Source organism: Cervus elaphus, chromosome 1 (assembly GCF_910594005.1).
Source record: "Cervus elaphus chromosome 1, mCerEla1.1, whole genome shotgun sequence".
In the NCBI taxonomy this organism is placed as follows: domain Eukaryota; kingdom Metazoa; phylum Chordata; class Mammalia; order Artiodactyla; family Cervidae; genus Cervus; species Cervus elaphus.
The window spans coordinates 91,200,575-91,339,189 of NC_057815.1; the positions used below are offsets into that span (position 1 = coordinate 91,200,575).

A 138,615-nucleotide genomic window follows, 5' to 3' on the forward strand; every position below is an offset into this window, starting at 1 on the left:
TTTTTCAATGATCCAGTGGATGTTGGCAATTTGATCTCTGGTTCCTCTGCCTTGTCTAAATTCAGTTTGAACATCTGGAAGCTCATGGTACTGTTACAGCCTGACTTGGAGAATTTTGAGCATTACTTTGCCAGTGTGTGAGATGAGTGCAATTGTGTGATAGTTTGAATATTCTTTGGCATTGCCTTTCTTTGGGATTGAAATGAAAACTGACCTTTTCCAGTACTGTGGTCACTCCTGAGTTTTCCAAATTTGCTGGCATATTAGTGTTTCACTTAGGAGGGTCTATACTCTTTTGCCTCAGAGACCCTAATCCTTAGACATTAACATGAGTTTTTGTTCGAATTATTGAATCTGAAGCAGGAGGTGCAGTTGAAGTCATTATCTAGATAGTTTATGAACATCCATTGTCAGTTTTCAAGGTGTGTCTATCCGCAAGCTAAACAAGTAATTTGAGAAGTACTTGTAATAGCAATTAATGCCCCCTATTGTTTATGTTTTGTTTTTGTTCTTGCTATTATGGTGACCTTAATATATGCATGTCCATCAGAGATACAGTGTTATTTTGGCTACATAGTAGTGACAGAGAAATTATATTCCATGGGCTTACATTTGGGCATAATAAGAATCAAAAATCCAATGAAAGGATCACATGTAAATCCATGGCTGATTCATGTCAATGTATGGCAAAAACCACTACAATATTGTAAAGTAATTAGCCTCCAACTAATAAAAATAAATGAAAAAAAAGAGTGTCTATTTTAGCTGTGCATTTAAGAACTGTGGAAACAAAAGTAGTGTGAACCTTTGTTCTGCTGAAGACCAGTATGAGATGGCCTGGGACCACTATCTCTAGCAGTGAAGTGCTTTCACTTGAGGTCAGCTGCTTCAGAATCCCATGATTCTTATTGAAAGAAAGAAGTATATTTCTTGGGACTTATTGAGAAAAAAAAATCTTCTTTTAAATAATAAATAGGATTCACATGTGACAAATTTCTATAGCAATGACAGAAATTAAAATTTCCAAAATTTCAGGAGGGGAAAACAAACAAATTTATTCTTAAAAGACAAGAAAAGAGGACAGATTAAAAATAAAAATATATTAAAAATATAAAGCAGATATAGAACTATAGAAATGAATCCATGAAAATATGTCAGACTGTTTGATTTAATTTATTGAGCTAAAAGATAATAATTATCAGACTAGACTTTTAAATACAGTCATATATTTTAAAGGGGCTTCCCTCTTAGCTCAGTCCATAAAGAATTCTCCTGCAATGCAGGAGACCCAGGTTCAATTCCTGGGTCGGGAAGATCCCCTGGAGAAGGAAATGGCAACCCATCCCAGTATTCTTGTCTGGAAAATCCCATAGACAGAGGAGACTGGCTGGTTACAGTCCATGGAGTTGCAAGAGTTGGGCACAGCTTAGCAACTAAACCACCACCATCATACATTTTAAAGAGATTAACCTAAACAATAAAGATGCAAAGTGGTTAAAAGTAAAGGAAGAAGGTTGAGTGGGTAAGTACTAATGAAAAGAAAGATAGTATTCATATTAGTGTCAGAGCAAAATTAATAGAGAAAAGTATGTCGATAGTGTTAATGACATTTCATAACATTAAGAAACTACAAAAATTCTATGGAAATAGAAGTTTGTATATTTTATGGAAATAGAGGTTTATAAACCTGATGAGATCTCATGGACGGCTGTAGCTCACTTGAACCAGAGACTCTGGAAGGTGCATTCCATTTACACACACAGAGATTACTTTTTAAAATATCATATGTTGTGATACAAATTAATTTTCTTCAAATACACATTACTTTGACCACCTCTAACAATGCAGTTACATTTCTACTGCAATAAGCACATATTTTAAACAAGTTGAAATTTAAAACTATACAATAAAGCATCTAGTGAGGGTGGGAGGGTGCTTTAGATTTGAAGCAACACACAGAATATTTTTCATTCTCTTTCCAAACAGTTTATTCCATAGTAAACCAAACTTCGAAACTGGGTCTGGAGTTTCCCTGACAGTTCAGTAGACTCTGCCTTCCAGTGCAGGTAGTGTGGGTTCAATCCCTGGATTGGGGAGTTAAGATCCCCCATGCCTCATGACTGAAAACCCAAAGCATAAAACAGAAGCACAGAAGCAATGTTGTAACAAATTCAATAAAGACTTTAAAAATGGTCCACATCAAAAAATAAAATAAAAAACCTGTTTCTGATTTTCTTGGCCTTTGGCTTCTTCAGTGTTTTCTAATATTTCCTCTGTTCAGACATTATCTCTTAGTTCTTCCTCAAATTTTGTTTCAACATAAAGGACATGATTTATAGTCTCAGGATTGAACATAAGTGGGCTTTCAGTTTGTACTCACATTCCTCAGAGTATAAGGAATTAATAGCTGTGACATAACTATTTTTTAAGGACTCGGCCAGCTTTTCTTTGGGGAGCTGTCTCATCCTTACAAAAAGTAAGAAGGAGGTCGGGGGTTATAATCTCCAAGGTCATCTATTTAAACATCTCTTGGAAATCAAACAGAAGGCTTATGTGTACATTTCCATTCCCAGAACCACAGAGGAGATATAACTTTTGGTAGAAAGCAAAAGTGTCAGGGAATGTTTGACGGGAGGATTCCTACATGCTGTCTCTCATGAGTCCTTTGTCCCTCTTCAAGCGGAACAGCATGCTGCTCCCAGGGACTGAGGTCATTATGTGAGGCAAGCATGAGTCTCCTTTAGTAAACATTCTCCTTAGGACAAAACAGCTTAATCTCCTTCCCCTTTCTTGAGATATGGATTGTCTCCTGACCTTGTGGTAACAGTTGCTGTACATTTGGTTTTCAGATCTCTGTCATTCCCGAAAGAAGTTTCTTGTACTGCAGCCTGTATATACTCATAGAAAAATCATTAAAGCACCTTTGCTCCATCAGAGCTTAGGTCCCCGGGTCTTTTTTGTCTCTCTCTCTCTCTCTTTCTCTCTCTCTCTTTCTCTCTTTCACTTTCTTATCGTCGACTCTGCACCACAAGGTTCCGGTCCATTAAAGGACCCCAACACAAAAGCACTATTCAACAAAAATGCCAGTGATGATTCAGTTTTAAAAATCAAAATGTTTAATCCATTTTGAGTTTATTTTTGTGTATGGTGTTAGAAAGTGTTCTAGTTTCATTCTTTTACAAGTGGTTGACCAGTTTTCCCAGCACCACTTGTTAAAGACGTTGTCTTTTTTCCATTGTATATCCTTGCCTCCTTTGTCAAAGATAAGGTGTCCATAGGTTCATGGATTTATCTCTGGGCTTTCTATTCTGTTCCATTGATCTATATTTCTGTCTTTGTGCCAGTACCATACTGTCTTGATGACTGTGGCTTTGTAGTAGAGTCTCAAGTCAGGCAGGTTGATTCCTCCAGTTCCATTCTTCTTTCTCAAGATTACTTTGGCTATTCGAGGTTTTTTGTATTTCCATACAAATTGTGAAATTATTTGGTCTAGTTCTGTGAAAAATACCGGGTAGCTTGATAGGGATTGCATTGAATCTATAGATTGCTTTGGGTAGAATAGCCATTTTGACAATATTGATTCTTCCAATCCATGAACACGGTATATTTCTCCATCTGTTTGTGTCCTCTTTGATTTCTTTCATCAGTGTTTTATAGTTTTCTATGTATAGGTCTTTTGTTTCTTTAGGTAGATATACTCCTAAGTATTTTATTCTTTTTGTTGCAATGGTGAATGGTATTGTTTCCTTAATTTCTCTTTCTGTTTTTTTCATTGTTAGTATATAGGAATGAAAGGGATTTCTGTGTGTTAATTTTATATCCTGCAACTTTACTATATTCATTGATTAGCTCTAGTAATTTTCTGGTAGAGTCTTTAGGGTTTTCTATGTAGAGGATCATGTCATCTGCAAACAGTGAGAGTTTCACTTCTTCTTTTCCTATCTGGATTCCTTTTACTTCTTTTTCTGCTCTGATTGCTGTGGCCAAAACTTCCAAAACTATGTTGAATAGTAGTGGTGAGAGTGGGCAAAAATAAACTCAAAATGGATTAAAGATCTAAATGTAAGACCAGAAACTATAAAACTTCTAGAGGAGAACATAGGCAAAACACTCTCCGACATAAATCACAGCAAGATCCTCTATGACCCACCTCCCAGAATATTGGAAATAAAAGCAAAACTAAACAAATGGGACCTTATGAAACTTAAAAGCTTTTGCACAACAAAGGAAACTATAAGTAAGGTGAAAAGACAGCCCTCAGATTGGGAGAAAATAATAGCAAATGAAGCAACAGACAAAGGATTAATCTCAAAAATATACAAGCAACTCCTGCAGCTCAATTCCAGAAAAATAAATGACCCAATCAAAAATTGGGCCAAAGAACTAAACAGACATTTCTCCAAAGAAGACATACAGATGGCTAACAAACACATGAAAAGATGCTCAACATCACTCATTATTAGAGAAATGCAAATCAAAACCACAATGAGGTACCATTACTCGCCAGTCAGGATGGCTGCTATCCAAAAGTCTACAAGCAATAAATGCTGGAGAGGGTGTGGAGAAAAGGGAACCCTCTTACACTGTTGGTGGGAATGCAAACTAGTACAGCCGCTATGGAAAACAGTGTGGAGATTTCTTAAAAAACTGGAAATAGAACTGCCATATGACCCAGCAATCCCACTTCTGGGCATACACACTGAGGAAACCAGATCTGAAAGAGACACGTGCACCCCAATGTTCATCGCAACACTGTTTATAATAGCCAGGACATGGAAGCAACCTAGATGCCCACCAGCAGATGAACGGATAAGGAAGCTGTGGTACATATACACCATGGAATATTACTCAGCCGTTAAAAAGAATTCATTTGAATCAGTCCTAATAAGATGGATGAAACTGGAGCCCCTTATACAGAGTGAGGTAAGCCAGAAAGATAAAGAACATTACAGCATACTAACACATATATACGGAATTTAGAAAGATGGTAACGATAACCCTATATGCAAAACAGAAAAAGAGACACAGAAATACAGAACAGACTTTTGAACTCTGTGGGAGAATGTGAGGGTGGGATATTTCAAAAGAACAGCATGTATACTCTCTATGGTGAAACAGATCACCAGCCCAGGTGGGATGCATGAGACAAGTGCTCGGGCCTGGTACACTGGGAAGACCCAGAGGAATCGGGTGGAGAGGGAGGTGGGAGGGGGGATCGGGATGGGGAATAAATGTAAATCTATGGCTGATTCATATCAATGTATGACAAAACCCACTGAAATGTTGTGAAGTAATTAGCCTCCAACTAATAAAAAAAAAATGATTTTTCGATCATCTAAAAATTTAGATGATTTTAGTTTCAAAAATCAGGAGAGCTATTCCTATTTCTGTAAGAGCAAAGTCCCAGAACCAGGATTCATGTGAGCTGATTTTAAGATAAAATTCAATAACTTTAGTAGTGTGGTTAAGATTCTGACTGCATTGAAAACATTGCTACCATTTACTCAGAGATAAAGGATACTCAGAGATAAAGGATTTTATCTAAAGAGATAATCACCTGGTAAGTAAAATTTCAATCAAGCTATAGTAAATAATAATTACTTTCAAATACAAAAGATAAATTTTGCATATACAATTTAAATTAAATTTTATCTATAAACATGCTGATTACATGTTAATTCCCCTTGTCATATGCCTAAACAGATGTCAACATTAAGCAGATTTTTGGTATGATTTTGAGAAATTCATGGAGAAATGATAGCATTTGTGTCACATAGGGGTTATATTAAAGAAAAAAACCTTATACTTAAGATGGAAGAGAAAAAAATATTAAAGAGAAAGAAGGGTACAGATAAAATAAGGGAATGTACTGATATAGAGATTCATCACTCTTCTGCCTCCTTTGCTACTCTGCATAATACGTATTTAGTGAGTAATTAAAAAAACAAAATGTTACAATATAGAAAACCTTAATACCAGAGGGTCCTGAATGTCAAGGTAGAGCAAACTCAATCAGGAAAATTGAGAATAGGATGAACAGTTACACAGAGAGCAAATAGAATTAGTTTAGCCAAGAATTGGTACAGGTCTTGAGAGAAACTGTTGAAGCTGTTGGGAAACATTAAGCTTATTCACAAATTTTTGTGTAAGACAACTTGGTTATAAAAGAAATAACAAAAACAAACAGACAAAAATAACATGCCCCGAGAATCATAAGACTAGTTTGCACCCGACAACCAAATTAGCAATATCCAGATAGTGAAGTGAAAGAAAATTAAAATAAACCTAAAAACAGTCTTTAGTATTTATCAGTAGTTACCCAAATTGTTAAGTATTTGGCTTCCTTTTTTACAAAAAACAGAAATAATAAAATGATCTCTGGACACTTATTTGGATTAATTGTTCAATTCATAAAAAAAACTAAGATCATGGCATCCGATCCCATCACTTCACGGCAAATAGATGGGGAAACAGTGGAAACAGTGTCAGACTTTATTTGGGGGGCTCCGAAATCACTGCCGATGGTGACTGCAACCTTTAAATTAAAAGATGCTTACACCTTGGAAGGAAAGTTATGACCAACCTAGATAGCATATTAAAAAAAAAGAGACATTACTTTGTCAATAAAGGTCCATCTGGTCAAGGCTATGGTTTTTCCAGTGGTCATGTATGGATGTGAGAGTTGGACTATAAAGAAAGCTGAGTGCAGAAGAATTGATGCTTTTGAACTGTGGTGTTGGAGAAGACTCTTGAGAGTCCCTTGGACTGCAAGGAGATCCAACCAGTCCATCCTGAAGGAGATCAGTCCTGGTGTTCATTGGAGGGACTGATGTTGAAGCTGAAACTCCAATACTTTGGCCACATGATGCAAAGAGTTGACTCATTGGAAAAGACCCTGATGCTGGGAAAGATTAAGGGCAGGAGGATAAGGGGACGACAGAGGATGAGATGGTTGGATGGCATCACCGACTCAATGGACATGTGTTTGGGTGCACTCTGGGAGTTGGTGATGGACAGAGAGGCCTGGTGTGCTGTGGTTCATGGGGTCGCAAACAGTCGGACTGACTGAGCGACTGAACTGAACTGATTGCGCAGTATGTACCTGCTAATTCTACCTGCACTACCATGAAATATTTATATTTATACTAGAAATGCTCGTATTAAAAAGGAGAAATTTGTCATAAATAACAAATTTGTCTTAGCATCAATGTTAGTCCTTGTAGTTTATCATACAAAATGTTCTCTTTAAATCACATAAACATGAAAGTGAGGATCTTGTATATATAAAATCAGTAACTCTAATATTAAAAATGAAATTGGAAATAAAGTGGAAGTGTTAGAAATGTAAGTTATACTTTAAATAGCATGATTATGAAGTCTCTGATATTAAGTTGAAGGCTGTGAAGGAGAGACATTTAAGGGAAAAAAAGGAAACTAATTAAGCGTTCTAATTATTTTCCCATTTTGTTAGGATAACATTTAGTTAACATGAGAGAGAGAGATTTTCAAACTCTCCTGCCTACGAATTAATGGAATGTTTCTATTTTTTTTTTTTTCAGTTAGAATATGCTTTCCTCCAGGATCGTATGAGCAAATTATCAAAATGGTCTTAAATTATTGCACTAAAAATATGCTTATAAACTATAGAAGCATATTGGTTAATTAATTGGAAATGAAAGTATCTACAACCTAAACTAAAGCTATTTAAGAAAGTAACTTTTATTTATTTTTCTGATTATAGAAATGCTAATAAGATGCATGATATTCTGAAAATATTTTCTTGGGATATTTATTCATGAAATTGTCATTATTTCTTAAAGAAATCATTATAACCTAAAAGATAACAAAGCAGGGACATTATAATTAATCAAATTATAAAGTATTCTATTATAAAAATTATTGAAGCCTGATCCCTGTAAAGCAAGTGCCATTCACTTATATATTATTGTTATTCGTCATTTTGGCAACATTTGTTTCTCAATTTTATGTATAATTACCATTATTTTTCCTATTAAATTAAAAGAAATGTCACAGCTACTTTTGCTTCACCTGATACAGTATTTTCTTTACTGTTTTTCTCCACAATGCTTGCAAATATATCAGACTGTTTTCCAGAATCAGAGCTTCTTCTTTTTCAGTCGCTAAGCGTGTCTGAATCTTTGTGACCTCGTGGACTGTACCACGCCAGGCTTCCCTGGAGTTTACTCAAATACATGTCCATTGAGTCAATGATGCCGTCCAACCATATCATTCTCTGTTACCCCCACCTCCCCCTACCCTGAATCTTTCCCAGCATCAGGGTCTTTTCCAGTGAGTCAGCTCTTCTCATCAGGTGGAAAAAATTTTGGAACTTCAGCTTCAGCATCAGTCCTTCCAATGAATATTCAGGACTGATTTCCTTTAGGATTGGCTTGTTTGTTCTCCTTGCTGTCCGGACTCCCAAGAGTCTTCTGCAACACCCCAGTTTGAAAGCCTCCATTCTTTGGCGCTCAGCCTTCTCTGTGGTCCAACTCTCACATCTGTACATGACTACTGGGAAAGTCATAGCTTTGACTATATGGACCTATATTGATAAAGTGAAATCTCTTATGCTGTCTAGGTTTGTCATAGCTTTTCATCAGTCAGACAAATAAGTCACTTGTCTTGTGTGCAAGCAACTCACTGATAAATATAATAATGATTTAGTTCAACATTTTAAAAAATCACGTTCCACAAGAAAATTATCAACATTTTAAGTAAAGACAGGGTTCTATCTGGCAATTTCACAACTTACTTTACTCCTTTCACTTTAAGTATGCTTGTTTGAATCTCCTAAGCAAACAAGCCACTTCAGGAAAAGAAATGTATATTTCCTAAAATCACTTTTCATCCCATACATAAGATGACTGTGCATGTTTGTTTATACTTAAGCTAGTGTATTTATTAACACTATTCTCTTTCACTCTAGAAAATAATCAGATCTGGTATATAATATGGCAAGATTTTCATACAAGGTTTAGAATTAACTGTTTAAAAGTGTAGTATAGGAAGCTGATTTACTCAATGGATGTGTTTCTCCAACACTCACCCTGATTGACTCCATGCTTAGTCAATATTTCTCATTCTAACCTGTCTTTTTTTTTTTCAGGCAAACTCACTGAGTCTTCACTGCATTAGACCATGAAATATACCAATAACATCACTGAATTCATTCTCTTGGGACTTTCCCAGAACATGAAAATCAAACAAGTGTGCTTCCTACTCTTCTTATTTTGTTACATAGCTATTTGGATGGGAAACTTGCTCATCATGATTTCTATCACATGCAGTCAGCTAAATGATCAACCCATGTATTTCTTCCTGAATTATCTTGCTCTATCAGATCTGTGTTATACGTCAACAGTGACACCCAAGTTAGTCACTGACTTGCTGGCAGAACGTAGCACAATTTCATACACTGCCTGCATGGTGCAGCTTTTTGCCATGCACTTCTTTGGGGGGATTGAAATCTGTGTCCTCACCGTGATGGCCTATGACCGATATGTGGCCATCTGCAGGCCCCTGCACTACGCCGTCATCATGAGCAGGCCCAGACGCCATGCCATGGTCAGTGCTTGTTGTGCTGGGGCATTTCTGCACTCCTTTGTCCAGGCCTCCTCACCATTAACTTGCTGTTCTGTGGTCCCAATGAAATAGATCACTATTTCTGTGATGTGTATCCTTTGCTGACACTGGCCTGCACAGACACCTACAGAGCTGGGATCCTAGTGGTGGCCAATGCAGGCATGATGGGGTTGGTGATCTTTGTGGTCGTGATGCTGTCCTACATTTTGATATTATACACCATCAAGGCTTACCCTACAGAAAGCCGGTACAAAGCTCTTTCCACCTGTAGTTCCCACATCACAGTTGTGGTTCTGGGCTTCGTGCCTGTTCTATTCATTTACATTAGACCGGCCACAACGTTTCCAGAAGACAAGGTGTTTGCTCTCTTCTACACCATCATCGCTCCCATGTTCAACCCTCTGATTTACACTCTCAGAAATGCAGAGATGAAGAACGCCTTGAGGAAGGTGTGGTGCCAGAAACTGCTTTTGATTGCAAGGCAAAGCATCTGAAATCACTTTGCTTCCTCATTACACATCTTATTCAAGTGATATTTGCTTACTTTAGTTTAATAAACAATGGACTTTGCTCTAGAAAAACTAAGCATAAACACTAGCATCAGTTGAAATCCTTTTTCTATCAATCCATGTTTCTGATTAACATCTTCCCCTAGTAACAGGAGTCATCATTTCCTTGTTGAAGTGACACTTCGCTTTTTTTTTTCTCTTTCCATAAGTCGCTAAATGGATGTTACCATTTTAATTTCCCCATACTTTGGTTCCATGAAACAAATCTCCAAGTGTACATAAGCTACAATCATGCTGATCATCCCAGACAGAAAGTCCATAGAACCTTGCTATACTCCCTTCACTCTCACAAAAAAGGAGTATCAGAAATTAAAGTCTTATTTTCTATTCAGCTGAGGACGTCCCATAGTCATTGCCCTATTTGAAAAGCAAAATTTAGTTATGTAGGAACTGAACAACAAAAATATGATTTATGTGAGAATCACTATATAAAAATTGGAACATGTTTCTAAAGTGATTTTAATGAAATCATCTTAAAATGACAAAAATTAATAATTATATAACCTTTTACCATAACAATATCTTCATATATATTGAAACATTAGTTTGGAAATAAAAAGGGTAGCTATATGATTTATTGCTCAAATTGAGATAATTTGAGTGTAAAAAAGAGGAGTTCTGCTACTAGTTATGCTGAAACAATGGACATAAAATGGGATTGTATCAAGCAAGTAGGATGTTTACCTACTTTTCAATGTCTGAGATGTATGGATATTCTTCTAGTGAAAAGGTTAGTGGCAGGAACATTGCAGATCTGCATGTTATCTTAGTTGAAGTCAATGGGGTTTTGAAAACAGAAGTAAATGATAGTACTGAAACTATTCGATCCAGTGTATACTTCTGGTTTTCCATTACCATCACGTTGCCGTGCCCTCCTCAGGGGATCTTCCCCACCCAGCGATCCAGCCCAGGCCTCCTGCGTCTCCTACATTGCAGGCGTATTCTTTACTAGTGCCATCTGGGAAGCCCAAAACAAAAGGTACACATTTTCACTTTCCATAGAATTTCTATACACTTTGATATCCCTAGATATATATAGAATCAAAAAGCATCTCTTTTCAAATAACTGAATTTTATTTTTTTTCTTAATTCTTTAGCAAAATAAAATTCATTGGACATCATGAAAATAGCTCGAAGGGGAGGAATAATGTATTATGTTGCACATGTATAGGGGCTTCCTAGGTGGAGCTAGTGGTAAAGAACCCGCCTGCCAATGCAGCCAACGGAAGATATGTGGGCTCAGCCCCTGGGTGGGGAGGAGCTCCTGGAGGTGGGCAGGGCATCCCACTCCAGTATTCCTGCCTGGAGAATCCTGTGGACGCAGGAGCCTGGCGGGCTGTGGGTCATGGGGTCGCAGAGAGTCAGACACGACTGAAGCAGCTTAGCAGCAGCAGCAGCACGTGTGAAGGGAAAAAATTATAGATAGACTGAATATGCAAATGGATGTAAATGTAAATATGCAAATATGTAAGTGTAAATATGTAAATATAAAATGTAAATATGTAGATGAATCCATATAGGGAAAGACAAAATAATGTCATAGCACAGTGTATAATGAAAAATTTCAGAGGCGTTCAATGTGGAAGTAAGGGGAATATTCATATAGGTACTAAAAATTTTAAAAAAATGTTATTAGAGCAATTGATAACCTAGCTAATTCTATGAATTATTATGACGTCTACATCATGATGCATGCTGGTTTGCATTAGTTCATTAAAGGTATCTTGAAGCAATGAGAAAATTATTAACAAGTGTTTCATTTTTTAATACCTTACCTTAGGTTAAAAGAGTTTGTTTTCCAATAAAATTATTATTATAAAATGTTGAGTTAATCTAAAATTGTACTAATAGTAGAGATGGCAGTTATGAGTCAAGTGATTTATTAAAATATGAATTTAGTAACAAGTGAACAGGAAGCATGCAGATAAATAATATCTTGCTAAGTGAGGGGCCCTGAAAAGACCTTGTTCTTTTTTTTTCCCTCTGTTGTTTAGAGATATTAGTAAATAGCTTATAAGCTAATTGTGATGCTGAAAGGAAATGTGTATTGTTGTTCTTAGAATAGAAACTGCTCAAAATTGTTTTACTACTGTTCTTATTTCTAATGTTATATTAGAAATATATATATTATTTCTAATAATAATATTAGAATACAATTCTAATAATTTCTGTAATTTAATTTCTGTGAAACAAGAATTTCATAATAAATATTTTATTTTTACTTTTTCATTATATTAGAAATATAAGTAGAAGATTTCTGTGGCTTATGTTCATGCATGTTTAAGTAACATATATGCAAAACAGAAAAAGAGACACATATGTACAGAACAGAATTTTGGACTCTGTGGGAGAAAGCGAGGGTGGGATGATTCGAGAGAACAGCATCGAAACATGTATATTATCTAGGGTGAAACAGATCACCAGCCCAGGTGGGATGCATGAGACAAGTGCTCGGGCCTGGTGCAGTGGGAAGACCCAGAGGGATCGGGTAGAGAGGGAGGTGGGAGGGGGGTTCAGGATGGGGAATACATGTAAATCCATGGCTGATTCATGTCAATGTATGACAAAAACCACTACAATATTGTAAAGTAATTAGCCTCCAACTAATAAAAATAAATGAAAAAAAAAAGAAAAAAAAGAAAAGGCATATAATAAAAAATGTCAACATATTAACATGTAGCAAAAATGTTTGTATATTTAAATATTTGTGAGTATACTTACCCACTCATATGCCATTGAAAGGAATACAAAATAAAATGAAATGGATTCAGCCATTCATTATTGTAAATTATTAGAATAAAAAAGTGATAAAAATAATTTTTTCTCTTAAGGAATGAAATCAGAACTTCTTTAAAGTTACCTGGAACTGAACTGAAAACACTAAATGTGATAGTAAGAATTTCAGGGGAAAAAATGCCATTTTTAAAGCATTTAGTTGGGGAATAATTATGATTTGTATTGAATTATCAGACTTTTCTAAATCCTCCTTCTAAATTGTTAGTCATTGTCCTAACAGTATTACTTTTTTTTTTTTTTAACAGTATTACTTTTCATTTCTTCTTGTCCAGTTACAAATGTCTTAATTCCAAAGAACTATAGTTCTGTCATGAGCTTTATAACATTTTATTAAATTGCTAAATAGGTAGGTTGGAAAACTTGAGGTGAAATTGCATATTTTCACCCAAAGTTTAAAAGAAGCATGCTGTTTAATTAATGGTACCTGGTCAAGATAAAGGATATTACTAAAATAAAATAAAGCACCAATTTGAAAAGTAACATTATAATAAAATATGATTTCAATCTTCATAAGATATATGTGATAATTTTTTTCTTATAAGGCTCTATGAACTCTAGTTCTGAAATATTGATCTAATTATCTATGTTATTTTACAGAGGTGTAAATTGAAACTCAGCAGATAAAATTCTTTCTAAGCATCAAATGGCAAAGTCCAGTTAAGTCAGTTAAGTAGTCAGGGTTGTGTGTGTGTGTGCTAAGTTGCTTCAGTAGTGTCTTTTTGTGACCTTATGGACTATAGCCTGCCGGGCTCTGCTGTCCATATTATCCAGGCAAGAATAGTGGAGGGGGTTGCTACGATCTCCTCCAGAGGGTCTTCCAGACTCAGGGATTGAACTCATGCCTCTTAAGTCTCCTGCATTGGCAGGTGGGTTCTTTACCACTAGCACCACCTGGGAAGCCCCCTAAGTAGTCAGGTAAGGGAATCCAAAAACCATAAAATTGATGGCAACACTCAAAGTTTTATTTAAAGCTTTTTAGCAAGGAGGAAGTCATCGTAAAGGCGGAGATCAAAGGCTTCATCCTCAAAAATGACATGTACAGTAGTTCATTTCAGCTCAGTTACTCAGTCGTGTCCAACTCTTTGTGACCCCATGGACTGCAGCATGCAGTTATAGTAGAAAAAGCAGAAAATAGAGTGGAATGGGATTATCAGACTAGATAAAACTGAGGAACACCTGATTTAGTTTTAAGCAAAACTGATAGTTGGGTAAATGAATCTTACTTCTTCAAAGATAGTCTTAACTCCATTAAATTCCATCAGATAATTGCTCAAAAATTCCATTTTTCTCTCTCTACTCCCTCTCTCTCTCTCTTTGTGTGTATATATATACATACACACATCAGACTTCCCCGATGGCTCAGTCGGTAAAGAATCTGCTTACAATGTGGGAGACCTGGGTTCAGTCCCTGGGTTGGGAAGATCCTCTGGAGGAGAACATGGCAACCCACTCTGATACTTGTGCCTGGAGAATCCCCATGGACAGAGAAGCCTGGTGGGCTACAGTCCATGTGGTCACAGAGTCAGATACACCTAAGCACAGCAGCAGAATATACATACACACACACACACACACACACATATATATTCCCATCACTGAGTCTGATCTATATTTTGTCAAATATTATTTTAGGATTATTCTACACTTGAATTTAAATAGTAAGTGAAAATCTTTTACCTTGAGATAGACCATCTCTTCTGAGGAACTAAGGGATTTATATTTTCTTCTTTTTTGTAGCAAAGTCAGTTGTGGTTTATTTATTCCTTGATCATATATACTTAATGTCAAACCCAGTTAAAATAGCATGAGTTTGTGTGTAAAAATAGCATGAGTTTATGTATATATAAACACATATATTTTCCCCAATACTTACAATGTCACTTCACAAACAGATCACACAGTGACTTGCTTTTCAGAGGAACATGCCATGTAGACTATAAGACTGGACTTTACACTATGTTCTACTTAGATCTATATATTCTCTTCACTTAAGTAAAATAACAGTGGTTCACAAATGCACAAAAAAATCTCTAGGCATTTGATTAAAAGAAGTCTAGAGTTGTAGGACACGAGGCTAGGTCTACAGTTCTGAAAGGAGTTTGCAGTGTGTGATTGCTCCTATTTTCCTGTAACTGCCTTTTTGTTGCTGTTTAGTCGCTGAGTCATGTCCAGCTGTTTAGCATTCCCGCGGGCTGTAGCCCACCAGGCTCCTCTCTCCGTGGATTTCCCAGGCAAAAACACCGGAGTGGGTAGCCATTTCCTTCTCCAGGGGCTTCCTGGCCCAAGGATCGAACCTGTGTCTCCTGCATTAGCAGGCGAATTCTTTAACTGTGTTTTACCTTTTAACGTATTATTACCTTTTATACCTTGAGGCCAAGTGTTTTGAGAGCCAGGTCTCCCCCAGGTTTAGCCTCCAACAGAGGCAGGATCACTCTCCCTCCAGATTTTTCAGTGTGTTTTTACTCTGCAAAAAGTTTTCTTTTCTTTTCTTTTTTAACAAAGAGGATTATTAGTGAAAAGTGAAATCAAGGAAAATGCATTGAGAGGAAAATAAAAGCAGGAACCACTGAGGACAAGCTGTTTTAGAAGACTTGGCTTTTACACATTCTGACTGATTTTCCCATTAGCAGGAGAGAATCAGCAACAGAGGGAGTGATGAGAAGACAGTCACTGGCATCAAAGATGAATGACCTTCAAATCATTAGCCTTCCTTCCCAGAACCTTTTATTGCACCAAACTCTTCTTATGGAATTTTTCATCTCCATGTTTCTAAGTGTGTAGATAAGCGGGTTGAGCATGGGGACAATAATTGTGTAGAAGAGTGTAAACACTTTATCTTCTGGTAATGTTGTGGCAGGTCTAATGTAAACAAAGATGACAGGTATGAAAAAGAGGATCACGACTGTGATGTGGGAACTACAGGTGGAAAGTGCTTTATGGCGGCTTTCTGCAGAATATGTGCGTACGTTATACAAAATCAAAATGTAGGAGGCCATCAAAACCACAAAGATCACCAGTCCCATCAAGCCAGAATTGGCAATGACAAAAAAGCCAATTTTGTGTGTATCAATGCAGGCTAGTTTCAACAAAGGATATACATCACAGAAATAGTGATCTATTTCATTAGGGCCACAGAAAGGTAAAACAATTGCAAGAAGAAATAGACCAAGAGAATGAAGAAGTCCCCCGGCACCTGATGCTATGAGAATTGAGTGACGTCTTTGCCTGTTCATGATGATGGCGTAGTGGAGAGGTTTGCAGATGGCCACATAGCGGTCATAGGCCATTCCTGTGAGGATGAAGACCTCAATCCCCCCAAAGAAATGTGTGGTGAAAAGCTGTGTCATGCAGTTTTTATAGGAAATGACCTTTCTCTCCAGCAGTAAGTCAGTCATGAGTTTGGGTGTCACAGTGGAGGTGTAGAAGAGATCTGAGAGTGCAAGGCAGTTAAGGAAGAAGTACATGGGCTGGGTGATTAGCTGACTGCATGAAATAGAAATCATGATGATCAAGTTCCCCAACCAAATAGCCAGGTAACAGAATAAGAAAAATAAAAAGCAGAGGATCCGGACTTTCTTGTCCGTAGAAAGTCCCAAGAGAATAAATTCAGTAACATTATTTCTATCTTCCATGATCTGATGGTCAAGAAAGTTATCTGAAATGACAGAAGCAATGAAACTAATCATTGATGAGAAAATGGAAACCTATTATCTACTTAAAATGGCACCAATGCCTTTTAAAGACAAGTTATTTTGAGACCCACTGAAATCATTTTCATTTAATACAACTCTTTTGAATATCTAGTACTAATATTCTTCTAAGAGCTAAGAATACAGTGATAAATTTGACAAAGTCCCAGTTTTTATATAATTTAAATTACTTTGTGAGGAAGCAAGGAATTATATTTGTCAAGAATAAAAAAAAAGAGATACTAGTGTTAAGCAGGGTGACATGTAATGTGCCAATTTAGCATGCAAAATAGAGGCAACTACAGAATCTGCTTGATTAAGGGGTTTCTAGTGAAATCACAAAATTCGTGTTGGGAGTGTGGGTGGGCTTCACAGTGCTCGGTGCAGAGTCAGTGTTAAATAAATATCAATTAAATAAAAAAACTGGAAAGTGAACAATGTGCTGTAATTTCAAAGGAATAATACAAGAAATAATCTATCATCCTTTAGTCAGGTAATTCATGATAAAATTGAAGAACAAATCATTTTTATGAATGGACTCATAATCCTTTTTGACTTTTAAGAAGAAATAATTCCTTCATGTGAAATACTCCATGAAACTTCCATATTTCTTAAACTTTATTTGTAACATCTCTGGGTTAATATATCTATAACTCTGCTTTTCCTATTTGTCTGTATTTCTCTTGCAAGATTATATCCTCTTTCAAAATAAATTAACATTCAGAAGTCATTTGAGTTACGTCTTATCAGACTGTAATTATAGTTGCCTAGTTTGGAAATAATATACTGAGAAATGGGCTCCTCTAATTCCAAAATAGTTCCCCCAAACACAATACAGTAAAAAAGATGTAGCACTTCTTCCCTTAATTTCTTAGAGAATTCACCCACACAATCTGCATGACTATATAAAAGAATCTCTTCAGTTCTCTAAAATAGAAACAGTTATACCTGTATTCAGGTAATCATCTGGTAAATACACTATATAAGCAGGCAAAATACCTAGTTTTATCCTCCCATTCTGTTGCTTAATTGTTCATTCCCTAGGATCCCAGGCTCCCATTCATGAAATAAAGTGATTAGATAATCTCTGAAGATCTCCCCAGATTCCAGTATTGTGTGATTTCTGATCCTCCATTAATTTGAGGAAGACATCTGTTTACCTCTCTCCTGCCTTCCCTTGTCTGCTTGATACATTGAGACTATAAAAAGTAACAAATACAGTGGCAATTTCATTACAATTCCTGTGCCTCAGTTTACTTCTTTGTAAAAATCAAGGTAAAGATAATATCTCTTTATATGGTGTTTTTGAATAATTCGTTCCTAAATATGAAAGTTCTTAAAGCAGTATCTGGAAAGTACTATATATTTAATAATTACTGGCCATCCTCAACAATTACTAAGGGCTTCCCTGCTGGCTCCGATGGTAGAAATCTGCTTGCCGTGAAGGAGACCAGGGTTCAATCCCTGGGTTGGGAAGATCTCCTGGAGAAGGGAATGGCTATACACGTCAATAAATATTTTTGCCTGGCGAATTCCACGGACAGAGCCTGGTAGGCTACAGGCCTTGGGGTCACAAAGAGTCAGATACAACAGCAAATAACACACACATGATTACTAACTATAAGATCAAGGCCCAGAGAAAATGTAAGTACACCATCTTAGGAATTGTATCTTGTGCTATCCTTCCCTGAACAAGATAGGAAATATTATTAATATTAATACCAGAAACTTCAGAGATAGAGTCGTGGTCAGCACACAGCTCTGATACTCAAATGCGAGTCTTCACCTCCTTAAATACTTTTTCCTTCTTTCTTGGAATAAGCATGCAGTACCTAATTTACAGGACTACTGTGAAATGTAAATAAGCTTACATATATAGAACTTGATGCTCAAAAACATGCTAGTTTCCCCTCCTTCCTCTTGGAACCCCATAGTGTTATAAACTTAGGAGGTCCTCACATTATTTGAGTGGTAGTAGATTCTAGTAATTAAGGTTATGAGTTCTGGACCTACATAGAATGAGATACTGGCTCCAAAATTGACTTGGAGCGTAATCACAGATAAAATATATAAGCTCAGCTTCTTCACCTATAAAATGAATAATACTGTAATTAACTCTGAGATCTGCTGTAAAGATGTGATGAGGTCACATATAACAGCTTAGGACAGAAACTGGTATATATTAAGATAAAACATTTAGTACATATTCACTGTCATTGACATCATATATGTCATATCAATGGACATATTGTATTATTCTTACTATATGTTTTGAATAGCTTATTTAAAATATGCAGTATTGTAACACGGGATAAATATGGATAAGACATAGCAGAGCTTCCAGGCCATAAGCCGTCTGCTCTTTCTTACCTGGAGGCTGGGGCTGCTCACTTGGGGGAAACAGCCTATCATTGAGCAAAACCTTTCTCTTTGGTCTGCGTTGAGCTGCCTTCCCCACATTTCTGAACATAAATGTACTGCTTATTTCAGCCAGTTAGTATTTTTGTTTTCTTTCTTTTGAATTAATTAACCTTATCCAAATTAGACAGATGTTTATGTTCCCCTTTGATAATTTTTCTTCATCTCAACTAAACTTAGGAAAAAGAAACCTACCACTTAAATACTATCCATTCAAGTAGCTTGTTTGAAAATTTCATCATACATTTTTGCTTCTGCATAATCTTAGAAGCATACTGGTGTTTTGATTTTATTTTATTTTTTAATATATCTTCTGTTCCCTTGCTGCAATACTGTACACTTATCTGCTGGACCAGTGCATTCTTCTTCATATTAAACGTTTTTCCATAATGGAATCCAAAGAGCTAATCATATGATTAAATTTGTGAAATATGAAAAGACAAGTAAATCTAGTAATATTTTGATAGCTGCTGAGGGACATGGCACTGATAACTTTAAGAGCTCATGTGCAAATCACCATTCATGACAGTTGAAGCCAGGTTTTCCCAAATAGTAAAAATAGCATTTTAAAGTTTCTGGAATTTTTCAGAGGTTAGTTAGAAGGCTTAGACCATAAATACAATCAGAATGATTCAAATATTCATTTTAAGGGAAGTCACTATTATAACTAGGAACTGGATTTAACTTACCAGCTGCTTAACTCATCAGACAGATTTCTTATAAGATGAGGCTTCACACCTAAGATAAAGTCAGAATATTAAAAATTATCATTTCCATGCAGTAATCCATCTCTAATTGCATAAAATCTTACAAGAGAACTCATGAGTTCCACTGTTACAGATATGTTTGGTAAATTGAACTAATTTTGAGATTTTTTTTTAGCATGCAGTTTTTCCATTTCTAAAAAAAAAATAAATGTGTCTCTGTGATATTTTACCTTTGTCTCTATAGAAAAGTTACACATATACATAATATATTCTGCTTGATGTTAAATTGGCATTTAAGGAGAATTCTGACAAAATGTGTAATATAGAAAAGGTCTCAATATCTCTGAAGATATAGAAATTTCCCATCAGTATACTTCACCAAAGATGTAAACCATAGCTTCAATTTCTCAATTTCTACCTAATAAATAAATATGCCAAAGTTCTTAATTACATTTCCCTATTGCATCAACATCCAAACCACTGAGATCAGACATGGACATGGAGCCTATGAGGAGATGGAGTATATAATGACTATGGACGTAAAGTATATAAAGCTCGTTTGTCAGGACAGGGCAGAATCAGTTAGCTGAGGGAGACTGAAGTCAGCTGTCATGGGAAATATTGAGAACACTACAGCTAGAATTAAAAGTTCAGAGAGTAGACCCAGGATTTAAGACTTAAATTTTCCTGGGGAAAAAAAAAAAAAAAAGCTTGTTAGGGCATTATAATTTCTGGCTGATGCCTGGAAAAGACTCCTATGCTTTACCCCTATGCTTTTATTTGTGGGGGGGAAACTCACATGCCCCCATGGGCTCTCTTGCAGATGCACAGACAATTTCCCAATTTATCTTTGTAAGGCAAACTCCTTTCTAAAAAGATATGCTTTTTTCAGATTGAATTTTCCATGTGTATATTGCAGAAAACATATTTTAAAAAGAACTGTAACAAAAATAAAATGGTCTCACAAATTTACTCATATAAAAATATTTACTACCTCCTAATTCTAAAAGGTCTGACTTGGACAAAACTTACTATGGAGAACGCATTTGTTGTTGTTTAGTCGCTAAGTGATGTCCCACTCTTTTGCAAATCCACAGAATGTAGCTTGCCAGACTCCTCTGTCCATGGAATTTTCCAGCAAGAATACTGGAGTGGGTTTCCATTTCTTTCTCCAGGGGAACTTCTTGACCCCGGGATCAAACTCACATCTCCTGCATTGGCAGGTGGGTTCTTTACCATAGACCACCAGGGAAGCCCTAGAGAATGTATTTAGTGGTGAACAAAACAGCCTTTGTCCTCAGGGAGGCTGGAGACTAAGGAAAGAGACAGGCAATGAAACAAACAAGAAAATAAGTGTATACTTACAAATAGTATATTTTAAATAAACAAATAGGAAGTTGTGGGTCATTTCTTTTCAATCTATAGAAGTTTTAGTCAAGTGTAAATCTTGAACATTTTTATGTTATACAGATATTTATTCCTTAGTTGCCTCTTGAATTTTACTTTATGTAATTTCATAAGACAATTGTATTTTCTCATCCATTTTTTACCTGAAAATGTAGTTTTTATATTTGTTGAAAAGCTGAAATCATATGACTGAATTAATCTTTTAAGAAATGTACTTAATCTTTATTGTTTGTCTGAAAGCTTCTAAGATCTTTTCATGTACCATTGGGTTTTTTTAAACAGTCAGTGGGTACCTGTGAATGGATCTATTTCTATAGTTTCTTTAAAGTTTACCATTTGTCAAAGGATACATTTTAAAAGAGAATATAATTGAATTTTTATGCAAATGATGAATGGACATGTCAAAGATTCTATTGAATTTATTATTAATATTTAATGTAGAAACCAGTAAGATGTTACCATCAGTTCAGGCAACAGTTCACCACATATTTATCATCAGTAAGGGGTGTTAAAATGAATTTATAAGTTGACGCAAAATAGTCGAATATCCAACGGGCTGTCATTAATTGCATTTCACCTGACACAATTTGAATTTCTACTTCCAGGCATTGTTGATGTTGATATTATTTTGTGTGAATCAACTTCTCTATTTTGAGTTGTAAAATGTCTTAGCCAAGAATAATGAAAGGTAGATAATAACCTGAATGCAAGAACTAGTAGGGTCACTCACCAAACGACAAAGAATCTCACTGTGCTTTCTTGATATTATATGTGCTATTAATGATCCATCTGAAGAGAGAAGTATGGCTGATGCTCTTGAGAACCTAAGAAGGGAGGAGATTACAGTGCAAAAGTGAAGGAGCTAAATCATAATTCCCTGGTTAATGGTTGATATTGACAATGCAGTGTTTGCTTGTTTATCTTATTAAACTATAGTTTATTTACAATGTTGTGTTGGTTTCAGGCATATAGTCATGTGATTCAGTTCATATATATGTGTGATCATATGTATGTATATTTTCCATCTCAGATTACTTTTCATTATAAGTTATTACAAGATATTGAATATAGTTTCCTGTGCTATACAATAGATCATTGTTGTTTATTTTATATTTGGTAGTCTGTAACTGTTAATCCCAAATTGCCAATTTATCCCTCCCCTCCCCATTTTCTTTTGGTAACCATAAGTTTGTTTTCTGTGTCTGTGTATTTTTCTGTTTTGTAAATAAGTCTATCTGTGTAATTTTTTTTTTTTTTTAGAATCCACATATAAGTGATTGCATGTATTTGTTTTTCTCTGTCTGACTTACTTTACTTAGATTTCTTGGTCCATCCATGTTGCTGCAGACTCCAAGTTTTTTAATAATCCACATTCACAACTTTTATTCCAAGAATAAAAATAAGACAGAAATATTTGTGTTAATTTTTGAAGTTTTATTTTTCAATAATACAAGTCTGGTTGGTTGGAGGATAGGGCTTCTGAAGAAGGGGGAAACTTTGAGGGTTGGCGGGTCTTCTTATTAAAGACCCTGCTTATTTCATACCAGAAAGTGATCTTTCACTTTCCCGCTCTGTTATATTCTCTGACGTGTATACTGTGCATGCCCTATCCAGGAGTTCTCAGATAGCCGTCAAGAATTAGGTTTAAAACAACAATAAGCAAATATGTTAGGATCTTTTTATAAGCATTTCTAGCACATACTATTTTTAGGTTTATTTGTTGGGCATTTTAAACTGAGTCATAGAACTATGCTATTTTTCTTTTTTATATTATGAACCCATTTTAAGAATCCTCAACATTGACAACTCATTTTTATCTAACATGGCTCTCTCTACAACTTGAAAACAAATTCTCATGCAAGTACATCATATCCAAGAAGTTTTCTAAGACTTCTGAGATTCTGCCCATTCCTAATCAGTTATCTAGTGGCCTGATCTTGCTACTAGTCATTTCTGACATTGGGCAAAGGAGCTCCAGGATGACTACTGGAAAAACTACCATTAACTTGAACAGTGCCAAAGATGTGCCCATTGACTTTAAGTGATATTCTCCACTTGCCCACTCTAAGAAAAAAACAATTTCCCCAGTAATAGGTGCCCACTGCACGCTGCGCTCTGCTTAGTCACTCAGTCGTGTCCTGCTCTTTGGGACCCCTGGACTGCATCCTGCCGGGTACCTCTCTCCATGGGGATTCTCCAGGGAAGAATACTGGAACAGATTGTCATGCGTGCCTCCAAGGGATCTTCCCAACCCAGGGATTGAACCCAGATCCACCACATTGCAGGTGGATTCTTTGCAGTCTGAGCCACCAGGGAAGCCTAGTAATAAGAGCATGACATTAACATGAGCCCCATTCTCACACCCTCACTGCTCCGAAGGAAAGTTATTATCAGAATGGTTACATTTCTGATGCCTAACAGGAGATTGGGCAGTAAAACAGCTCATTCGTATTCAGCACTGACTGTGTGACCAAGCAGTGTTTCAGTCCAGCACATATCCTCACAAGACTGTGTGTTGGGCTATTATTATCACTTGATGGATGATCTGTTGAGCATATGTCCCAGTCCTCATGGTTAGTAAGCAATTCTGGGTCCAGAACACATGCCCATAACAAATATACACCATCAGGTGCTAGAATTAGCCAGAGTTGCCATTCACATTTACACGGACAGAGTTGGGAGAGACAGTTCCTTTGAACAAAAGAAAAGAGATTGATGTGGGGCTTAGGTAAGAGTACTGGTGTTGGACATATGAGAAGCTCCAGATCGCCACTGGCTACAAAATTATCAGAGTAGAAAGCTATATTTTTAAGAAATATAGTTGCAGGTCCAAAATTTGGTCTTTTAGAATATTCTTTAAATGATGCAAGTAAAATGTTGGAATTATCTTCTAAATCATTGCTACCCGGAATTGTCTGTATTGAATAAAGTCACATACAAGAATGGGCTCTGTGGGTTCTCGGTGTGGATTTGTATTACATGATGCCTTTGATATCTAAATTGATATTTAGATATGCTAAATATCTAAATTGATTACACAGCCAAAAGATCAGAGGGGAAGAGGAGATATAAATAAGAAAACAAGAAAACTAGAAAAGAGCACATCAGAGAATCTGGATAAATCCAGGGAGTTGTAAGCTTTTGCTCGTACTTAAACCTATATATTGCTAAAACAAAATGAAACAAAAAAGCATATAAGGCAAGCATTATACATTTTAAAGTCTTCATGGTAGAAAATTCATATATTCAACAAGTTCAGCGGTGGGAATCAGAGGTATCTTAGTTCATTTCCTCTCTTACTGCGATATGGCACCAGAGTTTCTTTATGGCATTCTTCATCTCCAAGTTTCTCAGCGTGTAGATTAGAGGATTAAGCATGGGAGCAATGATGGTATAAAAAAGAGCGAACACTTTGTCTTCTGGTAAAGTAGTTGCTGGTCGAATGTAAATGAAGAATAAAGGAGCGAAAAAGAGGACCACCACAGTGATGTGGGAACTGCAGGTGGAGAGAGCTTTGCGGCGATTCTCTACAGAGTAGGACCTGACCGTGTATAAGATCACAGCGTAAGACATCAATCAACAAGACCACGAAAGTCACCAGGCCCATCAGGCCCGAATTGGCGACGACGAGGAGACGGATTCTGGTGGTGTCAGTGCAGGCCAGTTTCAGCAGAGGATACACATCGCAGAAGTAATGATCTATTTCGCTGGGCCCACAGTAGGGTAAAAGGATGGCCAGGAGAAACTGACCAAAGGAATGCAGGAACCCCCCAGCACAGCAAGCAGCGATCATGGCAGCGCACTTCTGTCTGGTCATGATCAGAGTGTAGCGCAGAGGCTTGCAGATGGCGACATAGTGGTCATAGGCCATCCCCGTGAGGAGGAAGACCTCGATGCCCCCAAAGAAGTGCATGGTGAAGAGCTGGGTCATGCAGCCCTTGTAGGAAATGGTCTTCTTTGCTGCCAGCAAGTCAGTGACCAACTTGGGGGTCACAGTGGAGGTGTAACAAAGGTCTGAGAAGGAGAGGTAACTCAGAAAGAAATACATGGGCTGCTTCATAAGTTGACTGGAGGTGATCGAGATCGTGACAAGTAGGTTTCCAATCAGAATTGCAGTGTAACAAAGTAAGAACAGTAAAAAACAGAGAATTTCAATTTCCTTTTTCTGAGAAAGTCCTAGGAGAATAAATTCTGTAATGTTATTCCTATTTTCCATGACTCAGAGCAGTTTGTAGCTACCTGAAATTAAATAGTTATCAATCTATAAATATGTAAATACGATGATGTATATTATTCCTGGTCATGGGCATTTTATAATGGAAAGCATTCAAAACTTGAAGAAAAAGATTTGATTTTTATTTTGAAAGGCTTTTCTTGCATTCTTTTTGTCCCTTTCTGGAAAATGTTAATTCCTGATAAACAACTTTGATACCCGATTTAAAAACAAACACTGTAGAATGTAGCAAGCATATTTATGCAACCATTCTATTAGCATGTATTAACAAACATAACTGGATATTATGCCTTGATAGAATTCAAGAAATGGTACTGTAGAAAAAAAGCGGTCATCCGTTTCCTATTTTCACCATTTGTTATTGAGAAAATAGACACAGAAATGAAACTTTGACAGAAAATACAAATGCACTTATATGTGGATAATGTTATATGTGAGAAATTTCCTTCCATCTGTCCTAGGTGGAAATGTGATAAGTAGAAAAAAAAATCAACCAATTTGGAATCTTGAGGTATATATACATGGCCAAAATCAGTTATATATCTGTTGTGCCTAATTTACAGACATGATTAATTTATAAGTGTGCCTAATTTACAGATAGGATATGATATTTTATAGTCAAACAAAAGGATAACAAGCAAAGTATAATTACCTCTATTTTTTCAAAAGGTATCATCTCAAACTTTAAAAATATTTGTTTTAGACATTCAGTAAGGCAAAGAATGCTCAAACTACCACACAATTGCAGTCATCTCACACGCTAGTGAAGTAATACTTAAAAATCTCCAAGTCAGGCTTCAGCAATACGTGAACCGTGAACTTCCAGATGTTCAAGCAGGTTTTGGAAAAGGCAGAGGAATCAGAGATCAAATTGCCAACATCCGCTGGATCATCGGAAAAGCAAGAGAGTTCCAGAAAAACATCTATTTCTGCTTTATTGACTATGCCAAAGCCTTTGACTGTGTGGATCACAATAAACTGTGGAAAATTCGGAAAGAGATGGGAATACCAGACCACCTGACCTGCCTCTCGAGAAACCTGTCAGGAAGCAAGAGTTAGAACTGGACATGGACCAATAGACTGGGTCCAAATAGGAAAAGGAGTACATCAAGGCTGTATATTGTCACCCTGCTTATTTAACTTATATGCAGAGTACATCATGAGAAACGCTGGGCTGGAGGAAGCACAAGCTGGAATTAAGATTGCCAGGAGAAATATCAATAACCTCAGATATGCAGATGACACCACCCTTATGGCAGGAAGTGAAGAAGAACTAAAGAGCCTCTTGATGAAAGTGAAAGAGGAGAGTGAAAACGTTGGCTTAAAGTTCAGCATTCAGAAAACTAAGATCATGACATCAGGTACCATCACTTCATGGGAAATAGATGGGGAAATAGTGGAAACAGTGGCTGACTTTATTTTTCTGTGCTCCAAAATCACTGCGGATGGTGATTGTAGCCATGAAATTTAAAGACGCTTACTCCTTGGAAGGAAAGTTACGACCAACCTAGACAGCATATTGAAAAGCAGAGACATTACTTTGCCAACAAAATTCTCCCTAGTTAAAGCTATGGTTTTTCCAGTAGTCATGTGTGGATGTGAGAGTTGGACTATAAAGAAAGCTGAGCACCGAAGAATTGATGCTTTTGAACTGTGGTGTTGGAGAAGACTCTTGAGAGTCCCTTGGGCTGCAAGGAGATCCAACCAGTCCATCCTAAAGGAAATCAGTCCTGGGTGTTCATTGGAAAGACTGATTTTGAAGCTGAAACTCCAATCCTTTGGCCACCTGATGCAAAGAGCTGACTCATTTGAAAAGACTCTGATTCTTCATTTGCTATTATTTTCTCCCAATCTGAAGGCTGCCTTTTCACCTTACTTATAGTTTCCTTTGTAGTGCAAAAGCTTTTAAGTTTCATTAGGTCCCATTTGTTTAGTTTTGCTTTTATTTCCAATATTCTGGGAGGTGGGTCATAGAGGATCTTGCTGTGATTTATGTCGGAGAGTGTTTTGCCTATGTTCTCCTCTAGGAGTTTTATAGTTTCTGGTCTTACATTTAGATCTTTAATCCATTTTGAGTTTATTTTTGTGTATGGTGTTAGAAAGTGTTCTAGTTTCATTCTTTTACAAGTGGTTGACCAGTTTCCCCAGCACCACTTGTTAAAGAGGTTGTCTTTTTCCCATTGTATATCCTTGCCTCCTTTGTCAAAGATAAGGTGTCCATAGGTTCGTGGATTTATCTCTGGGCTTTCTATTCTGTTCCATTGATCTATATTTCTGTCTTTGTGCCAGTACCATACTGTCTTGATGACTGTGGCTTTGTAGTAGAGTCTGAAGTCAGGCAGGTTGATACCTCCAGTTCCATTCTTCTTTCTCAAGATTACTTTGGCTATTCGAGGTTTTTTGTATTTCCATACAAATTGTGAAATTATTTGTTCTAGTTCTGTGAAAAATACCGTTGGTAGCTTGATAGGGATTGCATTGAATCTATAGATTGCTTTGGGTAGTATAGCCATTTTGACAATATTGATTCTTCCAATCCATGAACACGGTATGTTTCTCCATCTGTTTGTGTCCTCTTTGATTTCTTTCATCAGTGTTTTATAGTTTTCTATGTATAGGTCTTTTGTTTCTTTAGGTAGATATACTCCTAAGTATTTTATTCTTTTTGTTGCAATGGTGAATGGTATCTCAAAAATATACAAGCAACTCCTGCAGCTCAATGCCTGAAAAATAAATGACCCAATCAAAAATTGGGCCAAAGAACTAAACAGACATTTCTCCAAAGAAGACATAAAGATGGCTAACAAACACATGAAAAGATGCTCAACATCACTCATTATCAGAGAAATGCAAATCAAAACCACAATGAGGTACCATTACACGCCAGTCAGGATGGCTGCTATCCAAAAGTCTACAAGCAATAAATGCTGGAGAGGGTGTGGAGAAAAGGGAACCCTCTTACACTGTTGGTGGGAATGCAAACTAGTACAGCCGCTATGGAAAACAGTGTGGAGATTTCTTAAAAAACTGGAAATAGAACTGCCATATGACCCAGCAATCCCACTTCTGGGCATACACACTGAGGAAACCAGATCTGAAAGAGACACGTGCACCCCAATGTTCATCGCAGCACTGTTTATAATAGCCAGGACATGGAAGCAACCTAGATGCCCATCAACAGATGAATGGATAAGGAAGCTGTGGTACATATACACCATGGAATATTACTCAGCCATTAAAAAGAATTCATTTGAATCAGTCCTAATGAGATGGATGAAACTGGAGCCCCTTATACAGAGTGAAGTAAGCCAGAAAGATAAAGACCAATACAGTATACTAACACATATATATGGAATTTAGAAAGATGGTAACGATAACCCTATATGCAAAACAGAAAGAGAGACACAGAAATGCAGAACAGACTTTTGAACTCTGTGGGAGAAGGTGAGGGTGGGATATTTCAAAAGAACAGCATGTATACTATCTATGGTGAAACAGATCACCAGCCCAGGTGGGATGCATGAGACAAGTGCTCGGGCCTGGTGCACTGGGAAGACCCAGAGGAATCGGGTGGAGAGGGAAGTGGGAGGGGGGATCGGGATGGGGAATACGTGTAAATCTATGGCTGATTCATATCAATGTATGACAAAACCCACTGAAATGTTGTGAAGTAATTAGCCTCCAACTAATAAAAAAAAAAAAAAAAAAAAAAAAAAAAAAAAAAAAAGACTCTGATGCTGGGAAAGATTGAGGACCGGAGGAGAAGGGGACGACAGAGGATGAGATGGTTAGATGGCATCACCGAGTCAATAAAAGACATGGGTTTGAGTAAACTCTGGGAGTTGGTGATGGACCAGGAGGCCTGGTGTGTTGCAATTCATGGGGTCTCAAAGAGTCAGACACGACTGAGTGACTGAACTGAACTGAAGGCATTTTAGGATAATAGTAGGTTTCACTTGAGTTTTGGTTTTACACAGTGTCTTATTCATTTGCATAAATTTCTTCTTTCTAACTGATGTACTCAAACTCTTCAACTCTTCCTAATAATCAGTCATCTTGAAAATGTTTGTTTCTTTCTGTTCCTACATCACACATCTTAGTATCTCAGGCAGGCTTTTCTCTCTTTAATTTCTGTTATTTTTACCTCCTCTCCTCCTAGCCACTGCTATAAAGTAATGTAAGACCAGTGCTAATAATGTGTTTATAACCATCACACCTTTGAACAAACCAATAGCTTTCTATTGGCAGAAGTTCAAGAAGCATAGACTAGGGGAAACTACTGAGAATTAATCATCACACTAAATCACACCAAAATTCTCTACTTCAACTATATAAAACACAGAACCTTAGTATTTAAAATATTTTATTTCACTCACTCCAAACTTCAGAGCCAATATATTCATAATTCATTTTCAAATCTGTAATGCTCCTCTCCTTCTTTTTCATTTTCAGAGAAATTGCCATTCAAATCTGTGTACATAAAGTGGGGTTTGGAAGAGGAAAACTGCAAATCTATCTGGTGTATGAGAGTTACCATCAAGGCCCACAAGATGACATTTAAATAGTATCATACTGAATAATGAAGAGGGGATATTTGTAGTGGTCAAATAAGCCGTCTCCTTCAACCAGCACTAACAATTATGCTTTAGGCTTTTAATCATTCCCAATAATTTAAAAGCATGTAATTCTCTATTCTAATTTCTCCCCTAAATTTTATTCTTCTTCTGATTTTGTGGGAAACACTGCAAGTTAAATATTCAATCACAGATTATTCTTTATATAATACTTGATTTGCTGCATGATCAGTTAACTTACATTTTCTCAGCCTTTTTTCCCCCTTACTATTTGTCTAAAATTCTGCCTCTGTGAGACTCTTTATCAGATAACAGACCAAATTATATTTGAAAAAGACAATGTAAATGCCATTTTGATGAGTGTTTGCACTAAAAGTGGAAAATCAATGAAATGATTATGAATTATCAAGAAAATAAACAAATACTTTTAAAATGCAGGTTATTTTGTCTTACCAATATTTGAATATTTCAGGCAAAATTGAAATTTTTTTTTAAAATAGCAATCATGTAAATGCACTCAATCTACTCTATTAGGAAGAGAGGGGAATATGTGAAAAATTCCTAAAAATTAATTTGCTTTTTAAAATATAAAAACTGTATAGTGCATGACTGAAAAACTATAGCCTGCATTCCTGAACAACTTGAAAGCATTTCTCCTATTTTCAATTATTTCTATAGAAATAAAAAAGTATGACTCATGTCTAAAAGTATCACAGCATTTTCACATTTAAAAAAATAAGTATTATATCATCTTAAGAGAAGATATTCTTTAAAATGAAGCAAAGTATTTTCTCCTTCATCTCGTTGTACTATTTTCTAACTTGTTGACTTGAGTATGCCACATCCCTTTTTTGTATTTCAGTTTAGGCATCAATGAGCAATGGGAGTTAAACTATATCTTTAAGGATCTCTGCTGGACCTGAACTTATTGTCCATGGTTCTGACGTAAATTTTGAGGAGTCATCAGCTGAATGTTGATGATGATTGTTTTCCAAACAAATCAGAGTAAATTTACAACTCCTCACCAGGTTATTGTCTCTCTTACCTCTTATAAGATTAACTGATCCAGTCTCAGAAAGAAGCACAACTCCTTGAGCTCTCCTTTAATTTGGATCCTTTAGAGAGTGCTATTTTAAGTTCCTTTTATCCAATCCAGGTATATGGAAATCTATGTCATCTATGGTTCATACTTAAGTGTTCTCTGAAATCTCTAATGATTCCATGAAGTAGTGAAGCTGGACGAGCAGTTCCAAATCAATATTTGTTCAATACTATCACAGAGTATTAAACTCCAGCTACTTCCAGGTAGATTTCACTAACGACAGCCCACCACGCGGTGGTTGCCCAAATATTCTAAGTCTTATGGTTCTTAGAACTAATTACCTTGCTTCATATTTTTATCTGATTATTGTCAGATACTATTAAACGCTTTAGCTTATCTCTCTAAAAAAATCTTATCTTGGTGAGAGTTAGGACCAGTGCCTCATTTTCTACCTGAAATGAACAAAATTAAAAATGAAACAAAACAAAATTCATGCATTTCAGATCTATGTTGAATAGTGAATGCTTAACTTTGGAACAGATTACGTAAACTCTGAGCCACCTTACTTGTTTAACCTCTAAAGAAAGGAAAATAAAACTCATTATTAATTAGTTATCAACTACTATGTGCCAAGAGTTGTACTAGGTGGAAAAAAGACTAAAATCACCTAGGAGACTTCACTGAAATTCTCATTTAGTAAGTTAGTTACCCAGTTCTCCTATAATAAGATTGTGACTGGATAATGAAATGATGAACTATGAAGGATTTGATGTATTAGATTATACAATACATTCCTCATTTAATCAATTGTAGTGCACTTTGTCTCATCATGAATTAAATTATTAATTATATTAGTTTTCTCATTATATCCTCACTCTATACTTTAAGTGTTCAGTATGTATTTGTCAAAGAAATAATTTTATTTCAATATTTGATAGAATGAAATTAAACTTAATTTTAATTGTGTCATTATCAATATAATTGTTTTGAGACATAAAAGCACAGAATCTTATAATCATATTTACTTCAGAAAGATAGAGACTCAGAAAGATCAACTTAGGATTGTTTTTCTAATTTTTCCTAGTATTCTGTCTATTAGTAAAAATCATTTGAAGTTCACACAAACCCATCCCTGTAACCTTTCTCCATTGTTCACTCCCTTGGCTTACTGTGGAGACTAGACCCTTAAGAGTAGTCTAATATATTCAAACTCAGTCACTTGCCCTAAAACCCTGGTTGTCTCCAGCCTGGGTGGTTTCCAAAATGTACAGAACTAAATCTGAGCATGCTCCATTCACCACTCTTTCATTTATTCTGAATAATTATTCAGATCAACTTCATTAACTTCCTATTTTAATAAATAGCTCTGTCTTGGTTGAAATGCAATAGAATAAGTGGTGTTAATACAGGAATGAGAAACTCAAGCTACAAATATGGCACATTCAGGCAATTAATAGAAAGTAAGAGCAGAGTGATTTAACATACTCTGTGCACTCCAGTGCTCTTGCCTGGAAAATCCCATGGACGGAGGAGCCTGGTGGGCTACAGTCCAGGGGGTCGCAAAGAGTTGGACACAACTGAGCGACTTCACTTTCACTTTACACTTTCACTTTACACTTGCATGCACTGGAGAAGGAAATGGCCACCCACTCCAGTGTTCTTGCCTGGAGAATCCCAGGGATGGGGGAATCTGGTGGGCTGCCGTCTATGGGGTCACACAGAGTTGGACACGACTGATGTGACTTAGCAGCAGCAGTACTACTTGAGGTTTTCCTTAACAGATTTTCTGTATCCTTAACAGAAATATAAGTCACCGACTTTCTGCTTTACTTGTTTCCCTTTAATATTCCCCAAGTTATGAAAAAATGTTTATTACTGTTATTGTTTATTACTTTATGCAACTGACATAGGAAGGGTAAGTTATCACACATGAGTTGTATAAAAAATATATAACCATGAAAGAGATGCTCTATGTTACCAGGTAGGTAGAGCAATAGTTTCAAATATTGACTGTATGTAAATGTGGCTAAAGTTTTCTTACAAACATTAGCCAGAGGGCAAATGATCATTAAATTATATTTAGATAATTAATTCTAAAATCATATTGATCAAGCAATAGTAATTAATTGTGGGTTGATTAAAGAAAAGTCAACTCATGTCCAACTCACCAGATATTTGGCTTAAATCTAAGGTACATGTAGTATTTCACAGTACCATACCTTAAGTTAACCAGTAAATTTTATGACTATGTAGTAATATGTCTCATTATACAAATAATTTTGAAGAAATCTGAAAAGAGAACTTACCTGCTCTCTAAGGTAATGTGTCCAGCTTTTTTCTTAAGCAAACTCAAAAGGCTTTTTCCAGTTTTATTTTAATATTTAAGAGAATAAAATGGGGCACCATCAGCATTTATGTTGGCAACTTTTCTTTATTTCTCTTTAAATAACACTTTTATTATATTCTATGGTGAACATAAAAACAAAGACAACACAAGGTTCCTATCTGATTTCTAAAAAACTTTACCTGGGAGATACTTAACTTGCAGACACTTATTGCAGTATCTCTGTGAGGTTGGAAATTCCCTTTGGGATAATTTGACCAAAGTGAAGCTGAACTTTTGGAACATTATTCAAAGACCTAAAAATAATTATATCGACCAAGCCATATTTTCCCTATGTGTATATGGAAACTAAGCACAAATCAGCTTCTATTTTAATATGGTGACAATTGTGAGCAAAACCCTAATGACTTGGAAAGAAAGCTCATAATACCCACACCTCAGAAAGAAGAGGTGAGGAAAGAAAAGGAAACTCTGAGTTGCAGGTAAAAGGAAAGCACTGATGCTGCCCCAGTTGACAGTTTGTGGAGGATGCTGGTTATTCTAGCATGCATCTCCTAAAGTCTATTAATAATAAAACCTCTTTGAAAAGTTGTCACAATCTATTCTTTACTTCTCAGTGTCCTTCACTGTTGATTATTCTGTCAACAAGTCACCCAAACATCTCCCTTATATACCTCATCCCTGTAATGGAAGATAATACCAAGCCTTTTTGTGATTGTTCATGTTTGTCTTATTTCTCAGTAACATTTTGAGAATATTTTCTCTTTGACAGCATTTTATGCAGGCTCCAGAGACCATATTCCTCAAATGTATTAACATTTTAAAAAATGAAACTTCAACAACTTTAAGTGCAAAACAGTGGCATTAATTACATTTAAAATATTGTGCAACCACTACGTATTTCCAAAACATTTTCATCACTCCACACAAAAACTTTGCACCCATTAATAATAACTCCTCAGCCTCCTATCCCTCTAACTGATGTCCTGTAATACACTCTGCCTCTAGGAACCTGCTTCTTATCTTTCATGTAAATGGAATCACACAATGTTTGTTTCTCCTGTTGTTTTAAATTAATCAGTTACTTTGGCCATATCGGGTCTTAGCTGTGGCACAGGGATCTCTCATTACTCTACCTGGATGCTTCAGTGCAGTGTGGGGTCTCAGTTGCTCCTCTACATGTGGGATCTTAGCTCCCAAGTAGGGACTGAACCCGTGTCCCCTGCACTAAAGGTGGTTTCCTAACCACTGGACCACCAAGCAGGTCCCCTATCCCTTTTTTAAAACTTGCAATTTAATCTTCAGTTCAGTTCACTTCAGTAGCTCAGTCATGTCTGACTCTTTGCGACATCATGGACTGCAGCACACTAGACCACCCTGTCCATCACCAAACCCTGGAGCTTACTCAAATTCATGTCCACTGAGTCGATGATGCCATCTAACCACCTCACCCTCTGTCATCCCCTTCTCCTCCTGCCCTCAATATTTTCCAGCATCAGGGTCTTTTCCAATAAGTCAGTTCTTTGCATCAGGTGGCCAAACTATTGCAGTTTCAGTTTCAGCATCAGCCCTTCCAATGAATATTCAGGACTGATTTCCTTTAGGATGGACTGGTTGGATCTCCTTGCAGTCAAAGGGACTCTCAAGAGTCTTTTCCAACACCACAGTTCAAAAGCATCAATTCTTAGGTGCTCAGTTTTCTTTGTAGTCCAACTCTCACATCCATACATGACCACTGGAAAAACCATAAATTTGACTAGATGGACCTTTGTTGGCAAAGTAATGTCTCTGCTTTTTAATATGCTGCTTAGGTTGGTCACAGCTTTTCTTTCAAGGAGCAAACATCTTTTAATTTCATGGCTGAGTCACCATTTGCAGTGATTTTAAAGCCCCCAAAATCCAGGTCTCTCAGTTTCCACTGTTTCCCCATCATTTGCCGTGAAGTGATGGGACCAGATGCCATGAGCTTAATGTTCAGAGTGTTGTCCTAGCCAGCTTTTTCATTCCCCTCTTTCACTTTCATCAAGAGACTCTTTAGTTCCTTTTTACTTTCTGCCATAAGGGTGGTGTCATCTGCATATCTGAGGTTATTGATATTTCTCCTGGCAATCTTGATTCCAGCCTATGCTTCATCCAGCCCAGCATTTCTCATGATGTACTCTGCATATAAGTTAAATAAGCAGGGAGATAGTATACAGCCTTAACATACTCCTTTTCCAGTCTAACTGGTTCCAACCCATTCTAACTGTTGCTTCTTGACCTGCATACAGATTTCTCTGGAGGCAGATAACATTGTCTGGTAGTTCCATCTCTTGAAGAATTTTCTACAGTTTGTTGTGATCTATACAGTCAAAGGTGTTGGCATAATCAATAAAGCAGAAATAGATGTTTTTCTGGAATTCTCTTGCTTTTTCTATGATCCAACAGATACTGGGAATTAGATCCTTGGCTCTTCTGCCCTTTCTAAATCCAGCTTGAACATCTGGAAGTTCACAGTTGATGTACTGTGGAAACCTGACTTGGAGAATTTTGAACATTACTTTGCTAGTGTGTGAAAGTGAAGTCGCTCAGTCATGTCCGACTCTTTGCGACCCCATGGACTATAGCCCACCAGGCTCCTCAGTCCGTGGAATTTTCCAGGCAAGAGTACTGGAGTGGGTTGCCATTTCCTTGTAATTGTGTGGTAGTTTGAGCATTCTATGGCATTGCCTTTCTTTGTGATTTGAATGAAAACTGACCTTTTCCAGTCCTGTGGCTACTGGGAGTTGAAACCCAAGGATTTTGTACTCCAAGGCCAAATTTGCCTATTACTCCAGGTATATCTTGACTTTTGACTTTTGCATTCCAGTCCCCCCAATGAAAAGTGGGCTTCCCTCATAGCTCAGATCATGAACACCTTATTGCCAAATTCAGACTTAAATTGAAGAACGTAGGACAAACCACTACACCATTCAAGGTACGACCTAAATCAAATCCCTTATGATCATACACTGGAGTGACAAAGAGATTCACGGGACTAGATCTGACAGACGGAGTGCCTGTTGGACTATAGACGGAGGTTTGTGACATTGTACAGGAGACAGGGATCAAGACCATCCCCAAGAAAAAGAAATGCAAACAAGCAAAAGGGCTGTCTGAGGAGGCCTTACAAATAGCTGTGAAAAGAAGGGAAGCGAAAAACAAAGGAGAAAAGGAAAGATATGCCCATTTGAATGCAGAGTTCCAAAGAATAGCAAGGAGAGATAAGAAAGCCTTCCTCAGTGACCAATGCAAAGAAACAGAGGAAAACAATAGAATGGGAATGAGATCTCTTCAAGAAAATTAGAGATAGCAAGGGAACATTTCATGCAAAGATGGGCTCAATAAAGGACAGAAATGGTAGGGACCTAACAGAAGCAGAAGATATTAAGAAGAGGTGACAAGAATACACAGAAGAACTGTACAAAAAGGATCTTCATGACCTGGATAATCATGATGGTATGATCACTCACCTAGAGCCAGATGTCCTGGAACGTGAAGTCAAGTGGGCCTTAAGAAGCATCACTACGAACAAAGATAGTGGAGGTGATGGAATTCCAGTTGAGTTCTTTCAAATCTTAAAAGATAATGCTGTGAAAGTGCTACACTCAATATGCCAGCAAATTTGGAAAACTCAGCAGTGGCCACAGGACTGGAAAAGGTCAGTTTTCATTCCAATCCCAAAGAAAGGCAATGCCAAAGAATGCTCAAACTACCACACAATTGCACTCATCTAACAAGCTAGTAAAGTAACACTCAAAATTCTCCAAGCCAGGCTTCAACGGAATATGAACCGTGAACTTCCAGATGTTCAAGCTGGTTTTAGAAAAGGCAGAAGAAGCAGAGATCATCCTTTGAATCATCGAAAAAGCAAGAGAGTTCCAGAAAAACATCTATTTCTGCTTTATTGCCTATGTCAAAGTGTTTGACTGTGTGGATCACCACAAAATGTAGAAAATTTTGAGAGATGGGAATACCAGTCCACCTAACTTGCCTCTTGAGAAATCTGTATGCAGGTCAGGAAGCAACAGTTAGAACTGGACATGGAACAGCAGAGTCTTCCAAATAAAGAAAGGAGTATGTCAAGGCTGTATATTGTCACCCTGCTTGTTTAACTTATATGCAGAGTACATCATGAGAAATGCTGGGCTGGAGGAAGCACAGGCTGGAATCAAGATTGCCGGGAGAAATATCAATAACCTCAGATATGCAGATGACAACCACCCTTATGGCAGAAATCAAAAAAGAACTAAAGAGCCTCTTGTTGAAAGTGAAAGGAGAGTGAAAATGTTGGCTTAAAACTCAATATTCAGAAAACTAAGATTATGGCACCTGTCCCATCACTTCATGGCAAGTAGATGGAGAAACAGTGGAAACAGTGACAGACTTTATTTTTTTCGCCTCTGAAGTCACTGCAGACGGTCACTGCAGCCATGAAATTAAAAGACGCTTACTCCTTGGAAGAAAACTTATGACCAACCTTGACCGCATATTGAAAAGCAGAGACATTACTTTGCCATTACTTTGTTATAACTCCTCTTCATTTATAGTAAGCCTGCTTTAAAGCTAAGAAAATTTTTATCAATTCTTATTCACAACCTTACAGAGTTATGAACACAAATAGTAAATTGTGTCAAATAAGACTGTTACAATGATTTATTCAATCTTATTGAGAACCACCTTGGTGGGGTGGATCATAGAAGATGCCATAAAACATTCATTATTTGAGAGTGCCTGCTTTACACTTGAGATGAATAACCGTCCCTGTCCTAACCTCAAGAAGGCAACGGGCTCACCGAGGATACAACACAGTGAACAACACAGGTTTGGACTGAACGGGTCCGCTTACACACACATTTTTCCAGCATTAAATACAGCACTACGTAATTGCAGTTGGTTGAATCTGGGAGACGTGGAATGTGGATTCACAGAAACCGTGTATATTAATTGTGTTTGTTTCTGTAAGGATCTTAATATTTTACTAATATCTGTACATATTATTAACCACATTTTTGTGTATTAGCTTCTTATACAATTAACTGAAATGAAGTGTTAACTCTCATTAACCAAAATATGTGATTATGTAAGTGACCAAGAGACAACACATCGCTGCTAGTTCAAAACTGAAAAGTGAAAAAGCAAAGATAAAAATCAAAGGTGAGTGGATGCTTGAATGTGATCAAGTAAATTACCATCTTTGAACACTTGTTTCCTTATTCCTGAAAGAGAAATGAAATTACCAACTGACAAAAACAAAAACAAAAACAAAAACTCAACCTAAATATTGATAATCATTTTTTATTCTATTGACTGCAACCTAGAACTTACGGGGCTTCCCCGGTGGCTCAGACAGTAAAGAATTCACCTGTTGTGCAGGAGACCGGAGTTCAGTCCCTAGGTCAGGAAGATCTCCTGGAGGAGGAAATGGCTTCCCGCTCCAATATTCTTGCCTGGAGAATCCCATGGACAGAGGAGCCTGGTGGGCTCAGTCCATGGGGTCACAATAGAGTCAAACTCCACTGAGAGGCTATGCACAGCGCAAACCTGGGAGACAGCATCTCAGTCCAAAGAAACTGCTCTGAAAAGGGAAGGGAGGAGTCAGAATGTACATGCATTTTGCAGCAAAATCCAGGTAGTCAGACCATCAGAAGATTACTGTAAACCAAAGAAAACCAGGGAGCTCATGTTAATGAACTTAGGGCTTCTCTGCGCCTGGGAAGGGGGAACAGTTTGGGCTCCTTGATATCATCCCTTTGAGCTGCACCTTAACTGCTCAGGGCCAGCACCCTGTTCTTTTCTATTCTGTGTCCTCTCAGGGTGCAGCTCTGACCCCATCCAGAGCTCCTCAGGGCTCAGGTCTGAGCCGGAGGTGGGGGTGCAGGAGCCATGCCGATGGCTTGGTGGCCTCAGCATCCTCTGTCGGTCGACACGACAGGTCAGTTTTCCTTCACAGAATAAAATGTTTTCAAAGTTATATTTAAACCACGAACATCTTGCTTTCTCTCAGTTTCTGCTACTTTCTCTAAAGCAATCAATGCACATTAGTTGTGCCTTGATTTAAATTACGGCGTCACTCTGCCATCTAGTGGACATGCTAGGTGCATCACCTGTTAGGGAAAGACTAATTCATACTCTCTGCTACTAATTTGGAGAGGGATTTTATGCTGCTTGTGGCTCAGAAGGTAAAGGATCCGTCTAGAAAGTGAGAGATTCTGGGTTCGATTCCTGGATCAGGAAGATACCCTGGAGAAAGGAATGGCAACCCACTCCAGTATTCTTGCCGGGAGAATTCCAGGCGCAGAGGAGCCTGCTGGGTTACAGCCCACAGGGTAGCAAAGAGTCAGCCACGACTGAGCGATTAGCACTTTATACTCTTCGATCCTATGAAAACATTCTGCCAGCTGCTATGTAATTTTGCTGAGAATGAGACCACAAATAGCTAATGTAGGGTCAAACTGGGAATCCTGGGGGAAAATAAAACCAACATCTCCTTCCCATTATGTCAAACTAGTATTTAAACTGTATATAAACTTAACGGGAAAAATAATCTCTTGTGTAACAAGAAACAATACTGGACTGAGATGATCAGATTTACTTTAATTCTTGAATCTTTTCTGAAATATGTGGCAGACTGGAGGCCCAGGCTAGATCAAAGAAAGATGAATAAAACTGCCTGTGAGCCCAGTGAGTGACCCCGGACACCAGGGTGCCCGTGATGGCCTGCCTTCACACTCGCCGTTCTCAGAGGCATCTGCACACACATACCTGGGGGAGGAAAGTGCAGGTGTTAGTGGCTCTGTCGTGTCTGACTCGTCATGACCCCATGGGCTATAGCCCACCAGTCTCCTCCATCCATGGAACTCTCCAGGCAAGGATACTGGAGTGAGCAGCCATTCCCTTCTCCAGGGGAATCTTCCTAATCCAGGGATAGAAGCCAGCTCTCCTGCATTGCAGGTCAAATCTTCACCATCTCAGCCCCCAGGGATCTATCTAAAACTACATATTTACATGTAGTACTGAATTTAGGAGGCTATTTTGAATTAACTTTCTTACTTTTTTAAAGTATGCTTTGCCCACTACACTTATAGGAATGACCTCCTCAGGTATGTGCCGTGCTCAGCCCCTCAGTCGTGTCCAACTCTTTGTGACCACGTGGACTGAAGCCCACCAACCTTCTCTCTCCATGGGAATTCTCCAGGCAAAAATACTGGAGTGAGTTGCCATTCCCTCCTCCAGGGGCTCTTCCCAACCCAGGGATTGAACCTGGGTCTCCTGCATTGCAGGAGGATTCTTAACCATCTGAGTCCCCAGGGAAGGCCCTCCTCCGTTATAGACGAAGATTAATAAAGTTTGTATTGAACTGAATCCTTCTGCGTTAAGGTGGTTAGAATGTACTACTTAATTATAGTAATAGATATTTTATCAGGTGGAGTAGTTAAATCAACATGTTACAGATGTGTAAATTATGGATTTTGAGAATTATACAGATAATTTTCAAACAGAATTTTGAGAACACCAAGCAAAAAGTGATCTTAGTGAAAGCTCTAGGCCAATGTGAGGACCAGTCACAGAATATGGGAAATGTAGAGAGACATTGTGGAGTTTAATATCTTGTCTGCATGCTTCCTGAGGAGTCTCCCCCTTCCTTTTGTTTACATTAAAGTTTGTGTCTCTAGAGCCCCTTCTTATATACTTTCAGTGAAACTGGGCAACCCAGAGTCTCTGAGTCATTCACACTATTCTGTTTATTGACACTGGAGAAAAAAGAAAATTCTTTTATTGTTGTTGTTCTGAAATTAGCTTCCTGTTGCTTTTAGAATTTGATTCATTTAAAATTAAATTTCTCTTCTCAGGAAACAGAAAAAAAGGGCCAGTGTTTCTTTCATATTTTAGCTGTGAAATATTTGAAGACAGTGTTAGGAGTCTCTTTTTGTTTTCCTTCTGTGCTCCAGATGTCTTCAGGCCTTTGGCTGGTTTATCAGATGCTCTAGCTCCCATATTACACCTCATTGTTTATTAGTTCACATTTTAGGTGCCTGAATAATTATTGCTGGTTTCTGGGAATTATTCACTTACCTGCAGTGAGATGTTGTCGAGAACATAATGTTCGTTTCTGAATCAAAATGAAAATGGGAGCTACTTCTTTCTGTTTACATCAGCTACTGATGAAACCACACTGAGTGTGGTGATCGTAACATTGAAGCTGAACCAGGTTCGTTCCCACTGTCGGCGCTGTTACAGCCACAGCCTCTTCATTACCACACACTTGTCCTGTGGGCATGGGACTCTATCTCAACTCTACTCAGCAACCGTTACTGATCCTAATTGCATTCTTTACACAGTTTAGATTCCCTGGTCCTCTGATCCTATCTCATACTGTTTGCTGTTGTTCAGTCATGTAAGACTCTCTGCAACCCCACTGACTGCAGCATGCCAGGCTTCTCTGTCCCTCACCATCTCCCAAAGTTTGCCCTGCATAAACTCTACTTCTAATTGAAAAAAACATTTGAACATTCAAACTCCTACCTTGGTTCAGACTGTCTTCTCTGCTTAAAATGTCTTTTGTTTTTCTTTCTTACCCCTTCAATCTACCTTAACACTATAGTTTGACTCAAAGTTCAAAGTCCTATTGTGATTTTATTGATCAGGAAATATCTTGGTCATTATTCAAGTATCTCAACATGTAAAGAGCACTCTTAATATGCTTGACAAAAGCTTAATGAAAAATAAATAAGCAAAACACAAAAATATTATGCACAGTAGCAATGCAGAAAAGTGTAGTATTTTTAAAACCAAATTATTATTTCTCTCACTACATTATAACTATACCATAACAATTCCATTGTTGAACTTCCCAGGTGGCGCTAGTGGTAAACAACCCAACTTCCAATCCAAGAGAGACAGGTTTGATCCCTGGGCTGGGAAGATTCCCTGGACTAGAGCACTGCATCCCAGTCCAGAATTCTGCCTGGAGAATCCCATGGACAGAGGAGCCTGGCAGGCTTCAGTCCATACCCCTGCACAGAGTCAGACACCACTAAAGTGACTTCACACACATGCACCCAGTCACATTATCATAAGCCATAATTGAGAACAAGCTTAAGTCTCTGCATTGCCACTCAGAGGGCATCTGCCTACTGATCTGGAGATAATTTGAGACTTTGAACAATCAAGAAATGCATTCTATTGCATAGGTTGACAAGGTGTAATCTGCAAACCAAATCTGTCCTACTGTCTTTTATAAATAAAATTTTATTGGAACAGAGGCATGCCTATTGATTTATGTATTGTCTACAGGTGAATCCAGGCTGCAAGATGCAGACGTGCATAGCTGAAATTGAGACGATGTGGCCCAGAAAGGCTGAAGTATTTACTGCGCAGCTTTTTCCGGAAAAAAGTGCTGCTCCCTGTTCTATTAAATTAAGTCACTGGAGTTGAGATGTTTATATGTTAAGCTATGTCAGCTTCTTAAATAATAAATATACTATACTTCCCATAAACCTAGACTACAAGTTGAAAAATAGAATGGAATTTCAATAATAAATGTAAGAATAAAAAAAATTTGCTCATATTTGTAATAGTAATGCAAGTTGTATTATCTTAAGAAAACCAATCATTTTTATAGAAAATGAAGCACAACACAATGTTAAAGAAAGGATTGAAAAAACACTATAATATGATTCATATTGTTTAAGTTTTACATCAAACACATCAATATGTCCCTCAGATATAGAGAAAGTGAAAGTTGCTCAGTTGTGTCAGACTCTTTGCTACCCCATGGACTATACAGTCCGTGCATTTCTTCAGGCCAGAATAGTGGAGTGGGTAGCCTTTCCCTTCTCCAGGGAATCTTCCCAACCCAGAGATGGAACCCAGGTCTCCCACATTGCAGGCAGATTCTTTACCAGCTGAGCCACCAGGGAAGCCCAAGAATACTGGAGTGGGGAGCCTGTCTCTTCTCCAGGGGATCTCCCCGACCAGGAATCGAACCAGGGTCTCCTGAATTGCAGGAGGATTCTTTACCAACTAGCTATAAGGGAAGCCCACAGATACAGATACAGAGGGACAACCAGAAATTCAACAAAAATTAAGAATCTTTGGATTGTTACCCAATAGCTGGTTTTGCTTTAGTATATTTCTGCATTTTGCAAGTATTTAAAGACAAAAATATAGTGTCTAGTTCAACATTTTTAAAAGATCAATGAACTAGAGTGCATGATGAAATTGTTCCCCAAACTTTGGGAAAAAATACATATGCAACCAAAGTATCACAAGGGCATTATTTCATCTAATTGCTCCATTTGTGGTCTCAAGGCAATAGTTAAATAATATTCTCTAAAGTAAACCTCCTTAGGGTTTTGGTGGCATATATATGTGACAGTTTGATGTTAGGGTTCACCTTTTTTGGTCTCCTTTGCTCTTTGTCATGTCTGAATATATTTTAATACATTATAAGAGAAATTCATTTTCTTCTGAAATATTCATTGCAATATACTCTAGTTTCCTATTTTTCAGGCTTATTACTATATTAAAAAATTGACTTCTCAGCAGAAATTTTCCTGGAATCCATTAAACTTAGAAGCTTTATTAAATGAACCAGTCAAATTTTTCTAAACTCAGGTGAGTTGATTTTTATTTCACTTTAAAAGGAAAATAATATGTTTCTAATATGTCCCATTAATCTTTGCAGGAGGCAGACAAGCATGTGTATAAATCTAATTGCCAGGTTACCTATTTAGCTGACTAGAAGTCTCTGATTATTTATCTTTCACCACATTTATTATTGTTCACCAGGCTACATCACTAGGAAATATTTTTGGTTTTTCTGAATCACAATATTTTCACTCCCTTTATACATACAAACTTTAATAATAAACAAGAAGTATAATTTGTCATTTGTGCTTATATGGGTTATATCCTGGAATAATGCTCTAAGAAACAAATTGAGGCTGAGATTTTATAATTTTATAATTTCTAAAATGCCTGTTACAGGACTGAGTACATAGTGGGTCTGCAATGGGAAAATTATTCCAGGGTAATTGCACAGAAAAGAAGATAAATACTCTGCACAGCGCCTGTGCTCATAGCTGAGCATGGCTGACACTTCCTGGGGCTACATGGGCAATTGGGACCATCGGCCCCAAGCCTGTTGATGAATACAGAGTGTGGGAGGTGGAGTGAAAAGCTACAGGTGTGGAGAAGGCGTGTGGGGAAGAAGGAACAAGTGTGCACCAGAAATTGTACTCATCCTTGGTGAAGATTTCCCTTTCAACCCTAGACTATTCAAACTTTGTTACCATAGACATAGGGAACAAATCCTGACTTTTGGAAAAAGTGTTTTCAGTTAGAGAATATGTGCTCTACGATTTGTATGTTAAAGTGAAACATACTTTCAGGGAATCAGGAATTAATCACATGTTTAGGAATGTAAACAAACAACTGAAGAAAAAGAGTGGGGGAATATGTGAATGGCATAGTTATACATGTAGAGGAAATCTTGAAGGGTTATATGTGTTCTTGGAGTATAAAGTTATAAAACCTGAGTGAAAGTAACAGAGTGTTTAGTTTCAACTCCTAATGAGATATAGAATTTTTAGAGAATTCTATGTGGAATGAACTTCCCTTTATACTGAGTGCCATTTCAGGTTTCGGTAAGAATTTAGGAAGTAGCTTTGAAAAGAATGAATTTTAATGTCAGAAAAAGACAATAGAGGCATTTTGGAGGAAAAGAGGCTAATTAAAAAAAAAAAAAAAAGAATTCAATGCACTCTTTTTCCCATAAGTACTATGCCTGGGTCAGGAAGATCCCCTGGAGGAGGGCATGACAACCCATCCAAGAGAATCTCATGGACAGAGGAACCTGGCAGGCTACAGTCCATGGAGTTGCAAAAACAAGACTGAGTGAATAACACGACTTTTCATTCAAATTTTGCTTCAGAGGTCTCTGAATCAACTTTTACATTTTGTCCACAGGAACCAAGAAAACCAGAGTGCTGAAGTCACTTTCATTCTCTTGGGCTTCTCAGAATATCCCAAACTCCAGATACCCCTTGTCCTGTTATTCTTAACCATCTACTCCGTCACTGTGCTGGGGAACCTGGGCATGATCCTGATTATCAGATAAATCCCAAACTCCACACCCTTGTGTACTGCTTCCTCAGACACTGTCCTTTGTTGATCTCTGTTCCTCAACAGTAGTTACACCCAAGCTACTAGAAAACCTGACTGTGGAAGACAGAACCATCCCCTCACAGGATGCCTCCTGCAGTTCTTCTTTGCCTGCACATTTGTGGTGACAGAGACATTCCTGTTGGCAGCGATGGCGTACGACCGATTTGTGGCTGTTTGCAACCCTCTTCTCTACACAGCTGTGATGTCCCAGAAGCTTTGTTCCTTACTGGTGGGTGCATCACACTCTTGGGGTACAGTCTGCTCCCTGACTCTTACCTGCTTTTTATCCAAATTGTCCTTTAGAGGAAATAATATCATAAATAACTTTGTCTGTGAGCACGCAGCCATAGTTGCTGTTTCCTGCTCTGACCCCTACATTAGCCAGGAGATCATTTTAGCCTCTGCCACGTTTAATGAAATAAGCAGCCTGGTGATCATTCTTACCTCCTATGTTTGCATTTTTATCACTGTTCTGAAGATACCCTCGACTGGGGGGGCGCCACAAAGCCTTTCCACCTGTGCCTCCCACCTGACCGCCATTACCATCTTCCACGGGACCATCCTTTTCCTCTATTGTGTTCCTAACTCCAGAAGCTCATGGCTCATGGTCAAGGTGGCCTCTGTCTTTTACACAGTGGTCATCCCCATGCTGAACCCGTTGATCTACAGCCTCAGGAACAAAGATGTGAAAGAGACTGCTAGGAAGCTAGTTAACACCAAATTATTATGTCAACAAATGTAAAACAGCTTAGGTTTGCGTTTTCATTTTCAGAGCACTGTGGAGAACTGTCCAAGTTTTCTAGCATTTTTAATAGCATTTCAAACTCCAATTTTTAGGAAGGAAAACAGTGCACACATTTAACGTAATTCCCTTGTTGATACATCGTTCAACAACCTTAGTAAACTGTAGAGAATTAGCAATAAAATAATAAATAACACCTAATTAAAGCCTAGACTATTTAAAAAGTCTCTAGATAACATGTTTGTCATGAAAAGATTTCTGAGTAAAGACACATTACCATTTGCCTGTTCAGGTGAGTCTTCTTCTTTTTTTTTTTTTCTTTAAGTCATTATAAGTCATGGAAGAATGGATTTGAGTTGTCATGAACATTGGCCACCTGATGCGAAGAGTTGACTCATTTGAAAAGACGCTGATGCTGGGAAAGATTGAGGGCAGGAGGAGAAGGGGATGACAGAGGATGAGATGGCTGGATGGCATCACGGACTCAATGGACATAGGTTTGGGGTGGACTCTGGGAGTTGGTGATGGACAGGGAGGCCTGGCGTGCTGCGGTCCATGGGGTCGCAAAGAGTCGGACATGACTGAGCGACTGAACTGAACTGATGAGGGAGTCACATCAGTTGAGTCATAGTAACTAAGAGTTGTTCAACACTAAGATGCTAAAGTTAAAAGACTTGACGGTGCTTAGTTGCTCAGTCATGCCCGACTCTTTACAATTCTATGGGCTTTAGCCTGCCAGGCTCCTGTGTCCATGGCAAGAATACTGGAGTGGGTAGCCATTCTCTTCTCCAAGGGATCTGCATGACCAGCAATCAAACCTATGTCTCCTGCATTGAAGGCAGATTCTTTACCATCTAAGGTACCAGGGAAGCCTAAATTTAAAGGATACATTTATTTAACACCACATAGAAAGAATTGGTACATTATAAGTGTAAAGAAGTCATGTCTCTGCCCCCACAAAGTCCTGAATATGATTTGGTAAAATTCTACTTGTTAATATAAAATGTATTTGTTTTTTTATACATAAGTCATCAAAAATAAAATTAAGAAATGCACACTTCAGAAATAGTTCCAGCTAAATCTAAAATAGTCTTTCATGTCAGTCAAATTACATATAAAATAGCTATTGATGTACAATGATAAAATAACAGAGAACTTCATTGGTAAGTAACATTAGTGGTAGATTGAATGGGGGCCCTGCTAACATCAGTTAGAGCATCTTGGTTAACCTGATTTAATTTTGCCCAACTGGCAAACTCATGGACTTCCCTTGTGGCTCAGATGATAAAGACTCCGCTTGCAATGCAGGAGACCTGGGTTCTATCCCTGGGTGGGGAAGATCCCCTGGAGAAAGGATGGCAACCCACTCCAGTATCCTTGCCTGGAGAATCCCATGGCAGAGGAGCCTGGTGGGCTTCAGTCCATGGAGTTACAAAGATTCGGACATGCCTGAGCAACTAACACACTTCACAGTAAACTCACGTCCAGTCTGTAGAGTGAATCTATTTGACATACGCTGTGGTGCTTCCCAGGTGGCACTAGTGGTGGAGAACCTGCCTACTGATGCAGGAGACACAGGAGACCTGGGTTCAGTCCCTGGGTTGGGAGGATCCTCTGGAGGAGGGCATGGCAACCCACTCCAATACTCTTGCCTGGAGAATTCCATGGACAGTGAAGCCTGGTGGGCTACAGTCCATTGATTGGCAAGGAATCAGACACCACTGAAGTGACTTAGCATGCACACACCTTGATATCAGGTGTACCCAGCCCCTCCTCCCTAAGTAGACTCTACTATCACATAAGATATATACTATCTGCCAGAAATTGGGGGGAAAGCCTAACGCCTCTTTGTGAAAGACTATTTTTTTTTCCCTGCTAAGCATTTTGTCTAATAGTAATTCTATGTTCATCCATGTGAGAGGAACCACCAAACTTATTCTACAGTGTCTGTAGCATTTTAGATTCCCAGACACAATATATAACTTCTGATTGCTTCATATCCTTGCCAATCATTGCTATTATATACTTTTATTATAGCAAATCCAGTGGATATAAATTGATATCTCATCATGATATTGATTTGCATTTTCCCAATAACTAAATAAGTTGAGAATATTTTCACATGCTTCTTGGACATTTGTAAATGTTGTGTTGTATCTGATTTGACTTTTTGTCTTTATTGTTTCTTTTCTGTACCTTTTCTTTTCACTTTATTGATAGTTTTTAAAATACAAATATTTTAAATTTTGAGGAAGTTCAACTTAGCAATTTATTTATTTATTTATTGTCACTTATGTTTTTGTTTCCCTAAGAATCTACTGCCAAATTCAAGGCCATGAAATTTAAGGCCTGTGTTTTTCTTGTAAGTGTTTTATAGTTTATGCTCTTTCATTCAAGTCCTTGTTCACTTTCTGAGTAAATTATTGTATATAATATGAGGTGAGTGTCCAATCCCATAATTTTACTTGTGAACGCCCAGTTGTCATGGCATCATTTATTTGAAGAAGAGTGTATGCTTTCTCCAATGAATATTAAGAGAATCATAACCTCAGAAGCACCATGATGGTGGTGAGGTACCATTTGGGAGAAATCAGAGCCCGTATAGGGCACAGCTGCACAGTCAAAGTGTATTTTGAGTCTTCCACTAGTGAAGAATAAGCGTGTTGTTATTGTTGTTCAGTCACTAAGTCGCGTCCGAGTCTTTGCCACCCCATGGACTGCAGCACGCCAGGCTTCCCTGCCCTTTGCTGTCTCCTGGAGTTTGCTCACACTCATGTGCATTGAGTCGGTGATGCCATCCAACCATCTCATCCTCTGCTGCCCTCTTCTCCACTAGCCTTCTCTCTTTCCCAGCATCAGGGTCTTTTCCAGTGAGTCAGCTCTTCACATCAGGTGGCCAAGGCACTGGAGCTTCAGCTTCAGCATCAGTCCTTCCAATAAATATTCAGGGTTGATTTCCTTCAGGATGGACTGGTTGGATCTTGCTGGATGAAGGACTCTCAGGAGTCTTCCCCAGCACCACAATTTGAAAGGACAGTTCTTCGGCACTTTGTCTTCTTTATGGTCCAACTCTCACATCTGCACCTGACTACTGGAAAAACCATGGCTTTGACTATATGGACTTTTGTTGGCAAAGTGATGTCTCTGGTTTTGAATATGCTGCCTAGTTTTGTCATAACTTTCCTTCCACGGAGCAAGTGCATTTTAATTTCATGGGTGCAGTCACCATAAAGCAGGGATTTTGGAGCCCAAGAAAGTAAACTTACTGCTTCCACTTCAGCTCCTTCTGCATCAAGTTATTATTATTGCTAACCTGTGTCTTTAAAGCCAAAATGGGTAGTTACCAAAATTAGTGAAAATATCATCCTTTTCATTAACAGATATTTTTAGAAAACATATCATCCAAAATTTCTTTTTAGATTCAGTAATAAATATAAACATCTGAGAACATTCTATATTTGAAAAGCCAATGGAAGCTGTTTTCTATCAATAGAATCAATAGTGTAAATATAAAATAAAGTTTATAATATAAATATTATAAAGTACCAAATAAACAGTATAATTATAGTTTAGCAGCCATATGTTTAGAAACATAAGAATATATATATATATATATATATCTTCATAAGAAAATTTAAAAAATTAAATGTGGGTTAATAAAAAATAAATCTATTGCTGTATAATTCCCCTTGTGGATTTATGTATTTTATATCCACATAAAAATTTTTAAAATGGTGTTGTTTATTTTTTAAGATTAAATGAGTAAAGTTGATAATACAAATGCCCTAAGGCTTTAGGGAAATAATATACAACCAATATACCACCTGAGACAGTGTTAACACATAATTAGTTGAATTGCAGTCATCAAGGCAGTACTTCAGTTATATTCTCTAGTTTTCACATCCCTAAGGTCATGATGGCATATATTTGTGACACAGCTTGGTGCCAGGATTTCCTTTTGAGGCTTTATCCTATCTTTGGTATCTCTGAGTTTCCTTAACAGGTTGGAAAATCATAAAATATGAAATAATTAATGAAAAATGCTGGGCGCTTTTACTACCCTTTTCACGTGTGTTTCTAAGTACCAAGCAGCAGCATTGCTGGAGTTCGTTAATCTTGGCAAAGAGTTCTTCACTAAATGACTCATTCAAGTTCTTCTGTATTTAGGTGAGTTGACTCATGTCTCTTTAGTTTTACTTAAGAAAGAAAATACAAAGACCCAGTAATCTTTGTAGGAGACAAACACATGTATAGAACAAAGTGTCCACAAAGAACCACTTTTTGGCTGAGAAGGTTTATGGAGTTATATTCCAATTCTTTCTTTCAAATAGTTTTTGTCATAGTTTTCTCATTGGGTATTCACCATAAAGTCAGAAATAGAAAATTCTCCTTTTGGCAAGGGGAAGAATTATAACAAAGTGGGCCTTGTCTTCAAGTTTTGCTGTAATTTTCTAGAAATAAAGTGACAGTAACAACCATACTTGTAAATAATAGGAAAATAATCTACAGTAATTGTGAGTGATAAATATGAAAGTTTGTCTGTATACAGAGGGGATGAAACAATGAGTCATGTCTATAAAAGCAGGTGGTAAAATAAAGCAAACATCATAAGAAAGAATAAAATGGGGAAATAAATTATAAAGAAATAGGCATGTACTATAAAGCAGAAGTTGATAAATCCACCTTCACTAAAGAAGGATGTACTAAGTGATAATGAGGTTGAATATAGATCTAAGCAGTTTTTGGAAAAGTCATACTGAATAATGTTAATGTTATGCATTTGCTTAACATATATTTGGAACCCTAAAGTCACTGTTATATTAAACAATCATGGAAAATTATTCTCATACTCTTTCACAGAGTATTTTAAATTGAAGGAATGTGGCTGGAATAATAGAGTCATAATCAATCTTTGCAGAGCTGAGACCTTACAGAGTATTTTTACAGAGGATCTGTTGTGGACATGGTCTTTGGAAGATATCTTTCTTACAAGTTCATCATGTGGGAATCAGAGAAAGCTATAGTGTGGTGAGAAAACCTAGAGGAAAATAAGGAAATATGCATCTTAAACCAGGCATTCTAATGAAATTCTACAGTGCTTCTATCGTGTGGCTTCTAGAAGTAGGGATTTCGACATTGTATTCCCCAATGTCGCCTCCAGTTGATAGATGTCCATGTTTCTGCAGGATTTTCACAGACATATCAGGTGTTTCATCTAACAATTATTCATAATTCTAATATATAAAAAGGTAAATATCTGTTCTACCATGTCTTACAGCATTTGAATTCATTATTGAAGTATCTAGTTACATTCCAGTGATTGAAAGTTTATATTGATATTCTTATCTTACTGTTGAGGAAATGCCTTGTGATCAGTACTAATCAAGAAACATTCTGGTGTCCCATTTGAAATAGGTGTTTTCCAGCCACTTTTCTTTGGAATTCAAATTCAAATTCTTCTTAATTCAAAATGGCAGAGTATATATTTGATCCATTCTGAAGCCTATATGCTTTCTCCAGTACTTTCACAGTTCTTATTTTTGCCACCAAAACTCCAAGGTCTGCTGCAATGGAAAAAAATAAGAATTTTCTGTTCAATACTGTTTCAACTATTATCACAGGAAGCATAGCACATATTTTGTTTTGAACCTTCTGATGAATAATACAATTGGCTATGAAGAACACACTTAAATATTTTCACAATTAATTCAACATAAGTGAAAAAGTTCAGTATGTTTTATAGCATAGCTCCAGAAAGAGTTGAGAATTTGGAACAACTAGGAATAAGAAAGGAATTGAAAGGAGATAGAACAACCAAGAAAATATTATGTTAACTGTTTTGCAGAGATGTTACCATTATACAAATTAGCGTATAAGCTAATTGTCTCATGTCTCAGGAGGTGAGGCAGGTAAGCAACTGGAACCTAACGACATGTTTTTCTCCAATACATGTAATTGAATTGTCCTATCAGGTGTTTTCACAAAGCTCAGAGTCATGCAAAGACAATGTCTCTTGAAAGCAGCTGATAATAATGAATTTTATTATTTGAAATAAAGCAGGATCTAATCTGTTTTAGTTCTTTGTTTCTGAAGATCATACACAATGAAAATTGTTATTGGCTATATAATTGACATATAAGTGGACATTAGCATCTGAAAGAAGGCAGAAGTGTAGCATTTGCAGAAACACTGTAAACAGAGATCCAGTGAGCTTCTCAACACATTTTCTTTTCTCTCACTTATTTCAAAGTTTAGTTTTTACTTCTGGATCAACATTCATATTTTGTCCACAGGAACCAAGCGAACCAGAGTGCTGAGGTCACTTTCATTCTCTTGGGCTTCTCAGAATATCCTCAGCTCCAGCTGCCCCTGTTCCTGGTCTTCCTGACCGTCTACACAGTCACTGTGCTGGGGAACCTGGGCATGATCCTGATCATCAAGTCCAGCTCCAGGCTCCGCACGCCCATGTACTTCTTTCTCAGCCACTTATCCTTTGTGGATTTCTGTTACTCAACAGTAGTTACACCCAAGCTACTAGAAAACCTGATTGTAGAAGACAGAACCATCTCCTTCACAGGATGCCTCATGCAATTCTTCTTTGTCTGCATATTTGTGGTGACAGAGACATTCCTGTTGGCAGTGATGGCGTATGACCGATTTGTGGCCATTTGCAACCCTCTTCTCTACACAGTTGTGATGTCCCAGAGGTTTAGTTTTGTGTTGGTGATTGCTACATACTCTTGGGGTATAGCCTGTTCCCTAATATACACATTACTTTTTTTGACTTTATCCTTCTGTGGGACTAAGTTCATAAATAACTTTGTTTGTGAGCATGCGGCCATAGTTGCTGTTTCCTGCTCTGACCCTTACATTAACCAGGAGATCACTTTAGCCTCTGCCACATTCAATGAAGTAAGCAGCCTGATGATTATTCTTACCTCCTATGTTTGCATTTGTATCACTGTCCTGAAGATGCCTTCAACTGGGGGGCGCCACAGAGCCTTCTCCACCTGTGCCTCCCACCTGACTGCCATCACCATCTTCCATGGGAGCATCCTTTTCCTCTATTGTGTTCCTAACTCCAAAAGCTCATGGCTTATGCTCAAGGTGGGTTCTGTGTTTTACGCAGTGGTCATCCCCATGCTGAACCCACTGATCTACAGCCTCAGGAACAAAGATGTGAAGGCTGCTGTCAGGAAGTTAATCCATACCAACTTAATACATCAATTAATGATTACTGTAAAATGACTAAGATTTAGTGTGCATTTTCAAGAGGATAGTTGTCCAAGTCTTCCAGAATTTATAGTACTTTCAAACTATTTTTTTTCAGAAAAGAAAACAGTACACACTTTTGAAGTGTGTAAGGCCCTGGTTAATACAACATTCAACAACTTTTGTAAACTTCAGAGATTTACCTATAAAATAAGAAACAACACATAATTAAAGCCTGGACCATTTAAATTAAGTCTCTAGGTGGTTTTTCATATACAGATTTCTGAGTAAGCTCACATTATCATTTGGCTGCCAAGGTACAGTCATCGAACAATGGATTTATAGAGTTGCTCTGAAAATGTATAGCTAAAAGTTAAAGTAATTTATAGCTAAATTTATAGAAAATTTATGAGAGAGTTGCATCAACAGAAATATAGTAAACTGAGAGTTGTTCAACACTAAGACACTAAATTGAAAAGACTTATTTATTTAATCCCACACAAGAAACATCGGTACATTATAAGTTCAAAGAAGTCTTATTTCTGTCCCCACAAAGTCCTGCATATAATTTGGTTAAATTGTACTTGTTAATATAAAATTTATTTGCTTTTTGTAAATAAAACATCAAAAATAAAATAAGAACTGCACACTTCAGAAATAGTTCCAGCTAAATCTAAAGTAGTCTTCACGTCAATCTTAAATTGTGTATAATATAGCTATTGGTATATAAAGATAAAATAACAGAGAACTTCATTGGTAAGTAACATTATTGGTGGACTGAATGGGAACCCTGCTAATATCAGCTAGAGCATCTTGGTTAACCTGATTTAATTTTGCCCAACTAGCAAACTTACCTGCAGTTTATACAATGAACTATCTTTGACATATGTTACACACCTTGTATTTAAGATCCGAATCTTAAAAAAATAGATGACAGATTTTAGGCAAAGAATAATTTTGAAGCTGTAATTAGGTTTCTGTTTTTCAAGAAAAGCCAGAACAAATTATAAAGAAAAAAAAAGTCTGGATGGCTGCAGAATCCTTTAGAATAGAATGCTTGTTACTTCAGAAAATACCGTGAATGGTCATCTATTTACATGTATTTAAAGCAGAAATTCTCCATAAATTTTGACAGTACAATTTTGCAATGAATGTAATGATTTTAAGATTGAAAATCTGTTAATATAAATGATTTTATTGTCTGTTCTACAAAGTCCTAATGATGAGCTCTTTATTTCCAGAAATAAATTATACTCTTTTAACTTTAAATTCTTCTTGGTGGTTTGCATAGGTGCAGCTTTTTGTTTTGTTTCTAAAGTGTTGTGGAAATGTTTTTAATGAAATTGTTCACAAGATAAAGAAAGAATGTACAGAATAGTCTCTTAATGGAGAAAATGTTATAAGTTCAATATAAACCTCATTGTGTTAGGTGCTCAGTCTTCTCCGACTCTTTGCAACCCCGTGGATATAGCCCACAAGCTATTCTGTCCATGGAATTCTCCAGGGAAGAATACTGGAGTGGATAGCCATTCCCTACTCCAGGGGATCATCCCTACCCAGGGATCAAAACCTGTTCTCCTGCATTGCAGGCAGATTCTTTACTGTCTGAGCCTCCAGGAAAGCCCATAAGCCTCATTAGGTAATACTAATTTTCATATCATGTATATTAATAAATAAGATTTCAGCAAATTTGTTGATGCATGCACCAATTCCATAGATGGTGGGTTAAATTCTTTATTGCACAACTGGTCTTCATTACTATTCATCATCTTAAAAAAATATTTTGCCTGAAAGAGATAAAGAAAAACTTAGATGGGCTAATAGGGGAACAGACTGTGGAGCACTTTTTCAATGCTATTTTTCCTGGGTATTACTGCCTAGATACATAGTTCATTCAAGTTCAAGAACAGTCTTGTAGATGGAAAATAGTTTCATTCTAAGCACAAATATAGTACTCAACAGAAAGTAAGTAAAAATAAGCCTGAGTTTGAAAGAAGAGCCTGAAAGAAGAAACATTTAGGAGTAATTTTCTAGTTATATTTGGTGTTTATTTCCTACTGCTATTATCAAAACTCCAGAAAATTCTTTATAAATATCACAGTCTTATCTTCAAGGAAGATTCCGCATTAAGAAGATATAATTGTCAATCTTGCATAAACTTTGCCTCTCTGTAAAATAAGTAGGGAGTGTTTTATAGCTTATTGTCTGATGACAATATCATCAGATAAGAAATGTACGGAATAATAAATCATAAATAAACATGGGCAACCAGTTCAAATAGCAAATCAGTTCATTGATATATAAAATAAGATAATACATCATATCTAAGAGGGATTTAATACAAAAAAAGTGTGCATTTGGTATGCTGCTGTTGTTCAGTCACTAAGTCCTGTCCAGCTCTTTGCTACCCCATGGAATTGAAAGGTTGTTGCTGAACGATAAGATGCAGGATTCTTGGCCTCCAGAAGAGACGAATTCAATCCGGGGCCAGAGACGAGGCTGGATCGCTCAGAGCTTTTGTGTAATAAAATTTTATTAAAGTATAAAGGACATAGAGGAAGCTTCTGACATAGGCATCAGAAGGGGGCAAAAGAGTACCCCCCTCCTAGTCTCTAGCTGTATGTTATATAGTCACTCACAGTCTGTTAATGAAAAGAAAGGAGTGTCATAAAATTTAGAATGGCACCAGATAATTCATCCCTGGCCATAAAACGATTGACTTGAATCTTGTAGAAGGGCAGAATACCAGCAAATAGTTTCATTTATAAGATTAGGGGAACAATACCTGAGTTTACAAGTAAGTTAGGTCTTGGTGGAACCAACTTGAAGATAGAGTCTGGGGTACATTAACATAGCTTAAGACAACATTTCCATAAGAAAAAGAAATGTATTGGTTAACTCAAGGTTTGAGAGTAGTTAGCTTCAGGTGAGACCAGGTGTCGTGGCAACACAGCATTTTAAGAGAAACCTCCTTTTAAATTTGTGTAGAGAAGGAAAAACATATCTCTGGTTTGTTTCTTCCTGCCGCTTAAGAGAGAGAAAAATGTCTGGCACTTGCAGCCTCTTTCCTCCATTTGGAGACCCCTGGCCTTCCTGCCTGTTACCCTCTCAGAATGTAGCACACCAGGCTTCCCTGTCCTCCACTATCTCCCGGAGCTTGCTCAAATTCACGTCCACTGAGTTGTTTTTTAAGATTCAATAGTAAATTTAAACATCTGAGAACACTGTATTTACATTTGAAAAACAACAGTGAAAGTTATTTCCACTTGATAAAATCAATAATGTAAATATAACATGAAGTTTACAATGTAAATGGTGTAATATACCAAATAAACAATATGAGTTACTGTTTAGGTCCTCTATTTTTAAAAACATAAGACAATATGAGCGTTTACTGTCATAAGAAAAGAAAAAAATAAACTAAACATAGTTTAATAAAAGCTATTTCTGCAATACTGTCAAGTAGATTATTTTTCTCTTGAATAGTTTTATATTTTATCCCTATAAAATCCATATAAAATCCACATAAAATCAAGAAACAGATACAATTTCTTTTATGTTTTAAGATTAAACAAGCTGATAATTCAAATGCCCTAAGGCTTTAGGGAAATAATATACAATCAAGACACCACAGGGGACAGTGTTAACATCTAATTACTGAACTGCAGTCATCAAGGCAACACTTTAGTGATAATCTCTGTCTCCACATCCCTAAGATCTTGATGGCATATATTTGTGATGCAGTTTTGTGTCAGGATTTAGTTTCCAGTTTGATCTTACCTTTGGTATCTGGGAGTTTTCTCAATAGTAATATATGAAAAATAATAGTGATATATGTAGAATATATATGAAAACAACAATATATGAAATAGCTAATAAATTTACTGGTGGGTTGCACTCCCGTTTTCAGGTCTGTTTCTATTAAATAGTAAGCAGCAGCATTCCAGGTGTTTAATTCTTAGCAAGGAGTTCTGTAGTAGACTCATTCAAGGGCTTCTGTATTTAGGTGAGGTGACTCATAACTCTTGTTTTATTTTAAAAAGAAAATACAGAGTTCCAACAATCTTTGCAGGAGACACACATATGTTTAGAGCAAAGTACCCACAAATCCATTTAATTTGACTTAAAAGGTTTGTGGTATTGTACTCTGATTCTTTCTTTCAAATAATATTCATCCTGGTTTTCTCGTTGGGTTTCCACTATATAGCCAGAAATGAAATAAACATTTTGGTAGATGAAGAATAATAAAAAAAGCAGGCACTGTCTTCACTTTTTCCTGTAATCTTCAAGAGATAAAGTGACAGTAACAATCATATTTATAAATAAAACAATATGGCATATCATACCTGTGAGTTATAAACATGAGTTTTGTATGTATACAAAGGGGGCAAAAGAAGGAGTACTATCTACCACAGTAGGTGGTAAAATAAAATATCAGAAGTGAGAAAAAATTGGGGAAATAAACTGCTACTATAAGGAAATGGGCATGTGCTATGTAACACAGTTTGATAGACTCATTTTCACTAAACAAGAATGCGTTAAGTGATATACGCATTTTTATAGATACAAGCAGTTTTGAAAAAGTCAAACTGAATGATAGTAATGTCATGCATTCACCAATAACATTTAGTTGGAATCTTAAAGTCACTGAAAGTCAGGTTAAAGTAATCATGGACAATTATTCTGATATTGCACAGAATATTTTAAACTGAAGGAAGTACTGAGAAATTACACTGTTGTTACAGAGGATCTATTGTGGGGATGGTGTTTGGAAGATATCTTTCCTACAGGGTCAGAACGTGGCAATCCGAGAAAGCTGTAATGGAGTAAGAAAATCTGTAGGACATTAGAAATATAATCATGCATTGTAGACAAAGTGTTCAAACAAAATACTACAGTGTATCTATTGTGTGGGCTCTAGAGGAAAGGAGGTCTACACTGTCTTCCCAAATGTGTGCACCAGTCGACAACAGTCCATCTTGTGCCTGATCTTCACAACATATAAGTTTTTAAAAATCATAGCCGTTACTCATAATTCCAATAAATAAGAAAGCTAATTATCTACTATGCATCACACCCTGTCGTATAACCTTTGGATTCATTATTGAAATATCTAGTTCCATTCTCGTGATTCAAAGTTTATACTAATATTCTCATCTTATTATGGAGGATATGCCTTGTGATAGCAGTAATAACCAGGAAATGTTCCGATGTCCCATTTGAAATGTTTTTTTTCCTGACATTTTTCTTTGAAAAAGCTAAAAACTTAATTAAAATGCAGTAATACATGTTTTTTCTGCATCTTGAAATTTATAGACTTTGTCCAGTAGCTTCATAGTTTTTATTTTTGTCAACCAAATTCCACAAGGTGCCATGCTGGAAAAAGAAAAGCTTTTTGTCCAAGATAGTTTCAGCTATTATCACAGCAGGTATGGCACTTATTTTGTTGTTAACCTCCTGATGAATAATAAAATAGACTATAAAGAATAGCATTTAAACATTTTCAAAATTAATTCAATGTAAGTGGAAATGTTTAGTGTACTTTCACAGCACAATTCCAGAATGGGTTGAAAATTTTGGGTTACTAGGAGTACAAGGGCAGAACATCAACGAAAACTTTAACTATTTTTCAGGGATGTTATCATTAAAAAAATTAACAGTTGTAAGTAATTTGTCTCAGAGCTAAAGAAGTGAGTCAGGTAAGAAATTGTAGAATCTCATATGCTTTTCCTCCAACTGAACTGTTTCACTAAGCTCAAATTCATGCAAAGAGAGTGTTCCATGAAGTCAGCTGATAACACTGAATTTTATTATTTGATGGACTTCCCTGGTGCTCCAGCGGTTGGGAGGCTGCCTGCCAGTGAGTGACACCCATGGGTTCAGTCCCTGGTCCAGGACGGGTCCACGCAGCAGGGCAGCGGGGCCTGTGTCCACTGAGCCTGCACTCGAGAGCCGCCGCTGCTGAATTCTGCTTGCCTTAGAGTCAGTGCTCTGCAGCAAGGGGTGGGGAGAAGGGAATGGTCAGCCATCCCAGTAGTCTTGCCTGGAGAATTCCATGGACAGAGGAGCCTGGCGGACTACAGTCCATGGGGTCCCAAAGAGTCAGGCATGACTGAGTGACTAACACTTTCACTTTCTTGTTAGAGTATAGAATGTCAGAAATAGGTTATCATTGTGAAAAACATGACCTGCTGACCATGAATACTAAAAATGGCTTGCCTTTGGTGTAATTGAGGTACTCAGGGATTACAGTTTAGCTATCAACAGTTTATTGATAATCCATATGCTTGCAGACCTGCGTTCAATCCTTGGGTTGGGAAGATCCCCTGGAGAAGGAAATGGCAACCCACTTCAGTATTCTTGACTGGAGAATTCCATGGACAGAGGAGCCTGGCAGGCTACAGCCCATGGGGTCACAAAGAGTCGGACATGACCGAGAGACTAACACACACACACACATGCATGCATGAATAAGTCTTGCAAATTATACTTTAAAAAGTCATTTCTATTTGCTCACCATTAGAATACAACGATGCAATTGATATTTTTATATATACTCATTTATGCAGCACTACTGCATTCTGTTATTATTTTCCCATATTTTGGTTGCAGATTCCTTAGAGCTTTCTATATACAGACTCTAGCTGGCAAATAAAGACAGTTTTACTTTCTACTTTTCAGTAATTACAATTTTCTTTCCTTATTCAGCAAAAATATAAAATAAGACGTTGAATAAAAGTGGTTGAGGACATTATTTTTTGGTTGTTTTTATGCACAGGGTTAGGAGAAAATCAAGTTATTTTACTTGATGTAGGATTTTTTTTTTTTTCTGTTTTCTGTTTTTACATTAAACATAATGCTAGCTAGAGGTATTTTTGTAGATGATCTTTATCAGATTGAAGGAATTTTCTTATATATCTTGTTTGCTGCTATACAGGTAATTGTTTTGGTTCCTCCCCCTCACCCAAGTCATTATTTATTTTTCTATCATATACTGTGATATTTTATTTTCTAATATTTTATTCAGTATTTCTGTAATGAAGTGCATTAGGTTATCTTGTTTTTTTTTTTTTTTTTTTTTTTTAACAACATCTTTGTCTGGTTTTGTTTTTCATGGTTGTTGGTTAGTTACTAAGTCTTATCTCTTTTACAACCCCATGGATGGTAACATGCCAAGCTCCTCCATCCATGGGATTCTTCAGGCAAGTATACTGGAGTGGATTGCCGTTTCCTTCTCCAGGGGATCTTCCTGATCCAGGGATAGAACACGTGTCCTCTGCCTGGCAGATGGATTCTTTACCTCTGAACCACCAGGGAAACCCATGAAACACCAGAGATGTCCCAAAACTCAGAAAACGATGAGAAATATTGGTGGTGGCTCCTCCTCACTGTCGGAGACACCCGCACCCTTTCTTTCCTGGTGTGCCTCTCTGCCTTGCTTCGATCTTAACAGTTTCTCTATGTGCTCGCCCACTTGTTGTGCTGTGTCTCTAAAAGTAAACTTCATACCTCATTTACAATTTTTGCCTCATTGAGAAATGCATTTTTTACTGGGGACAATATATATATATATATATATATATATATATATATATATATATATATATATATATATATATATACTGATGGCTGCCAGTAACCCTCATCTCAGCTATCAGTTTTTAAACTATGGAGCTATGATTCACACATTCTAAACTAATTAATCATTTTCAGATTTTGCACATTGCTGATTGAGTTATCTTTGCCTCTTCAACCAAATCCTGAGCTCCTGAAGGTCAGGAAGAGGCCAAAGAATTCTATCATTGTACTTGCACAGCCCTGGATTCTAGATATTTGTACCTGAAAATCAAATCCAGAAATCTTTGGTTTCTATCATAGAGGTTTCTTAGAACCTCTGTCAGAATCACCTGGGAAATCAGTTGAACTCCTGGATATTTGGCAGAGAAACCCAGGAAAGCTCATTTTAAACAAGTCTCTTGGAATATTCTTATGTACACGAATGTTTGGGAATCAGAGAGCTGTCACATACAAATAAACACAATCTTAAGTACATGTTTCACACAAGGTATAGGTAAGATAGTAACAGCATCAAATTTAAATAACATTTCCAGTCTCATTTCCTCCTCTAGTCCCTCCTCCCCCTCCCGTCTGAATCATCTTCCTGGAGTAAAATTTCGATCAAGCCCTTCCTTCAACCAAAACCTTCCCAACTGAGAGAATATAAAACCCATGATCATAAGCTTATCCTTTAAGAATCTTTATGGCCCAGTTGCAATCAAATGACATAACTTTTTAACTAAGAGCACAAACTCTGGGGCCAGACTGACTTAATTCAAATCCCAATGCCTCCAGTTTGAGAATGAGCTATATTAATGGGATGAAGAAAAAGTGTTGCATATATTTCTTATTGCTCTATTTATTCAAATATCCATGCACTTTTTTTGTACTGTTTATTAGTTAAATGCTTGACAGAATTTACCATTTAATAGTATGGGCCTGGGGTTTTCCTTGTGGGAAGATTTTTAACTGAAAATTAATTTCATAAGAAGATAGAGGCTATTCATATTTTGTATTTCATCTTTAGTAACTTTATTTGTATGGTTCAAATGATTTTTCGACATCAACTAAGTAGTTGAATTTTTTGGAAGAAAATTATACATAATACTCCCTAATTATTTTTTCTACATTGACAACATCTGTAATGAAGTTCCATTTTTTTTTTCTTGAGTAGCAATTGTGTTATGATCTGTTATTTTTAATCAATTTATCTAATAGATGATTGATTTTATGTATCATTTTAGACATCAGAATTTTAGTTTTGTTCAATCCCTTATTCCTGTTTCACATTCCATTTTTTATCTTGCTGATCACCATTCTCATCTTTTCCTCCTTCTATTTATTTTTAAAAAATTTTTTTCATTTATTTTCATTTGTTGGAGGCTAATTACTTTACAATATTGTAGTGGTTTTTGCCATACATTGACATGAATCAGCCACGGATTTACATGGGTTCCCCATCCCAATCCCCCATCCTGCCTCCCTCCCCATCCCATCCCTCTGGGTCTTCCTAGTGCACCAGCCCTGAGCGCTTGTCTCATGCATCCAACCTGGGCTGGTGATCTGTTTCACCCTTGATAGTATACTTTCTTCAATGCTATTCTCTCAGAATATCCCACCCTCACCTTCTCCCACATAGTGCAAAAGTCTGTTCTATACATCTGTGTCTCTTTTTCTGTTTTGCATATAGGGTTAGCGTTACCATCTTTTTAAATTCCATATGTATGCATTAGTATACTGTATTGGTCTTTATCTTTCTGGCTTACTTCACTCTGTATAATGGGCTCCAGTTTCATCCATCTCATTAGACCAGATTCAAATGAATTCTTTTTAATGGCTGAGCAATAGTCCATGGTGTGTATGTACCACAGCTTCCTTATCCATTTGTCTGCCAATGGGCATCTAGGTTGCTTCCATGTCCTGGCTATTATAAATAGTGCTGCAATGAACATTGGGGTGCACGTGTCTCTTTGAGATCTGGTTTCCTCGGTGTGTATGCCCAGGAGTGGGACCATATGATTATCTCAATAGATGCAGAAAAAGCCTTTGACAAAATTCAGCATCCATTTATGATAAAAATTCTCCAAAAGGCAGGAATAGAAGGAACATACCTCAACATACTAAAAGCTATATATGACAAACCCACAGCAAACATTATCCTCAATGGTGAAAAATTGAAAGCATTTCCCCTAAAATCAGGAACAAGACAAGGGTGCCCTCTCTCACCACTACTATTCAACATAGTTTTGGAAGTTTTGGCCACAGCAATCAGAGCAGAAAAAGAAACAAAAGGAATCTAGATAGGAAAAGAAGAAGTGAAACTCTCACTGTTTGCAGATGACATGATCCTCTACATAGAAAACCTTAAAGACTCTACCAGAAAATTACTAGAGCTAATTAATGAATATAGTGAAGTTGCAGGATATAAAATTAACACACAGAAATCCCTTGCATTCCTATATACTAACAATGAGAAAACAGAAAGAGAAATTAGGGAAACAATACCATTCACCATTGCAACAAAAAGAATAAAATACTTAGGAGTATATCTACCTAAAGAAACAAAGGACCTATACACAGAAAACTATAAAACACTGATGAAAGAAATCAAAGAGCACACAAATAGATGGAGGAATATATCGTGTTCATTGATTGGAAGAATCAATATTGTAAAGATGAGTATACTACCCAAAGCAATCTATAGATTCAATGCAATCCCTATCAAGCTACCAATGGTATTCTTCACAGAACTAGAACAAATAATTTCACAATTTGTGTGGAAATACAAAAAACTTCAAATAGCCAAAGCAATCTTGAGAAAGAAGAATGGAACTGGAGGAATCAACCTGCCTGACTTCAGGCTCTACTACAAAGCCACAGTCATCAAGACAGTATGGTACTGGCACAAAGATAGAAATATAGGTCAAGGGAACAAAATAGAAAGCCTGGAGATAAATCCACGAACCTATGGACACCTTTTCTTCAACAAAGGAGGCAAGAATATACAATGGAAAAAAGACAACCTCTTTAACAAGTGGTGCTGGGAAAACTGGTCAACCACTTGTAAAAGAATGAAACTAGAGCACTTTCTAACACCATACACAAAAACAAACTCAAAATGGATTAAAGATCTAAATGTAAGACCAGAAACTATAAAACTCCTAGAGGAGAACATAGGCAAAACACTCTCTGACATAAATCACAGGAGGATCCTCTATGACCCACCTCCCAGAATATTGGAAATAAAAGCAAAAATAAACAAATGGGACCTAATGAAACTTAAAAGCTTTTGCACAACAAAGGAAACTATAAGTAAGGTGAGAAGACAGCCTTCAGAATGGGAGAAAATAATAGCAAATGAAGAAACAGACAAAGGATTAATCTCAAAAATATACAAGCAAACTTCTGCAGCTCAATTCCAGAAAAATAAATGACCCAATCAAAAAATGGGCCAAAGAACTAAACAGACATTTCTCCAAAGAAGACATACAGATGGCTAACAAACACATGAAAAGATGCTCAACATCACTCATTATCAGAGAAATGAAAATCAAAACCACAGTGAGGTACCATTACACACCAGTCAGGATGGCTGCTATCCAAAAGTCTACAAGCAATAAGTGCTGGAGAGGGTGTGGAGAAAAGGGAACCCTCTTACACTGTTGGTGGGAATGCAAACTAATACAGCCGCTATGGACAACAGTGTGGAGATTTCTTAAAAAACTGGGAATAGAACTGCCATATGACCCTCCTTCTATTTATTGTGAGATTAAAAACTATGTTTTCTTTTTTATCTTCTTAAGATGGAATTACAGGTCATCAAGTTTCTTCTCTTAAGTAAAACATTCAAGCAAGTAGGTGCTATTTTAGATAGAATGAGGTATAAATAGAGAGAGTACAAAAATGTTGACCTCATAAGTGACAAGTCTAAACTAGTCCTTAAGATTCCCCACCATTTGGTGTACACATATCTTCAACTAGCCATTCAATTAAACATTAATCTGGGAGCTGCTGGCAAATAATTTTAAATTATAACTAGTTTTAAATCAGTTGATCATAAGAAAAGAAGACTATCCTGATTGGTGGGTCTCATATAATCTGATGATTTGTTAAAAATACTTGAATCCCTCCTTAAAGAGATGTATGCATTATAAGAGGGTATTGAAAGAGAGATTTGAAGTGTAAGAGTGACTTGAGTGGAGAAAACAAAGTGGATACCTAGGAGTGCATTCTAGGAACTGTGAATAACCCCAAAACAGATGTAAAGGAAACAAGACCCTATTCCTACATCTTTAAGGAACTGAATTATTCCAACAATATGAATGAGCTTGGAAGAGAACCAATTTCTAGATGAGAAACTTGATGACACTTTGATTACAGCCTTGTGAAAACTTGAATAGAGGGATGAGGTATATTGTGCCTAATTCAAGCATATGAAATTGTGAACTAATAAATGAGTGTTTTTCAAGCCACTGAATCTGCAGCAGTTTATTATGATGAAATAGACCATTAATATACAACATAATTGATAGATTATATCAATTGCATTATCAAAAAATGTATATTCAACAAGGTTTAATAAAACAGGGAAACATTGGGATACAATAATAACTGCAAATGCCATAATATATTTCTATTCAGTGTGATATTGAATGTGTTTTTTATGAAAATGTAGATGTCCAAATAAGAAAACTTAGAGGAAAGACTGAAATAAACATAACACAGGAACAACACTATGCGTGGTCTATTGAACAGTAATTGTGATTTTCTCTTTCTGAATTTTGGAATTCACGTCTTCCATGATAAATATAAACAGGTTGATTGCTAGTGTTATTTTTCTAAGATGAGAAGATAAATGTGCTCAAGCTTCCTATATGATTTAATGATTTAAAATAAACTATACTCTAAATGAGGAGTATGGGATTTTCTTTAAATTGTCTTGTTTGTAGATGGAAAACATCCCAATCAAAATTCTCTGGGGTGTGAATCCCCAAAGTTCCTCAGGTAGACGTAAATATACAGCATGATCCCTAAGTTTACCTTACAAGTATTTCTTACCTTTGAGAGTGTCTTTATTTTTTAATGAGAAGAAAATGTAATTTTCTTGATGACTTTACTGAAATATACTTTGGAAGAGGTTGCAATACTCTTATTACAAACTACAACAATTTTAATTAAATGTAAGTATTTTTGTTGAATACTTTTTAAGATTCTTATTTAAATTAAAGAAGTCTTCAGTAAATCAATCTATAAAGACTATATGGCTTCTGGTGAGTTGTTTAAATTAAGTGATTTACTTTAATTCTGATGTGGGAAACTCTGAAGTTAACAATACTTTTGGCAGAGAAACATCTATGCAACCCTAGTGGCAATGAAATGATATTCATTTAATTCATTTAAGGGTAAGAATACAAGATATTGAATTTATTTTTTATATCTTTAATATTCATGGGTGCATTTAGTTTTGAACTTTGCTTATATAGCTGAGTGATGCCCTTGGTGGATACTCAAGTAATAGTATTTGTTTTCAATTAAAAATTTAAAAAAAAAATTAGGGAAATATTAAAAAGAAATCTATAAAACTGTAGAGAAATATGCCAGACTTTGCATTAATTTTTTTGAGTTTAAAGTCATGCAGGTGAAAGCAAGTTGGAGCAGTACAGCAAATTTGAGTTCTGAATTAAACCCCAAAGTAGTTTGAAATATGTGGCCTGGTATTTGATATTAAAAGGTAACAATGCTTTTATATACCAAAATGTGTGTATTTTGTACACAAAAATCAAAATTGCTGCAGTGAGTAAAACAAAAGAAGTAGCTATCAAACATTCTGGATGATGCAGTGATACAGTGCATGCTAAGTTGCTTCAGTCCTTTCTGCCTCTTTATAAACAACCCTATGGTTAGAGCCCTCCAGGCTCCTCTGTCCATGGGATTCTCCAAGCAAGAACACTGGAGTGGGGTGCCATGCCCTCCTCCAGGGGATTTCCCAGACCCAGGGATAGAACCCATGTCTCTTATGTCTGCTGCATGTAGTTTAGTATTTTTAGAGATCACAGAAATCCAGACAGAAGTGTTCAGATTGCAGGTAATTTGTATGGAAATGATTTTGAATATAGGTAAGCATTTGAGCATGATTTTAAACTAATATTGAAACAAAATTGGTCCTGAAGAATGGCTGTAGGAAGGCTAAATAAAGATAGCTGCTGAGTAGATGAATGGATAAGGAAGCTGTGGTACATATACACCATGGAATATTACTCAGCCATTAAAAAGAATTCGTTTGAATCAGTCCTAATGAGATGGATGAAACTGGAGCCCATTATACAGAGTGAAGTAAGCCAGAAAGATAAAGAACATTACAGCATACTAACACATATATATGGAATTTAGAAAGATGGTAACGATAACCCTATATGCAAAACAGAAAAAGAGACACAGAAATACAGAACAGACTTTTGAACTCTGTGGGAGAAGGTGAGGGTGGGATGTTTTAAAAGAACATCTATACTATCTATGGTGAAACAGATCACTAGCCCAGGAGGGATGCATGAGACAAGTGCTCGGGCCTGGTGCACTGGGAAGACCCAGAGGAATCGGGTGGAGAGGGAGGTGGGAGGGGGGATCAGGATGGGGAATACGTGTAAATCTATGGCTGATTCATATCAATGTATGACAAAACCCACTGTAATGTTGTGAAGTAATTAAGCTCCAACTAATAAAAAAAAAAAAAAAAAAGCTGCTGAGTAGATGGGTGGTAGCTAGCAATAAAGATGGGAATGTATTTTGAAGAATATGTTCATTTTGCCCTAATTACATTTTTCACAGCCTTAACCTTGAATGGAAAGGAAATCATAGAGATACAGAAAAGGACAGGGAAAAATGGACAAAACAAAGCTTATGCCTTGATGGCTTGAGACATTAATGGAAATGTGCAGCTAAGAAGGAAATATTAGAAAAGAATTAAGTAAGAAAAGAAGTTCCTCCGTGTATGCATTTTTTCTACTTCTTAGTTACTATTTGCACCATTTTAGACTTTGTAAAATTATAGGTGGTGCTACATTGTAGAATGTTTTGAGGTCATATATTTTGAATTCAAAGTAAACATGAAAAACAGCATTAGAAATACAAAAGAAGAAACTAAATTTGGTGAGGGACATTCATTACATGTGAAATTAAAGTCTTAAATGTTTTAGAAAATAATTAAAGTTGGACTTCCCTGATAGCTCAGCTGGTAAAGAATCTGCCTGCATGGAGAAGGAAATGGCAACACACTCCAGTACTCATGCCTGGAAAATCCCATGGATGGAGGAGCCTGGTAGGCTACAGTACATGGGGTCACAGAGTCAGACACGACTGAGCGACTTCACTAATTAATTTTCTCAGCATAAAAAAAAAAAAAAAAAAAAAGAATCTGCCTGCAATGCATGGGACCCTGGTTCAATTCCTGCGTCGGGAAGATCTGCTAGAGAGGGGATAGGCTACCCACTCCAGTATTTCTGGTCTTCCCTTGTGACTCAGTTGGTAAAGAATCTGCCTGTAATGTGGGAGACCTGGGTTCAATCCCTGGGTTGGGAAGATCCCCTGGAGAAGGGAATGGCTACCCACTTTGGTATTCTAAACTAAATTTGGTGGGGAGCAATTATTACATGTGAAATTAAAGTCTTAAACATTTTAGAAAATAATTCACTAGTTTAACTTATATTTTATACATAATTGTGTAGTAAAAACAAATTCTTATAATAGAATTATATTCTATAGGTAAGGTTTCAGAGAGTTTAACTTGTCAGAGACATATTAATAAGTGGCTGAGGTTAAATTTGAAGGCAAGCTGACTTGATTAAAGAGTCTAGATTGTTAAAAGACATCATTCATATTCTCTAGGAGATACGATATGTGACATTTTACCAAGGTTTGGCCAGTTGGCAAGATCATTAAGGGAATGTAAACCTGAGGCTTCTCTGATAAGGTGGGTGCTGAATCTCTCAGTTGTGTGACTTGCCAGGCTCCTCCGTCCATCAGATTTCCAGCAAGGATACTGGACTGGGTTGCCAGTTCTTTCCCCTGGGGATCTGCCTGACCCAGGGATTGAACTCATGTCTCTTTCATCTCCTGCACTATTGGGAGGATTCTTTACCACTGCATTACCTGGGAAGCCCTCTCTGATCAGAGAGCACTAAGGAAAAGTGAGAGAAAAACAGAAGACATCCTGAGCAGTTAGAACGGCCTGAACAAACATAAGAATTTGAAGTGTAATCAACAATTTCAATTAAATGAAGCTAAAGAAAGGAATTATCCACGTGGAGAAAAGGGAGACATAGCTGAGGAGGCTGAGAAAATCCAAACAAGGACATTTTCTGAGTCACCTTGACACTCAGTTCTTCCCAGTCCATCCTCTCCTTGCCCCTCCATCAGCAGCTGCCTTGCACTCTCCACACCTGTAGACATGCAGTGTACCATTTGGGCTCCAACTGTGTCTTATTTGCCTTCCTGGGAAATCCCAGACTTCACCACTGCAGACCAGTCCCCAGTCCAGGCTGGGAAAAAAATGCCCTCTATTTCTGTCCTGTCTGGCTGCTTAGGGTGAACTCTGATTTTCTCTGACAGGGGCCATAGTGAAGGATGAGAGAAATCAGAGTGCTGGAATCACCTTCGTCCTCTCGGGCTTCTCAGAATACCCACAGCTCCAGATGCCCCTCTTCTTGGTCTTCTTCGCCGTCTATACAGTCTCTGTGGTGGGGAACCTGGGTATGATTGTGATCATCAGAATCAATCCCAAACTTCACACCCCCATGTACTTCTTTCTCAGCCATCTCTCCTTTCTTGATTTTTGTTACTCTTCTATAACCACACCCAAATTATTAGAGATCTTGGTTGTGGACGTAAGGACCATCTCCTACGTGGGTTGCATGATGCAATTCTTCCTTGGTTGCACACTTGTGATTACGGAAATGTCCATGCTAGCAGTGATGGCCTATGACCGGTTTGTGGCTGTTTGTAACCCCCTGCTCTACACAGTTGCTATGTCTCCTAAGCTCTGCAGCCTCCTGGTTGCTGGAACCTACACGTGGGGTGGAATGTGTTCCTTGACAATCACATGTTCTCTTTTGGAGCTGTCCTTCTGCGGTTCTAATGTCATACATCACTTTGGCTGTGAGTATTCTGCTATCGTCTCTGCCTCCTGCTCTGACTCTCACGTCAGTCTGATGACATGTTTTATCATTTCTACTCTCAATGAGGTGTGTAGCCTCCTGATTATCCTCGCCTCCTATGTTTTCATAATTGTCACAATCATCAGGATGCCTTCAGCCGGTGGACTCTGAAAAGCCTTCTCCACCTGTGCCTCCCACCTGACCGCCATCACCATTTTCCACGGGGTCATCCTTCTTCTCTACTGTGTACCCAACTCCAGAAGCTCACGGCTCTTCATCAAAGTAGCCACTGTGCTTTTCACAGTAGTGGTTCCCATGGTAAATCCCCTTATCTACAGCCTTAGAAATAATGATGTGAAGGAGACCATCAGAAAATTAGTCAACACCAAAAAGTTTTCTCACCCAATGTAATTTTGAGTGAGAAGAGAGATAGAGGAAAGCACTTTCTTAAATGTGCTTTATACAGTGTGTTGGTGGTTATTACATTTTTCTTCAAATGTGTGCTTATTCACTGATTAGTGTCCTACTCTTTGCGACCCCTTCTCTATCCATGGGGAATCTCCAGGCAAGAATACTGGAGTGGGTTGCCATGCCCTTCTCCAGGGGATCTTCCCAAGCCAGGGATGGAACTCATGTCTCCCGAAGTGCATGTTGATTCTTTAGTGACTGAGACACAATGGAATACAATCTCATGAGAAAACTATATATACATATACATATATATCATATATATATATATATATCATATGAATATAATGTGATTTTTAAACTGCACTGTGATTTTAAAAGAAAAAAAATTATGTTTATGTCTCACTTTCAGAGTGTTATAAGCAAAATAATGATCATCTAATGTTGTCCATGGGCTTCCCTTGTGGCTCAGATGGTAAAGAATATGCCTGCAATACTGGAGACCTGGGTTCTTTCCCTGGGTAGGGAAGATCCCCTAGAGGAGGGCATGACAACCCAACCCAGTATCCTTGCCTGGAAAATCCCCATGGACAGAGGAGCCTGGTGGGCTACAGTCTATGGGGTCGCAAAGAGTCGGATAAGACTGAGCAGCTAAGCACACAGCACAGCAAAAGGCTGTCCACATCCCAACGTCCTCAGAATTTGCAAATGACTTCTGTTCCATGTCTTCTTTCTTTCTTTTTTTGTCTTCTCTTCCTTTCCTTTCTCTTTTTCTCACTCTCAAATTATGAAATGTGATAAATAGGTAGACAAGCAATTTTGTATCATCATCCTGTATGTTAGTTTCTCCAAGAAATTAAAGACATTATCTGCTCTTTATAGCATTTCTGTAAGCATTTTTCTAGTCACTGTGCCTCTCTGATGCCTCTAGGAGCAAACTCCATTGCGGTGTTCAAAACTTTTTCTTCGAAACAGAGAATAGGTTATGAGAGTTAAAACTTAACTTTGTAGCTTTTGAAATTTGTACTATTAAAATCTTAGAGTATATTCCCTTATGTCTGGCTTATTTGGCTCAGCATTTTGTTTCAAAAGAATTTTTAAGTGATTGACTGTAACAGTAGTTCCGTTTTTGTTGCTGAAGATGGTTCCACAAAATAAATATACTGATATGATAATGTTTATTCATACTACTACTACAAGTGGAATTTGGCTATTTCCTCTTCTTTAATGAAGTATTATTTATTTACAGTGTTATAATAATTTTAGATGCACAACAGAGTGATTCATTATGTTTTTAGATTATACACAGTTAAAACTTTGTGGCTCAGTGGGTGAAGAACCTGCCTGCAATGCAGGTGATGCCAGAGATATGGGTTTGATTCCTGGGTGGGGAGGATCCCCTGGAGGAGGGCACAGCAACCCGATCCCATGGGCAGAGGAGCTTGTGGGCTACAGTCCAAGGGGTTGCATGGTATCCTTGTAGCTTACCTGTTTTATACAGAGTATTTTGTATAGTTTACACTCCTGAATTGCCCCGCCTGCTTTCCTCTATAAAGCCTGCAAATAACAATTGTTGGAGAGAATTAGACTGAAGGGAAAGCTTGGGCATTGAGGGTGAGGATGTAAATTGGTATAGCCAATGCTGGAAAACAGTATGGGGTTTTGCACACACACACACAAAAGCTAAAAGTAGAACTACCACGTGAGCCGGCGACTTCACTCCTGGATGTTTCACCTTTTTTGTCTTTAATGCAAATGCTGCGTGAACATTCTTACACAAGTGTGTGCCGCATTGCACGTGAGCACTCACTGTGTGAGGTGTGCCTTATCTCTGAATGTTCTGGATCAAAGGGAGCTTGTTTCTGATCTTTTGCTAGATACCATCAAATAATTTTCCAAAATAGAGGGATTAGTTTAAATTCCAACTTTATTGCATGTGGGTTCTAATTATTGTCCATTCTTGCCCATGTTTAATATTGTCATAGCAGACATTTTAATATTTTCAGGTTGGTGGGTGAGTAGGGGTGCTTCATTTTGGTTATGAATTCAATTCCACTTTATTAATGTGGTTGAATTCCTATAATTTAGTTATTAGTCATTTGACTTGTCTTACTTCTTTGTGACGGGCCTATTCAGAGTTTTTTTAACCTATTTTTCTATTAGGTTGTTAATATTTTACTATGAAATATGTATTTCATTATGCATTCTAAATAAAAGTCCTTTGATATATGTATCATGAGTATTTTCTCCTAGATTGTGGCTTGTCTATTCACTCAGTTGGTGATGTATTTAGGGGCACACATTTCCTTATGTTTAATGAATTAATGTTTATCAAACTGTTTCTTTACACAGTGAAGGCGTTTAATGTCTTATTTAGGATCCACTTCTTACCTCCAAAATAATAAACATATTCTCATATTTTATGGGCTAAATTATCACAAATTTCATACAGCATTATATTTTATATTCTACTTCCTCTGTTTTCAATTCGGGATTTTATTTTCTGTTTTTACATTGATTTTTAAATTTATTTCAAACTGAAAGTAAATTTTGATGGGACATGATTATAAGCTAATTTTATATTTTGACTTATTAGTGTATATTTACCCCAGAAATACTTATTGAAAAATTCACTCATTTTAACACTGCTCTGTGGTGCCAGAATATTCATAAAGCAAACATCAGTATATCTATAGTTAGTTTCTAGACTTTCTGTATGCTTCTAGGGGTTTTATAACCAGAACTACCTTTAACTAGTAGGCTTTGGCATCAAGTTGAGCAACTCCTAAAAAGTTAACTCTTTATCTTGCAGAGTGTTTAAGATATTCTTTATCTTTACCTTTTAAAACAAACTTTTGAATTATTCTTGTTTAGATTTAGTGTAGAAAAACAGTAGAATTGTAGATCTATTTGCAGACAATGATAAATTTGCATCCTCAAGTCTTCCAAATCATAAGCACTCTACATTGTTATGTTTATTTAGATCTACTTCATGTTTTACAATATAAGATATATCATATTTTTATAAAGTTCTTACATATATTTTTAAATTAATCTGGTTGTGTGATTATTTTTTCATACTATTTTAAATGTCATTTGTAAAATGTTTATTGTTTTTTAATTAGGATTCAATGCATTTTGGCAACTCTAATTTTATAATTTATTTGTAGATTATTTTGGATTTTCAACATGCATATCATACAATCTCTAATTAAACATTTTCTGGATATGTTGTTTCCAGTGCTATTCCTTTTATTTTTTCTTGTGTTTGGTTAACTAACTGAAAACATTAGTACAATTTTGAATAAACAGTAAAAGTGGGTATCCTTGACTTCCTCATCTAACAAGGAAAGTATCAATACTTAACATTTCATGCTTAAAGTATTAAGCAAAGTTATCTCATGTATTTTTTTGTGTGTGTTTGCTTGTTATATTTTTATTTTTAGTGAGTGAATGTTGAATTTATCAAGCCAATTTTCCTCATTTTAACTACTTTAATATTTTGATATGGTAAATCATATTTTAAAAAATTTTCTTATGTCAAAATATGTGCTTTTTTCCTGAGAAAATTACTGTAAACATTATATATTTACATTTTTATTAGTTGATTTGTTTAATGTGTCAATATTTTATGTATAGCTTAAAATTCTATGATCATTAGTAAGATTGTTCTGTAATTTTCTTTTATTGTCCTTTCCTTGTTAGCTTTTGCAGTCAAAATTATATTTTTCTCTTAAAACAAAAATGGTAAGAGAGTCTTCTTATTCAATTCAGTGAATATTATGTAGAAATGAAAAAGAGTGTGATAGGGAGAAACACATATTAAAAAAAAAAAAAAAAACTATAAGTTAAATGCTATTCAGTTCAGTTCAGTTGCTCAGTCATGTCCGACTCTTTGCGACCCCAAGGACTGCAGCACGACAGGCCTCCCTGTCCATCACCAACTCCCAGAGTTCACTCAAACTCATGTCCATTGATCGGTGCTGCCATCTAACCATCTCATCCCCTGTCATCCCCTTCTCCTCCGCCTTCAATCTTTCTCAGCATCAGGGTCTTTTCAAATGAGTCAGCTCTTCGCATCAGGTAGCCAAAGTATTGGAGTTTCAGCTTCAACACCAGTAACTCCAATGAATATTCGGGATTGATTTCCTTTAGGATGGACTGGTTGAATCTCCTTGCAGCCCAAGGAACTCTCAAGAGTCTTATCCAACACCACAGTTCAAAAGCATCAGTTCTTCAATGCTCAGCTTTCTTTATAGTCCAGCTCTCACATCCATACATGACTACTGGAAAAACCTTAGCTTTGACTAGACTGACCTTTGTTGACAATGTCTCTGCTTTTGAATACGCTGTTTAGGTTGGTGATAACTTTTCTTCCAAGGATAGGATCTTTTAATTTCATGGCTGCAGTCACCATCTGTAGTGACTTTGGAGACACCTCCCCCCTCAAAAAAAAAAAAAAAAAAGTCTGCCACTGTTTCCACTGTTTCCCAATCTATTTGCCATGAAGTGATGGTACTGGATGCCATGATCTTAGTATTTTTCTGAGTGTTGAGCTTTAAGCCAACATTTTCACTCTCCTCTTTTACTTTCATCAAGAGGCTCTTTAGTTCTTCACTTTCTGCCCTAAGGGTGGTGTCATCTGCATATCTGAGGCTACTGATTTTCCTGGCAATCTTGATTCCAGCTTGTGTTTCATCCAACCCAGCTCTTCTCATGATGTACTCTGCATATAAGTTAAATAAGCAGGGTGACAATATACAGCCTTGACATACTCCTTTTCCTATTTGGAACCAGTCTGTTGGTCCATGTCCACTTCTAACTGTTGCTTCCTGACCTGCATACAGATTTCTCAAGAGGCAGGTCAGGTGGTCTGGTATTCCCATCTCTTTCATAATTTTCCACAGTTTTTTGTGATCCATACAGTCAAAGTCTTTGGCATAGTCAATAAAGCAGAAAGAGATGCTTTTCTGAAACTCTCTTACTTTTTTGATGATCCAGGGGATGTTGGCAATTTGATCTCTGGTTCCTCTGTCTTTTCTAAAACCAGCTTGAACATTTGAAGTTCATGGTTCACATATTGTTGAAGCCTGGCTTGGAGAATTTTGAACATTACTTTGCTAGTGTGTGAGATGAGTGCAATTGTCCAGTAGTTTGAGCATTCTTTGGCATTGCCTTTCTTTGGGGTTGGAATGAAAACTGACCTTTTCCAGTCCTGTGGCCACTGCTGAGTTTTCCAAATTTCCTGGCATGTTGAGTGCAGCCCTTTCTCAGCATCATCTTTTAAGATTTGAAATAGCTCAACAGGAATTCCATCACCTTCACTAGCTTTGTTTGCAGTGATGCTTCCTAAGGCCCACTTGACTTTACATTCCAAGGATGTCTGGCTCTAGGTGAGTGATCACACCATTGTAGTTATCTGGGTTGTGAAGGTCTTTTTTGTACAGTTCTATGTATTCTTGTCACCTCTTAATAGCTTCTGCTTCTGTTAGGTTCATACCATTTCTGTCCTTTATTGAGCCCATCTTTGCATGAAATGTTCCCTTGGTATCTCTAATTTTCTTGAAGAGATCTCTAGTCTTTCCCATTCTGTTGTTTTCCTCTATTTCTTTGCACTGATCATTGAGGAAGGCTTTCTTATCTCTCCTTGCTTTTCTTTGGAACTCTGCCTTCAAATGGGTATGTCTTTCCTTTTCTCTTTTGCTTTTGTCTTCTTTTCACAGCTCTTTGTAAGGCCTCCTCAGAGAGCCATTTTGCCTTTTTGCATATTTTTTTCTCAGGGATGGTCTTGATCCCTGTCTCCTGTACAATGTATGAACCTCCATCCATAGTTTATCAGGCACTCTGTCTATCAGATCTAGTCCCTTAAATCTATTTCTCACTTCTACTGTATAATCATAAGGGATTTGATTTAGGCCATACCTGAATGGTCTAGTGGTTTTCCCTACTCTTCTCAATTTAAGTCTGAATGTGGCAATAAGGAGTTCATGATCTGAGCCACAGTCAGCTCCCAGTCTTGTTTTTGCTAACTGTATAGAGCTTCTGTATCTTTGGATGCAAAGAATATAATCAGTCTGATTTCAGTGTTGACCGTCTGGTGATGTTGATATGTAGAGTCTTCTCTTGTGTTGTGGGAAGAGGGTGTTTGCTATGACCAGGCGTTCTCTGGGCAGAGCTCTTAGCCTTTGCCCTGCTTCATTCCGCACTCCAAGGCCAGTTACTGCACTCCAAGCAGTCACTCCAGTAATGGCTATTACTGCTGCGCTTAGTCGCTCAGTTGTGTCTGACTCTTTGTGACTCCAGAGACTGTAGCCCACCAGGATCCTTTGTCCATGGTATTCTCAGGCAAGAACACTGCAGTGGGTTGCAAAGCCGTCCTCCATGGGATCTTCCTAGCCCAGGGATTGGACCCAGTTCTTTCACCTTGCAGGCAAGTTCTTTACTGTCTGAGCCACCACGGAACCTATTAGTGGAGGAGGCCCTCAAGCAACTGTGATTTTTATTATCTATTTATGTGAAGAAAATAGTGTTTGAACCCTGACTTCACATACCAATTTTCTGGCCCAGGAAATTAGATTTGTTGTGTCTTGTTTACTTCTTTGTGAAATGTGTATATTGGGTTAGCCAGAAAGTTTGTTCTGGTTTTTCTGTAACATGTTATGGAAAAACTGGAATGAACTTTTATGGCCAGCCCTACATTATTAGGAAATTGTAAGTTTGCAGTCACTAAATTAGTTGCTATTTAGTTAATAAGTTAAAAAAATATTGCTTACTACTCCCAAAAACTACCCCTCAACCAGGATCCAACACACTGACAGTCACAGAAACTAAAAATAAAGTCTGGCAAATGTTGTAGCAAAATAATGCAAAGTGGTGATACTGACAGCTACATATTATATTTACACTTTTTTCAGTTCAGAATTGATAGTATGTTGGCATAAAGCAGAGCTGGTTGTAGTATTGAAGATACAATAAAATGGGACTACTAATGTGAATGATGGCATTTTAAAAATAGATTATATAGTTTTTAATTTAAAAAATAAATTGCAAAGATATTTCAGAGTTTTCATCACACCTCACTGTACATTGTTAGTAGGAATTCAAAATGTTGTAGCTGCTGTGGAAAATAGTATAGAGGTTCTCTATTAAGTTGAAAATTAAATTGTAAATGATCCAGAAATCCTTCTTATGGGTATTATCCTAAAAATTTGAGGTCAAGCTTTCAAAAATATTTTAGCATTCCCACACTCACTGTAGAACCATTCACAATAGCCAGGGTGTGGAAACAACTGAAATGTCTATGGACAGATAGCTGGATAAAAGAATGTGGTGCATATGTAAACAGAGGAATACAATCTGACCTTTAAAAAGATGGAAATTGTGTAATATGTGACTACATGGATGAAACTTGAAGACATTATGCTAAATGAAAAATTCAGTCATAGAAAGACAAATACTGCAGGATTCCACTTATATCATATATGAGAATCAAGGAGTGGAATAATAGTTATCAGAGGCTAGTGGAGAGGGAAGCGGGAATTTATGAATCAATGGTCAAGAAGTTTCAATTTAGCAAGACACACACAGTGTACTGTACAAAATTATATGTGTAGTCAACAGTACTGTATTGTACACTTAAAAATATCTTAAAAGGGTAGATCTCATATTGTGCTGTTACACAATAAAATAAAATTTAAGAAATAATTAATGGTATATTATGATGACTAAAATTTAATTTTTTTTAGATTCCATCTGGTTTGTTTTTTCCCGCTAATACACTCTTTTCTTTCTGAGATGTAATCCAGGGTACCATACTGGATTAGTTTTCACATCTCCTCAGTATCCTCTGGTCTGAAACAGTGTTTCACTCCTTTCTTGTTTTTTCTTGACTTTGACAATTCTAAGGAATATTGGTGAGGTATTCTGAAGAATGTTTCCGGATATGGGTTTACCTAATGATTCTCTCACGTTAAACTGGTATTGTAGATTTTCAGTATGGCTTTATCACAGAGGTGACGCTTTTCTCACGACATCACATCAGGGTGAGTGATATCCACATTACGTCACTGGAGAAGACCACCTTTATCTTTTGCTTAAGGCAGAGCTGGTCAAGTTTCTCTACTATAAACTCGAATGCTGGATTTGACATGCAGTTAATAACAATTATTTCTATATATTTTTTTCATATTTCAAAGTCTACATTTTATGTTTATTCAATGAATACCTGTTGTTTCAAAAGTTCAATATCAAAAAAAAGTAATTAATGGGATAGACGTGGTGGTGTAATTATCTTTAATGATTTAGAAGAAAATGCATCCACTAAAATGACACAGGAGACAGTGTCTCACCCAATTAAATGGTTTGTGGTCCACTGAGCATTACTCCAATTACAATTCTGTGTACTTCATATATTCATGGTCATGGGGGGAAATATAAGACCCAGGGTTTGGCAGAATTTAGACTGTGAATTCAGCTTTTAACTTTTTCTTTGTATTTTTTAATATTTCTAATGTCCCTAGAAATAAAATGCCATTTTACTGTCATGCTCATTGAAATATACTACCATTTTGGCAAGCCTAAAGTCTTTTAATATCTTAAAGAATGTTTGAATACTGAGAAGAAATATACCTGAGATTGATTAATCCTAAAAAGAAATTCCCAGTAAATTAATCAAGAACATCTGGTTTCAGGTCAGTTCATGTTTCTTTCTGTATCTTTCAAATTAAGTGGAAAAGATGGAGCAACAGCTCATATAGACTACTCCACAAACTATAGATTGATCTCTTTCTATGATCAGAAACATTTTAATTTGCACTAATATGGCATGAAGTGGTTTTGACAATTAAGATTTGTATTACTGAAACTGGCAGCAATGAGCAATAGAGAAATTGCAAAAATACACAGAATTCTGTAATTCTATAAACCTAGTTCCAATTTAAGTACAAACCTACCATTAATCCACTGATTTTCTCCAAAATCATTTGAAATTGCTAAGGTTGAACACTAAATCAAGTTTTCAGTCTGTTTCGTTATTGATGTGAGTATTGCATCAGTAAACTAAAACAGTGGTTCCAGTCTTCTTAACATACCGGGGTGTTGCTAATATTTTCAAATATTGAAGGAAAGCTATTTATTAAAATAGTTGAAACTGGAGCCCCTTATACAGAGTGAAGTAAGCCAGAAAGATAAAGAACATTACAGCATACTAACACATATATATGGAATTTAGAAAGATGGTAACGATAACCCTATATGCAAAATGGAAAAAGAGACACAGAAATACAGAACAGACTTTTGAACTCTGTGGGAGAATGTGAGGGTGGGATATTTCAAAAGAACAGCATGTATACTATTTATGGTGAAACAGATCACCAGCCCAGGTGGGATGCATGAGACAAGTGCTCGGGCCTGGTGCACTGGGAAGACCCAGAGGAATCGGGTGGAGAGGGAAGTGGGAGGGGGGATCGGGATGGGGAATACGTGTAAATCTATGGCTGATTCATATCAATGTATGACCAAAAAAATAAAAATTAAAAAAAAAATAAAATAAAATAAAATAGTCTGAATAATAATGGATATTTACAGTGTATCTGCCCAGTCCCTCTTGCTATTGGAAAAAATATTCTGATGACATATTATTTATGTCTAGGGTTGTTTGTAGTGGATATCAAGTAGGCCTTCATGGAGCTGAGTCTGTAGCTTGACACTTGATCTGGACAAAACTAAGATGAAACAGACCATCCATCTAATTTTACTGAAGTTTTATGTTCGTATCTTGGGGCCATTCATTTTAAGGCATTGCAGCTCTTGCTTCCCCATCTTCTCCAAGTTTGCCTCGTAACAGAGGTTTACTCATTGGTAGAGAAAATTTGTAGTTTTCACTGCATCTTGAATGCATTTTGTATAAAATTATTGTTGGCAAATATAATAATTAATTATATATAATTTATAAATATAAGTTATATCCTTTTGTTTCTCATAACATCATATGTATTTTACATTATATATTTAATTATATATTGGTGGCTGAGACTGTAAAGAATCTGTCTGCAGTAGACTTGGGTTTGATCTCTGAGTTGGGAAGATCCCCTGGAGAAGGGAATGGAAATCCACTCCAGTATTCTTACCTGGAGAATCACATGTACAGAGAAACCTGGTGGGCTACAGTCCATTGTTTTTCAAAGAGTCAGACATGAGAGAGCAACTAACACTCATTTATAATTTTTGATATATATCAAAAAGGTTTAGCTGCTAAGTCATACTGGAGTGGGTTGCCATCTCCTTCTCCAGGGGATCCTCCCGACCTAGGGATTGAACTCAGGTCTCCTGCATTGCAGGTGGATTATTTACTGACTCAGGCATCGGGGAGGCCTGCAGCAATACTGGGGTGGGTTGCCATTTTCTTCTCCAGGGAATCTTCCCCACCCAGGAATTGAACCTGTGTCTCCTACATTGAAGGTGGATTCTTCACCATTAAGTCACTGTGGAAGCCTTATATATTAAAATAGATTATCTAAAATCACATTTACAAATAATTAATATAAGTTAATTAGATTCAATTAATGACTGAATCAATGTTAAGCAAAATGTCAATATAAAAACCCAAAAATTATCCCAGGAGGCAGTATAACCTTAATGTAGGTTCTTATGGAAGGTACATGATTATTTCAGGAATAAGGTTCTATAATTAATTTAAGCACCAGATGGAAGGCATAAACTAGTTATAACTTAAGATTTATGCAAATTCACAAACTTTATGGGTGCTTAACTCTTTAATATGACTAGAATATAAAGAAAATTATACTAAGATTTATATGGCACCTTTTACACATCTTGTGATCTCCTTGATCCTTAGTGTAATTGTTAGAACCATAAAAAAGTACTCTGCTTCTTTTTGGCATCTCAAAATCTTGTGATTTACAATTTCTCTTGTGTTCCAAATATATATTTTATCTGTATATTAAAAATACTAACTAAGGGCTAAATTTTAAATGATAGGATGAATAGTTTGTATTTTAGTGGTTCTCATAATTTATCATGCATCTTAAATCACCTGGCAGGCTAGATAAATCACAAATTGTGGGCTCCATTCCAGAGGTTTTGATTCAGGACGTTGGAGACGGGGCTTGAGAATTTGCATCCCTAACATAGTCTTAGGTGTCCCTGCTAATGGTGGTTTGAGGACCATACCTGGAGAATCTATACCAACTCCACAGAAACATGAAGCTTCTGCCTTCTCTGTTTCTCTTTTCTCTTCATTTCTATTTTTCAGGAATAATGTTTGGCCCTTTGTTCAACAGGAATCATGCTGCTATCAGAAGGAAATCAGAGTATCATACCAACATTTATTCTCCTGGGTTTTTCAGAATATCCAGAACTCCGGGTCCCACTTTTCCTTGTTTTCTTGTCTATCTACACAATCACTGTGGTGGGGAATTTAGGCATGATCATAATTATCAAGGTCAATTCAAAACTCCACACGGTCATGTACTTTTTCCTTGGTCACTTGTCCTTTGTCGATTTCTGTTTTTCTACTGTAGTTACACCCAAACTGTTGGAGACTTTGATTGTGGAGGACAGAACCATCTCTTTCTCTGGTTGCATTGCTCAATTTTGTTTCGCTTGCCTATTTGGCGTAGCAGAAACGTTCATGTTGGCAGCGATGGCCTATGACCGCTTCGTGGCAGTCTGCAGCCCCTTGCTCTATGCCGCTGCGATGTCCCCGAAGCGCTGTGCTCTCTTGGTGGCTGGCTCTTACTCCTGGGGTGTAACGTGCTCCATGACACTCACATACTTTCTTCTCACGTTATCCTATTGCAAGTCTAGCACCATAAATAATTTTATCTGTGACCACTCTGTAATTGTTTCTGTCTCCTGCTCAGACCCCTATATCACTCAGATGTTATGCTCTATTATTGCCATATTCAATGAGGCGAGCAGCCTGGTGATTATTCTGATGTCCTATATATTCATTTTTATCACTGTTATGGGGATGCCCTCTGCAAGTGGGCGCTGGAAAACCTTCTCTACCTGTGCTTCCCACCTGACAGCCATCAGCATCTTCCATGGAACCATCCTTTTCCTTTTCTGCATTCCTAACCCCAAAACTTCTTGGCTCACAGTCAAAGTGACTTCTGTGTTCTACACAGTAGTGATTCCTATGCTGAACCCCTTGATCTACAGCTTGAAGAACAAAGAAGTAAAAAATACATTCACAAGATTACTTTTCACAAAACCGCTTTGTCACTCCACATAATATTTTTAAAGTTATTATTTTATTCCTGAAAAAAAATTGATGTCCTATGCTACACATTATTCCATTCTTGCAGTGTAATTGATGATTCAAATCTTTTGATAAATACACTTTAAGTTAATATATCTATGGCAGGATAGCATTTTATTGATGATTATTGATTTTTGCACACATCAGTGTTTAGTAAAATAGCTGTAAACTATATGTAAACCAAAAATTTCTTTAAAATGACTGCTTTTTTGTAGTATTTATAAATTATTTTTGAGTGAATTCAAATGTATTAAAAGTTTATGGGTATATGATGAAATAAGCTATTTTTTTCTGCTTTGGCCAGTTGGCATGTACAACATAAGAAAAATGATTAAGGAGAAAGTTCAAGCTTCATACAAAGAATGAATAAAACTGTTTATGACATCCTCTTCAAAACACAAGTCTGGGAAAATTAAAGACAGGAGGGCAACATAGACTCCAAGAACTAATCAATCAAATACACAATAACAATAAATATGACTAGCCAACCAACAATACAATTATTCCAATCATACAATGACCAAGTGCTGTCTTAGACTAAAGTGTTTAGGCATGCATGACAGCAATATGTCTTTCACTATATCACAGAGTTTGCTCATACTCATGTCCATTAAGTCCGTGAAGTTATCCAACTATCTCATCCTCTGTTGCCCACTTCTCTGCCTGCCCTCAACATTTCCCAGCATCAGGGTCTGTTCCAATGAGTCAACTCTTCTCATCTGGTGGCCAAAGTGTTGGAGCTTCAGCTTCAGCCTCAGTCTTTCCAATGAGAATTCAGGGTTGATCTCCTCTAGGATTGACCTGGTTTGATCTCCTTGCTGTTCAAGGGACTCTCAAGAGTTTCCTCCAGCACCACAATTTGAAAGCAACAATTTGGCACTCAGCCTTCTTTACGGTCCAACACACACATCTATACATGATTACTGGAAAAACCATAACTTGGACTATATGGACCTTTGTCAACAAAGTGATGCCTCTGTGCTTTTTTATCATTATTATTTTTTTTCATTTATTTTTATTAGTTGGAGGCTAATTACTTTACAATATTGTAGTGGTTTTGGCCATACATTGACATGAATCAGCCATGGATTTACATGTGTTCCCCATCCTGATACCCCCTCCCACCTGCCTCCCTATCCCATCCCTCTGGGTCTTCGTAGTGCACCAGCCCTGAGCACTTGTCTCATGCATCCAACATGGGCTGGCGATCTGTTTCACACTTGATAATATACATGTTTCAATGCTATTCTCTCAGATCATCCCACCCTCGCCTTCTTCCATAGAGTCCAAAAGTCTGTTCTATACATCTGTGTCTCTTTTTCCGTCCTGCATATAGGGTTATCATTATCATCTTTTTAAATTCCGTATATATGCGTTAGTATACTGTATTGGTGTTTATCTGCTTTTTAATACACTGTCTAGGATTGTCATAGTTTTCCTTCCAAGGAATCATAGATGAATGAATCATAGATGTAAACATAAAAATGAAAACTAAAAAATATTTAGCATAAAACAGAAAAAATCTTTCATAAGTTAGGATGATAATTTTTTGAATGAACATAAAAAGGATGGATTTTTAAAAAAACAATAAAAGGTGCTTCATTGCCATTAAAATATTTGGTTAAAGTTTCTTAAGCATAAATGACACCATTAATAAAGTGAAAATACAAGCCATAGATTGTAAGTATTTGCAAAACTTGTATTTGATAAATGATTTCAATGTAAAACACACAGAGGAAGTCTTTATACTCAATACAAGAAGAAAACCTACTTAAAGTTTTGATGAACTATCTGAGCACACATTTGACAAAACAGAACACACAAATAAACACATGAAAAAATACTAAGCATAGTTAGTCATCGATGACATTCTTATTAAAATTAAAACTTAAACCACAAGGAGAAACTACTCCATTTAGAATAGCTAAAATGAATAAGAGATTCAAATACTGCTGAAAATGTGGAGCAAGTTAAATGCTTATGCATTTCAGGTAAGAGTACAGGGTTAGATAACTTTGAGAATAGTTCAGCAGTATCTTGTGAAGTTACACAAGCACCTCCCGACTATGATGCTGCAGAAACTGTGATAGCAGTTAGTTTCAGCCTCGGAGTTGGTGGCAGTTTGTTGAACAGCATGGAAAACTAATATCCAACAAGGTTGCTAGCTCTGGGTGACTAGGGTGTAGATACTGGCTCCAAAGCTAGTCCAGGGTACAGAGGTGTCAGCAATGGGGGGAAGATGCCTCGTGGAACTCAATCCTATCTCAGTGAGAGAATAGCCATGCAGACTTGTGGGATTTTGGATCAAGACCACACTATGTACAATAATTCTGTGCCTGGTGGGAAACAGCCTCTGGTGTGTTATCCCTTCCTGGTAGAGTCTGGCACGTGTTGGTCAGGTTGTCAGGAGCCTAGGGGAAGCATTTGTTGCTGCTGTTTAGTCGCTAAATTGTGTCCAAATCTTTTGCGTATCCATGGACTGCAGCCCACCAGGCTTCTCTGTCCAACAGATTTCCCAGGCAAGAATACTGGAGCGGGTGGCCATTTTCTTTACTAAGGGTTATTCCTGACTCCAAGCAGGGATAGAACCTACATCTCCTGCACTGCAGGTGATTTTTTTTCTTTTTTTACCACCGAGCCACCAGGCAAGACAGTGGATCTAACTGTGTGATATTATAGTAGAACCAATGGATTGATTGACACTCAGAGGTTTTAAGATTTAAACATGTTTCCGAAATGCATTTTCCATTTTTGAGACACTGTATTATTTAATTATATTAATATAAATTTGAAAGTGTGGATTGCTTATATTTAGAAGAAAACACAATTTAGTTTCAGTAAAGAGCATCACTGTTTCTGAAGACAATAATATTTATTTAAGTTAAGCAACAAAATCAGAGACCAAGTTATATTGCTTATACATCTCAAAACACATGCACTTCAGACACAGAATGGGAAAGAAAAATCACACAGTAAATACATATAATAGCAGTTAATATCTCTGAACAGTTTCATTTTTGCTTGTTTATCTTTTGTTTTGGGTTTTATTGTAGTCATCAAGTTTTCTTATTCAGTTCATGTATTTTTTTTACAATTATTTTTAAAGAAATTCATGAAATGGACTATTTGAGGTGCCATCTCCAGTGATTCAGAAGGAACCTACCTTCTTGCAAATTGCCACATGAAAAAAACATTCAAGCTAAGTTATTGATGTGTGATATAAAAATAAATAGCTCAAGAAATACTCTCTAGGGTCTAAATCCCCAAGGTCGCGGAAGCACACATAAGCCCTACGTTTTACTCATAGGAATCAGATACAGCTTCCAAATCTCTCTCTCTCTCTCTCTGTTTCTTCCTTCCTCTGAGTGTTCCTGGATATTAAGAAAGAAGTATATTCCAGTCACATTAAATTTTTGTGGGCTCCTCCTACATTGATTAACTCCTTAATGTTTTACATGATGTTTGAATTCTGAGTGGGAACTCCCCTGGAGACAATTAATAGTAGAAACAGGATCTTCAGGTGAGTTGGTTTCAGGTGGGATGATCTATCTTGTTTCTTTTCTCTCCTTTGGGGAACACCGAGATCCTGAAACCTCTAAAGCAGTGGACACGCTGTCAGTCTTTGTGCGATAATGTCTCCCAAGTCCATTTTCCGGAAGGCTGAGCTTTGATCTCCTCCCCCTTCACTGGGGTATCGTCCTGGATTTTGCTTTGAGAATATCCACACTGTGCTTCTCAGAGTAGTCACAGTGAAATTTTTTAAAAGAATATTATAATGCCTGGGAATTCCTCAATGCCCCAAAATTGAGTTGAAAGAAGATAAGAATCATATATATAAAATAATAATGAACCCCATAATATACAATTCCATTTTTCTGACAGTAATGTCTGCAGGTATGTCAAGAGTGTGGAAAATATGGCTGAAGTGAAAAGGAAAGTGTCCTTGTGACAGTAATTTGCATGAAATGCTTTATATATTGTTCAAGTGCTGCATCAGTATGTAAGAAAAGAGGAAATTACAGGCATTATATTCTGAGAATACTGACTTGATTAAAGAAGGTTGAAATTTGAAGAATATAGCTAGGATAAGGGCTTAGGTAAAACCAAGCAGAGAAATTTAGACTTGATAAATTAGTTAATAGGGAGAAATTAAAGTTTTAAGAGTTAGAAACTGTCGTAACAGCCACAGTAACCAAGAAAAGGAGAAATTGATTTTCTCACAGTGCAGGGTAGCAGCAGCACAGGGAAGTTGGCTGAGCCTAGGTGACCATGAGATTAAAAAGGGATGATTAATAAGGGTCAGGTAATAATGAGAAAACAGGGGAAACAGAGACAATTTATTGAAGGATAGTGATCGATGAATTAGCATGGACAGGGCCAAGACGAAGTTCAGAAAAAGAGTTGAGCTACTCTTTGACTTCACAAATTGTTCCTGCACTATTGTTGCTGCCAACTTTGAACCTTGATCTGTTTCTTAGATTGTTTAAAATAAAGTGTGTTTAAAAATAATACCAGTTATTCAGAGTATTAAGAATTAAAATGGATGAGAGTGGGAAAACCTATATATTTTGAACTGCACGACTGTCAGATTTTGTGCTAATTATATTAATGTCATTTCCTAACTTAATACTTATACACCTATAAAATATATATGATCATGTCGTTATTACTGATAGAGAAGTTGAGGCTCATAAAATCTGAGTGATTCACCAAAGACCATACAGTAAATGCCAAAGCTTGGAACTGAATTTAAATCTAAGTTTCCAACTCCCTGCTTCTTTCATTGTGCCAGTCTGTCTGTCACTAGCTCTTTTCCACTTCCCACCGATTCCCTTTTCTGCATATAGGAAATGCATTTTTTGAGTCTCAAAAGTGCCATAAAGCTATTTAAGAAATAATGAATTATTTCTCCCTTCACATGGTCAGACAAAACTAAAATTGCATCTGTGTTTATGAGAGTCGAACTGATAGTCCCTTTAATAATGAATATTTCAGATGTGTGCTTGTTATTGGTTAACTTATTTTAAAATCTTTGCTAAATAAATATACTTCTGTTGCTATAAACTGCTTACCAGTACAAGATGCTTTTGCTTTCTCAAAATAATGTATACAAATAATGATTGTATGACTCAGAGCAAGATTATCACCTGTAGTTTTAATCAAACTCAATATTCTTGTCACCAGAAGTGTTGAGGGTGATAGTGTAACCACTTGTGTTTATTACTGTATTCTCTGATTTTCTTGAGAAACAGTATAGAATTAGATTAAAAATATTGATAGAAAGTTAAGAGATATTGATCAAAGAATTTAAAAGACTACATTGAGAGCATCAGTGAGACAATGAGAGACATCAGTGACACTATGTGAGACAAATGAGAAATAGTCAAATAGGAAAGAAAGCAAACGTGAGGGCACTACAAATTATAATACAACTTCATTAATTTACCAGGTTGCTGCATTGAACACAAAGCCAATAATTTTACCATCAGACTGGAATCATTGGAAAACCTGAAGTTAGGGCTTTATTTCCTTCATTGTCCATTTATGTTTTCCAAAAGGTGAAAATTATTGTGGTGACTCATGACATCTGCCTTTTCAATGATCTTCAGTTTGAACATTATGATAGAAGTACTACCGCCTCTAAAAATATTACACCTCCTGCTTTTTAAAATGAATTTGAGTGCTATGTTTTCATTTATTGTTATGTTACTCCCACTAAACAGCACAGACCTTCAGATTGGTGTAACTGAGAAAAACATGTTTTTCTACAACACTAAAGAAATAGGCTCTCTAACTCTAAACTAAATTCAGTTTCTGTCACTCATGATCAACTTCAAACCTAACTCATCACTAGCAGGCTGTGTTAATTCAAACACATGTCTTAACTCATATATGCTTCCATTTCCCTTTGTAAAATATGAGACTGCTTGTTTTGAAATTCAAAGTCTCATTTAGTGGTCAAAACGAAGGTACCAATATTTTAACACAATGTCTGCTGCACGATAAATGTGATATCCATGCACCGTCATCATTATCATTGTTATTATTTGTTTTTATTTTTTTTTATTATCACTGTCTCAGATTTTTTTTTATTATCATTGTTATTATTTTATTATCACTGTCTCAGATTTTCTCCAACAAGTATGTGGTTTGCTGAAGGAAATCAGAGTGCCGGAGCCACATTCACCCTCTTGGGCTTCTCAGGATATCCCAGTCTCCAGGTTCCCTTGTTCCTGGTTTTCCTCACTGTCTATGCAGTCACCATGGTGGGGAACCTGGGCATGATCGCCATCATCAGGATCAGTCCCAAACTCCACACCCCCATGTACTTTTTTCTCAGTCACTTGTCCCTTGTTGATTTCTGCTATTCCACCACAGTTACACCCAAACTCTTGGAGAATTTGGTTGTGGAAGACAGAACCATCTCTTTGACGGGATGCATCATGCAGTTCTTCTCGGCTTGTATGTTTGCAGTGGCAGAGGCGGTCATGTTGGCAGTGATGGCCTATGACCGATTTGTGGCCGTTTGTAAGCCTCTACTCTACACAGTGGCCATGTACCCAAAGCTCTGTGCATCGTTAGTGGCTGGTCCTTACACGTGGGGTGTAGTCTGCTCCCTGACACTCACCTGTTCTCTCCTGGCATTATCCTTCTGTGGGTCTAGCATCATAAATAATTTCTTCTGTGAGCACTCTGTCATTGTCTCCATCTCCTGCTCTGACCCCTTCATCAGCCAAGTGCTCTGTTTTGCTATCGCCAAATGCAATGAGGTGAGCAGCCTGGTAATTGTCCTCACTACTTGTGTTTCCATTTTTGTCACTATCATAAAAATGCCTTCTGCTCGGATTCGCCAAAAAGCCTTCTCTACTTGTGCCCCGCTTCTGACCGCCATCACCATGTTCCATGGGACTATCCTGTTCCTTTATCGTGTACCCAGGTCCAAAAGCTCATGGCTCATGGTCAAAGTAGGTTCTGTATTTTATACAGTGGTGAGTCCTATGCTGAACCCTCTGATCTATAGCCTCAGGAACAAAGATGTAAAAGAGAGTGTCAGGAAATTAATGAATCACTTAATACAATTTGGTTGAAGATATGTATTTCCAAAAGAAATTTGATCTATTACATAATATTAACTAAATCTTCTTGTAGAGATAATGACTCAAATTATGTAGTCAACTCACTAGATCATAAATTTAGAGTCATAAATTGTCTATTTGATCTCTTAGGTTCTGTTCAGTTCAGTGTCAAATAAAATAGCTGTATATCATGTGTAAAATGATGTGTGTTGTGAGTGTATGAAAAGTGAAACTGTGAGTTGTTCAGTCATGTCTGACTCTTTGCCACCCCATGAACTGTAGCCTGCCAGGTTCTTCTGTCCATGGAAGTCTCCAGGCAAGAATACTGGAGTGGGTAGCAATTGCCTTCTCCAGGGGATCTTCCTGACCCAGGGATTGAACCTGGGTTTCTTGCATTTCAGGGAGATTCTTCACCTTCTGAGCCAACACTGAAGCGCTGTGGGTGAATAGTGTCTCCCAAATATCCATGTCACCCAAAACTCAGAATGTCACCTTATTTGGAAATAAGACCTTTGCAGATGTAATTAAGGTAAGAGTCAAGATGAACTTAAAGTAAACCCAAAATCCAACGAGATTGTCCTTATAAGACAGAAAAAGATACACAGAGACACACAGGGAAGGAGGGTGTGTGACTTCTGCTTCTCTCTCTTTCCTCCTAAACCACACACAATTCTTAAAAAAAAAAAAAAAAAAAGGGAAGTGGGAGGGGGATCGGGATGGGGAACACATGTAAATCCATGGCTGATTCATGTCAATGTATGGCCAAAACCACTACAATATTGTAAAGTAATTAGCCTCCAACTAATAAAAATAAATGAAAAAACAATAACTCATTTTTAGTATTGTTGGTACATAACTGCTTTCTGGTTGTCGGTAAGCCTGTGCTTTACACAGCTGTTGTGCCCCAGAAGCTGCGTTCCATCCTTCTGGCTGGTGCTAGAGCTGAGCATAGACTGTTTCTTGCACTCATCCTTTCAGTTGTATTGCCTACTGTGAGTCCATCATAGTTAACACATTTTGTATGAATATTCTGCTGCCCTTTTGGATCTTGTTTACTTTAGCCAATTCAATGAACCAAGAAAGTTCATAGTCATCATTTCCTAGCTTTCACTTCTGTCACTATTTTAAAGATACTTTCTACCTGTGGGCATCACAGAGTCCTGTCTCCCTGTGTCTCCCACATATCATCATCCTTTCTCTCTATAGCACGTGCATGCTGTGTGCTAAGTCATTTCACTCGTGTCAGACTCTTCTGAGACCCTGGACTGTAGCCCGCCAGGATCCTCTGCCCATGGGATTCTCCAGGCAAGAATATTGGAGTTGGTTGCCATGCCTTCCTCCAGGGGATCTTCCAGACGCAGGGACTGAGCCAGAACCGCTTATGTCTCCTGCAGGTACCTTATCACTAGGGCCACCTGGAAGCCCTCTATAGCATGCTCAGTTCCAAATGCTCATAAGTGATTGTTCAAATAGAGTCTGTTTCATACCGTGCCAATCCTCACACTGAACTCAGTGACATACACTATACATACTGACATCCTCACTGACATAATAGCTTGAAATATAAAAACATGAAACACCTTGTAAGGAAGTTAATAGGCTCCAAAATATTTTAGCGCTCAATCCACTGTTAATAAATATATTTCTATTAAATCATGTATGTGCCTATTCAAATACCACCTTACAAGAAGATTCTTTTCTGAAAATCTAATATAATGAGATAATCACTCTTTATCCCCTTAACAATATTTTTTTCTTAGAAACATGATATGTTTAATACATGCAATAATTTATTTGTATCATTAGCTTCTCCCTCTATACACTCCAAGAGAGTAGAAATTTCTGGTATTATTATTGTATCTTATATCTCTAATGCCTAGAAAATTACCTAGAAAACACATTTGGCCTTCAATGAATACTTGCTGGATGAGTAAAAGATGAAAAGAAATGAAAATTTCTGACTAAATTCATAATATTTAGTACTGTGCTCACCTAGGTAAGAGACCTTACCTGGTGGCTCAGATGGTAAATAATCCCTCTGCAATGCAGGAGACCCAGGTTGGAAGATGCCTTGGAAAAGGAATGGCAACCCACTCCAGTATTCTTGTCTGGAGAATCCCATGGACAGAGCAGCCTGGCTACAGTCCATGGGGTCACAAAGAGATGGACACGACTAGGTGGCTAACTCTTCACCTGGATAAGACTTTAGATGATGTCTCCTTAATGAATATAGTTGTCACATGAGATTTAAAAAGCTAAAACGACATAAGTAATGCACTCAAAGACTTATATGAGTGTTCCTATTACTGAGTACTGTACATTGGAATATTTTTCTTTGTTTAATTTTAAGTCTTTAGCTGTAGCTGCATATTCTATAAATATTTGATTCTCTTGCAGTTTTCAGAACCATTGAAATGACACTTCCATTATCAGAAGGGTCTCTCACAAACAGTCCTTGAATGTAGTTTATTAACACTGGTCATGTTCAATTTAGAGATCCTGCCCTTTCTAAGCTAATACAGATTTCAGAAATTCTGAAGAGTTTATTCAAAATTCTTCAAGCCAGGCTTCAACAATACGTGAACCGTGAGCTTCCAGATATTTGAGCTGGTTTTAGAAAAGGCAGAGGAACCAGAGATCAAATTGTCAACATCCATTGGATCATCAAAAAGGCAAGAGAGTTCCAGAAAAACATTTATTTTTGCTTTATTTACTATGCCAAAGCATTTGACTGTGTGGATCATAATAAATTGTGGAAAATTCTGAAGGAGGTGGAAATACCAGACCACCTGAACTGCCTCTTGAGAAACCTGTATCCAGGTCAGGAAGCAACAGTTAGAACTGGACATGGAACAACAGACTGGTTCCAAATAGGAAAAGGAGCATGTCAATGCTGTATATTGTCACCCTGCTTATTTAACTTATATGCAGAGTACATCATGAGATACACGGACTGGAGGAATCACAAGCTGGAATCAAGATTGCCTGGAGAAATATCAATAACCTCAGATATGTAGATGATACCACCCTTATGGGAGAAAGTGAAGAACTAAAGAGCCTCTTGATGAAAGTGAAAGAGGAGAGTGAAAAAGTTGGCTTAAAGCTCAACATTCAGAAAACTAAGATCATGTCATCTGGTCCATCACTATGTGGAAATAGATGGGGAAACAGTGGCAACAGTGGCTGACTTTATTTTTTTTGGCTCCAAAGTCACTGCAGATGGTGATTGATCAGAAGCCTCTTACTCTTAGGAAGGAAAGTTATGACCAACCCAGATAGCATATTAAAAAGCAGAGACATTACTTTGTCAACAAGGGTCCATCTAGTCAAGGCTATGGTTTTTCCAGTGGTCATGTATGGATGTGAGAGTTGGACTATAAAGAAATCTGCTGCTGCAGCTGCTGCTAAGTCACTTCAGTCATGTCCAACTCTGTGCGACCCGATAGATGGCAGCCCACCAGGCTCCCCTGTCCCTGGGATTCTCCAGGCAAGAACACTGGAGTGGGTTGCCATTGCCTTCTCCAATGCATGAAAGTGAAAAGTGAAAGTGAAGTCACTCAGTCGTGTCCGACTCTTAGCGACCCCATGGACTGCAGCCTACCAGGCTCCTCCGTCCATGGGATTTTCCAGGCAAGAGTACTGGAGTGGGTTGCCATTGTCTTCTCCTAAAGAAAGCTGAGCACCGAAGAATTGATGTCTTTGAATTGTTGTGTTGGAGAAGACTCTTGAGAGTTCCTTGGACTGCAAGGAGATCCAATCAGTCCATCCTAAAGGAGATCAGTCCTGGGTTCATTGGAAGGACTGATGTTGAAGCTGAGACTCCAATACTTTGGCCATCTGATGAGAAGAGCTGACTGATTTGAAAAGACCCTGATGCTGGGAAAGGTTGAGGGCAGGAGAAGAAGGGGATGACAGAGGATGAGATGGCATCACCAACTCAATGGACATGAGTTTGGGTGACCTCCAGGAATTGGTGATGGACAGGGAGGCCTGGTGTGCTGCGATTCATGGGGTCACAAATAGTTGGACATGACTGAGTGACTGAACTGAACTGAATTAAGATTTTTCCAAAATACATGATGCAACTTTGTTTACTAGAGGTGAACACTTTTATTTTAGTGAAAAGAAAAAAACAAAAAAAAACCCTGAGTGAGAACAAGTAAAATATATCTAAGAAAGTCATACTGCAAAATATTAGTACCTGTGACTAAACTCGTGATGTTTTCTTCAGTGTGGTTCTCTCTTCCTGCACATTCAGTGTTGTTTCTGGAGTAATTTAGGGTATATTTCTATGTCTGTGTCTGAGCTCTGGATTTTTCAATTATTTTGTTCTCAGAAATATGTGACCAATATGCTAGTGGTAAAGAATCCACCTGCCAATACAGAAGGCAGAGGAGATGTGGGAAAGATCCCTGGGTGGGAAAGATCCCCTGGAGGAGGAAATGGCAACCACTCCAGTATTCTTGCCTGAAAAATTCCATGGACGGAGGAGCCTGGTGGGTTACAGTCCATTGGGTCACAAAGAGTTGGACACGACTGAGCGACCGAGCACAACACGGTTTCATATGCGGGATTATCCAAACAGAAATATAGATTTTTCCTGTTATTCTTTTGTCCCTATCTCTTCAGAGTTCAGTTCTATACTTAATTAAATTTTCCCACTCATCCAACATTTATCACATATGCTTAATCAACTCCAATAAAGGTGCACTGTTTTAATTCCACAATAGTGCAAACACAGAGATGCACAATACACACATATGCACATCCATTAAATTTATTGTGGCAATTAAAAATTCTATATAAAGATGGGAAAACCCAACTTGACTCACACTGCTCAGAGAGGACCATGTATTCTTGTATAAACTCAGATTTTAAACATAAAAAGACCTTAATCAACACAGTTACATGTAAAATTTTCTGAACAGAAGCATTATATTCCTTTTCTCTGATGTATATTCATTCATTTCATTCATCTACTGGTTTACATACAGTTATTCATACTTATGTTGCCATTTTCAAAGTTAATTTAGTGAAAAGAAGCACTGTTTATATGCAAAAATGTATATTCAATTATTTATATCATAAACTCTAAAATGAATGATTGTATGCTTACATAATTTCTCATGTTCAGGGTCTCTTTATGGAAATATTTAGAAGTGGACTTGAGGGACAACAAGAAAACATTTTGGAATTGTTATATACTATCTATTTTACTAGTATAAAATACCACATATCTAGTATGTTATCTAATTAATTGTAGATGATGTTAAGCAAGATGTGTCAGGCATATACTAGATTATGCTTGAAAGACTTCAGGTACTTTCCTATTTATTCAGAAACCTCACCTGGCAATTTGGGGGTACACAGGATTTCTTTACATTTGTTTGCTTTCATTGTCTCTATCTTCTGCCTGCTTGTTTGCTGTCTTCCTCCACTGCTTTCCATAAAGAGAATGCTCATCAGACTAAAGTCACTGAAATTGGAACATTTCTATATTTGAAAAAAGGGATTCCTACAGATGAATTTTTATGGATTCTATATTTCGTTTGTGTGATGATCCCAATGCTAAGATACCAAAGTTCTTTCTTGTTGGGGTTATTCTTAAGGCAAAGCTCAAACCATGTAACTAATTGTTAATCACTGTGCACTAATTAAATTCAAGAAACAAGCATTTCTGGTACTCAAGTTCTTTAACACCACTGTTGACTTCTCTGGTACACATTGTGAGGATATAACGTTTTCCCTGTTCCTGTCTTCTGATTCCTGTCAAATTAGTTATTCCGTCAGGTTTTTCTGAGTCTTCAGGGATACAAAAGTCCCTCCAGTTACATTTTGCTTAACCAAGACATAATTTTAGCTTCTTAAACCAGGCTTCTCCTCCAGATCATGTAGACTATCTTCCCTTCAATGATTTAAAACTGAGTTTTTGAAGCTAGACTATTATTACAAATTATGTAATCTAGTTTAGCTCTCAATGGATTTCAGGTCTCATTAAGAATGTGTTCTTTAATAACTAGAAAAACATGTTTTTAGGAGAAATTCTATGCAACAGATTCAAGCAAGCAACAATAATTCTTCTATATTTAAGAATTTCTAGGTACCCCTGATGTCTTCTGTGGTAGTTAAGGCAATAAAGAATACCTATGCAGTGCAGGAGACTGGAGTTTGATCCCTGGGTTGGAAAAACCTCCTGGAGAAGGGACTGGCTACCCACTCCAGTATTCTTGCCTGGAGAATTCCATGGATAGTGGAGCCTGGTGAGTTATAGTCCGTAGGGATCCAAAGAACTGGACACAACTGAGTGACTAACACAACACTAACTGGTAACACTGAAACAGTAGTACCGAAGCAAGTGTTCACCCAGATGGTCACATTCTGAGAATAGTCGTCTGTCCCCAAAAAATTCAATATTGTGACACAGATTTTAGTTCATTGCATTTTTCCCCAAGCACACTAAGTTTCCTTATTGCTGTAGGAAAGATTAGAAGGGCCTGTAGGTGAATAAAGGCATTGTTCAAGATGAAGGGATGATAGAAGTGTTGATTATTGGTAATTAAAGCACAATGATACAGGTTTTCAAGGCACTTTTCATTGCTCTTTATAACCTAACCATTTGTACTTTTCCCCCCCAGTTTTATTAAGATGTAATTGACATCATCGTTTTCCTTAAGGTAGATAATGTATATTTTGATAATAATATGTGAGATGATAACTGTTACAAGGTTAACAAACAGGTCTATTACCTCATATGGTCTCTTCTGCTGGCTCAGTGGTAAAGAAAATTGCCTGTTCAATCCCTGGGTTGGGAAGATGTCCTGGAGAAGGTAATGGCAACCCACTCCAGTATTCTTGCCTGGGAAATCACATGAACAGGGGGCCTGGTGGGCACTAGTCCACAGGGTCATAAAAGAGTTGGACACAATTTAGGGACTAAACAACAACAGCAAACCTCACATAGTTGTCACTTTTTGATTGTGTTGGGAAAATTTAAGATATATTTTCTGAGCAAATTTCCAGCGTACAAAACATCATTGTCAAATACAGTCGTCTCATTGTGCCTTAAATTCCCAGAAACTATTCATGTTATAACGGAAAATCTGAACCATCTGATCAACATCAATATTCCCTTCTCCCAACTCCTCTAGCCCATGGAAGGTTCTTTGAGTTCTACTCAGGTTCTTTGAGTTCAACTTTTTTAGATTCCATATAAGGGAGAATATACAGCATTTGTCTTTACTTTGTCTGACTTATTTCACTTAACATAATGCCCTCGAGGTTTACCCATGTTCTCAAAACTCTGATTCTATAAGAGAGCAAAATTTGCCACCCCAAAATATGGCTGTTTAGTATGACAACTATATTGAGATGAGTATTTTTTATTGTACCAAATACTTCTATTTTAATCACTTTACATATATTTTCTTATTAAACTCCACAAGAATCCTATGGCATTATGGGTATCCCCATTTTATGGTTATTCATTCATTCATTCGGGGCATATCTCTTGAATGCTGACTTATTATATACAAGAGATCATTCTAGGTAATATCTAGGTGAAAAGAGGAGCAGTGTGGAGGCCATGATAGGAATCTACACGGTTTGATTGGAGGTCAGCAGGGAAGGAGCTGGTACTGGCTGCAGGGAAAGGGAGCCGGGGGTGGGGGGGGTGGGGTCAGAAAGGTAGTGGGCAGCGGTTCCTGTGGGTGGGCTGAAAGTTTTTAAGATGCAAATGACAAAGGTCTTTTCTTTTTAACTCGCCCTTAGCTGTCTAAAATAATTTAGATAGAACTCATGTTTCAAAGAAGGAACTATTATCATAGATGGGGACTACAGAATAGTATGAACTAGGTCTCCTAGACAGGGAGGAAGCTAAAAAATTCTGTTATAATTTCTCTCTATGACTCAATGTTTCTGTGCATCCCAGGAAACATTTGTCTACCAAACATTTGCTCTTTTCACTTCCTGGTGAATGGCCTTCTATTCCTGTTCATTTTCAGACTCCTACCACTTTCTCCTTTGTCAAAGTTCTGTATGGTTAAAATGTAAAGATAAAATGAGATTATATATACCTCCTTTTAGCCATCTTTGGAATCTCTTATGTTATGTGGATTCCATCTATGTACGTAATTAAACATTTTTTTCCTCTTGTTAATCTCTTCCATATAAATTTAGTTATTAAATATGCCAACATGTACTAGGAGGGTAGAATTTACTTTTTTCCTTCCTTAAAAATACTTCTAAAAAGTCATGGCCTTGTCCACCTTAAGACCTCTATAATTGTCAGGCCCTCTTCCTGCTATCTTCTGCTATTACAACATGCATCATTTCTCTTTTACACTCTAATCTCCATTTGATGAAGCCTTAAAAAAAAACTAATTTAGGATTTTCTTTATACTTATTACCTATTGTTTTTACTTCATGATGATATTGAGGTTAGTATGAATTATTTGGTATTTACATAATTAGTGTTGGTTACTTCAAACAGATAATAAGATTTATTAGTATAGAAGCTATTCAAAGTGCCATGGAACACAAAATGCTTAAATGCTCAGACTTCATTTAGTAAACACATAATGTGCTATAAGAACAGTGAATTGATATTTGAATGAAAGAATGGACATAAATTTAGCAAAACTAGAAAGGTTGAAAAACTTTCTGAATGGAGGGACTATTATTTATAAATTTTAGACATATAATGTAGTATGCAACATTTCTTAAAATTGAGGTTTAGAATGAATACTCATTTTATCAATTAAATTATTGGAGACATCTTTGTTTTTCTTCTAACATTCAAAATAATTTTATAGTAAATAATTTATTTATGCAATAAATAAAATGAATGGGTGCACATATGCCAAATATAAATATTTAAAACCATCTTTTATCTTTTAGCTTTTCTAGGGCATCTTTCACATCCTTGTTCCGTAGGCTATAGATCAGAGGGTTTAACATGGGAATCACAAGGGTGTAAAACAATGAGGTAATTTTGTCTTGATCTAGAGTGTGGGAAGAACTGGGTCTGAAATATATGAAGAGTATAGTTCCCTGGAAAATTGCCACAGCCGTTAGATGGGAGGTGCAGGTGGAGAAAGCTTTGAGCCTCCTTTCTGTAGAGTGGATCTTCAAGATTGCTAGAATGATATAACAATAAGAAACAAGGACTCCTGAAATGGAACTTAATTCAATAAAACCAAAAACAGTGAATGACGCCAACTCATTGACCCGTGTATCAGAGCAGGAGAGAAGGTAAAGTGGGGATAAGTCACAGAAGAAATGGTTAATCTCGTTTGATCCACAAAAGCATAAGCGGAATGCTAATGTCGTGTGGATCAAAGCATCTGCCATTCCCAGCATGTAAACCCCCGCCATGAGCAGGGAGCACAGCCTGCTGGACATGCTGACAGCATAGAGCAAGGGGCTGCTGACGGCCTTGTACCGGTCATAGGCCATCACTGCCAGCAGGAGACACTCAGAGTCGGCAAAGATACAGAAGACCAAGAACTGCAGAGTGCAGCCATAGAAGGGGATTGATTTGTTTTTGGCTAAAATGTCTATCAACATCTTGGGGCCAATTGCTGTTGAATAGCAGAGGTCACAGAAAGAGAAATGGCTGAGGAAAAAGTACATGGGTGTGTGCAGCTGGGGATCCAACCTAATTAAAATAATCATTCCAAGATTTGCCAGAAAGTTAATGAGATAAACAAGGAAAAACAGGATAAATAGGGCTACTTTAATCCCAGGGTTATCAGTAATTCCCAACAGTATGAATTCAGTTAAGGATGAGCAATTTCCTCTTTCCATTCTTCTATGCTCTTCTCTAAATTCTTGAGGAAATGATCAAGAAAAAGATATAGACACATGTACCACTTCTGGATGCTTATAGTATATCTGTAAGGAAGAACACAATTTATTTCTGCAATTTTCATTTTGTACTCAGAAAATGACTTGGTCAGTAGTCACTCTTTAAAGAGACATTGCTATCTACCTGATAATAATATAAATATGTGAGATAGGCAGTTGAGAAATTTGTTCTAAATCTACATGTTGTTCCCAAGGTATGTTACAATCTACAAACTAATTACTCTGAGCATAACCTTTCTTGTTTCAAGAAGAATATTTGGATGAATTAATGTCTCATTACATCTTCAAAACAACGTGAAAAAAACAACAATGTTAGAAACACCAGGCTATAACAGTGACTCGTATTTCCTATGCTTGAAAAATTTCCATGTGTGCAAAAAGTGTTTACAATTTTTATGTCGCTCAAAGAACAATTTAGAACATTTATGTATTATTGTTAGAATAAATTATTACAACACACACTAACAACAATGAAAATAATTATGTTATTGGTATTAGTCTTTAGTATTTAGTGAGACATGCGATAATATCACCTTTTCTCTTGAGATTTATTACTGCTTTACCACACAACTCATTACCTGTTTTTGGAGTGTCTGGTGCCAAAGATGGCGCCTGTAGAACAGTCAAAGAAAAGAGCTAAAAGGAAATGTAAACAGCAGAATTTAAAGCATATTGCTGTATCTCTTTGGATTTTGAACGGACTTTTATAGCATCCAAGTGGAAACAGGTTTAGTGACAATAAGTACTTCTGAGATACATAGGTTTCTCTGTCTAGTGTGTGTATCATGTGTGCCATGTTAGAATGTCTATTAAATGTCTTTAATGTGCATAAGAATAGAATATAGGTGAGGAGCTTTTCTTTAGACCTTATGACACGTGATTCATATGAAGATGAATTTGTACATTTTAATTTTGAAAGTACCACCTACATTACTCTTTAAATAAGGTAAAACTAACAACAACAACAAAACCCTTAAATTTATCTATACAGTATTCGATGAAAAAAGAAGTGAAGGTTTTCCTGTGAATCAACATCAAAATAAATTAATAGTCATATTATGGATGCTAATAAGTACAAGCAGATTCTGACAGTTCTGAGAAGAAAATATTATTTTTGGGCATTACATTAGATAATTTATTTAACTGAGTATGGAGGCATAAAATGTTTTACTTACAAATTTATTTTCCCAAAGCAGTAGCTATTTGTTCTAGAATCCTGAAATCATTACCCGGACCTTAGCTGAGATGAGCCGCTCTTGGGTAGCTGAATAAGCAGATAGGCTTTTATCTTACCAGGCGCACTGGGACTTAAAGCCCTGTGCTAGTGTGTCTAGCTTTAGACAATATGCAAACACATCATTAAATTTATTTCTGCTTCTGTGTATCCCCCCGTGAATTCAGAAACAACTGAGCAAAGTCTGAACTTTTATGCTTCAATATGTCACCAAATTAATCTGTGGTATGAAGAAGCCTGCACAAGCTATGTAAGGTGTTCCCCCCAGTTACCCTCTACCTGCTCAAAAAGACGCGCAACTTGAGAGTTGTGAGCTGAATTTTATTTGAGGCAAAATGAGGACGGCAGCCTGGGAGACAGCATCTCAGGGAGCTCTGAGAGATTTCTCCAAAGAGGCACCAGGAGAAGGTCAATATATGAAATTTTGATGAAGGGAGAGTTCTATGCAATCAAGTGCTTATCTTACAAAGGGTTTTCTGCTGGTTGCAAGGAGCTAATGTCACCATGAAGGGATTTAGCTCTTTGTCTAGATATGAAGGGATACAAGGATTCGGATCATAAAATCAGTTCCTGAAAATATCTATCTAAACACCTGTTCTACCAGTTTCCCTGGGGCACAGAGTGCCTCACTCTCCACTCTGAATTCCCCTCAGGGGGTGATCTCCTTCAGGATGGACTGGTTGGATCTCCTTGCAGTCCAGGGGACTCTCAAGAGTCTTCTCCAGCACCACAGTTCAAAAGTATCAATTCTTCTGCACTCAGCTTTCTTCACAGTCCAACTCTCACATCCATACATGACTACTGGAAAAAACCATAGCCTTGACTAGATGGACCTTTCTTGGCAAAGTAATGTCTCTGCTTTTTAATATGCTATCTAGGTTGGTCATAACTTTCCTTCCAAGGAGTAAGTGGCTAATTTCATAGCTGCAATCACCATCTGCAATGATTTTGGAGCCCCCCAAAATAAACTTTGACACTGTTTCCACTGTTTCTCCATCGATTTCCCATGAGGTGATGGGACCAGATGCCATGATCTTAGTTTTCTGAATGTTGAGGTTTAAGCCAACTTTTTCACTCTCCTCTTTCACTTTCAAGAGGCTTTATAGTTTCTCTTCACTTTCTGCCATAAGGGTGGGGTCATCTGCATATCTGAGGTTATTGATATTTCTCCCTGCAATAGTGATTCCAGCTTGTGCTTCCTCCAGCCCAGCGTTTCTCATGATGTACTCTGCATATACGTTAAATAAGCAGGGTGATAATATACAGCCTTGACATACTCCTTTTCCTATTTGGAACCAGTCTGTTGTTCCCTGTCCAGTTCTAACTCTTGCTTCCTGACCTGCCTATAGGTTTCTCAAGAGGTGGTCTGGTATTCCTATCTCTTTCAGAATTTTCCACAGATTATTTTGATCCACACAGTCAAAGGCTTTGGCATAGTGAATAAAGCATAAATAGATGTTTTTCTGGAACTCTCTTGCTTTTTTGATGACCCAGAGGATGTTGGCAATTTGATCTCTGATTCCTCTACCTTTTCTAAAACCAGCTTGAACATCTGGAAGTTCATGGTTCACGTATTGCTGAAGCCTGGCTTGGAGAATTTTGAGCATTTCTTTACTAGCATGTGAGATGAGTGCAATTGTCCAGTAGTTTGAGCATTCTTTGGGATTGCCTTTCTTTGGGATTGGAATGAAAACTGACCTTTTCCAGTCCTGTGGCCATGGCTGAGTTTTCCAAATTTGCTGGCATATTGAGTGCAGCATTTTCACAGCATCATCTTTTCGGATTTGAAATAGCTCAACAGGAATTCCATCACCTCCACTAGCTTTGTTCGTAGTGATGCTTTCTAAGGTTCACTTGACTTCACATTCCAGGACATCTGGAATTCCAGGCTCTAGGTGAGTGATCACACCATCGTGATTATCTGGGTCGTAAAGATCTTTTTTGTACAGTTCTGGGTATTCTTGCCACCTCTTCTTAATATCTTCTGCTTCTGTTAGGTTCATACCATTTCTGTCCTTTATTGAACCCCATCTTTGCATGAAATGTTCCCTTGGTATCTCTAATTTTCTTGAAGAGATCTCTAGTCTTTCCCATTCTGTTGTTTTCCTCTATTTCTTTGCATTGATCGCTGAGGAAGGCTTTTTTATCTCTCATTGCTATTCTTTGGAACTCTGCTTTCAAATGAGAATATCTTTCCTTTTCTTCTTTGCTTTTTGCTTCTCTTCTTTTCACAGCTATTTGTAAGGCCTCCTCAGACAACCATTTTGCCTTTTTGCATTTCTTTTCCATGGGGATGAACTTGATCCCTCTCTCCTGTACAATGTCACGAACCTCTGTCCATAGTTCATCAGGCACTCTGTCTACCAGATCTAGTCCATTAAATCTATTTCTCACTTCCATTGTATAGTCATAAGGGATTTGATTTAGGTCATACCTGAATGGTCTAGTGGTTTTCCCTACTTTTCTCAATTTAAGTCTGAATTTGGCAAAAAGGAGTTCATGATCTGAGCCACAGTCAGCTCCTGGTCTTCTTTTTGCTGACTGTATAGAGCTTCTCCATCTTTGGCTGCAAAGAATATAATCAATCTGATTTCCTTGTTGGCCATCTGGTGATGTCCATGTCTAGTGTTTTCTTGTGTTGTTGGAAGAGGGTGGTTGCTATGACCAGTGCGTTCTCTTGGCAAAACTCCATTAGCCTTTCTTTGCTCTGCTTCATTCTGTACTCCAAGGCCAAATTTTCCTGTTACTCCAGGTGTTTTGCTGACTTCCTACTTTTGCATTCCAGTCCCCTATAATGAAAAGGACATCTTAGCTCTGGGATTAAAGAAAATATGTGACTAAGACAAAGCCCCAAACTCCTTATCAACCTACTTAAGAATTAACTCTCTGAATATCATCCAAGGACATTTAATTGAATCTGTGACTTCATAACATTCTCTACTATGTATGCTCTTTCTTGAATTATGTTATATTTTCCATAAAAATATGTCTACTGCATTTAAGTCTTTAGGAAAAAGTTCTGTGCTTATTATCTCTATTTTCTAAAACTGTTAATAGAGGACTTGCAGAGCTAACTGCTTTCTAGACATTTATTGCTAAGTATTTCTGTCTGTTAAAGTGGATAATAATGTACAAAGGATAGAAACATACTAGATTTGGGATTTTCCTTACTTACATTGTTCATACATTCAAGGATGATTCACTTAAAAATTTTTGGTGGGTTTAATGATTTTCTAAGTAGGTTTAATTTTTGCTTTCTTAAATAATTTGTCTGATATTATCCATACTAGATTTGCATAATTAGAAATAATAGAATTTTCTTTTTTCTATTGAAGTGTAGTTGGAATACAATATTATATTAGTTGCAGGTATATAGCTTAGTGATTCCATATTTTATATTCTCCACATATAGTTATAAAATATAGCCTATATTCTCTGTTTGTACATCATATCTTGTATCTTCTTAATTTTATATCTAATAGTTTGGTTACCAGCAGGGGTTCATGAGAGAGAGGCAGGATTTGAGTGAATCAGGGGGAGGGTTACATCATCTTGGTACCTGTCATGAGTGATTATAGAGCCTCGCCCATCTTTCAACTGAATATTTCATGGTGACCTCAGTCAACATGAAGAAGAAAACCAATACCAAAGAATGGATCAATGGTCATCATTTTAAGTCATGTAATTTTGAAAAAGTGTTTATGTAGCAAAAGATAACTAGAACAGTAAGAGTAAATACATCAGAGAAAAACATTTCCATAAAATATAAAGTATTTGAAAACCATTTATTCATATATATGACACAGAACATGCATCCAAAATATATGAAGATTTTTGTCAATAGTAAAAACAACAACAACAAAAATGAACAAAATACTGAACAGATACTCTCACCATAAAGATATATAAACAGCAAGTTAAAACACAACAGCTTTCTCAGAATCACTAGTTACTAAGGCAATGACAACAAAGCCACAGTAAGATAATATAACACAAATGTTAAATGAACTGAAATTAAATACTGATCATAATTAATCTCTGCTTCATCTGATTTCTCATTGGGAAATTAACAGCAACACAGGCTTTCTTATTCGTTTTGATATTTTTCTCAGTTTGTTCTTTTACTTATTTCTATAAATCTGGGAAATTTATTTTGCTAAAATGTATATAAATACTGCATATTTTATATTGGAAAAGTGATCCTTAACAACAATTTCTGATGCCTTTTATATGTCACTGTCATGCTTGGTTCTCAGGATTCCAATACTAAAATATCACCTGTACTCCTGTGGAGATATTTTTGAGGCAAAGCTTAAACCACAACTAATTTTTAATAGTTCCCCACTAAAATTCAGAAGATGATGAGCTTGTTTCAAAAGAATTTTACTATCACTATTTGCTTCTCTATTACACATACGGTGTATGTAGAATTGTCCTTGATCACCTAATTCTGTTCCTATCCTTTCTGATTTCTCCCTCAGTTACTTTCATTTCTCTCTCTCTCTCTTTTTTAATTTATTTATTTTAGTTGGAGGCTAATTACTTTACAATATTGTAGTGGTTTTTGCCATACATTGACATGAATCCTCCATGGGTGTACATGTGTTCCCCATCCTGAATCCCTCTCCCACCTCCCTCCCCTTCCCATCCCTCAGGGTCATCCCAGTGCACCAGCCCTGAGCACCTGTCTCATGCATCGAACCTGGACTGGCGGTTTATTTCACATATGATAATACACATGTTTCAATGCTATTCTCTCAGATCACCCCAACCTCGCCTTTTCCCACAGAGTCCAAAAGACTATTTTATACATCTGTTTCTTTTTCTGTCTCGCATATAGGGTTATCGTTACCATCTTTCTAAATTCCATATATACGTGTTAGTATGCTGCAATGTTCTTTATCTTTCTGGCTTACTTCACTCTATATAATGGGCTCCAGTTTTATACATCTCATTAGAACTGATTCAAATGTATTCTTTTTAATGGCTGAGTAATATTCCATGGTGTATATGTACCACAGCTTCCTTATCCATTCGTCTGCTGATGGGCATCTAGGTTGCTTCCATGTCCTGGCTATTATAAACAGTGCTGCGATGAACATTGGGGTGCACGTGTCTCTTTCAGATCTGGTTTCCTCAGTGTGTATGCCCAGGAGTGGGATTGCTGGGTCATATGGCAGTTCTATTTCCAGTTTTTTAAGAAATCTCCACACTGTTCTCCATAGTGGCTGTACTAGTTTGCATTCCCACCAACAGTGTGAGAGGGTTCCCTTTTTCCACACCCTCTCCAGCATTTATTGCTCATAGACTTTTGAATAGTGGCCATTCTGACTGGCAGGAAATGATACCTCATTGTGGTTTTGATTTGCATTTCTCTGATAATGAGTGATGTTGAGCATCTTTTCATGTGTTTGTTAGCCATCTGTATGTCTTCTTTGGAGAAATGTCTGTTTAGTTCTTTGGCCCATTTTTTGATTGGGTCGCTTAGTTTTCTGGAATTGAGCTGCAGGAGTTGCTTGTATATTTTTGAAATTAATTCTTTCTCAGTTGCTTTGTTTGCTATTATTTTCTCCCATTCTGAAGTCTTTCTTTTTACCTTGCTTATAGTTTCCTTTGTTGTGCAAAAGCTTTTAAGTTTCATTAAGTCCTATTTGTTTATTTTTGCTTTTGTTTTCAAAATTCTGGGAGGTGGGTCATAGAGGATCCTGCTGTGATTTATGTTGGAGAGTGTTTTGCCTATGTTCTCCTCTAGGAGGTTTATAGTTTCTGGTCTTACATTTAGATCTTTAATCCAATTTGAGTTTATTTTTGTGTATAGTGTTAGAGGCTAAAAAAATCCCTTGAGTTACGTTTTGTTCAGTCAGAACCTTGCTATAGCTTTTTAACAGGCTGCTCCTCAAAACCATGAAGAGTAGTATCATTTTTATCTACTCCCACTCAACAACTGAAAACTGAATTTGGGTAGCGACATTATTATTACAAGCTGGATAAACTAAAATATCTCACAATGGGATTTGTGTTTCATTGAAAATGAAGATCTTAAATAGTTTAAAAGCTTGTCTTAAGGAGAAAACATATTCCTCAGATGTAAGCAAGTGAGAAAAAAAAATCTACACTTAGAGTTTTCCTGGTGCCTTGGTGACACTAAACAATTCTATGTAGGCAAACACTACCCAGATGAAGGTCTTCTTCAGAATGTAGTTCTCTGGCCCCCAAATCTATAATGATATAGAATGCATTGCACGGTTCTAAACCGAAGTATATTGTAGCTCTCTCCTGCTGTGAGAATGACTAGGAGAGCCAGTGGGTATATAAAGACAGTGATGTTCTACAAGCAAGGCAGCACTTTTAGTAACATGAAGATAGTAATATATTGAGAGACTCTAGAAAGTATGCACTACATCAATTCAGTTCAGTTCAGTTAAGTCCTTCAGTCATGAACGACTCTTTGCGACCCCATGAATCACAGCACGCCAGGCCTCCCTGTCCATCACCAACTCCCGGAGTTTACTCAGACCCATGTCCATTGAGTCAGTGATGCCATCCAGCCATCTCATCCTCTGTCGTCCCCTTCTCCTCCTGCCCCCAGTTCCTCCCAGCATCAGGGTCTTTTCCAATGAGTCAACCCTTCTCATGAGGTGGCCAAAGGATTGGAGTCTCAGCTTCAGCATCAGTCCTTCCAATGAAAACCCAGAACTGACCTCCTTTAGGATGGACTGGTTGGACCTCCTTGCAGTCCAAGGGACTCTCAAGAGTCTTCTCCAACACCATAGTTCAAAAGCATCAATTCTCCAGTGTTCAGCTTTCTTCACCGTCCAACTCTCACATCCATACATGACCACTGGAAAAACCATAGCCTTGACTAGACAGACCTTTGTTGGCAAAGTAATGTACCTGCTTTTTAATATGCTATCTATGTTGGTCATAACTTTCCTTCCAAACCCAAAGAAAGGCAATCCTAAAGAATGCTCAATCTACCGTACAATTGCACTCATCTCACACACTAGTAAAGTAATGCTCAAAATTCTCCAACCAGGCTTCAGCAATACATGAACCGTGAAGTACATCAACTAGATAAATATATAATGAACTCTTGTACAAGAAACTTTTCAAGTTAAAAATAAAAATTGATAGTCTCCTACAATCTCATAGTGAATGTATTCTGTTTATGGAAAGACATTTTTCTAGTATAATATGCACATAGAAAAGGCATTTTCTGGATTTAGAAAAGGCAGAGGAACCAGAGATCAAATTGCCAACATCCTCTGGATCATCAAAAAAGCAAGAGAGTTCCAGAAAAACATCTATTTCTGCTTTATTGATCATGCCAAAGCCTTTGACTGTGTGAATCACAATAAACTGGAAAATTCTGAAAGAGATGGGAATACCAGACCACCTGACCTGCCTCTTGAAAAATCTGTATGCAGGTCAGGAAGCAAGAGTTAGAACTGGACATGGACCATCAGATTGGTTTCAAATAGGAAAAGGAGTACGTCAAGGCTGTATATTGTCACCCTGCTTATTTAACTTATATGCAGAGTACATCATGAGAAACGCTGGGCTGGAGGAAGCACAAGCTGGAATCAAGATTGCTGGGAGAAATATCAATAACCTCAGATATGCAGATGACACCACCCTTAGGGCAGGAAGTGAAGAAGAACTAAAGGGCCTCTTGATGAAAGTGAAAGAGGAGAGTGAAAAAGTTGGCTTAAAGTCCAACAATCAGAAAATTAAATCATGGCATCTGGCCCCATCACTTCATGGAAAATAGATGGGGAAACAGTGGAAACAGTGGCTGACTTTAATTTTGGGGGCTCCAAAGTCACTGCAGATGGTCAATGCAGCCATGAAAGTAAGATACTTAGTCCTTGGAAGGAAAGTTATGACCAACCTAGACAGCATATTAAAAAGCAGAGACATTACTTTGCCAAGAAAAGTCCGTCTAGTCAAGGCTATGGTTTTTCCAAAAGTGATGTATGGATGTGAGAGTTGTACTGTGAAGAAAGCTGAGCACCAAAGAATTGATGCTTTTGAACTGTGGTGTTGGAGAAGACTCTTGAGAGTCCCTTGAACTGCAAGGAGATCCAACCAGTCCATCCTAAAGGAGATCAGTCCTGGGTTTTCATTGGAAGGACTGATGTTGAAGCTGAAACTCCAGTACTTTGGCCAACTCATGAGAAGAGTTGACTCATTGGAAAAGACCTTGATGCTGGGAGGGATTGGGGGCAGGAGGAGAAGGGGACGACAGAGGATGAGATGACTGGATGGCATCACCAACTCGATGGACATGGATTTGGGTGGACTCCGGGAGTTGGTGATGGACAGGGAGGCCTGGCATGCTGCGATTCATGGGGTCGCAAAGAGTCGGACATGACTGAGCGACTGAACTGAACTGAACTGTGATAATATTGCTCATCTAATCTATATCAAGTGTCAGTGTACCTGACTCATACTGTTTTATTGGAGCTGGGACATACCATTTATTCATATATTATGGACAACTGCTTTTGTGATACAGGGCAAAACTGTTTAGTTATGACCAAAATTTATGGCCTAAAACCCTAAAATATACACTATTAAATACCTCAGGGCTTCCAAGTTGGTGCTAGTGGTAAAGAACCCTACTGCCAATTCAGGAGACATAAGAGACACAGGTTTGGTCCCTGGACTGGGAAGATTCCCTGAAGGAGGTCAAGGCAACCCACTCCAGTATTCTTGCCTGGAGGATCCCATGGACAGAGGAGCCTGGAGGGTTACAGTCCATGGAATCACAAAGAGTCAGACACAACTGAAGCTGCTTAGCATGCACCACAAATACTTCAAAGAAAAATTTGTCAAGTCATGATCTAATGTGTTGAAACAAATTTGAACTGGTGCCATTTTTACATAATTTCAAATAACCCAATGGTGAATATTTCTGTACATGTATTTCAGTGGATGTATTCATTCTTCACACTTGGGCATAATTCTAGGAGAGGTATGTTGGGGTTCTAGCACATTTATGTCCAGCTCTAGTATGAATAGACTCTGCTATGGTGTTTACTAAGTGCAGTGGCAATTCTCAGTCTACTGTCAATGTGTAAAAGCCACGGCTGACTCACATCCTCCCCAGATACCGCACTTGTTTACACTTTGCCATTCGGTCAGTCAGTCAGTTCAGTCGCTCAGTCATGTCCGACCCTTTGCGACCCCATGGACTGCAGCACGCCAGGCCTCCCTGTCCATCACCAGCTCCCAGAGCTTACCCAAACACATGTCCATCGAACTGAGGATGCCATCCAAACATCTCATCCTCTGTCATCCCCTTTTCCTCCTGTCTTCAATCCTTCACAGCATCAGAGTCTTTTCCAGTGGGTCAGCTCTTCGCATCAGGTGGTCAAAGTATTGGAGTTTCAGCTTCAGCACCAGTCCTTCCAATAAATGTTCAGGACTGACTTCTTCTAGGATTGACTGATTTGCTCTCCTTGCATAATACAATTTCTAACATTTTATTTACTTCAGTGCTAAATAGGTGGATATCCACTTTTGTGATGAGTCTATGAGTTTCTGAATCTGAATAACAGAACAGACAAAAGGGTCACCTTTGAAAATGTTTGCCCTTCTGAGATTTATGCTACTTAAATGGCTTCATGTCACCACTACTTTAGGTTAAACAGTTTACATGTTTAATTCGCCTGCAATACGGGAGGCCTGGCTTTGATCCCTGGGTTAGGAAGATCCCTTGCAGAAGGGAAAGGCTACCCACTCCAGGATTCTGGCCTGGAGAATTCCATGGACTGTTTAGTCCATGAGGTGGCAAAGAGTCAGACACGACTGAGCGTCTTTCACTCACTCATTGACACTATATTTTGTCTCACTTTAATATATTCCAGCCAATGTTTTCTGCCGTGTTACTCATAAGCAAACAGTTCAAAAGAAGTTTGAGTAAATTAATAAAGTATACCAGAAATAGAAACCTATAAACCTTTTATATTATAGAATAGCTATCTTATGGTGTTTTTACCATGAGAACTCTTCTTAACATGCCATAATCTTTTACAAATACCACCATGAGTAACAAAGGAATTTCACAGGCTTTATTTTTTTATTCTGTAATATTTTTACATAAGGACATTTTACAATGGCAGCTGGAAAATTTAAGACCATCCAAAGCTTTTAACTTTACAATTTTAATGTGTAAATAAGAGTGTTCTTCAGTAGTTTATGATATTTCAAATATATGATTGGATTGCAGCCTAGCTTTCTCAGCAAACTGATTCAGTGTTTTAGCCTTCAGGAAGCCATATCAAAGTCAGATGTAATAGTCAAATATCAAGAAGTGATAGCTTCTTACTTATAGTGCAATTAACAAATACATATATCTTTATAAGAATATTATCTTAGTGTCCACAACAATTTTATGCACCTTCAAAAACACTGTTGTATATATACATACAATATGTATACACTGTTGTGAGATATGTGTCTATGTGTTTATGTGTGTTAAGGTATTTAACAAATCTTCAGTTAATTTTTTGTTATCGAGATATAATAGTCAAACAATGTTGCCTACTGTTTTTAGATAAATTCATATTTATTTATTTTATATCCCAGGCAAAATTCAATGCTTGGTTAACAATGATGGAATGCTCAGTTCTTTAGCAAAGAATGCTCACAAACAGGGTGATATAAAGCAACGCCTTAAAGGTGATTTTAAACCATAGAGAGGTGGGCATTTAACCAGGGTTGACAATGAGGAGGAAGGAAAGAAAATTGTCTTGGAAGAAGTGCAGAAGAATTGATAGCTGATAACAACAGCACTCTATTGTACTTTAACAAGTAGACAGCTCTTCTGTGTGTCTTTATAATCTAATCTTTAGATATCTTATTTTTATCTAACTTTATTCAAATGCAATTGGCTAATTCCATGTGTAATTATAAGTGCACAATGTGATATATGTATACATTGTGAGATGGTTACCACAGTAAGGCTGATTAACACCTTCTTTGCCTTACAGTTTCCCATTCTGAGTGTGTGTATAGTGAGGGTGGTTAAGAGCTACATTTTTTTTTTGCAAATTTCTCAAGTTTGTTAACTAGAGTCACCATGTACATTTAGATCCCCCTAAATTATTCGTCAAATAACAAAGTTTGTACAGTTTTACCAATATCACCAATTTCCCCTACCTTTCGGGCCCTAGCAACATTCAATTCATTCTGTTTGTATGAATTTCATCTTTTTTTTTTTTGACTGTAGCGCTCAGCTTGCCGGGATCTTAGTTCCCTGATCAGGGATCAGACTGGACCCAGTTAGTGAAAGCATTGAGTTCTAATCACTGGGCTGCCAGGGAATTTCTGAATTTGACTTTTTAGATTCTACATATATGTGAGATCATATAGTACTTGTCTTCCTCTGTATTAATATTTCACTTAGCACATGGCCTCACAGTTCTTCCATGTTGTAGCAAACATGACTTCTAAATACATGGACGTATACACTTCATTTCAGTTCAGTCGTGTTTACCAAAGCATCTATCACCCCCACCAGGTAAACCCCCGCCATGAGCAGGGAGCACAGCCTGCTGGACATGCTGACCGCATAGAGCAAGGGGCTGCTGATGGCCTTGTACCGGTCATAGGCCATCACTGCCAGCAGGAGACACTCAGAATCTACAAAGGTACAGAGAACCAGGAATTGCAGAGCACAGCCATAGGAGGGGATTGACTTTTTCTTGGCAAATAGGTCCACCAGCATCTTAGGGCCGATGGCTGTGGAATAGCAGAGGTCACAGAAGGAGAGGTGGCTGAGGAAAAAGTACATGGGTGTGTGCAGCTGGGGATCCAGCCTAATCAGGGTTATCATTCCAAGATTTGCCAGAAGATTGATGAGATAAACAAGGAGAAACATTGTAAATAGGATCACTTTGCTCTCAGTGTTATCAGTAATTCCCAAGAAAATGAATTCAGTTAAGGAGGAGCAATTCTCTCTTTCCATTCTTCTTAGATCTTGTGTAAACTTTTGAGAAAGTTATCAAGAAAATCACACATGCATGTTTAATGCTTCTGCACATCTAAAAAAAAATCATAAGGCAGAGCATTTTTTTCCTTAATTGTCTTTTTATACTTAAAAATAATCCAGTCTTGTACCTACTCTTTAAAGAGGCATAACTGTCTATTCTGCAATAATAAAAGGCATATGAGGAAGACGTTTGAGAATGTTTCAAGTCAATCTAGATGCCATTCATGAGGTTGCTACTTCTAAAAGCTCTTCTCTGACCCTTATTTTCCTTATATCAGAGAGTAGAGCTGGTTGATATTACCTTTCTTCAATTCTTTAAAACCACATGGAAGAGACACCAGTATTAGCAAGACCAGATTCTAAGATTTCGGACTGAGCTTTTGCTTTGTTTAAAAATATTCACTTGAATACAAAAGAAAAAAAAATGATTACTAGTTTTTGTCTCTCCAAAAAGCATGATTGGTTTAAGAATGTTCTTCTTAGTTCCAGAAACAGTGAGTACATCACTGACCAGTAATAATAAAAATCATTATGTTACTGGTTTTAACTTATCTTCTGCTTAGCATTTGGGGAGACATAAAATACGTTATTACTGACCTGCTTTCTAGAAATTTGCTATTGCTTTCCCATAATGCTCATTACCTCTTTGTGGAGAGGTTACTGTCTAGGATGACTCTTGACCAATGGATGAAAAGAGCTAAAAGGAAGTGAAAACAACAGAATGTACCATATGTATTTGCATCACTTTAGATTTTAAATGACTCTCAATTTAATTGAATGTAAATTAGATGAGGGACAATAAATGCTTCTAAAATGCAAAGACCTTGCTCTCTCTGTTGTATTTATGTGTATGCCTGTATATATATGTTAATGTAAATGAAAGCAGTGGACTTTTTCTTTAGACCTAAGTAAATATAGTATGCGGTCTACATGGAGGTGGATTTGTACATGCTTTTGTTTTTATTGTGGTATCTATGCTATAAAACAAAACACACCTTAATTTTTTTGTTTCTATAAAACAAAACACCTTAAATTCATGTACAGTCACTCAGTGAACAAAGGAGCAAAGACTTTCATGTGAGCCAACAGAAAAATAAAATTACATTATGAATGTTAACAAGTCCACACAGATGCTTCCAATGCTGTGAAGAAAATATTATTTCTGCCATTAAATGCAGATTTTAGTGAGTAGGTAGGCATAATGTCCTTCATTTACAAACTTTTATTCCCCCCCCCTCAATTTAAATATTTTCTCTTATTTTCCTTAAGTTAGGATCTGGACACGTACCTGGAAAGAGCAGGTCTTGGGTAGCTGAACAGTACTGATCATTTGGTCTTTTATTTCACCAGGTATATTGGGACTTAAATCCCTGTGCTATGGCCCCTAGGCTTTAGTGTTATTCAAACACTTCATTAATTATATTTCTGCTTCTGTATATTCCCCTGGCAGAGGAAGACATGGCTAGATAGCGTCACTGACTCAATGGACGTTAATTTGAGCTAACTCTGGGAGACAGTGGAGGAGAGGAGCCTGGTGCTCTGCCATCCCTGAGTTTGCAAAGAGTCAGACAGGCTTGGAAACAGAACAACCACCACCACATTCCCCTGCGAATTCTGAAACAACTTAGCAGAAGCTGAGTTTTTGTGCTTCATTATTGTGTCCAACTTGCTCTATGGAAGGAAGGGTACCGCAAATGATTTGCATGGTGTGTGTCAGCTACCCGGAAACTATCTCCACCTTCTCTAGCCAAAGAGGAAACTTAAAGTGAAATTCTGAAAGATCCCCCTTCATCCAACTCTTTGTGATTGTTCACTGTGTTTTTGAAATATTCTCCTTCACTACCTCATGTCGGAATATTGCACTTTGATCTTATTTTCTTTTATCTTGAAATACAATCCTATGTCATAAAATCATCCTTCTAATGTATACAGTTCTTTGATTTTGTACACTTTCAAGTTTGCTCACTCATTACTGCTATCTAGTTCCAGAACATCTTCATCAGTCCAAGAAGAAATCTACACCTACTAGCTCTCACTCTCCTTTCCTCCCTCTCGAGCCTGGCAATTGCTAATCTACTTTCTGATACTATGTGGTTTCCTATTATTGGCCTTGCCTATAAAGATAATTATGTAGTGTGTGTGTGTGTGTGTGTGTGTGTGTGTGTGTGAGTGTGTGTGTTTCCCGTCAGGTTTATTTTCTTTGGTAAAATATTTTCAAGTTTCATCCATGCTGTTACATGTGTTAGAATTTTGTTTCATTATGTGGCTGAATAGCGTTTCATGTTACGGATATAATACACTTTGCCGATCCATTGTTACATGTGTCAGAATTTTGTTTCACTATGTGGCTGAATAGCGTTTCATGTTATGGACATAATACACTTTGCTGATCCATTTTTCAGAAAGATGAACACTGGCTTGTTTCTACTTTTCAGCTGATAGGAATAACAACACTGTAAACATCTTGTCTATCCCTTTCAAGACGGCCCTCATTACCAAATATTAGCTTTTTCCCATTCTCCAACTACATATCATCCAAGGACATTTCACTGATTTTGTGACTTCATCACATTGTCTAAATAGTGCACTCTTTTCTGAATTATGTTTATTTTATTTATTTAAGATTTCTTTTTTACTACATTAAAGGCCACAGGAATAAAGTCAATAGTTCTTTTGTATTTCCTAAACTACATGGTACTAGGATTTGTAAAGTTAGTGGTTTCTAAATATTTATTGTTATGCATTTTTCACTATCAAATGAAGAACAGAGAACAATGACAAGGATAAAAATATACTTGGTTTGGGAATTTTTCTCATATGAGTGAAGATGTCTTATTTTTAAAATTGTGCACAGTGACGATTTTTTCTAAATCAACAGAGTTCTATTATTTTTCTTAAAATAATTTGTTTACTATTATTTACATTAGTTATAGACAAAATCGGAAAAGTATCTTGGACATTACACTTTTATGTCCTCCTTAAGTCCTTCCAAACAGGCAGCAATGGAATTCTCCATAGTCCTAAAACATGGTCTACTATCTTGGTATCTGGTGTGACTGGGCTGCTTCCTAAGGTCACAGAAAGTAAAATAATGCCTTAAGTAGATGGTTGTTTGTGGAGCTCAAAGAGACAAAGAAAGATGTTTGACCAGGGCTGAGAATGAGGAAAAAGGAAAGGAAATTACCTTAGATGATATGACACAGTGCTGATAGCTGATAATGACAGTGCAATAATGTACTTTACCAAGGCTCTTCCCATTGCTCTTTGTAACCTAACTTTCAGTTTCTTTTCTTCTTTTTTCCCTGATTTATTCAGATATAACTGTCAAATAGCATTTACATTCATTAGATATAGAGAGTGATGATTTGATATACGTATGCATTGTGAAATGATCACCACACTAAAATTGGTTAACACATTCATCACCTCACATAGTTACCATTGTAGTGTGTGTGTAGTGAGAACACTTAAGATCTACTTTTGCAGCTAATTTCAAGTTTATAATAGGGTATGGTTAACTAGACTCACCATGTATATTAGATCCCCAGAACTTATTCATCAAATGTAATTACAAAGAGTTTGCACACTTTGAACAGCATCACCCATTTCTCCCACCTTCCGACTCCTAGCAACCAGTAATCTTCTTTCTGTTCCTATGAGTTCATCCTGCCTTTTTAGAGTCCACATCTACATGAGATCATACAGTACTAGTTTTTCTCTGACTGACATATTTTACTTAGATTAGCATCCTTGAGATTATCCCATGTTGCAGAAAGCATGACTTCTTTTCTGCTAAAGACAGGGGATTCTCTACTTCAAGTCCTGTCCAATTGTCACATCCTCTGACTGCTCTCTTTTCATCACCCAACATGGATCTTTCTTAGATATGAGGCTGAATATCTTCATCCAAAGATGCTTTTACTTTACACTAGTTTTAGATACTTTGCTATTGGATTTATAGCACTCACTTTTTTATTCCATGATGATTTTTATATGAATGTATTTATTTTAATTGGAGGCTAATTACTTTACAACATTGTAGTGGTTTTTGCCATACATGGACATGAATCCACCACGGGTGTACATGTGTTCCCCATCCATGATGATTTTAAGCCTAATTATAACTTACTTGACAGTTTAGTTCATTATGGTCTGATACTAGCACCAACTTAAATTCATCAATATAGAATCTAAAAAAAATGTACTATAACATGTAAAGAATCTAAGTGGGAGAATATTACTCGATACATGCATAATGTCTTAGTGAAATTGAAATAATGTTTGAATGGAAAATTACTCCAGAATTAGCACAGTTAGAAATATCAAAAGCTTTTTCAAAAATAACAAGTGCCATATAGAAACTCTGGCCACATACTAAGCATAATATGTGAGGGGAACTGCAATATCTCTTAACAGCAGGGTTTAATACAAATAATTATTCTTTTAGGAATCTGAAAAAAATTATGTTTCTCATTTATCATGCCATATAATTTTCATTAAGCAATTACTATACATGTGCAGTCATATGTACAGATATATAATAAAAATATTTAAAAATATAGCTTATTTTTCAATTTTTCTAGGGCCTCTTTTACGTCTTTGTTCCGCAAACTATAAATCAGAGGGTTTAACATAGGAATCACAAGAGTGTAAAACAATGAGCTCATTTTGTCTTCATCTAGAGAGTACGAAGAACTCGGCCTGAAATACATAAAGAGCAGAGTTCCCTGGAAAATTGCCACAGCAGTTAGGTGGGAGGTACAGGTGGAGAAAGCTTTGAACCTCCCTTCAGCAGAGTGGGTTTTCAAGACTGAAAGGATGATGTAACAATAAGAGACAAGAACTCCTGAAATTGTACTCAGCTCAATGAAACCAAAAACAATAAACACCACCAACTCATTGACCTGTATATCAGAGCAGGAGAGGAGTAAAAGTGGAGGTAAATCACAGAAGAAATGGTTAATCACGTTTGACCCACAGAAGCATAAGCGGAATGCTAATGCCGTGTGGATCAGAGCGTCTGCCATTCCCACCAGGTAGACCCCCGCCATGAGCAGGGCGCCCCGCCTGCTGGACATGCTGACCGCATAGAGCAGGGGGCTGCTGACGGCCTCGTACCGGTCATAGGCCATCACTGCCAGCAGGAGACACTCAGAGTCTGCAAAGATACAGAAGACCAAGAACTGCAGCGCGCAGCCACAGAAAGAGATTGACTTGTTCTTGGCAAATAGGTCCACGAGCATCTTAGGGCCGATGGCTGTGGAATAGCAGAGGTCACAGAAGGAGAGGTGGCTGAGGAAGAAGTACATGGGTGTGTGCAGCTGGGGATCCATCCGAATCAGGGTTATCATTCCAAGATTTGCCAGAAGGTTGACGAGATAAACAAGGAGAAACACTGTAAATAGGATCACTTTGTTCCCAGTGTTCTCAGTAATTCCCAAGAAAATGAACTCAGTAAAGGAGGAGCAATTCTCTCTACTCATTCTTCTTTGTTCTTTTCTAAAGTTGTAGCAAGTGATCAAGAAAAGGACATGTTATGTGTAACACTTCTGCACATCTGCAAAATATCATGAGATAGAGCATGATTTTATTCTATAATTATATTTTTATATTTAGAAAATAATTCATGATAGGTGAACATACACTTGAAGAGAGATAGCTGTATACTAAGCAATAATAAAAATTATCTGGAATTGAACTTTGAGAAATAGTGATGTAAATTTAGATATCATTCATGAGGTATGCTACTTTCTACAAGCTCTTCTCTGAGCATTATTTTCCTTATCTCAGTGGGTAGATATTGGTCAATTTCACTCTCCTTATCTCTTCAAAATAATTTGTAAGAGACACCGGTGATAGAGAAGCCAGGTTTAAGACGTGAGACTAAGCATTTTCTATGCTTGAAAATATTCACTTGAATACAAAAAATGATTAGAAAAGATAATTACGAAATTTATGTTTCTCAAAAACACATGATCAATTTAAGAGTCTTTAACTTAGTTCCAGAAACAATGAGTATAACACTGACTAATGTTAATAAAAAAAAAAATATATGGTACAGAGTTTAGTTTATGTTGTGTTTAGTATTTGGAGATACATGAAATATGTATTATTTACCTTTTTGCTAGAAATTTATAACTGCTTTCCCACAATGCTCATTATCTCTTTTTGTAGTAGTTGTAGTCAAGGGATGAATCTATTGACCAGTGGAAGGAAAAAGTTAAAAGGAAGTAAAAGCAACAGAATGTACCACGTACATTTGCATCACTTTAGATTTTAAATCTCCTTTAATTTAATAAAATGTAAATGAAGAGTGACAATAAATACTTTTAAAATACATAGACTTCTCTCTATGTTATATGTATGTATTTATGTGTGTGAATATGTATATATATATTTAATGTATCTGAGAATAGAATGTAAGTAATAGACTTTTTCCTTCAGTTCAGTTCAGTTCAGTTGCTCAGTCATGTCCGACTCTTTGCAACCCCCAGGGCATATGTATGGTTCACGTGGAGATGAATTTGTACATGTTTTTAATTTTACTGTGGTACCTACATTATTTTTTCAATAAAACAATATATACTTTAAATTGTTTTTTAATACTTACCAAATGATAAAAAGAGTAAAGGCTTTCCCATGAACCAAGGACAAAATGAAATAAATTAAAAGTAATTATGTGTGGATATTAACAAGTTCAGACTCATTCAATTCTGAGGAGAAAATATTATTACTAACCATTAAATGCAGGTTTTAGAGAATAGGTAGGCATAAAATATTTCATTTACAAAAACTTTGCTTTTCTCAAAAACTTAAGTATTTTCTCCTATATTCTTTAAGTTAGGACTTGGAAACCTACCTGAGATGAGCAGGGCTTGAGTAGCTGAATAACAACCAGTGAGTGTTAGTCACTCAGCCGTGTCCAGCTCTTTGTGACCCCATGTGACCGTCCCTGGCTCCTCTGTCCACGGAAATCTCCAGGCAAGAATACTGGAGCGGGTTGCCATTCCCTTCTCCCGGGGATCTTCCCCATCCAGGGAGCAAACCTAGGTCTCTTGCGCTGCAAGCAGACGCTTTACCATCTGAACCACCAGGGAAGAACCCTGGCAGATGGTCTTTATTTTACCAGGTACATTGGGACTTAAATCCCAGAGCTACTGCCCTTAGGCTTTGATGTTATATAAACACTTCATTAATTATATTTCTGCTTCTCTATATTCTCTTGAGAGTTCAAACAACTTAGCCCCAGCTGAGTTTTTGTGCTTCTCTGTTGTTACCAAAGTGCTCTGTGTTGGGAAGGAAGCTGCAAATTGTAGGACTGCTCGACAGTTACCCTGAAACCATTTCCTCCTCCTCTAGTAAACCAGGAAACCTAAAGAAACTCAAAAAGATCCCTCCCTCCATCACTTCTAACTTCTTTGCATTATTCATTGTGTTTTTGAAACATTCTCCTTCATACCTCATTTAGGAGTATAACTACACTCTAGCTGTATTTTCTTTTATATTGAAATATAATACTTTCATTACATATGCCATAAAATTCACCCTTTTAATGTATATGTTTTTGTTTGTTTCAGTTTTATCTTGTTTTCAAGGCTTTTCAGTCATCACCACCATCTACCTACAGAACATTTTCATCAATTCAGTAAGAAGCCTATACCTATTAGTCTCATTCCCTGTCCCTGCTGACCCCAGCCCTGGCAACCACTAATCTATATTCTGACTCTGTGCAGTGTCTTATTCTTAGTCTTGCATATAAACAGAATCATGCCATATGTATTGTATTTTTTCTTCTCTCAGACTTTTTTTCTTCAGTGAAATATTATCAAGGCTCATCCATGTTGTTCATGTGTCAGAATCAGAATTCTGTTTCATTGAAGGGCACAGTAATATTTTATTTTATGGATATTACACACTATACTGACCCATTGTCCAGTTGGATAAATGTTGGGTTGTTTCTGCTCTTTATCTGTCACAGATAATGATGCTCTGTTATTGTCAGCACTACAATATTGGCAGCCCTCAACACCAAACATTATCTTACTCCTATTATCCAACCACATACCAAAGGGTATTTCATTAATTTTATGTCTCCCTCACATCCTCTAAACAATGCATTTTTTTTTCTGAGTTAAATTAATTTTTTTATGTAAGAAATCTCTGTACTAAATTTAAGGCCTCAGAAATTAGAGCAATGTTTATTTTGTATTTTCCAAACTTCATGGCACAAGGATTTGAAAAGGTGGTACTTTCTAAATATTTGCCATTAAGTATTTATGACTTAACGTATTAATATGTATTAATTATGACTTAAAGTATTAATGTAGAAAATAATGTGCCATGCTCAGTTGCTCAATCATGTCCAACTCTTTGCAACTCCCTTGGACCACAATCTGCCAGGCTCCTCTGTCCATGGAATTTTCCCAGCAAGAATACTGAAATTGGGTTGCCATTTCTTCCTCCAGTCGATCTTCCCAAATCTTGGAAGGAACCTGTGTCTCTTGTGTCTCCTACATTGGCTGGCAGATTCTTTAGCACTGAGTCACCTGGGAAAATAATGTGAAAAATAGTAGTACACTTGTTTTGAACTTTTTTCTACAGATATAGCTTAACTGTACAAAAATGTCTTAATGATCTGGATAACCACGATGGTGTCATCACAAACTTAGAGCCAGACATCCTATAGTGGACCTTGGAAAGGACTGCTATGAACAAAGCTAGTGGAGGGGATGGAATTCCAGCTGAATTATTTCAAATCTTAAAAATGATGCTGTTAAAATGCTGCACTCAATATGCCAGCAAATTTGGATAACTCAGACGTGGTCACAAGACTGGAAAAGGTCAGATTTCATTCCAACCTGAAAGAATGGCAATGACAAAGAATGCTCAGACTACCATGCAATTACGCTCATTATACAAGCTTGCAAGGAAATGCTCAAAATCCTTTAAGCTAGGCTTCACCAGATGGTAAAGCGTCTGCCTGCAATGTGGGAGACCCAGATTCGATCCCTGGGTCAGGAAAATCCCCTGGAGAAGGAAATGGCAACCCACTCCAGTGTTCTTACCTGGAAAATTCCATGGATGAAGAAGCCTGGTAGGTGACAGTCCATGGAGTCGCAGAGTCGGACACGACTGAGCGACTTCACTTTCACTTTCAACAGACATGAACTGAGAACTTCCAGATGTACAAGCTGGATTTAGAATGGGCAGAAGAACCAGAAATCAAATTGCCAACATCAGTTGGATCACAGAAAAAAAAGCAAGAGAATTTCAGAAAAATATCTACTTCTACTTCATTGACTATGCAAAACCCTTTGACTGTGTGGATCACAATGAACTGTGGGAAATTCTTAAAAAGATGCAAATACCATACCACATTATCTGCCTCCTGATAAACCTGTATGCAGTCAAGAAACAACAGTCAGGATCAGACTTGGAACAATGGACTGGTTCAAAATTGGGAAATGAGTACATCAAGGTTGTATATTGTCACCATGTTTATTTAACTTGTATATGCAGAGTACATCATGCTAAATTCCAGACTGGATGAAGCCCAAGCTGGAATCAAGATTGCCTTAAGAAATACCAAAAACCTCAGATATGCAGATGGTACCACCCTAATGGCAGAAATGAAGAGGAACTAAAGAATCTCTTGATGAAGGTGAAAGAAGAGAGTGAAAATGATGACTTAAAACTCAACATTCAAAAAACAAAGATTATGGTATCTGGTCCCATCACTTCATGGCAAATAGATGGGAAAAAAGTGGAAGCAATGATAGATTTTATTTTTCTTGGGCTCCAAAATCACTATGGACATTGAAATTAAAAGATGCCTGCTCCTTGGAAGGAAAGCTATGACAAACCTAGAGAGTGTATTAAAAAGCAGAGATATCACTTTGCTGACAAAGAGCCAGACAGCTAAAGGTATGGTTTTCCTAGTAGTCATGTAAGTTTGTGATAGTGGTACCATAAAGAAGACTGAGGGCTGAAGAATAGGTGCTTTCAAAGTGTGGTCTTCTCCAGCGCTGGAGACGACTGGGATCAAACCAGTCAATCCTGGAAGAAATCAACCCTGAATATTCACTGGAAAGGCTGATGCTGATGCTGAAGCTCCATTTCTTTGGCCATCTGCTGTGAAGAGTCAACTCACTGGAAAAGACCTTGATGCTGGGAAAGATTGAGGGCAGGAGGGAAGGGGTCGGCAGTGTATGAGATTGTTGGAAGACATCACCAACTCGATGGACATGAGTTTGAGCAAACCCAGGAAGATAGTGGAGGATAGCAGAGCCTGGCATGCTACAACTCATGGGGTTGCAGAGAGTCCAACATGACTTAGCAACTGAACAACAATAATGATATTTAGATATAGATATAGATATCTCAAAAGTGAGGAAAGTGTCTGAAAATCATGCATCTATATATCTGACAAAGAACTTGTACCCAAACTTTATGAAAATCTCTCATCAATAATAAAAATCAAATTAGCAAAATTTACACAAAAGATTGAATAGATACTCTCACCAAGTATATATTTAAATAGCAAGGTTATGTATAACAGCTTGCTCAGCATCTTTACTTATTAGGGAAATGACAATAAAGTAACAATGGGTTAAAATTAAAAATGCCGATTATGCCTAATTTTTTGTTTTATCTGAATTTTCATTTGGTATTTAACAGGAACACAGATTATATTCTTATTTGTTTGGGTTAATTTTCTATTTATTTTTTTGTTTCCTGCTTTTTCTTGTGTGTGTGTGTGTGTGTGTGTGTGTGTTTCTGTAAACCTAAGAAACTCATCTAGCAAAATTTCATATCATTAGTACATTTTTAAATTGGGAAAAAAGATTCATAGGGACAATTTTTGATACCTTTTTAATGTCTTTGCCATTGCCATTCTTGGTGTGATCAACAAAATACTCAAATATCAAATGCATTATTGTGGAGATTTTGTTAAGAAAAAGCTCAAATCACATAACTAATTGCTAATAATTTTCCACTGGTTAAAATCAAGAAACTGATGCACATATGTCACAGAAGAATTTCAGTATCATTATTAACCTCTCTGGCACATATTTGTTGTATATAGAATTGCCCTTGATTACCTCCTACTATTTCTATCCAAATTAACTTTCCCTCAGGTACTTCCTGATCTTCTGGGATTCAAAAATCCCTTAAGTTGCATTTTATTCAACCAGAACCCAACTTTCACTTTGTAATAGCTCCTCAAGACCATATAGACTATCATGCCTTCAATCTTTTCCCACCTAGCCATTTAAAACTGAGTTTGGGTAGCTACGTTACAATTGCAAGCTGGATAAACTAAAGTGTCTCCCAAAGGGATCTGTGTCTTATTAAAAATGGAGACCAGGGGAAAACATGTCTCAAGGAGAAAATGTATTCCTCAGGTACAAACAAGTGAGACAAAATACAACCTATACTTAGGGTTTCTCTAGTGCCCCTGCTGAGAGTAAAATTGTGTGTAAGTAAATGTCTACCTGGAAGATTAATTTTTCAGGACACAGCTGTATGTTCCTCAAACTTGGAGTACTGAGATGCTGAGCTCACTGCATGATAGGGAACCAAAGTTCATTATGTCCCACTGTTGGTGGGAGAAAGACTAGGAGAACTCTGTGAAAGGCTATGGACTGTGCTGTTCTAAAAACAGATCAACTCTCCTAGTAACATAAACATTAACTATGCACTGAGATACTCTAAGAAATAGTGCACTATGTCAGTTTCACAAATATATTAGCACTTATTTTGCACAAGAAACTGTTAGATTAAAAAAAGTAAAATTCAGCAATTTTCAGTGAACATACTTTGTTTATGGAATTTTTTAGAAGAGTACAATACTCATAAAGAAAATGTCCTTCTATAAAAGTATACTACAAGGAAATTTTCAATAATGATAAGATGCTAAACTCAGAACACCAAAGATAAAACATACCTAGTGTCTTGGAAACTGTCACCTCACATCTATCACAAATTGATATCCAATATGATATCTTGGGCTTCCCTGATGGCTCAGTGGTAAAGAATCCACCTGCAAATCAGGAGACATGGCTTCTATCCCCAGGCCAGGAAGATCACGTGGAATAGGAGATGGCAAACCATTCCAGTATTCTTGCCTAAGAAATCCCATGGACAGAGAAGCCTGGTGGGTCTATGGGGTCACAAAGTGTTGGACAAGACATAGTAACTAAACAACCACCACCACAATGATACTTTAGTTTTAATATGTTTGAGTAATATTGTAGCATAATCATATAGGTTTCATATTTTCATTTCTGACTTCTTTCACTCAATATTATTTTTGTGAAATTCCCCTACACTTTTTTATGTCAAGGCAGTTCACTCATCTTCATGGTTGTGTACTTTTCCTAAGTATAAGCTTACTGTCTCCAAGGCAAACCATTCAATATCAGAGTAATCCAAGTCTGTGTCCTGACCAGTAATGCTGAAGAAGCTGAACTTGGACAGTTCTATGAAGACCTACAAGACTTCCAGAACTAGCACCCAAAAAAGATGTCCTTTTCATTATAGGGGACTGAATGGAAAAGTAAGAAGTCAAGAAACACCTGGAGTAACAGGCAAATCTGGCCTTGGAGTAAAGAATGAAGCAGGGCAAAGGCTAATAGAGTTCTGCCAAGAGAACGCACTGGTCATAGCAAACACCCTCTTCCAACAACACAAGAGAAGACTCTATACATGGACATCACCAGATGGCCAATGCCAAAATCAGATTGATTATCTTCTTTGCAGTCAAAGATAGAGAAGTGCTATACAATCAGCAAAAACAAGACTGGGAGCTGACTGTGGCTCAGATCATGAGCTCCTTATTGCCAAATTCAGATTGAAATTGAAGAAAGTGGAAAAAACCACTAGACCATTCAGGTAAGACCTAAATCAAATCCCTTATGACTATACAGTGGAAGTGAGAAATAGATTTAAGGGATTAGATCTGAGAGACAGAGTGCCTGATGAACTATGAATGGAGGTTTGTGACATTGTACAGGAGACAGGGATCAAGATCATCCCTAAGAAAAAGAAATGCAAAAAAGCAAAATGGCTGTCTGAGGAGGACTTACAAATAGCTGTGAAAAGAAGGGAAGTGAAAAGCAAAGGAGAAAAGGAAAGATATACCCATTTGAATGCAGAGTTCCAAAGAATAGCAGGGAGAGATAAGAAAGCCCTCCTCAGCAATCAATGCAAAGAAATAGAGGAAAACAACAGAATGGGAAAGACTAGGGATCTCTTCAAGAAAATTAGAGATACCAAGGGAACATTTCATGCACAGATGAGCTTAATAAAGGACCTTAATAAGGGGCCTAACAGAAGCAGAAGATATTAAGAAGAGGTGGCAAGAGTACACAGAAGAACTGTACAAAAAGTTCTTCATGACCCAGATAATCATGATAGTGTGATCACTCACCTAGAGCCAGACATCCTGGAATGTGAAGTCAAGTGGGCCTTAGGAAGCATCCATATGAACAAAGCTATCGGAGGTGATGGAATTCCAGTTGAGCGTTTTCAACTCCTGAAAGATGATGCTTTGAAAGGGCTGTACTCAATATGCCACCAATTTGGAAAACTCAGCAGTGGCCACAGGACTGGAAAAGGTCAGTTTTCATTCCAATCCCAAAGAAAGGCAATGCCAAAGAATGCTCAAACTACCGCACAATTGCACTCCTCTCACATGCTAGCAAAGTAATGCTCAAAATTCTCCAATCCAGGCTCCAGCAGTACATGAACTGTGAACTTCCAGATGTTCAAGCTGGTTTTAGAAAAGGCAGAGGAACCAGATCAATTTGCCAACATCTGCTGGATCATCGGAAAAGCAAGAGAGTTTCAGAAAAGCATCTCTTTCTGCTTTATTGACTATGCCAAAGCCTTTGACTGTGTGGATCACAATAAACTGTGGAAAATTCTGAAAGAGATGGGATACCAGACCACCTGACCTGCCTCTTGAGAAACCTGTATGCAGGTCAGGAAGCAACAGTTAGAACTGGACATGGAACAACAGACTGGTTCCAAATAGGAAAATGAGTACATCAAGGCTGTATATGGTCACCCTGCTTATTTAACTTATATGCAGAGTACATCATAAGAAACGTTGGGCTGGAAGAAGCACAAGCTGGAATCAAGATTGCTGGGAGAAATATCAATAACCTCAGATATGCAGATGACACCACCCTTATGGCAGGAAGTGAAGAAGATCTAAAGAGCCTCTTGATGAAAGTGAAAGAGGAGAGTGAAAAAGTTGGCTTAAAGCTCAACATTCAAAAAACTGAGATCATGGCATCTGGTCTCATCACTTCATGGCAAATAGATGGGGAAACAGTGGAAACAGTGGCTGACTTTATTTTGGGGGGCTCCAAAATCACTGCAGATGGTGATTGCAGCCATGAAATTAAAAGACATTTACTCCTTGGAAGGAAAGTTATGACCAACTTAGTTCAGTTCAATTCAGTCACTCACTCGTGTCCGACTATTTGTGACCCCATGAATCACAGCATGCCAGGCCTCCCTGTCCATCACCAACTCCCAGAGTTTACCCAAACTCATGTCAGTGATGCCATCCAGCGATTTCATCCTCTGTTGTCCCTTTCTCCTCCTGCCTAGACAGCATATTAAAAAGCAGAGACATTACTTTACCTACAAATGTCCTTCTAGTCAAGGCTATGGTTTTTCCAGTGGTCATGTATGGATGTGAGAGTTGGACTGTAAAGAAAGCTGAGTACCGAAGTATTGATGCATTTGAACTGTGGTGTTGGACAAGGCTCCTTAGGGTCCCTTGGACTGCAAGGAGATCCAACCAGTCCATCCTATAGGAGAGCAGTCCTGGGTGTTCATTGGAAGGACTGATGCTGAAGCTGAAACTCCAATACTTTGGCCACCTGATGTGAAGTGCTGACTCATTTGAAAAGACCCTGATGCTAGGAAAGATTGAGGGCAGAAAGAAAAGGGGACGGCAGAGGATGAGATGGTTGGACGGCATCACCCACTCAATGGACATGGGTTGGTGATGGACAGGGAGGCCTGGCGTGCTGCAATTCATGCGGTCACAAAGAGTTGGATATGACTGAGAGACTTAACTGAACTGAACTGAAGCTTACCATATAGTAATTTATTTAATCAAGAGCATGTGTCAATATACTTGACCTATAAATTTTCACTGGAGGTGAACATACCATTTATTTATATATTACTCATGGTTTCATTCATGATTTAGGGAAATCCTGAGGGTTGTGACAAAGTTTATGAACTATGAACCCTAAAATGTACATTATTTAACGTCACTTAAAATTTTGTCAAGTCTTCACTAATGTGTTGATGAAATTGAATTATTTTAGTTCTAGATTATTACAAATAATGCAATTAAGAATATATTTGTGTAAATCTTTTTTTTTTTTGGTCATATTCACTCATTTCTTTCAGGTATCATTCAAAGAATGGCATTTTTAAGTTATATGACATGTATATGTCCAGCTATATTAGACACAATTTAGAATCTTCCTGCCATGCTGGAGACCTGGGTTTGATCCCTGGGTTGGGAAGATTCCCCTGGAGAAGGGAACGGCTACCCACTCTTGTATTCTGGCCTGGAGAATCCCATGGAATATATAGCCATGGGGTCACAATGAGTTGGACACGACTGAATGACTTTAACCTCACTTCACTTCAGAGTTTTACAAAGTGCAGCAACAATTCTCATTCTACAGTTGACATGTAAAAGTCATTGCCATTCCACATCCTCACCAACAGTTGCTAAGTTAATTATCTGCATCGTGCTGCTTTTTAGATTCACTGGTTTGATCAATCTGATCAAATCAGTCAACTGTAAGGAAACCAACCCTGAATATTCACTGGAAGAACTGGTGCTGAAGCCGAAGCTCCAATACTTTGGCCACCTGATGCAAAGAATTTGCTGATTGGAAAAGACCCTGATGCTGGGAAAGATTGAGGGCAAGAGGAGAAGGGGACAACAGAGGATGAGAAGGTTGGATGGCATCACTGACTCAATAGACATGAGCTTGAGCAAACTCCGGAAGATAGTGAAGGACGGGGAAGTGTGGTGCTGCAGTTCATGGGGTCATAAAGAATCAGACATGACTTAGCGACTGAACAACAAAATCATTCTTTAGATGAGTTATTATACTGTGTTTATTTACTCTTAGCTTTTTATTCAAGTTTTACTTACTGGTGGGCCAATAAATTTGGATATCCACTTCTTTGAGGACTCTGTGAGAGTCTGAATTTGAATAAGAGGTGACACAAGAGCCATAATTAAAAGCCTTTGGCTTCTTGAAACACATACTATCCAAAGCTTCATGCCACCTCTGTTGCAGGTTTATACAGCCTACATTAATAGTACAATTTTTTTTCTTTGAAGATGAAATGATTCCTTTTTTTTTTCCCAACATTTTCCAAATTTCTAATGCTTTTCAATGGTGGGAGAGAATTTAAACAGCAATAGAGTCATATATTATAGACAAGGATGTATCAGCTGGAGAGGACATTACAAGTAATCTGGTTGAAGTCCTTTTTTACACAGTGGGCTCAGTGGTATTGAAAAGTTTTGTTTTAAAGTTAGAGTAACCTTGCTAAATGGATCATCAGTTCAGTTCAGTACATTCGCTCAGATGTGTCCAACTTTTTGTGACCTCAAGGACTGCAGGACACCAGGCTTCCTTGTCCATCACCAACTCCCTAAGTCCACTCAAACTCATGTCAAGTGAGTCAGTGATGCCATCCAACCATCTCTTCCTCTGTCATCCCCTTCTCCTCCTACCCTCAACCTTTTCCAGCATCAGGGTATTTTTGAATAAGTCAGATCTTCTCATCAGGTGGCCAAAGTATTGGAGCTTCAGCTTCAACATCAGTCCTTCCAATGAATATTCAGGACTAATTTCCTTTAGGATGGACTGGTTGTATCTACTTGTAGTCCAAGGGACTCTCAAGAGTCTTCTCCAACACCAAAGTTCAAAAACATCAATTCTTTGGCACTCAGCTTTCTTTACAGTCCAACTCTCACATCCATACGTGACCACCGGAGAAACCACAGCTTTTACTAGACGGACCTTTGTTGGCAAAGTAATGTCTCTGCTTTTTAATATGCTGTCTAGGTTGGTCATAACTTTCCTTCCAAGGAGTAAGCATCCTTCAATTTCATGGCTGCAATCACCACCTGCAGTGATTTTGGACCCCCTCCAAAAAAAAAAAAAAGAAAATTCTGCCACTATTTCCACTGTTTCCCCATCTATTTGGCATGATGTGATGGGACCGGGTGGGCCATGGTCTTAGTTTTCTTTTTGAGCTTTAAGCCAAATTTTTCACTGTCCTCTTTCACTTTCATCAAGATGCTGTTTAGTTCCCCTTCACTTTCTGCCATAAAGGTGGTGTCATCTGAATATCTGACATTACTGATATTGATAAATATTGGTAAATGGCTCATAGCACATTTCTAAAGAGAGATATATCCAGGGAGGTGAAAAGTTTCAGCTTCTGTCTTTAACACAGAACTTTGTGCTTATTGAATTGTTGAACATTTATATCACTATTTTTTACAAATATAGTTATACAGCCAATGGCCCATATGTATCTTTCTATTTTCGACACTGGACATATGCTCAAATCTACCATTTGATTGTTATGTCATATTTGTACTTAAGTATTTCAGTGGCAGGGGCTTCTCCGATGTCTCAGAAGATAAAGAATCCACCTGCAATGCAGGAGACATGGGTTTGATCCCTGGGTCTTCAAGATCTCCTGGAGGAGGAAATGGCATGTCACTCCAGTATCGTTGCCTAGAGAATTCCATGGATAGAGGGGCCTGGCGGGCTCCATGGGGCCGCAAAGAGTGAAACACGACTGAGCAACTAGGTGCACACACACGTTTCAGGGGCAGGGATGACGGGATCAAGTTACAGGAACGTGATTGCAGTAGTAGTCCACTGACGGGGTCCCCAGGGGTGCAGTGGTGAGGAATATGCCTGTCGGTGCAGGGGACACAAGAGACACAGGTTCAGCCCCTCGGTGGGGAAGATCCCCTGGAGGAGGAAATGGCAACCCACTCCAGTATTCTTACCAGGAGAGGTCCATGAGCAGACGAGCCTGGCAGGATATAGTTCATGGTGCCACAAGAGTCGGACACAACTGAGTGACTGAGTACACAAACACACATCAGCCTTCTACACACTGTCATTGATAACATTGCAGTTGTGTGATGACATCTTTTAATCAGTCACTGGTGGATATATGAGATGGAGGTGAGGTAAGAAGGGGAGTATAGTGATGAGGACTGAAGCAGACAGGGTAGAACACACCAAAGTCTTTAGTGCAGACTTCTTATTTTGCAAAATCTCAAGATAGAGGAGTTATTATACATTCTTGTCTATTTTTTTTATTTTAGTTATTGATTCCTAAAGTAATTTTCCCATAATTAGTTATTCAACCATGCAAATTCTCAGAAAGGCAGAATCAGTCAGTAGATTCCATTGTTGGCCTTCCATTTAATGGGCTTAATTTTTTTCTTTTTTATACCACAAAGTAGATCTAATAAAATGGGCCCATTTTAGATGAAACTAGTCTTTAGATAGTATAATAAATTTATATCATATAGGTCAAAGTCAGTTATTCATGGCAATCTATTGACACTCTATTTTGCTTGAAATTTAATATACTTTAATGTTTTTCTTCCATATTTCTGCTCATTAGAGAAGTGAAGCAGTGAGACACTTTATTTTTTGGGGCTCCAAAATCACTGCAGATGGTGACTGCAGCCATGAAATTAAAAGATGTTTGCTCCTTGGAAGAAAAGCTAAGACCAACCTAGACAGCATATGAAAAAGCCGAGACATTACTTTGACAACAAGGGTCTGTCTAGTCAAAGCTATTAGAGAAGAAAATTGCAAACCACTCCGGTACTCTTGCCTGGAAAATTCCATGGATGGAGGAGCCTGGTAGGCTGCAGTCCATGGGGTCATGAAGAGTTGGACACGATTGAGCGACTTCACTTTCAATTTTCACTTTCATGCATTGGAGAAGAAAATGGCAACCCACTCCAGTGTTCTTGCCTGGAGAATCCCAGAGATGGGGGAGCCTGGTGGGCTGCCATCTATGGGATCACTCAGAGTCAGACATGACTGAAGTGACTTAGCAGCAGCAGCAGTCAAAGCTATGGTTTATCCAGTGGTCATGTATAGATTGAGAGTTGGACTATAAAGAAAGCTGAGCAGCAAAGAATTGATGCTTTTGAACTATGGTGAGAAGACTACTGAGAGTCCTTTGGGCTGCAAGGAAATCCAATTAGTCAAATCTAAAGGAAATCAGTCCCAAATATTCATTGGGAGGACTGACTCTGAAGCTGAAACTCCAATACTTTGGACACCTGACCAAAAACTATCTCATTTTGGAAAAGACCCTGATGCTGGGAAAGATTGAAGGTGGGAGGAGAAGGGGACGACAGAGGATGAGATAGCTGGATGGCATCAATGACTCGATGGACATGAGTTTGAATAAACTCCGGGAGTTGGTGATGGACAGAGAAGCCTGGCATCCTGTGGTCCATGGGGTTGCAAAAAGTTGTACACGACTGAGATAATGAAGTGAACTGAATTGATTATAAGCTCTGATGCCATGAATACTTTGGAAATGATAAACTTTTGCAGGCTCAGTTACTAGAAGTAGAATTACTGGTTTAAATGATACTTTCATATTTAATTTTCAAATTCCAGGTGAATTGTATATTTCATTCAAATATTAGCAAATTATCTTCCATAAAGGAGACTAATTTAAACTTCCACCTGTAAGGAGTGAGTGTGAAAAAAGAAAATCAAAGTTAAAATGATAAAGATATAGACATATGTAACAGGGCCTGGCTCTAACATTAGATTCTGGCCCAAGTTTGTGGTTGAGGCCTCATTGCCTGTAGAATTAGGGAATACCCACATTACACTGTCTTTTCCATTAGTTAAAACTAAAGGTCAAGAAGCAGGGTGGAAAACTTGTCAGCCTCATTTTCATCCTTTCTTAAGAAAGAAATTTCCTGCTAATCATTTTCCTAAAAGCATTTTTCACATCTTTGTTCCTTAGACTGTAAATCAGGGGATTCAGCATAGGTATAATCAATGTATAGAACACAGAGGTCACTTTATCAATATCCAGTGAATGGCCAGTACTGGGGCGCAAATAAATGAAGATCAGGGTACCATGGTAGATAGAGACCACAGTCAGATGGCAAGCACAAGTGGAGAATCCTTTTCTTCTTCCGTCAGCAGATCCTGTTTTAAGAATTGCTGCTATGATAAGGATATAAGAGAGGAGAACTGTTAGAAGGCAGAGAGCTTCCACTAAACTAGCGAAGACCACCAGTACAACATCATGGATGTAGGTGTCAGTGCAGGACAGAGAGAAGAGAGGGGAGATGTCACAAAAGAAATGGTTAATTTCACTGGAGCAGAAAGACAGTTGAAAGGTATTAGTGGTGTGAATCACTGAGCTCATGGTACCCCCTAAAAATGCCCCAATTGCAAGCTGGCGGCAAATCCTCTGGGACATAATAACAGTGTAAAGCAGGGGGTTGCAGATGGCTATGTACCGGTCATAAGCCATGACAGTCAAGATAAAAGACTCTGTGTCCACCAAACAGCAGAAGAAATAAAACTGTGCAGCACAGCCACTGTAAGAAATGGTCTTCTTATCAGAAACTAAGTCCACAAGTAACTTGGGGGCAATGACTGAGGAGTAGCAAGCATCTACGAAAGACAAGATGCGGAGAAAAAAGTACATAGGGGTGTGCAAAGGGGGACTGACCGTGATTAATAAAACCATCCCAAGGTTCCCCATCAGGGTGACGGAGTAGATAGACAGAAACACAGCAAAAAGAACACTCTGCAGTTCTGGGTGGTCACTGAATCCCAAGAGAAAGAACTGTGTCTTCACAGTGTGGTTCTCCACCTCCATTCTCTGCAGTGGTCCTGGAGGTTGGAATTTCAACAGGGTACCGATGGGGATGTTGATAATAACCTGAAGAGTAGTGAAAAGGAAAATAATTAAAGTAGTTAGAATAGTAATTCTAAATCCAATTGGGCACCCTCATAACACTTAGGCATAAGTAAAGTTAAGTTTACTATAAGCATAGCTTTTCAACTGAAATACTTTTTTTTTTAATTAGTTAATTACTGGTTTTTTTTTTTTTTTTTGTAATGTTTGGCAAGACATGTAGCTTGTAGGACCTTAGTTCCCTATGAGCAATGGAACCTGTCCATTTTATACTGAAAGCACAGAGTCCTAACCACTGGATGGCCAGGGAGTTCCCTGAGATAGTTTATTTAATTGAATTGATTATTTATACTTCTATTTCTTCAAGATATATATATATATATATTTCCCCCCCCCCCCATTAAGTGAGACACCATCAAACTAGCGGATGAACTCTGAATTTCTTAATTTCATCAACTCTCTCATCTGTCACCAACGTTGTGATTGAGGTTAGTTACATTGCTATATAGCAAACTGAGTAACTTGCCTCTGTTTCCCTTTGTGGTGTTTTTATTTACATAACAAATAGATACATTTCTGTTTCTTGAAGCATTATATATGTAGAGGAGTAGAAGTTCTTTATTTCTCACCTTGAGCTGAGAATTTCCCTCTGAGGACTAAAGAAACTAGTTAAAGTTTCTTGAAATCCACTGATAAATAGAAGGAGGTAAGATTCAGAATGAGTTATGTAAGTAACTGAATCATGACTCTGCCACTTAGCAGTTGTAAAGTCTTGGGCAGGCCAAGTAAGCACAGAATTTCAGCTTCATCACCTATAAAATGAAAAGGACAGTGCCTTCCTCATCAAATTGTGTTAATTTCCTTCTAGGCTCAATATCTTCACCATCTTGTTCATTCACTGTTCTGAAGTTGGCCACAAAGTAATTCTGAGGAAATCGATGCATCTACTTTATGTTATCTGAAACCCAAGCTATGAAATAGAACTAGAGAAATCCAAATGCTTGCATATTTATTAAATTCATATAGACAATGCAATAATAATATTCAGGAATATTGGATGGCCCCTTTGATTAAAATTATAAAATATGTTATAAATTCTCACCTACCCACCTCTCCATGTTATCTCTGCATTTCCTTGTCATTGCTTTAGTCCACAGCTCTGTAAATTGTAGATAACCCATAGCAATGCAAGTGACACTTGTCTATAGACAGGTGCATTTTGCCCAGGATAGAGATGACTGATTTCTGTCCCTGCTGATGGTAACAATCCAGCTTTGCATCTGTCAGTTTATTTGTGAATTCCTGATTTACAGTATTGTGGTTCTTTGAATTATATTGTGTACATTTTATAACATGTTATATATTGAATAAAGTAAAATCTTTGATGCCTATACATGCTATACACACTGTTATTGTTTTTTAGGGGCTAAACAGTGTCTATTTCTTTAGGACTCCAGGGACTGTAGCATGCCAGGCCTCCCTGTACTCACTGTCTTCTGCCTATAAAAGTTAAAGATAAGTATGTGTGCATATATGTTATATACACTTATATATTTTTCTTTAACAATTTACATTATTCATAGCTTCTACAAACTCAGTATTTAAACAACTTCAGATTTGAATACATTTTCGTTTTCATCTCATATTCTTTGTCTCAGAACATAATCTAAGCACATTATCTAAATCTTAACCATCCATCCTATTATCAATTTGTTCCAAGTTCTTAACAAAACTAAATGTCTTATTAACACTGTGTATACATTTAGAGTTAATAAGCACAACACAGCTATCTGTGAAGCAATTTTTTGGGTGCAGAAAATGAACTATAGACACAATAATAATTGTAGATTCTGCATTACTCAACACCTATTTTTCTGCATCTGTTCTGTTTCTAGGTAGATTAGGTAAATTCTGGGTAAATGTGTTTATTTGACATTAATACATTTATTTGTGTCTTATAATTTTCAAAGTAAACTTTCTCATCTAATTTAATTCTCACAGTTCTTTAAACAGGGCTGATCATCTCTCAGTTTTATTGAGAAGGAACTGGTGATTTCAGCCCAATGAATAGTCCAGGACTACACAGCTTTGCAATCAAAGAACAGGTGCAGAGTTTGGACATTCTGTACACTGGACATTCTTCAATAAACACTACTGTCCCAGAAATGGACATGTTAGACATGGTGGAGCTTAGAAGCTTACTGTAAATGGCATAGTTATTTCCCCAAAACTCAATGTGCTCACCTGCCTGAGAAGTCCTTAGTCACTTTTTCTTTTTTCCTTTTAATTTCTTTAAGCTTTTTATTTTGTATTGCGGTATATCTGATTAACAAACAATGTTTGATAGTTTCAGGTGAATAGAGAAGGACTCAGCCATACACACGCATGTATCCATTCCCCTCACACTCTCCTCCCATCCAGGCAGCCACACTGCATTGCACAGAGTTCCCTGGGCCATCCAGCAGGTCCTCGCTGATCATCCATTTTAAATACAGCAGTGCGTACATGTTCAACCCCAAATCCCATTCTCCTTCCCCTACTCTTTTCCACTGGTAACCATAATTTCCTTCTCTAAGTCTGTACATCTCTTTCTCTTTTTTATAAGTTCATTTGCATTAATACTTTTAGATTCTGCATATAAAGGGTGTCCTATGATACTTCTCCTTCTTTGTCTGAATTACTTCACTCAGTACGACACTCAAGGTCCATCCATGCTGCTGCAAATGCCATTATTTCATTATTTTTAATGGCTGAATAATATCATTATTTTTTAAAACATTTTTTTTTCTTTTCCCTTAAAGTCAGCCCTCTTTTCTGCCTGAATGCTTTCACCTGTGTATTGACAGTTGTTGGTATCAATACATTACCATAAGACAGGACAAATAATATAATATAAAAATCAGTTCAGCTTTAATTAATATATAACTTCTTCCATTCTTTAAAAATAAATAATATCTAATAAGCACAGTGTTTAATTCTGATTCCTAATCAGAGTCCAGCAATGGTGAGGTTTGTTTTAAGGTTTGCTGTTGTTGTTGTTCAGTTGCAAAGTCTTGTCCTTCTCTTTTGTGACCCCATGGACTGTGGCCCACCAGGCTTCTCTGTCCTAGCAGTTTCCCAAGCAAGAATACTGGAGTGGGTTGCCATTTCCTTCTCCAGGGGACCTTCCTGACCCAGAGATCAAACCCACGTCTCGTCTCCTGCATTGGCAGGCAGATTCCTTAACACTATCATGTGTCAAATGTTAGGTTTTTGTTTCTGCTGTTGTTTTTGTTAGATATATTTTCAGAATTTAAAAACTGTATTACCCTAAGTATGTTTATTCTCAAACCATCAGTTTCTATACGTAAAACTTAAAGCGAGCTTCCCTAGTGGCTCAGACAAGAAAAGTCTTCCTGCAATATTGGAGGCCTGGGTTTGGTCTCTAGGTTGGGAAGATCCCCTGGAGAAGGAAATAGCAACCCACTCCAGTATTCTTGCCTGGAAAATTCCATGGACGGAGGAGCCTGGTAGGCTACAGTCCATGGGATCATAGAGAATTGGACACAACTGAGCAACTTCACTTTCACTTTTCACTTACCAGATTATTATCTTTTTCATTCATCTTCTTACTACACTGTTGTCCGTATTAGTTCATTTTTCACTGGAAAAATCAGTTTACCACTTAAAGATTTAAAAAGAAAAATTGATCCATTGTGTAATTTTTTACAACCCATGTGGACTGGTCTTCTGTGTTCATAGAAGAAATCTTTGCCTTTCTTAGGAAGGCTGCAGTTCTTTAGGGTAATGCAAGACCTTTTATATGTTGCTTTGAAGCTTTTGAGATTAGCTTTCTAATCTCAGATCTCAGGATCACATACTCTGATATCCAAATCCCAATGGGAAAACTTACCTGAGCAATTAGAGTTCTACTGAGGAGTTGAGTAAACACAAAGGAAATTATGTAATGTGTTTTTCTATTTCTTAAGAACATCTCAGGCAAAAGTATATTATGACTTTCAAAATGGTAGACCATTATACATAAAATTGACGGGAATGTTAAGACCTTGACGGGAATGTTAAGGACTCTAAGACCAGGAAGCAGCATCTCAGTAGTCATGAGAAAACCGCTCTAAGGAGGCAGGAGGGGGAGTCAGGCTATATACAAGTTTGCAACAAAGGGGACTGGGAATCTGAACATCAGAGATTATTGTGAGGTAAAGAAAATCAGATATCAAGTTAAGGAGTTTATTGTTCTTCTGCATATGGAAAAATGCAGGCCTATGGGCTCACTGAAATCATTCCTTTCATATGCACTTCAGCTCAGTTCAGTTCAGTCCCTCAGTTCTGTCCGGACCCCACGGACTGCAACACGCCATGCTTCCCTGTCCATCACCAACTCCTGGAGCTTGCTATCTGGGGCCAAATTCTGTCTCCTGATTGCTTGCATCCTTAATTCCTCGTTCACCTTAAAGAGTGGCCGATCTGGCAGATGGTTGCGGCTTGCATTCCCTGAGCTCCTTAGCAAACACCTGTGG

At 37.4% G+C, this 138,615-nt stretch overlaps 7 protein-coding genes and 4 pseudogenes across 7 annotated transcripts; 6 read left to right on the top strand and 5 right to left on the bottom strand.

Moving 5' to 3' along the window:
• Positions 1-9,159: 9,159 nt before the first annotated feature.
• On the top strand, positions 9,160-10,097 carry LOC122702683 (annotated as a pseudogene).
• A 5,367-nt stretch (positions 10,098-15,464) lies between these two features.
• LOC122710116 (olfactory receptor 4P4-like) lies at positions 15,465-16,600 on the bottom strand. Its single transcript, XM_043927725.1, has one exon. It carries the CDS (start codon positions 16,598-16,600, stop codon positions 15,662-15,664), a length of 939 nt encoding a protein of 312 aa, XP_043783660.1. The 3' UTR covers positions 15,465-15,661.
• Positions 16,601-24,468: 7,868 nt separating this feature from the next.
• Positions 24,469-25,405, bottom strand: LOC122710172 (annotated as a pseudogene).
• Positions 25,406-39,287: 13,882 nt separating this feature from the next.
• Positions 39,288-46,314, top strand: LOC122702687 (annotated as a pseudogene).
• A 5,888-nt stretch (positions 46,315-52,202) lies between these two features.
• Positions 52,203-53,562, top strand: LOC122702691 (olfactory receptor 5D13-like). Its single transcript, XM_043916406.1, has 2 exons — positions 52,203-52,223; positions 52,570-53,562. The coding sequence occupies exons 1-2, from the start codon at positions 52,203-52,205 to the stop codon at positions 53,560-53,562; spliced, it is 1,014 nt and encodes a 337-aa protein (XP_043772341.1).
• Positions 53,563-66,343: 12,781 nt separating this feature from the next.
• On the top strand, positions 66,344-70,643 carry LOC122702696 (annotated as a pseudogene).
• An 11,302-nt stretch (positions 70,644-81,945) lies between these two features.
• Positions 81,946-82,896, top strand: LOC122702700 (olfactory receptor 5D13-like). The gene has a single exon (XM_043916434.1). It carries the CDS (start codon positions 81,946-81,948, stop codon positions 82,894-82,896), a length of 951 nt encoding a protein of 316 aa, XP_043772369.1.
• A 6,170-nt stretch (positions 82,897-89,066) lies between these two features.
• Positions 89,067-97,517, top strand: LOC122702705 (olfactory receptor 5D13-like). Its single transcript, XM_043916448.1, has 2 exons — positions 89,067-89,989; positions 97,385-97,517. The coding sequence occupies exons 1-2, from the start codon at positions 89,067-89,069 to the stop codon at positions 97,515-97,517; spliced, it is 1,056 nt and encodes a 351-aa protein (XP_043772383.1).
• Positions 97,518-98,870: 1,353 nt separating this feature from the next.
• LOC122710249 (olfactory receptor 5W2-like) lies at positions 98,871-99,803 on the bottom strand. The gene has a single exon (XM_043927952.1). It carries the CDS (start codon positions 99,801-99,803, stop codon positions 98,871-98,873), a length of 933 nt encoding a protein of 310 aa, XP_043783887.1.
• Positions 99,804-117,645: 17,842 nt separating this feature from the next.
• Positions 117,646-118,581, bottom strand: LOC122672940 (olfactory receptor 5W2-like). The gene has a single exon (XM_043870478.1). It carries the CDS (start codon positions 118,576-118,578, stop codon positions 117,646-117,648), a length of 933 nt encoding a protein of 310 aa, XP_043726413.1. The 5' UTR covers positions 118,579-118,581.
• Positions 118,582-133,126: 14,545 nt separating this feature from the next.
• Positions 133,127-134,062, bottom strand: LOC122673020 (olfactory receptor 5I1-like). The gene has a single exon (XM_043870582.1). It carries the CDS (start codon positions 134,057-134,059, stop codon positions 133,127-133,129), a length of 933 nt encoding a protein of 310 aa, XP_043726517.1. The 5' UTR covers positions 134,060-134,062.
• Positions 134,063-138,615: the final 4,553 nt, after the last annotated feature.

Excerpts from the sequence above, each read along its gene's own strand:
- LOC122710116 (XM_043927725.1), bottom strand. The coding sequence starts at position 16,600 with ATGGAAGATAGAAATAATGTTACTGAATTTATTCTCTTGGGACTTTCT.
- LOC122702691 (XM_043916406.1), top strand. The coding sequence starts at position 52,203 with ATGTCTCAGGAGGTGAGGCAG. Across the intron at positions 52,224-52,569 it reads TGTCTCAGGAGGTGAGGCAG|TTTTTACTTCTGGATCAACA; the intron begins GTAAGCAACTGG and ends TTCAAAGTTTAG.
- LOC122702700 (XM_043916434.1), top strand. The coding sequence starts at position 81,946 with ATGCTGCTATCAGAAGGAAATCAGAGTATCATACCAACATTTATTCTC.
- LOC122702705 (XM_043916448.1), top strand. The coding sequence starts at position 89,067 with ATGTGGTTTGCTGAAGGAAATCAGAGTGCCGGAGCCACATTCACCCTC. Across the intron at positions 89,990-97,384 it reads AGTGTCAGGAAATTAATGAA|TACCAAATACTTCTATTTTA; the intron begins TCACTTAATACA and ends TATTTTTTATTG.
- LOC122710249 (XM_043927952.1), bottom strand. The coding sequence starts at position 99,803 with ATGGAAAGAGGAAATTGCTCATCCTTAACTGAATTCATACTGTTGGGA.
- LOC122672940 (XM_043870478.1), bottom strand. The coding sequence starts at position 118,578 with ATGAGTAGAGAGAATTGCTCCTCCTTTACTGAGTTCATTTTCTTGGGA.
- LOC122673020 (XM_043870582.1), bottom strand. The coding sequence starts at position 134,059 with ATGGAGGTGGAGAACCACACTGTGAAGACACAGTTCTTTCTCTTGGGA.